Source organism: Vespa crabro, chromosome 9 (genome assembly GCF_910589235.1).
Source record: "Vespa crabro chromosome 9, iyVesCrab1.2, whole genome shotgun sequence".
Taxonomy (NCBI): Eukaryota; Metazoa; Arthropoda; class Insecta; order Hymenoptera; family Vespidae; genus Vespa; species Vespa crabro.
This window is the reverse complement of record NC_060963.1, coordinates 211,594-333,489: the sequence shown is the minus strand read 5'-3', so window position 1 is coordinate 333,489 and position 121,896 is coordinate 211,594. Positions and strand designations below refer to the sequence as shown.

The 121,896-nt window shown below is 38.9% G+C and overlaps 17 protein-coding genes and 1 long non-coding RNA gene across 56 annotated transcripts in view; 9 read left to right on the top strand and 9 right to left on the bottom strand.

Annotated features, from left to right (window-relative positions):
* Positions 1-2,044: 2,044 nt before the first annotated feature.
* Positions 2,045-19,746, bottom strand: LOC124427045. 6 transcript variants are annotated; one of them, XM_046969481.1, is made up of 12 exons: positions 19,297-19,746; positions 9,504-9,609; positions 9,205-9,250; positions 8,602-9,117; positions 7,609-8,527; positions 7,409-7,522; positions 6,892-7,287; positions 6,423-6,769; positions 5,802-6,317; positions 5,593-5,705; positions 5,291-5,501; positions 2,045-5,212 (listed from the first exon to the last, which is right to left on the bottom strand). In XM_046969481.1, exons 2-12 carry the CDS (start codon positions 9,592-9,594, stop codon positions 4,633-4,635), a joined length of 3,849 nt encoding a protein of 1,282 aa, XP_046825437.1. In that variant the 5' UTR covers positions 9,595-9,609; positions 19,297-19,746; the 3' UTR covers positions 2,045-4,632. The 6 variants fall into 6 exon arrangements, with proteins under 6 accessions (XP_046825437.1, XP_046825435.1, XP_046825436.1 ...); XM_046969479.1 differs by lacking the exon at positions 19,297-19,746 and adding an exon at positions 15,045-15,695 and having other exon boundaries at positions 9,205-9,427; XM_046969480.1 differs by lacking the exon at positions 19,297-19,746 and adding an exon at positions 15,045-15,695.
* Positions 19,297-22,870, bottom strand: LOC124427050. The gene is made up of 3 exons (XM_046969493.1): positions 21,453-22,870; positions 21,298-21,384; positions 19,297-21,205 (listed from the first exon to the last, which is right to left on the bottom strand). The coding sequence occupies exons 1-3, from the start codon at positions 22,482-22,484 to the stop codon at positions 21,107-21,109; spliced, it is 1,218 nt and encodes a 405-aa protein (XP_046825449.1). The 5' UTR covers positions 22,485-22,870; the 3' UTR covers positions 19,297-21,106.
* Positions 22,871-23,020: 150 nt separating this feature from the next.
* Positions 23,021-28,047, top strand: LOC124427046 (structural maintenance of chromosomes protein 5). The gene is made up of 14 exons (XM_046969486.1): positions 23,021-23,496; positions 23,608-23,935; positions 24,016-24,354; positions 24,441-24,569; positions 24,657-24,867; positions 25,006-25,137; positions 25,266-25,790; positions 25,943-26,072; positions 26,151-26,397; positions 26,478-26,885; positions 27,038-27,265; positions 27,334-27,513; positions 27,573-27,668; positions 27,740-28,047. The coding sequence occupies exons 1-14, from the start codon at positions 23,438-23,440 to the stop codon at positions 27,869-27,871; spliced, it is 3,144 nt and encodes a 1,047-aa protein (XP_046825442.1). The 5' UTR covers positions 23,021-23,437; the 3' UTR covers positions 27,872-28,047.
* LOC124427049 lies at positions 28,041-29,370 on the bottom strand. Its single transcript, XM_046969491.1, has 2 exons — positions 29,183-29,370; positions 28,041-28,324 (listed from the first exon to the last, which is right to left on the bottom strand). Exons 1-2 carry the CDS (start codon positions 29,368-29,370, stop codon positions 28,051-28,053), a joined length of 462 nt encoding a protein of 153 aa, XP_046825447.1. The 3' UTR covers positions 28,041-28,050.
* Positions 28,331-31,011, top strand: LOC124427048 (peptidyl-prolyl cis-trans isomerase, rhodopsin-specific isozyme-like). 3 transcript variants are annotated; one of them, XM_046969488.1, is made up of 5 exons: positions 28,331-29,041; positions 29,837-30,041; positions 30,102-30,304; positions 30,388-30,530; positions 30,759-31,011. In XM_046969488.1, exons 1-5 carry the CDS (start codon positions 28,955-28,957, stop codon positions 30,853-30,855), a joined length of 735 nt encoding a protein of 244 aa, XP_046825444.1. In that variant the 5' UTR covers positions 28,331-28,954; the 3' UTR covers positions 30,856-31,011. The 3 variants fall into 3 exon arrangements, with proteins under 3 accessions (XP_046825444.1, XP_046825445.1, XP_046825446.1); XM_046969489.1 differs by having other exon boundaries at positions 28,331-29,051; XM_046969490.1 differs by lacking the exon at positions 28,331-29,041 and adding an exon at positions 29,626-29,754.
* Positions 31,012-31,159: 148 nt separating this feature from the next.
* LOC124426855 (piezo-type mechanosensitive ion channel component) lies at positions 31,160-53,537 on the top strand. Of its 10 annotated transcripts, XM_046969015.1 has the most exons (40): positions 31,162-31,658; positions 34,748-34,840; positions 36,249-36,464; positions 36,534-36,766; positions 36,848-37,279; positions 38,033-38,155; positions 38,590-38,637; positions 39,003-39,114; positions 39,189-39,298; positions 39,375-39,641; positions 39,749-40,078; positions 40,166-40,311; positions 40,390-40,536; positions 40,624-40,754; positions 40,850-40,992; positions 41,054-41,230; positions 41,326-41,842; positions 41,953-42,048; positions 42,118-42,560; positions 42,675-43,080; positions 44,573-44,635; positions 45,187-45,329; positions 45,771-45,947; positions 47,340-47,642; positions 47,751-47,827; positions 48,272-48,349; positions 48,783-48,863; positions 49,317-49,593; positions 49,691-49,854; positions 49,958-50,122; positions 50,210-50,377; positions 50,459-50,606; positions 50,675-50,889; positions 51,020-51,178; positions 51,256-51,382; positions 51,457-51,863; positions 52,006-52,310; positions 52,406-52,652; positions 52,742-52,969; positions 53,082-53,537. In XM_046969015.1, exons 2-40 carry the CDS (start codon positions 34,777-34,779, stop codon positions 53,194-53,196), a joined length of 7,788 nt encoding a protein of 2,595 aa, XP_046824971.1. In that variant the 5' UTR covers positions 31,162-31,658; positions 34,748-34,776; the 3' UTR covers positions 53,197-53,537. The 10 variants fall into 10 exon arrangements, with proteins under 10 accessions (XP_046824979.1, XP_046824971.1, XP_046824975.1 ...); XM_046969019.1 differs by lacking the exon at positions 38,033-38,155; XM_046969016.1 differs by lacking the exon at positions 38,590-38,637.
* Positions 53,538-53,984: 447 nt separating this feature from the next.
* On the bottom strand, positions 53,985-55,830 carry LOC124426867. The gene is made up of 2 exons (XM_046969042.1): positions 55,676-55,830; positions 53,985-55,530 (listed from the first exon to the last, which is right to left on the bottom strand). Exon 2 carries the CDS (start codon positions 55,492-55,494, stop codon positions 54,532-54,534), a length of 963 nt encoding a protein of 320 aa, XP_046824998.1. The 5' UTR covers positions 55,495-55,530; positions 55,676-55,830; the 3' UTR covers positions 53,985-54,531.
* An 85-nt stretch (positions 55,831-55,915) lies between these two features.
* On the bottom strand, positions 55,916-56,809 carry LOC124426874 (28S ribosomal protein S14, mitochondrial). The gene is made up of 3 exons (XM_046969057.1): positions 56,651-56,809; positions 56,311-56,448; positions 55,916-56,233 (listed from the first exon to the last, which is right to left on the bottom strand). Exons 1-3 carry the CDS (start codon positions 56,723-56,725, stop codon positions 56,048-56,050), a joined length of 399 nt encoding a protein of 132 aa, XP_046825013.1. The 5' UTR covers positions 56,726-56,809; the 3' UTR covers positions 55,916-56,047.
* A 124-nt stretch (positions 56,810-56,933) lies between these two features.
* On the bottom strand, positions 56,934-61,003 carry LOC124426864 (elongation factor 1-alpha). 3 transcript variants are annotated; one of them, XM_046969040.1, is made up of 6 exons: positions 60,965-61,003; positions 59,583-59,664; positions 59,066-59,238; positions 58,222-58,830; positions 57,867-58,142; positions 56,934-57,786 (listed from the first exon to the last, which is right to left on the bottom strand). In XM_046969040.1, exons 3-6 carry the CDS (start codon positions 59,207-59,209, stop codon positions 57,427-57,429), a joined length of 1,389 nt encoding a protein of 462 aa, XP_046824996.1. In that variant the 5' UTR covers positions 59,210-59,238; positions 59,583-59,664; positions 60,965-61,003; the 3' UTR covers positions 56,934-57,426. The 3 variants fall into 3 exon arrangements, with proteins under 3 accessions (XP_046824996.1, XP_046824995.1, XP_046824994.1); XM_046969039.1 differs by lacking the exon at positions 60,965-61,003 and adding an exon at positions 60,827-60,886; XM_046969038.1 differs by lacking the exon at positions 60,965-61,003 and having other exon boundaries at positions 59,583-59,709.
* LOC124426868 (ER membrane protein complex subunit 10) lies at positions 59,844-62,456 on the top strand. 4 transcript variants are annotated; one of them, XM_046969043.1, is made up of 6 exons: positions 59,844-59,976; positions 60,327-60,449; positions 61,328-61,411; positions 61,500-61,763; positions 61,860-62,126; positions 62,205-62,456. In XM_046969043.1, exons 3-6 carry the CDS (start codon positions 61,352-61,354, stop codon positions 62,304-62,306), a joined length of 693 nt encoding a protein of 230 aa, XP_046824999.1. In that variant the 5' UTR covers positions 59,844-59,976; positions 60,327-60,449; positions 61,328-61,351; the 3' UTR covers positions 62,307-62,456. The 4 variants fall into 4 exon arrangements, with proteins under 4 accessions (XP_046824999.1, XP_046825001.1, XP_046825002.1 ...); XM_046969045.1 differs by lacking the exon at positions 60,327-60,449; XM_046969046.1 differs by lacking the exons at positions 59,844-59,976; positions 60,327-60,449 and adding an exon at positions 60,896-60,914.
* Positions 62,457-62,601: 145 nt separating this feature from the next.
* On the top strand, positions 62,602-73,792 carry LOC124426859 (Bardet-Biedl syndrome 2 protein homolog). 8 transcript variants are annotated; one of them, XR_006942812.1, is made up of 15 exons: positions 62,602-63,096; positions 63,219-63,338; positions 63,408-63,596; positions 63,706-63,888; positions 63,958-64,180; positions 64,256-64,467; positions 64,541-64,711; positions 64,834-64,938; positions 65,012-65,324; positions 65,450-65,704; positions 65,823-66,022; positions 66,936-67,035; positions 68,175-69,025; positions 69,107-70,411; positions 70,494-73,792. XR_006942812.1 is itself a non-coding variant. In XM_046969031.1 (11 exons), exons 1-11 carry the CDS (start codon positions 62,872-62,874, stop codon positions 65,915-65,917), a joined length of 2,091 nt encoding a protein of 696 aa, XP_046824987.1. In that variant the 5' UTR covers positions 62,602-62,871; the 3' UTR covers positions 65,918-66,142. The 8 variants fall into 8 exon arrangements, 1 of the variants encoding a protein (XP_046824987.1); XR_006942810.1 differs by having other exon boundaries at positions 68,182-70,411; XR_006942814.1 differs by having other exon boundaries at positions 68,175-70,411; positions 72,543-73,792.
* On the bottom strand, positions 64,038-66,940 carry LOC124426875. Its single transcript, XR_006942823.1, has 5 exons — positions 66,170-66,940; positions 65,817-65,982; positions 64,859-65,171; positions 64,523-64,655; positions 64,038-64,171 (listed from the first exon to the last, which is right to left on the bottom strand). It is a non-coding gene; the product is annotated as an uncharacterized LOC124426875 (long non-coding RNA).
* Positions 73,793-74,455: 663 nt separating the features above from the next.
* LOC124426727 (insulin-like) lies at positions 74,456-75,332 on the top strand. Its single transcript, XM_046968789.1, has 2 exons — positions 74,456-74,801; positions 75,274-75,332. The coding sequence occupies exons 1-2, from the start codon at positions 74,456-74,458 to the stop codon at positions 75,330-75,332; spliced, it is 405 nt and encodes a 134-aa protein (XP_046824745.1).
* Positions 75,333-76,367: 1,035 nt separating this feature from the next.
* LOC124426873 lies at positions 76,368-79,796 on the bottom strand. 6 transcript variants are annotated; one of them, XR_006942822.1, is made up of 3 exons: positions 79,706-79,796; positions 79,493-79,626; positions 76,368-79,420 (listed from the first exon to the last, which is right to left on the bottom strand). XR_006942822.1 is itself a non-coding variant. In XM_046969055.1 (3 exons), the coding sequence occupies exons 1-3, from the start codon at positions 79,716-79,718 to the stop codon at positions 78,603-78,605; spliced, it is 465 nt and encodes a 154-aa protein (XP_046825011.1). In that variant the 3' UTR covers positions 76,368-78,602. The 6 variants fall into 6 exon arrangements, 3 of the variants coding, with proteins under 3 accessions (XP_046825011.1, XP_046825010.1, XP_046825012.1); XR_006942820.1 differs by lacking the exon at positions 79,706-79,796 and having other exon boundaries at positions 76,368-77,866; positions 77,944-79,420; XR_006942821.1 differs by lacking the exon at positions 79,706-79,796 and having other exon boundaries at positions 76,368-77,905; positions 77,996-79,420.
* Positions 79,797-80,522: 726 nt separating this feature from the next.
* On the top strand, positions 80,523-84,227 carry LOC124426866 (cysteine desulfurase, mitochondrial). 3 transcript variants are annotated; one of them, XR_006942817.1, is made up of 11 exons: positions 80,523-80,659; positions 80,755-80,834; positions 80,942-81,058; positions 81,133-81,270; positions 81,336-81,541; positions 81,670-81,791; positions 81,906-82,063; positions 82,133-82,404; positions 82,517-82,606; positions 82,802-82,939; positions 83,913-84,227. XR_006942817.1 is itself a non-coding variant. In XM_046969041.1 (10 exons), exons 1-10 carry the CDS (start codon positions 80,554-80,556, stop codon positions 82,863-82,865), a joined length of 1,353 nt encoding a protein of 450 aa, XP_046824997.1. In that variant the 5' UTR covers positions 80,523-80,553; the 3' UTR covers positions 82,866-83,017. The 3 variants fall into 3 exon arrangements, 1 of the variants encoding a protein (XP_046824997.1); XR_006942818.1 differs by lacking the exon at positions 83,913-84,227 and adding an exon at positions 83,236-83,485; XM_046969041.1 differs by lacking the exon at positions 83,913-84,227 and having other exon boundaries at positions 82,802-83,017.
* Positions 82,622-85,092, bottom strand: LOC124426869 (ypt/Rab-type GTPase ypt7). The gene is made up of 3 exons (XM_046969047.1): positions 84,258-85,092; positions 83,520-83,764; positions 82,622-83,421 (listed from the first exon to the last, which is right to left on the bottom strand). The coding sequence occupies exons 1-3, from the start codon at positions 84,435-84,437 to the stop codon at positions 83,223-83,225; spliced, it is 624 nt and encodes a 207-aa protein (XP_046825003.1). The 5' UTR covers positions 84,438-85,092; the 3' UTR covers positions 82,622-83,222.
* Positions 85,093-85,362: 270 nt separating this feature from the next.
* LOC124426871 (COP9 signalosome complex subunit 8) lies at positions 85,363-88,175 on the top strand. Of its 3 annotated transcripts, none has more exons than XM_046969048.1 (4): positions 85,363-85,583; positions 85,847-85,917; positions 86,850-87,028; positions 87,430-88,175. In XM_046969048.1, exons 1-4 carry the CDS (start codon positions 85,527-85,529, stop codon positions 87,684-87,686), a joined length of 564 nt encoding a protein of 187 aa, XP_046825004.1. In that variant the 5' UTR covers positions 85,363-85,526; the 3' UTR covers positions 87,687-88,175. The 3 variants fall into 3 exon arrangements, with proteins under 3 accessions (XP_046825004.1, XP_046825005.1, XP_046825006.1); XM_046969049.1 differs by having other exon boundaries at positions 85,364-85,616; XM_046969050.1 differs by lacking the exon at positions 85,363-85,583 and adding an exon at positions 85,653-85,768.
* A 19,622-nt stretch (positions 88,176-107,797) lies between these two features.
* Positions 107,798-121,896, top strand: part of LOC124426858 (nuclear receptor subfamily 4 group A member 2) — a 37,902-nt gene continuing 23,803 nt past the window's right edge. Inside the window, exon 1 of one of the 2 annotated variants that reach the window (XM_046969030.1) lies at positions 107,798-109,033. In XM_046969030.1, the coding sequence (XP_046824986.1) occupies positions 108,931-109,033 (103 nt within the window). In that variant the 5' untranslated portion in view covers positions 107,798-108,930. The other variant, XM_046969029.1, reaches the window with a different exon arrangement.

The window sequence follows — 121,896 nt, the reverse complement described above, 5'->3', positions numbered from 1 at the left end:
ACCGTATTCGCTATGCCGAGACGTTAAACAGATTTAAAGTGGCTCTTCTCGGTTGGACTGACCTTTAGCATGACTCTCTTCGAGATTCAAACGCGAGCTGCTCGTGATTGATCTTCGTACTAAATAAAACGCCGTTGTTATTGTTTCGGATAGAGAGAGAGAGAGAGAGAGAGAGAGAGAGAGAGAGAGAGAGAGAGAAGGTCATTTCCCAATGTCTCGCATATTTGTAAATCAAAGCGAGCGAGGGGATACGGTGCGTGCGACGTAAATACGTCTCTTTCTTCAGTCATTTACGCCCACCGACACGAGCGTAGCCACGCGAGCATAACTGATTCGCTACTAAGATTTATCCGGTCCACCGCGATCTTTTAACGGAGATTTCCTTTGTTGTGTTTATTGGCTTCACATACGGACGAACGTTTACGATGACCGTGATGTGTAATTAAAGTAACACGACACCTCGCTCCGTAATGAAGACGCTTTATAGAGCTTCGGAATGAGATAGAACAAAGGAGGGAGAGAGAGAGAGAGTGATTGTCTATCCTACCAGCGACATTTTATACCTTCGTCACCGTCTCCGAGAGATAATATAAGAAGCGCACGCTCTGCATATTTGCATAAAATGCAAGTGCCGGCGGTTAAATCGTCATGGATAAATAATTATCTCGGCTGATTTGTAATTAATCTTGTTAGATTTCCGTTAGAAACTTGACGCTATAGTTAACGTTTATAGGTTCCATTACTTTTGTCCGTTTAACGATGAGTAATATTCTCGTTTATAGATCCTAAACTCATTCGGTCGTGAATACATCGATCGAAGGATTCGGTCCTCGGTAAATAACGACGATCGAAAGAGGCACGATAAAAAAAAAAAAAGAGTTCTCGGAGGAGCCTCTTGTGCAATTTCAACGAGTCTTTTTCTTCTTCTTCTTCTCTTCCTCCTCCCTTCACGTGCATGCGACATAACTTTCGAGAAACGACTTCTGGCCGGGTCTACGGTGGACAATCAGATAAGCTCGAACGCCCGCACGATCTTACGTAACTGTACGCGCGTTACGTCGTATAAACGAAACTCGCGACACACCGGGAGTTAAGCGCGCTCGCTACGAGCACAAAGCAAGAGCTTCGTTTCTCGATGAGAAAGAAAGGAAAGAGAGAAATAAGAAAGAGATCGTTTCTCGATGCCATTAGTAGGTACTACTCTTGGAGAGATCGCTCCGAGAGATCCTCCACGAGAAGTGTCTCCTTCCCTTTATTTCTACCTTCTTATATATGTATATATATATATATATATATTTTTTTTTTCTCTCTTCCCTTTTCGTCGCTACTTTTCTTTCCTTTCACGAGAAACCGTGTCTTCTCAATCGTAGATAAGAGAATGGTCTCGTTAGAATATTTTATTTAAATCTATATCAACGCTCGATACCTCCTCTTCCGCAAAAGCGAGTACCTATTTTTATAGATAATAACGCAACGTGCATACAATGTCCGGTATCAATTTTTTGAGTATCGTTCGATTTAAAGCTACCAAGAAAAATAAAGAAATTGTGAAAGAGGGAACGAAACGTCGTGGCCAAGTTAAGACGGTGATATCGTAAGATCTTGAAAGCTTCGGAATTCGGATGGACCCGCATCGTTCCTACGTGGCGCCGTGCATATATTTTACGAGTTTTTGTAATCCTCCTTTTTTCTCATCCTCGGTGATGTCCTCAATCTCGTGCCTAAGAATTAGTCTTCGAATAGAACAGGAACAGATTTTTTCAAATGGCTTTTCTCATTAAATTCATCTCCATTCGTTAGGTGAAGGATTAAACATTTCAATGATATCATTATAGGACTACCATCACGAGCTTAATTGACAAAAATTGATGAATGAAATTGATAATGAAAAAATCCTCACGGCCGATAAAGTACCAACGGATAGTAGAGCAGGCAGATTAATTACCGTCGATCGACATTACAGAGAGTTCTTCTTGAGCGCGCCAAATTGAAATTTTATAAAGACGAAGGGAAAAAGGCCACAGAAATAATATGCGATATCAAATGTTTTATAAATTGAACATTCTTTTAACATATAATTCGAGAACGAATAATAAACGTTATCAGGCACACTTCGTATGTACAAAATAATAATATACAGAATGCGCGTGAATAATTGCGTCCTAAACTCTGGTTGTTCACGCACATGATGTAAGAATAAATAATGATTTGCGAGAGTAAAATCAAAAATCTCGAAAAATAGATCTTCAATCGTTTTCTCGTAAAGCTAACAGATAGGAAGAAAATTTGTTGGTCGATACGATATCAACGCATTAACGCTATTCGTTATAATCAAATAAACGGTTCAAGTCTACGTTTGCGATACGCAAAGATCCAGAAGGATCGAGCATATCACCGAAGACGGGTGCAATATCATTCACGGTGTTGGAATTCTTTGTCATTTATTTTAATATACTGCTTTTCCTCCAATAATAAGAAGACTAGGAATGCTCTGCAGTAAAAATACGAATATTACGCGTTTAAATATTTAAAAGCTAAAGACTGGAATTGAATTAGAAATATGAAATGACATCTCTTACGTCTTTCGCGAAATCAATTTTTCAATTTTTTGCGCGAGATAAAAATATCTTTGATCCGTTTTACTAATATAATTATTTCGTTAAAGACGAAGAGAAATCAGAATGCCAAAATATTTCTCTAAATTCCAGCTGTGCGAATTCTGTCGAGAAAATCATTACGCGTGTCAATATAATGACCATTTGTAATTATTAACTTTTCAAGCTCTTCGCCGTTTGCCTCTTAACGTTATCCTAAGTTGACATAATAGAATCGTTCATCGAGCTTTCTTTATGCATTAAAACGAAGAGACAACTAAGTTTCTATATCTTTTCAAAAAGCTTCTCTTTGTAGATTAATAAATAGTTTTAGATATCGTACAAATTTAACGATTAAGCGAATGTTAAATTAATGATATTCAGCGAGGATAAAATGGCAACGTAATCGATCGATCGAGGTCGAGCACAGTCGGCTTGATAAGACGAGTGATCATAGTGAAAGATAACATTTACAATTACGTATTACAAACTAAGTTACATGTGGGTAAAAATTTATAATAATTGCAACGAAAGATATTGTTACGAGCTTAGATAAAACATGTTTTTAAGAAATGTCATGACTCTTGCCATTTGCTCTTTCAATATATAAGATTTTATCAAATGCTATGTACCATAATGCTACGAAGTTTCGTTTCTCTCTTTTTTTCCTTTTTTGTTTCTTTTTTTTGTTTCTTTTTTCATCTTTTTATCAATTTTTAATATCTTTCTTAGTATTATGCTGTCAAGTCACAGTGATAAAAATGTCCTAGAAAGTGTTTCAAGTTTTGAAAGTAATATCCCTCTTGATATTCGAAAGATATTTTATCTATATATAAGTGTTATAAAAATAAATAAAATAAGAACGGTTTACTAATCTACGCGTGTGCATGTAAAATAACAGCTTTCTTTTTTTCTCTTCTTTTTTTCTTCTTTCTTTTTTTTTTTTTCTTCTCTTTTCTTTTTTCTTTTTTTCTTCTTTTAATCCAAAAGTCTTACGGAATATTATACTATTCGGGCTCTATTTAAAACGAGCCATCTCTCTTTTCGTGCTATTATAAAAATGAATAAATATAGACATCTATATGAAGTGAGAACAAGTGAGGAAACACGATGACTCTGTAAAATTAATCTCTTTGCGATAAGATATAATTCTATAATTTTTGAGAAAGGAAGAAAATGCAAATTTGTTTCTTTTTCTCTTAGAGTAAGTCGCTATAAAAAATTACTTACGCAGATATTAATATTGTCGTTGGTGAAATAGTGTCTCTTTATATCGATAACATCAGATCGTAATAAACATGGCTTAATTTTACTATGTATGTATCAGTCTCAAAAGTAGATCGAGCGGAAGTCAATCGATGTACAATTTAGGATCAGATTGGCCAGTACTTTCTTACTACAAAATGTCTCGACCGTCGACGTTTTTAACGCGTGCGTCTTATTGCTAACGAAAGCTATACGCAATCCATTTAAGTATCCTATTATATCTTTCGACCGACTAATGCGACGGAATATCGTCTAGAGATCTATTTTAAATCTCTCAGTTCGTTTTATTTATACTCAAAAAAATCTTCAACGAGCTTTAAGACATCGTCGAACGTTTAACCTTCTGGTCGCACCCTCATATTTTTAGGAAAGCGGCGCAATTATTGATCGCACATCTAGTACATAGATCGTACATTAAAAAAGGAAGAATATTTTGGTATACATTGTTTTGGAATAGCCGTAGCTAGTAAAACTGGCCAAGAATTTTGGCAACGATTCAAAGCTTGATCATCAATTGGCTCTACCATAAACTCTCTCGGTAGAACAAATGTAACGAAATTGTTATTCTTTGGCTCTTAAAAAGTTCTAACAAAAGATATATACCTCGAACTAGTAACCGTCGATTTATAAATTCTAAGCTCTATTCTGCCTCTTTATAAATCGTCCACGCACGTTATACACACTTGCAGCCCTTTTTACTTTTTGTGTGGCCACAAACTCTGATCGATTAAACTCTTACATTATCTAACAAAACTTTTGACTAGTGGCCATATCAGAGAACGGAGACTTCCTCGGTGTCCTTGTTATTCCTTGACATCATGGACACCATTTCTTCCGTTTGTACGTTTCCCGCATTGCCATTCCTACTAAGTTGCCTCGTCGAGGTCACCATTCCTGGCAAAAGATTGACGTACTTGTGTACAATGTCTTTCTGTTGCTTGTTGGAATTCTGGCGAGAAGCAACGGGCCCCTTTATCGTTCTTTCGAGACCTAACAAAGGAATTGTACCATCTTGACTGGAAACTCTTCTGTCCGAAGAGAACTCCAGATTTTGATTGTCATCGTGGGAATTTATTTCGAGTAGAGGCGGACTGGTCGACGTAATCGACGACGTTGGATCGGACGATTGCGTAGACGACTGTTGTTGCTGCGACCAGGGCAAAGAGAATTTTCTCACGCTATCCGTCAGATGCATCTCCATTTGCCCGGTGTGTTCAAGCTGTACACTAGCAAGAGGTACGTCGAGGCAAGGAGATAAAATTCGAGGATTCGTCGCCAAAAACTCGACGATCTCCGGTGCCGATGGTCTCTCATGTTGATTTACGGACCAGCAAGAGTACATCAAGTTTTCTCTATAGATAAGAAAGAATGTTAATATCAATAAAATTTCGCTGTCATCCCTTCTATGATTCGTTATTTTCGATACTTACAGCGGTGACTTGACACCTTTAGGAACTACGAGACTATTGCCGGCCTTAACGTGAGCTAAAACCTCGTTATTGCTCATCCCTTGGAAAGGGAAGCTCCCAAATGTAATAATCTCGTAGAGCAAAACGCCATACGACCATACGTCGGAGGCAGCGCTAAATATTCCCAAACCAAGGGACTCTGGTGCCATCCATCGTACGGGCAACATACCTGCTTGGCATAAGAAACGATTTATGATTGAACAAAATTCGAAATATATTTCAGACATAAGACGGCTTAAACGATTCGTTTGATGATAAAATACCTTTTCTATTAAATCTATAATAATCGTTCTCGTACATCGGCCTGGTCATACCAAAGTCGCCGAGCTTAACGACTCGTTGTGCATTTATCAGGCAATTACGAGAAGCAACATCTCTGAGGAAAAGAAATTCATCGATTAATCGCGATCGATAGGTATTATCCGACGAACGAATAATACCTTTACGCTTCGATAAGTAAAAGATTTACTACCTATGAACATATTTTAATTGCGCTAAATAACTCAGAGCTCTTGCGACGTCCAAAGCCATAGCTGTTAATTTTTTATTCGATATCTCGTCCGAATCCTCGTAGCTTTGATCGTTTACCAAATGTCTTCTCGCGAGTAGATACGTTTTCAAATCACCGTACAGCATGAATTCCATAACCGTGAGAACGGGTTCGGACTTTAAGCAAACGCCAAGAAGCTTGATAATATTTTTATGCTCGAATCTTTTCATAACTTCAAATTCGCTCAAAAAGTCTGATTTTTCGTCGGTCGAACTTCCAACTTTCAATGTTTTCACCGCGACAGCCAGCCAACCCTTTTCAGGGAAGAAAGCTTCGCCACCGTATACTGTGCCGAAAGCACCCTCGCCGATCTTTCTATTGATCACAACTCTATTTCGCGGTATGTCCCATTTGTCTAGGCTCGAGGTATCCAATTTGGAAAAGTCAAGTCCCAAAGACTTCATATATTTCTCATGAAGTCGAACTTTCTCGTCGTACCTGGTCGAACAGAAAAAGACAAAAAAAAAAGAAAGAAACGAAAAAGTAGGAAAGAAGCAAACATTTGTAAATGTGAAAAACAAGATCGTTGCGAGCTTTACGTACTTTCTCTTGACAAAAATAAAACCAATGATGAGCAATATTCCAAGGAGACCGAAGCCGATGATATTGACGATCACGATGGCCGCTTCGCAGGAAACTTCTAAAAGTTCAGCGAGTCCGCTGAAAACGCATTTAGGAGGAGGCTCGGAGCCGTCGTCGGGCATAGTTTTCGACAGCCATACGAACGCGGAGATGTTCAAATCCAATCTACCACCTATCACTTCCCTTCCCGTCTCTGAAATGTTCGGATGAAAATTTCCAATGATGCGCGTTTCGTTATCAATATTTTGGACAACATTGATGATGGAGTATCTCGATGGTCCGCCAATGAACTTGATTCGACCGGAAACCTATAAAAAAAAAAAAAAAAAAAAAAAAAAAAAAAAAAAAAGATGGAATAAAAGTCGTCGAGCGTATAGAGTTCTATAGAGTTCGATGAATTATTCTAACGTATTAGGAAGGCATTACGAACCCCGTTAAAATCGGTAGCACCGATAATGTTGGTCAAACGATTGACGGTCTCCTCGCTATGAAGTCGAAATACGTAGCTTTGATTTTCTTTTATTAGAGCATCCATCGCGTAGGCATAGGTCCACATGGCGTCATAGGCATATCCAGCGTAATTGGACGGCATCTGATTTCGCATTTTACACAAGGACTCGTAACGATCGCGCCATTGCCGTACCGTTATACCTTCCTGCATGATGTCATCGTCCGATGCAAAGTACGCATGCGACAGACCAAGATGCCCATTTATTGCTTTTGTCATCTCAATCGTACTGCACGGAACCTGCTCGCCTTGTGCGTTATATTGATCGGTATCGTACCACTGCGGTCGAAGCCATAAAGGCAAGAACCAAACGTATCCCTAGAAGGAACGAAACGAAGGAACAAAAGGAAAGTGAATGTTTCTTTTTTGTTTTTCTTTTTTCAAAAAAAGAATCCGAAAGATTTAGCCCCACGGATTTGAAGCAATGGAGAAGCCTTACTTGGACAGCCGTCATTTCCAGTTTATACGCTTCGCACATGACTTGCCGTGCGACTTGATCGTACACATCGGCGATAATTATCCTTGCCCGTTTCTGCTTCAAATCTAGAAGGCTCTAAAACAATAGATAAGGCAATTTAACAAAATCGCATTTTAAACGATTAACGAATAACGTTCGCAAACGCAAAGCCCATTACGCACCTTCGTTATCACGTCAGGATCCCATTCTCTCGGAAACTTTGCATTCGCCACGAACGTAATGCCATTATCGCGCAGCATATCCTGCATATACGATATATATTCCGTATACTTTTGTCCATCCTCGGTCAACGACGCGACTCGGCGCCAACCCAATCGCTGAAGAAGATACAGATACACGTGTTTGTATTGTCTGTTTTCGCCGATCGTCCTAAAGAAGTAAGGATATCTAATTCGATCTTTGAAGCTGGATCCTTCGGCGCTGTAACTGATGATCACGGTATTGTAATGCCTCGACACGCCGACAAGGGGTTCGACGGTTTCGGAGCAAGCAGGTCCAAGAACGCCGACGAGCTTCACGTAATAATTATGGACGATGTAATCGATGAAAGATTTCATTACCATGTCGGATTTGCACTGGCCATCGCTCGCCAATAGCGCCATATTGTAGTCCCTCAAAAGACTATTGTTAAAGTTTATCGCCTCTCTCGCCATGTTGGCAGCGATCACGATAGATTTGGCAGTGTAGGACGTGCCGGTCATTGGGAATATTCCACCGACGTAAAGAGTGTTTTTATCGTCATTGTTCGGCATCCACTTGGACATCGCATAATTTAAATTGTCCGTAAGCCAACCACAACCGATTTTCGCCTCATCAAAGTTCTTCGAATGCACGTTGTACCGATCGATCAAATTTTCATACATCGCCGACGTGAACTTGACACGATTTATGCTCTCGAAGGCAAACTTTGCCGCCGACTCCAATCCCGTCCAGACGACTTTGGTCAGTCTGTTAGATTCGTAGGCGCAACCGAGCTGCGAGTTGTTCGCACCGCAACGTGGAAAATTGATGCTGACGAAATCTCTCTCGTTGGGTATCACGGTACTCGGTGTCCAATGAACGATGACCAGCGACCTTTGGCTAATGGCGAGTAAAAGAAAAAATTGCTCGTTACTGATATCCCTATATGGGAATATAAATGGAATTCAAAATACCTGATGTTCGAAGTGGAATTTGTCGACGCGTTAGTGTATTCCTCGATCAGACTTTTCGTAAGCTCTCTCAAATGTGATCCGACCCAAGCTACTTTGACGTAAAGATTTAAACTATCGATATCCTCTTTGACGAAGGACGTTACGTCGGGATGACCGGCCAGGAGTAAAGCGCAAGGTTGGGCCTGTTTGTCGGAAGTTTGGCATTGCCGAGGAACGTACATACCGTGCTGACAAAAGGACGTCTCACAGTAATAACTATTCGTAATCGGATTGATCGTAAAATCCTTGATCCGAAGTAGATTCGATTCGGAAACGTCGAAGCGAGCTGCTCTTTCCTGTTTGGCAAACGACACCCAGCTATCCTCGATGTTGTACAATTTCTCCGGTACGAACCAGGCAAAATGTCCCGGCGGCGCGACCGCTCCACATTCTTTCACGTCGTATTTGTTCAACAGCGGTATCGTATCCTCCTGCGGCGGTATCCACACCTCCATATTTACCATTGTATCGGGAAACCTTTTTTAAGAAGAATAAAACAAATACACCTTGCTTCTTTCTTCTTTCTTCGAATCCAGAACGAAATCCCCCTGCGAATCTACTTACTTTCTGACCCCGAATACCAAAGTGTCGGATAATCTTTCGTAAATATCTGTTAAGTAAAAATCGTCATCATTCTCAACTATCTCTACGTCCATATAGCCTAATACCTCCTCCAAAAAGATCTTGGTAACGTGAGTGACTAATCTCTGAGTGATCTTTCGCGAAACTTCGAATCGTAACCCAATGGTTTTACCATTGAAGACGACCAATCGTTTTGGATTAACTTCTGCGAAAAGGATATCGAAGTGAAAGCTCGAAATTGTTTCTATCATATAGATCATTCATCGTCGGACCATGCGTACCTTCTAGCTTCGTAAGGCAACGATCGGATTCGATGATCTCGAAACAGACCAGTATCAGCAGGAGGCCGAAAATTCTCCATGATCTTGGCATCTTGACGTATGTTTCCTGAAACACATTTTTTTCTTTTCTTTTCTTTTTTTTTCCTTTTTATCAAACATAACCATTTCACAGTCATGACGTTTAAGTACTTGTTAAATTAAATACTTGACGTAGTTAAAACGCGCGCTTTTGCGTTTCTACGTAACAATAAACAACAAACTTATAGTAGTTTGCGAAAAGGAAACATTGGTTACTTATAATCGCGGAGATAATGCAAGTAACTATTTTCGCGATATGACGAAAACGAGACGTACCTACGATACGTATACGCGCACGTTTCTCTATACCGTTATTCCTGGTGCGGCGTGCGTGCGTGCGTGCGTGCGTGCGTGCGTGCGTGCGTGCATGCGTGCGCACGCCTATGTGCCTCGATATACTGCAAAACAGAATTGAGCTCTGGGAACGAGCTTAATTGACCGAACGTCTGGGAGTAACTTTATGCGCGTAGATAGCCGAGTTATTAGACCATTTAACGATGCAATAGCAAATGAAAATGAATATCGACAACATTAAACTAGTTTTTACGCATGAAGCATCTTTGATAACGTTTAATCATGGCAATTCCCAATTCTATATACCTCGAAGAAGATATAAATCGAGTTTAGATAAATTATGCGTAAATTGATTTAAAACCGGATAGACACCCTGATTTTTAACAATTTATTTCTCGTTAAGCAATGCTCTATCAAGGACTCTCAACCATAGCCGCGAACTGTTAACGCAATGCAACTCGAATGGCATAAAATTTACGATTCCATCGCGATGAATTTCAATGTGACGCACATATATATATATATATATATATATATATATATATATATATATATATATATATATATATATACATATATATATATGTATGTAGTATATATATATATATACATATATATATATACATATCGACATATAAGTCGGGGTCAAAAAGGGAGGGTTGGTCGTGGAAGCAGACACCGAGACTTTCTGGCGCCTGCCTTGCGGCGTCTCGCCGAAACGTATTCGAATGAACAAACGTTTTCTCGTAACGAGCAAATGTGTTTTCATGAAAACAAAATACCATTTCGAAATAAGTATTTACAATAGCGTGAGAAAAAAATATTGTTATTTGTACAAGAGCTATCGATCGTCGATAAAAATTCTTCGAATTTGACACTTAACGTAATTCCCTCAATTCGCAGAATGAATGTATCTATTACATATATCTATTACATATGAAACAAACAACGTAGCAACGACGTCGATATATCTTGAGGAATAAAATGAATTAAGGAATATCATGTCGATCGAGATAAAAGATTAAATTGGATCGAACGCGGAGGCACTTACAGCAACAAAGTAAAAACCTTCTAGACGATATTACGCACGACGCGATAACGCTCTCCTTTCGATAAACAGAGTTTTTTTCAACAGGACCTCTGCCGTTTAGACAGGTGTGATACCAGATCGACGTGCTATAGGATTGGTCGAACGACCGTTAGTAACCATCGTTGCTGAGAACAACGACAACGAGGACGAGGAAAAGACGATGAAAGAGCTACACAACGACTAGAAGCAACATGAGAAACGCAACGATCGTCCCTATGCTATTCTGGGACGGTCGACGGCATTGCGACGGTGCCTTGACTTCTGACCGTTTCTCGTCGTCGTGGTCTCAAATAGTACGATTTGCTGCCACCATCATCTTTTCCACCTTTAACACTTTTTCTCCTTAACAGAGAAAAAGTAGCCTAGAAAAAGAAGCTTTACGATCGTCAAAAATATTGTCAAAACCCGCTGTTATAATAGGTACTATACGTGCGAAAGTTTCTTACATTTACGTATTATCAAGAATTAAATGGTTCATGCGGAACGATATCAAAATCGATGTTACTCTTAAAAAATCTGAGAACATTGTTTCCAATAAAGAATATACAATTTCCAAGAAAGAATATACAAAATAACATTGATACGAGCGCAAGGTCGAGGGTTAACGCGACCGTTGAAGCGTATACTATTTGTGCGTCAATGAGAACGTACAAGGTTACACTACGAGAAAACACAGTTTGCCTAGTTCTCGTCTCGCTCGATCGTGATAAAGGCCTCCGTCCTCTCTCTCTCTCTCTCTCTCTCTCTCTCTCTCTCTCTCCTACTCGTTACGTCGTTCGTCTTTATTTTCTATTTTATGTTCTTTCAATCTCCAATCCTTCTTCACGAAAACAACTCCCAATGTAGTCAGCAAAGTAGTCAGACTTTTGAAAATAGAGGCGATCTTGGAATATCATAGAAACTTTATGATCTCTTTTATATACGTATATTAAGTGATATATCATAGCTGGTAAGCGATTACGAGTGATATTTTCATTCTCGTTGCGTCATGTAGAGACTATTACGAAGTAAATAACAACGAATAGCAGGGTATCGTCCGAGGGTCTATCCGACACGTTCGTTTAAAGTGGGCGACACGAATGACGTTGGAAAGTAAATAGAGATAAAGAGAAACTGGGGATCGAGCAATATAATATGATCGAAAATATTAAACGATTGCAATTTAGTCGTTTTGTCAAGGCGTTTAAGTGGCCCAACCTACGACCTCCCTTATCACGAATGAATAAAACATTATGGAGTACGAAGCACGTCGACGAATAAATGAATTGAACTCTTACCGATGCACTTTGAACTCTTGGCCCTCCTTCTTCCTTCTCCTCTATCCGCCGCGAGCACATAGGTATAAAATGGCGCTTACATTGAACGCTTTAAATAATAATTCGCACGCTTCATAACGCGTACAACGCGTATATTATCGATAAATGACGAAAGAACGAATTAAAAATAAGAGAGCCATCGTGTTTCCTATTTATATTTATTCATTCATTCATTTATTTATTTTCCAAAGGAGAAAGAAGAAATAAATGGATATTCTTTTATAATAAATATTTGACATTATCGTCAAAGTATCGCTTTTCTTATTCGCGAAATATTATTACGCTTTTAGAGTCTTCCACGTCGCGTGGCCCGTCGAAGAAAAATGCATGATAGCATGTTTTTACGACGAGAACGAACGAGACGAATGGTAAGAGGAGACCGTAAAAATAAAATAAGCAATAATATACGTATTATGTATGTGTGTATCTATGCGCATGTATATTGTATTAGCATCACAATTCGTGGAAACGATTAAGCATTGCGCATACTCATTATTTTTCATAAAAAGACGATGTCTTTTATAAGCTTCCGAGCTTTCATTTTTCGCAAACGAACGATCATTCTAAAATTTTCTTCTCACCGATAAAACCAGCGATAAGTTTCTCAAGTACAATGACGCCCAGCAGCGAGAATAGTTTACGCACGGTGGCTTCCCGGTCGTCTTATTATTTTCGAGACGCGTATCGAGCTATCATCGTCAAGGCCGACTTGAAAGTGTTTGCTCTTGACACAAGCTATAATACTGGCTATCGTGAATATACCGTTTTCGAGCAGTAAGCTCTTTGAAAACATTCAATTTAATAAGCGAACTTTAGCCGATCCTTACCCTTCTTAATCGAATATCGTTTGATCTATGTCATAATGGATATGTGGAAATATATATCGTGTAATTAAACAAATTTATCGATACGAGAATGCAAACAATTATAAAATATGCTATTATAAAATGTCGACTTCGATATTGATTGACGTCACGATGACACTAGCAGTTTATCACATCGAGATCGCGTCTATTCCGATCAACCGTGATAAACAATAATTATCGTGGTACAGATAAACGCTGACGAGAATCATGGTTGGACGAGCATTTATATTTGGATTCCTTTCGTATTTCGAGTTCTTCGACGATGGGATGCGATTAGCGTCCAACTGCAATATCATCGATAGATTAGTCACACAGCGTGTAACGCTTTCAAACTCTTCGTTATTGTCTTCATCGACAGTTTATCGTTGCCTTTTATATAATCGACGAAGATTAAAACTCCATATACTGTAGAATTCAATCGGAAAAGGGAAAACAACGAACGAACGAACGATCGAACGAGATGCTTTTTAGTTCTAAGAGCCGTGATCGGTCCTACAGATTTATGAACGTACTCGATCTACTTTTACGGTCATTGTAATTCTATATCCTACTTTCGTTCTTCCACGTTGAATGAAAAAATGTGTAATTTATAACGTACGCTGACGTAAATTGGTAACGTTATTTACGCGCGTCTAAGAAATGCGATGCTCGAAACGAACATTATTTAAAAAAAGACTAACACACGTAATACATTGTATCGGGCATGACGGTCAAGTATTTTTCTCGTCATTCACGTAAAATATTACTGTGCAAACTTGGCGCATTGTAAGATGTCGCAAAAAGTGTTTGTTTTTGCGACTCGCTGAAACATATTGACCACACAACCTTCCGAGTCGTTAAAAAGACGACGACGACGACGACGACGACGACGACGTAACGCGCACACTGTCAATATAACACAAGATTCATTGGGCCGTCTTTGAACGTCGAGACTAGATAAAACCTTCGACTGAAGGTCAAGGTATATCGATTCAATCCGATCGTAGGAAAGAATACGTCGATATGAATTTGTTTTTAGCGAGCTATGAAACAAGAAAATCTCATCGTGAAAAGGCCACAGATAACGACGATGGAACGTAATGTATATCTTGAATGGACACGCGCGTTCTCCCGTCGGACTCCTCCGGTCCTATCAAGAAACTGCTATATTTACATCGATTTCATTAGTAACGCGTTCCCTCTCTCTCTCTCTCTCAATCGAGATAAAGAAAGGGCAGCAGGAATATTATCCTACGACGAGAGAGTATCCGGATCTCCTCTGAAAAGGAAACTTGCATCAAACGCAAACGTCCGAAACAAGTATAAAATAAAACGAGTATGGAGCCGTGTCAAGGACAAGCTCGGTCAATCGGCAAGAAGGAAGTATAGTAGTGGCAATAGTAGTGGTGGGTGGAAGGCATCGACCTCGCAACAATTCATCTCGTTCGCTCGTATAATTCAGTCATCGCCGTGGAATGCATCGCATTCAAAACACGAAGAACGAGAAGATCTCTCGAAACGCAAGCACGCACACACATCGTTGGCGTATTTGTTTTCTCTCTTTATTTTCCGCGTGCTCCTCTTAAGAAATATAGAAATTTCGTCGAATAAATATTTTACAAGATTCGCACGATGTTTCTTTGTCGCAAAGCAAAAAATAATCGCACGAGGAAATTTGTTTTTAACAAAACACTATCTGACGCATCGAATACGCGCAATAATAAGTATAGCGAAAACGCAGAGGGGAGAGAGAGAGAGAGGGAGAGAAAAAGAAATAAGGATCGAGCGTGCTTCGAACCCGTTTCTCTTTTCATCGATTCTTTTTTCTTTCGATATTATCGCAAAGTATTATATCAGCTAGCTCAAAGCCAAAGGAAATACATAAATCAGATCGATCTCCGTAGAGCCGAACGCCTACCTTCCTTCTCGAGACGAGTAACTTTACTTTGTCGTTACAACGAGCGAACAAATCGCGGACGTCGACGTGTAGTACCGGCTCTCGACTCTTTATCTTTTTTAACAACGTCATCCTCCGGCTGCGATCCGCCTTCTTCATCATAGTGATTCATCGTAAAAGCAGCGCCGTTGTTTTTCTCTCATTCTTGGTCGAAGTTACAGGTGCGGTAGTAAAAGATAAAAAAAACAGCTTGGTAATAAAAAGAAAGCAATCGAAAAAACACGTAGTACGTAAGTAAGTACGTTGGTTCGACTTTAAACAAAGGAGAAAAAATATGGGTAAATAATACGTGTATTCCCCGTTATCGCGTGACCGTTCGTTCGTTCTGTCGTTCGTTCGTTCGTTCGTTCGTTCGTTCGTTCGTTCGTTCGTTCGTTCGTTCTCCCTCTCTGTCTCTTTCGACTCGACATCTGACATTTTTCACTACGAACGAAAGAAGGGAAGATACGTTTTTGCGCGATAAAAACTATATTCGAGGCCAATCGACAAAGCGGCCGAACGCGCGCAAATCAATGACATAATGCTCACGTCTACCTAATCTATCCTATCTAACGCTATATTTTCCTAAAGATTTCAACAACGATTTCAACGTTAGCGACGCGCCTTGCATCACATCTCGCATCCCTCCTCGCGTTCTTAGGGATTAATTCGAGTAAACAAGCGACGCAATATCTTTTCTAAATTACGACGAAGACGCGCAATAATGTGAAATTACGTTCAAAGATTGAACGAGAAGAAAATACCAGTGAATCGTACTATATTCGACTAGCGTACCATAACTATATGTTATACGCATATATATATATATATATATATATATATATATATGTATATCTATATATATGTTTATATCGCACGTATGATAAATCGGTGCAGCATACCGTTGGCGGGCCAACGCGTCATTTATTTAGAGTACAAAAATAAGAATAAAAGAAATAAGAGAGAGAAAGAATAAGAGAGAGAGAGAGTTTACACTTTCGTCGACGGTACTGGCTACATAAACAACCGATTGCCATAATCAGCGTTTCTTATTCCTCTTTCAATTTTTCTACGTCAACGGTTATGTCGTTGGCTCGACGCTGTCGATGAAACGCCGTCGTCATCGAGTCCTCCTTCTCCTACAGCATGACGATGTGAAGACAAATTTTGCGAAAAAGACGTAATAAGGTATCTCTTTCTACGAGAGAATCTTCACGTCACACGTCTCTCTCCACTATCTACGTGCTTTCGTCATCGTCACGCGTACGTTAATACTATACGTATACGACATATGTAAGCACATACGTATACGCTTCTTTTACGTTAGTCCGTTACGTTAATGATAATCGATCATAACGAACGTAATGAACTATGTCAAAATAGTCCTTTTCTACTCGCGACCGTCGAACGTTCATTTCAATTTCAAATTTAACAGCAATAGTATAAAGACGATTCGGTAAAAATATGGTTTATCGAAGAAACGCGAGCAACGACTTTATTTCTTCGCAAAAGCAAAAATATTTCATTCGTTATCGCGAATCACGGATGATTAAAGAGATATAGAAGAAAAACGAAGGACGACGTTGTCGAAAAGAAACGCGTGTTATTTACTATGCGCGTTGACAAATATAGAATACCGTAAGATAATGCATAAAAATTTTATTCACCTTCGGTCGCGTGATTTCACGCGGATAACGCATACACGCGAGCGAATAAATTAACTAACTAATATTATGAAAAACGAACGTTTAGAGAGTCATCCTCTCTCTCTCTCTCTCTCCCTCTCCCTCTCTCTCTCTCTTTTCGTAAGCTAACAGGAAGCGATGGTACTAATTCAAGTTCGAGAGCGTCACGCATATACATAAAATCATATATATACATGTATATAAGAGAAAGAGGGATAGAGTGAGAGAAAGAAAGAAAGAGAAATGGCGAAGCGACGACTTTGAAAAGAACGCGTTCCTATCCACCCACGTTAGCTATCAGAAGCAAGTTTATACGACGCTCTATTCCAAAGGTCCGTTATACGCGCGTGCCATGGTCACTTGGCTTCCATCTCAACTTCCTCTTCTCTTTCTTCTCTGCTCGAAAGTAAAGCTTTGCGCGTGCTCTGTTGTACGATGAAACTCGGGTAGTTTGATTCGTTTCGATTAGCTTATCCGAGCGTAGCGTAGCCATGACAGAAAACTAATAGCGCACCAACCTTTTGGCCAAAAGACTCGTCCGTCGAAATATCTTTGGCTACTTCTCTCTTTCTCTGTATAAAGTCTAGGTCATCGAACGAGCTTACTCACGATACGATTCTTGTACTTTACCCAGATAGATAGAGGGCCAAATTAACGAGGACGTAGCTCGTGCAATGCGACGAGTAATCGTCTAGAACGAAAAGAGTATTTTTACTTTCAATTTTGATGCGCGCGCGTTAACACGGACACGTACGTTAATCGCGATAATCTTATCTTGAAGTCATTAAATATAACACATCAGTAATAAAATAAGAAAGAGAGTGAGAAAGAGAAAAAAAGAAAGAAAATTTTGTCGGTACGCGGGCGAAGCAAGCAAAACAAGTTTGTTTGTTCCAATGAAAGAGATACGCGCACGAAAAATACGTGTACATAGGTGCCCTCCTCCTATATATGAGAGCGATGTGAGTCATTTTACAGCCATCCCAGATCCGATTTAATCCTCACGCGATATCTCAACAACAACGGTGACGATCGACGTAAAACATCTATGTATGTATGCTTATGTACGTGGCATCGTACGACGAGACCTCGAGAAAAACAAGTGGTACTTCTCTCTCTCTCTCTCTCCTTCTCTCTCGATACTTGTGAATGGACCATTGGCCTTCCGAGGTCAAGAGAGTCTATGAGACCCGACGCTATCGGAAAACGTACGATGCGATGCTCCAAGATGTTTCGTAAGGAAATGTACAATTTTGAAATGTTGTGTCTTCCGTCGTCGTCGATGTCGATGAAGCTCTAACGTAAGCACTAATGTATGAAAATAATACTTACGACTAAAGAGATTTGCGTACAAATTACACGCAGGCAGTACTAATGCCAAGCCAAGCCAGCGATTTACGAGCGAACGACCCTTCTACTTCCTACCGACTCTCGTATCGTTATCGTCCACGCAACATCTTCTTCATCGCATCGTTCGACTTTTTTTATATGACCTTTCAACGCATATAATCATACTTTATCAAGCTGAATAACTTGTTCAAATCTATCCAACTACTATTCTCGAAGGAACGGCTGAATATTTTTCTGTTCCTTTGCAATATCATCGCTTTCTTTCACTTTCTAATTCAACGGATGAAGAAACGAATAATGGTCGAGCTATTCCAACAAATTCTTATTTTGTCTTAGAGATAGAGACATTCAAGCGCGACGTTTACAGTAACAATACAAGAATGATTACTTTCTGGTTATTTCATTCTTTTTGCGGAAAACAATACGACGCGGAAATACCGATGGACGTCACTTTTGAGAGGAATTCCGAGTATCGAAATTCTATTTTCGAAATAGCCCGTGATTTTGCGTACCCGTCCAATATACGAGACGACGTTTATCGAGAGAGAGAGAGAGAGAGAGAGAGAGAGAGAAATAGCGCGCGCGTGTGTTCCGTAATTGTGTTCGTATATAAGTAGCTATCGCTTTATCTGGAAACGTAAGTTTACGCTCGATTTGATCCTATTACGTTCTCTTCGTCATGCATCGGAATGATTCTTGCGATGACGATCGCAACGATTTCTCAATTTTTTTCTTCAATTTTTTTCTTCGAACATATTCACCGCTAAGTTAATCATCGAGCAATCAAAACAAACAACGTGCGATAAAAATATTATTACTACCGTGTTTTGTCTTGGCATTAATTGTAAGATGTATTTATTGGGATGGAACAGAAGAGAAAAAAAGAAATACTTGAACGAAGAAACGGAATTGAGAAGTGTGGTTTGCATGCAAGACATTCGGTGAATCGCATTAGTCCTTGAAGATAATCGAAACTTTCGTCTAGACGTACACGAAAGGAACTCGTAACGTATCTAAGCCACGAGCGTCCTTACGTTACTCAGTCACGAGAAATCGTACCAATGCTTTAAAAGAGGCGAAGAAAGCGCCGTGGGAATGAAAGACGGAGGTGATCGACGTATGGTTCAAACTCGATTTCAACTAGACTTTATTCGAAGCGTCGAATTGACGGAAAAGCTAAAAGTACTCGTAATACATACTCGACGATATCCAGCTGTTTGTGGTTATTCATTCAACGATGCTCGGTCTCTGCCCGATGTCATCAAAAATCCGACGGAATCTTTTCGCATATTTCGTTTGTCCATTAGAGCACACCAATTATATATTTAGTTCGAAAAGTTATTTGTCGCGATAACAATGTTCCTCGCTTTGACGCACTCCACACTCGATAAAAGTAACTGGCATCTCATTGCCGCGTCCTCGCTTTGCCCTCCTTCGAGCAACAATATTTTCCCTTGGGTCAACGCGTTCTTGATCGAACGATCGATAATCCTTAATGTTATGGTCGATCGATCTTCTTCTTTCTCCAATTCTCTTTCATAATTCGTCGTAAAGAACGCACCCGAGAGAAGAAAAAAAAAATGGTGCAAAGGCGCGAAAAAAAAAGTGTATCCCGCTCCACGACGAAACGAATCGCGCGACTGCCTGCGCTATACTGACACTGGGTACGCTTCATAATAAAAGCTGGCGCCTCCTCGATCTTAGGAAGACTCGCGCGCAGTCGCGTGATCGCCTACGCCGCGGCGGATCTCGCGGTCTTCTCCTTATCGCCCAAATTAGAAAGAACCGCATGATTTTTCGGCGAGAGCACCAACGACCCGCGATGCTCTTTCATAGAGATCGAGCAAAAGAATTCTTTATTTCGATACGTAAATCTAGTCGAATAGTATTTCGAGTACGACGTTCTTCAATCGAGATATCAAAATCTCATCGAGCCTCGACCATTGCTCGTTGGGTCTTCCAATGCGATTAAAATATAATACAACAAGGAAATCGTTCTATTTTATTCTAATAACTAACGAATATTCTTATTAGAGATAAGGAAAAGTGGGAATCACCCCGACGATCGCGACGGTCATGTGATCCTTTATTGTGATAATGAACCAACGATAAGTCTCTCCGCGGCGATTATAATGAGAGGGACGGATCGAAGAATTGCGTCGTTAGTTATGAATGAACAAAATGCGTTTTTCTGCTTCTCTATCTCCTTTCCCGAGTTCTTCCGACTTGCGATATCAACGGCATTATTATTTTGTTAACAGGATATGCGCGTGTACGTATGTGCGTATGTATGTTTGTCGTTTCGATCCTACATTTAAAGTGCGGTTAAATCTGTACTGCAACATTGTCACGGTTATCCAATTGAGTTATTGCCGATAGATAGAGAAAGAAAAAATTATCGTTATCGCTTTTCCCGTTGAAAGAAAACAAATAAGAGAGGTGTGAGTCTTTTTGGATTCCGTGGCTGACGGAAGCACGCGTTAAAAAAGTGGAACGACGAGCTTCGACTGTTGACGAGACCCGTTTATCCGGGTCAAAGAAAAATGTATAGATTGTTAAAAACACGTTTACCTTACCGTAACGGATGTATCATTTGACAAGAATATCGTGGCCCAAGTTCAAAAAGAACTTTGCCGCTTGTAATCTATCTTAATCATTATATCACATATAAATATTATTACTTTTTCTATTTAAGCCATATAAGTAAGTACACGTACAGAAACAGACAAACTATTATATTATCGAATACTCCGAACCCAGGGACGAAGTTCGAATCGCTTATATTTACGTAATACGTATTTCTTAATCTGACCCATCAATTAGCAGCATCTATTATTACACATTCTCAGTATTCAAAATGAAATTCCTTTTGTGTTATCCAGAAAGTTGTCAGGGCGCCTTCAATCACCCGTGAAAGGAATCAATAAGGTCACACATGCGTAAAAAGAACAAAATCTTATTGTTAAAATTTCTTATTGTTAACGATTTTCTTCCTTCGATTTTTCCTCGTTAAAACATTACGTTGGTCGCGTTGTTGGATTTGCATGAGCGTAAGGAAATCAGAAATTGTATTAGAATCAACAGATATGTCGTAATGCTTCCTACGATCTACGAAAAGAACGAAAAAGTAGTATTATTGATGTCAAATAGAAATGTTGAAGGTAAACGATTATGAAACTAATAAATATAATTGTTTAAACCGTTGTTAAGAGAGATGCGTCCATGGTGAGTCCCTTGGAGGTGAACGTGTTATCACGATGCAATACTTGCAAGGAAAATAATTGCAGCTGCAACATCAAAAAAAGCGTCGAGTAGCCTCTCGAATGAACTCTTCGTGGAGGACGTTACGCCTTACCTCGTTTTTAATATCCTTGTCTTTAGTATTGATAACTACCTCGTGGATCCTAATTCCAACCTCGGCAGCCTGATTTTTAGCGATTTCGCATGTCCACGCTATTAGACCTAACTTGATGGAATAATATGTTATCGACGTTATAAAGTACTCATACCAGATTTGATTTTCCAAATTTATTTCTTTCTTATTGACCGTTTGCAATATGTAAAAGTATAGACTGAAAGTTACTTCCGCGAAGGTCATCAAAGACGTGATAATAATTTGAGAGCCAAAAGTCGAGTTCAATTGTTGAAGAACGTCACTGACTTCTTGATGTCTCCTTTTAATGGCCTTCAATTCCATTAAAAGTAAAGGATTCTTTTTTTCATGATAGACCCTTCTCAAGAGATGAGGCTCGCTAGTCACGACAACGTGCTGAAGATTTTCCAAATTTTTGTTAATTCTCTTAAAGCATTCATTAATTATGCAAGTACAATTCATATAAAGCATATCCATTATGAAAACTGTCAATGTCACGTATAATAAGGAACACTTGGTAAATGTTACGGCCAAAGATCGGTTCAACACGTTCGGCATTTGTCCAACCAAAAAGAAGAAACCGATTATATCTTTCGCGTGAATATATTTCGAGAGCTTATTGAAGGTTTCGGAGGGTAATTTCGAGGCTACTAGATATAATTGTTGAAGGAATAACAACCTATGACGTAAGTTATAGTAAGCGGTTACAACTACCGCGGTACCAAGGATGAAATAAAAGTTGACTTGTAAAATTCCCGGTACGCTGTCGTACTTCACTACGCTGGACACATCGGTTTGATATAGAACAATGAAAACGTGAACGACGTATAGACCTGTTACGAGCGTAGAATATAGGTAGCCAAATTTTGACATGCTCATGCTCGTTGGAGTGACTTTATAGGGAAATACACCTAATATACAAGAAATGACGAAGCATGGTCGCATCAAGGAACAATAATCTTTAGCGCGGAAAATGAAATACTTTTTACGATGAACGGGTACATCGAATTTCATGTTTCACGATTTAAAAAGGCGCCAATGTTATTGACGTCAGGAAATAACGACTCAACCAACAACCGCTTCTTTTCTTTTCAACTGCATGAAATGTCTTTGTACCAGACCTTTATGTGTCGGTAGATCATTTGTTAGCAATGAAGTAACCATAGCGATGATGTTTTTGGATCGATCGCTTATCACCCTTGGGATAAAATACATTAACTAATGATGTTTTGGTGGTGGTAGTTAAACGAATAGTTCCACATGCTTGTGTCTCTAACGTATTACACAATAGTCTATGTCTGTATTAACTGATATGTTTGTTTTCTTTTTTTTTCTGTCTTTTAATTAACTACTCCTATATCGAAAGCTATTAGATAACGAGAATCTCACAAGTCGTTATATTTAACGAATTACTTATGTTACTTTATAATAGAAAATCACAGAATGTGTGGGAATTGTAGAGATTGTCGCGAACGCGGAAATTCAAATGTGCGCGGGCACGCAGGCGTTCAGTACCGAGCGGACGACCTAACCTTAATCGAGGTAACGCGCAAGGCAAAAGAAATTTTGAAGTGACTTGAAACGTTGTTGAAATATTTTCTATTTCTCATATTTCAAATATTACATCGAGAATAAGTTATTAAACGTCGTTGTTTGTCGATCGAACATTTGCCTATTTTCCACAACGAATGTTTTGTAATGAATCTTATTCGATGAAAATTTTAATTCATGGTTATGTTCGTTCCTAACTGTTAAATCGATTAATTATTATTTGATAAATTTATTATTAACGCATTGGTTGATACAATGTACGATTTAAGTTTAATTTTCAATGCGATATCAATGCGAAGAAAGGAAAATGATGTAGATATCTCGGACATTTCATAGATCAACTTTGATAGTCGATCGCAATAAGAATAAACTTTTCCCGTTCAAATTTATAAACGTGACGACTTTTAAAAAATACGATGGAAGATAACGGGATTGAAAAGGGAATAATAACGCAAATTTATCTTGAAAATTTTGTGTAAGTATTTGCAAAGGAATATTGAAATTTTTATTTCCATATTGTATCAAAATGATTTCTTACTTTTAATTTATTATTTTCTCCTTTTTCTTTTCTACTTTTTATTTGAAGTACTTACAACAAGGTTATTGTCAAGCCCGGAAGAAATCTGAATTTGATCATTGGTCCTAATGGCACTGGCAAATCAACAATCGTATGTGCAATAGTACTTGGTTTAGGAGGTAAACCTAACATTATTGGTAGAGCATTACACGTGAAAGATTATGTAAAGAATGGTTGCAACGATGCAAAAATTGAAATTACATTGAAGGAGAACCATACCAAATTTGTTACCATTACAAGATTATTTGATAAGAAGGGCAAATCATGTTGGTTGATAAATGGACAATCTGCTACTTCCGCAGCTGTACAAGAATTAACAAATAGTTTTAATATTCAGGTATCCATACGGGATTCAACGTAACGAAATATTTTTATGATATATTATTAAACTTTCGTTTTTTTTGCTCGTCCCTCCAGGTAGACAATCTGTGTCAGTTTCTTCCGCAAGACAAAGTTCATGATTTTTCAAAAATGAATGCCCAAGAATTGTTGGAAAGCACGGAAAGATCAGTTGGTGATCCAATATTATTAAAATATCATATAAAGTTGAAGGAGTATCGTATTCAACATAAGGATTTAGAAACACAATTAGCAACTAAACAACGTTTGTTAGAAACTAGAACGCAAAAATATGAACATTTGAAGGGAATTGTCAGTACTATCAAGGAGAAAAAAGCAATAAAGAACAAAATTTTGACATTGAAACAAAAAAAGGCTTGGATGGAATATGATCAAAAGAGAAAGCAATTGGTCGAAGTAATTCTTCCAAATTCAATATTAAATCCAATTATTGTGTATCTTTGCAGATCTTTCATTAAATTATTTTTATTTCTCATAAATAGGTAAAGAAGAAGAGAGACGTAGCGGAAAATAAAGTAAAATCTGTACAAGCAAAACTCATGCCGATAAATGAGATGATACGGAAAATACAATCGGACATTAACATGCAGCAAAACATAGTAAATGACCATGTAAGTATATTACTTCTGATATATCATAATTTATAGAAATGTTTACAGGATAGGAAGCTCAATGTCATTAATATCCTGTACTTTTAGAATTCAAACAGAGTCATTGGGACGACATCTAAAGCCAAAGAAGTAATGAGGAAAATTCTTGAGATTGAAAATGAGATTAAAGAAATTGAAAACGAATGTTCACGTAGAATACAAGCTGAACAAAATCGCGATCAGGATATAAATCTTGCGCAGCAGCAAAAAAATAAACTGGATAATGATTTAAGTCTAATGATCAAGGATATTGGTTCGGGTATGTAATTTATGCAATTTGTCTGTCACATATATATATATATATATATATATATATATATATATATATATATATATATATATATATATGCATTTCAATTCTATGTGATTTAACGTGTATACCTTTAAACTTATATAGAGGAGACGTTAGAAATAAAACAGAAAGAAATTTTGTCTCTCTTGGAAAAGCAAAAACATATTAATAGTAAATTGTCAGATCAGATAATCATTTGCAAGCAGGAACACGAACGAGTTGAACGAGAGATCAGAGGTACTTTTCAGTATTACTTAAATCAAAGACTAATCTAGAAGTTGTATTTGCCTCTGTGATTTGCTATTATGTCAAAAATTGATCAAACTGTTTCGTGATATTATATTAAAAATTTAATTCTATTTTAGCTGTAAAAGAAGAACAGAAATCCATTAATATTGAAGCTAAGCGATTGGAGCTTTTAAGGCAAAGAAGTCTTGATACGTACAAAGGTGTACTGTGGTTGCGTGAAAATAAAGATAAATTTCGGGAAAAAATATATGAGCCCATGTTAACGTTGATTAATGTTAAAGATATTACATATTCTAAATATTTGGAAAGGATAATTCCTCATAGAGATTTAATAGCCTTTGTCTGCGAAAATAAAGAGGATATGAACTTATTGACAAAGTGTTTGAGGGATCAGCAGAAATTACAGGTGAACGTGGTACATTCTGATCCTAACAAAAAAGTGTACATGGAACCGAATATACCATTAAAAAATATTAGAAGATTCGGCTTTGAGTATTATCTAGGCTCGCTCTTTGACGCGCCATCTGCTATAATGAAGTATTTAATACCATCATATAATTTGAATAATATACCGGTTGGATCGCGTGCTGTCGAAGAAAATGTGGATAATATACCGCACAGTTTATCTTGTTATTTTAGCGGTGGGTAATACGTATTAACGATCCGAATGTTCAGATCTATCGTTATTTTTTTTTTTTTTTTTTTTTTTTCTTTTTCATCTTCAATATACAGAGAATAATTACACGTCATTCGTCGCACTTCTCATACTATTATGTATTATTTACATTTGTAGAAAATCATATATATTCTGTGAATATGTCCAAGTATACTGGTCAAAGATCTATTAAAAAGATACAAGTAGTTGGAAATGGGATATTATCAATAGTATTGGATACCAATAAATTGGAACAAATGGAAAAGAGGTATACTTATGATACTCTGATATATAAATTTTTTATAAACTCATTTATGCTGATCATGAAAGTAATACATTTCTTTAGATTGAATCTTCTTGAGGGAAAAAGGGAAGAAGTTCTGCGTAATATAAAAGAATTCGAAGAAAAGATGTGTAAAGAGAATAAGCAATTAGATATGTATCGTGAAACTAGAACAAAGTACCAACATAACCTGCAGCAAATGCAAGCGCTGAGAAACAGAATATCTATAGCTGATAAAAAGATTAAAATTTTAGAAAATGAACGAACGAGTAGAGAAGAAATTATTGCGATGCATAATAAAAAAATTCAGGTTTTTACAGTTTATTTAAAAATGCGTGCTGTTAATGCGATATTTGGACTCATTAGTTTTATTCACCTTTATTTTTGCAGACCATTGTACATAAACAGTTGGATAAATACAGAGAATATAATTCATTATTGAAGGATTGTTTGAAATATGTAACGATTAACGAACAAGCCAAGTTAAAATTATATTTGTACAAACAGCTTTTAATAACTAGAGAGAATGAAAATCAAGAACTGAAAGAGAAATTATCCGAGGCAGAGAAAACGTTTAAAGAGGTTGAACTCGATTACAAACCGTTAAAGCAAGAAGCTATCAAAGCATACAACGAAGCTAAAGATCTTACCAACGGTCTTAGCCCGCAAGATGAGGAATTCAAACCTATAAATCAAACATTTGCTAAACTACCACTTACGATTGAAGAAATAGATAAAGAAATAGCCGTAGCGCAAACCAAGGTGTTTTGTATGAAACAAAATGTTGATGCCGAAAATGTAAAGTATCAGAAACAAAGTCGTTTGATTATTGTTATTTTATATGTGTATATATATATATATATATATATATATATATGTATATATATATATATGTATATTTTATAACACGTGTTTCTCATATCGCTTCTTATCGTACGACATATTACTAGATATACCGGGAATATGAGGAGATAAAAACAGACATGCATAGTTTAAAAGAATCCATAGAAAGGGAAAAATTACAATTGGAATCCATTACGCAAGACACCATTAAATTACGAGAAAAATGGTTATCGCCTTTGGAGAGATTAATCGAACAAATAAATGTGAATTTTAGTTCACATTTTTCAAATATGAAATGTGCTGGCGAAGTTACACTTTGTCATGGAGATAATATCGTTAGTATCATATAATTCCCATAGGACAATTATCCTAGAATTTTGGATTTTGAAGATTATATTTTCAGATGGACTTTGATAAGTACGGTTTAAAAATTCGAGTCAAATTCCGAGATACAGACGAGCTACAGGAATTGACGAGGCACCATCAAAGTGGTGGAGAAAGGTCATTAACAACTGCAATCTATATGATTTCTCTTCAAGAATTATCTAGAGTGCCCTTTCGCTGTGTCGATGAAATTAATCAGGTATTTTTCAAATCAAATCTATGAATTTATTTGATATATTACGTTGATTATATTTTCAGGGAATGGATGCAATTAACGAAAGGAGAGTTTTCGAACTGCTGGTTAAAATAACAGGAAAGCCAGGTAGTTCCCAATATTTTTTATTGACGCCAAAAGTGAGTATCCAGTAATTCGTAACATTATAGATTGAAAATTAGATTTATATTAATATTATTCCTTTTTATAGTTATTGCCTAATCTCTCGTATTGTCAAACTGTAACTGTACATTGTGTGTTTAATGGTCCATTTATGATACCACATTCGGAATTGGATGTAGAGGAGTACTACAGGAATATCGCAAATCGTAGACGTGATTAAGCTTATTTTTCATAAACTCTAACGTACTACAAATAATATGTAGTATATAATGTGATTGCAAAAAGGTATACGTGTATAATTTTCACTAATTTTCAATCAAAGAAGAAAACGAATGAGAAAAGAACAGAGGATAGTCATAGACATACGTTGTTCCAATATACAAATTTGTAAAGCCATTCTCACTTTCTTCCCTTCTTCCTCTTTTTCTTTTGTGCTTCTGGCCAAGGGAATCCTCGACATTTTAAAACATCCATGATATTGTGACACGTATAATAAGCATTCTCCATGGCTTCTTCATTGAATATATCCATAGTAAATTTCATTCTTCCACCACTTTTTTTTGTTCTTCTTGCACCTTTACCTTTCTTTCCATTATTTCCCTTGCCAGATTTACCATTGTTCTTATTGTCGCTGGAAGATCCTTTTCTTTTGCCTTTACCTTTTGTTGCCATGCTAAGGGGAAAAAAAAAAAACGAATATATATTATGAATCGCATTTTATTCGCATCGAATATCGTTGATGTATTTACAGATTATATCAAAAAACCTTTTGAAATATTAAAAAATCCGATCACTTGTCACGAGTAGTTTTGTTCTTTCGATTTACGAAACAATCGTTGCCATGCCGACAGTTCTATCAATAAAGCTACTCGTTGCTAATTAGATATAATGACGCGCGAGTAAAATCGCATTTTATTATATTTAAGCACTTTATTAAGAATGAATAATCAGTTACAAAATGTACTTTCCTATGCAACAATAAATGCCATGTAATTTGTTTTGTATAAGAAATGAAATCGATACTTATCCATGGAAAAGTGAATACGAAGGGTAAAACGAAATTGGAAGGGAAGTTCATCTAATTGGATCTTTCGAAAGCATACGTGAGAATGAGCGCAGACGCGATTCATTCGGTGGAGTTTGACTTGGACAGAAGCGCGTTGACCGTTCAACGAAAACTGTCGTACATATCTAAGGTGGATGTGTGACATCTCGATATACGTCACAAAAACTTTTGCGAAGAGCTGTGATTTCTCTTTTTTTTTTTTTATTTTTCGGTCTGAATGAAAGTAAATAGGATCCCATGTGTTTGAGCTTTTACTCATTGAGTAAAATCATGAGGTGTTTTTTAACAGTTGCTTATCTAGTTACTCTTGTTTTACGCAACGAGGTACCATTCCGTAAGATAATACGATATATTCTTAATAAATTTTTCCTAAATCGCTTGCTACCCATTAGCCTGATACACATTAATTTGTTCTCATTAAATGTTCACGTTCATTTTTTCTTTTGACATTTATTCTTGACATACATTTCACTCGAAGGTTTCCACAGAGATAGGTCGCAGCAATTATATGGTTTCACTATTCCGTCGTGTGAATGTACTTTCGTTGATACGCACAACATTTCATATCGTTTCGTGCAAAATAAATGATCTTGAAGTAAAGTCAAGATAAAATTACATTTTGGTAAAAAATCGCCTTTACGCGATCGATACATTTTTATCAAAATATCTCTACCTTGATGAGAATCGTCATCGTTTATATCGTTCGTGTGGTCGATTAAGCAATCGCAAGTATATATCCCTATGGAATTAAACGGTTAGAAAAAATGAGATTAGAAAAGTCGAATGAAAGACCAAATATCGTGATCCCGCGTTCGTACATATCAGATATAAGGTTTCCCTCGTTCTCTTATGCGTACGCGCATGCGTACTACCTTGCAGAAGCATTGTGTTTGAAATTTTATATCTCTCGTTGTACGTCGTCGAATTATTCAAAATGAAGAAAGGTGGTATTTGCTTTGCACATAGAAATCTATCCGCGATAGAAGAGCCTGCGAAAGATCAAAGCGACACTTTGTAAAACTTGTTTTTTTCTATGAGTATATATGGCCTTAGAAACCGATAAAAGTTTATAAACGCGTCAATTGAAAATTTAACTTTTAAGAATTATCTTTCTTGCAGGCTGCTACTTTTACGGTCACCGATAAGGTATATTTCGACGTGATGATAGACGATCAACCCGCCGGAAGAATCGTTTTAGGCTTGTTCGGGGATATCGCTCCAAAAACAGTGAAGAACTTTCTTACGATAGCTACGACCGGTATAGATGGGAGAACTTACGCGGGCACGCCCTTTCATCGTATTATTAAGAAATTTATGATTCAAGGTATCATTAATTATTCCTACGTTGCGCATTAATCGATCATATAAACAAATCGAATCTCAGGCGGTGATATCGAGAATGGCGATGGTACTGGATCTATCAGTATTTATGGGAAATATTTCGACGACGAGAACTTTGATTTACAACATACCGGACCATTTTTCCTTAGTATGGCAAACGCTGGTGAAAATGCTAATGGTTGTCAATTTTTCATTACGACCGTTGCTACGCCTTGGTTAGACGGAAAGCATACCGTTTTTGGGAAGGTAAAGAACGAAGATATATTAGAGAAAAATTTATATCCTTCAGTTTTATACGTAACTTTTCAACAAAATGTTGAATTCGACAGGTGATCGAAGGACAGAGCGTAATTTTCAAAATCGAACTGACACAGACGGACGTCTATGATAAACCGGTCAAGCCGGTAATTATATCCGAATGTGGAGTAATTCCGGTGACGTCGCCGTTCTCCGTTTCCGACGATCCCTACAAGTAAATACCTTCTTCCGAATTAACCATCTTCGATAATCCCTCGTAGGGTTTTTTTTCTTTTCCTTCTTCAAATAAAAAAAATATCTTCAGGTGATCGGAAAGAAATCCGTAAATACATTAGCCCGTAATTACATTTCATTATAAATCCGTTTAGTTTTAATCAATGGTTAATTGATATGGTTTCCTCGAAATGATTCGGACGGCTATCGTTCATCCATTAATTTGCAGTATCTGGGAATGGATCAAAGCGACCTGCGTACCATTGACTTTCAGTTTCACGGTTCTTGCTTTCTTTCATTGGATGATGAAGCAACTTGACGTTTAAAAATAATCTAGAAAGTGACTTTACGTACTGAAAGAGAAAGGGAATATCACGATGGAAGCCGTTCAGATCGGATAGGATATAATATACGTATATGTTGTAAGGGAGAGCAATTGATATTACTTATATGGAATCTCAATAAATATTTGTTAAAATGAATTACTCGAAAGAAATGATATATTTTTCGTCCCTTCAACAAAGGTGTAAGACCAATATGTACGATCCTGACGGTGAGACATCATCGAACGCTCTAAGGCGCATGCTCGAATCGCCGCTCTGTCCGCCGTTGGATTACGCGGTGAGCGGCAGTAGTAGTAGGGATTGACATGTCGCGCAGAAAGGAGATGTTTCGAAACAAGTGGTGTTTATCGCTTCGGTAGTAACGTGCCGGCTGCGGCAACGGGATGCGTCTTCTCTGCGAGTCGCTTAACGTAAAATAATAAAACGTATAGAGGAGGATCGAGCGCGAGCCAACTCTCGTGTGCGTAGTGCGTATTCTAAAGCGGGCCTACGTTTCGACGGTCCTAACCAAACCTGATTGCGATTCGTTCGAAGATAATTGTGCGACTTAATCGTAGAAACTTTTAAGGAAAATAAGTAAATAAATGATAAAACGGTAAATATAACATAGCGTTTGTTGATAAGAAAATTGGTGATACATTTGTTACTTGATGCCGGGGTGCTCGCGAGTGGACTAGGAGGAGAGCGCATGTTGATTGCTCTCTTCGAGATTCGATCGGTCGAAAAACGACTGGTTTTTTGTGGAAAGTTTCTAAAAGGAAATGTTTTAAGTCCCATCGTACAAGGTATTTATATTTCTTATATATTTCTTAATCCTTTATCTTTCTTTGTTTCCATATTTTCTTCGTAGAGGTTAAGTGTTTTCCTTTATTTCCTTATTTTCCTGCTCGATCCCACTAAAGTTCCACTCTAATGGGTGTCGTGCTTGTGCAAAAAGTTTTTATTATTCGCTTCATAATTCGACCGTTCGTAGAAAGCGGAACCACGTATAAAATTAGGACTGGCAATGTGTACGATAAAAGATCGAGGCGGTACCCTTTTGGTAAATCTCTTTGGTACGTATCACGTTCGTGCCTTCTATCTGATTTATTACAGTTTCTCGGAACTCGGGACCAAAGTATCAATTTATTTTATTTTATTTCATTTGAATGATCTCATTCAGGATACGGCAATTATTGTTGTTATATATTACGTGACAACGTATATACCGCTCGCGAGCAAATTCGAATGTTATTTCTTATAATTAAAGAACAAATAAATCGTATCACATTGATCTATGAATTGATTCAAAGATACTTTTTACGAAGCTCAATCGGCTTGATTTTCTTATCGATTTCTCGATGACTATCTATCATCCGCCGTGCTTTTTTATTGTCATTTATCGTCATAAAGCGAACCGAGAAAAGTCTCTCCCCTTTCTTACCGAAATGCGAATAGTCGTAAATGAGTTGACATTTACAAGGTTTTACGATTTAACAGAACACGTCGAGGTCGCCGAGATTGAACCGCCGTTGGCACAGTTTCCGAAAGCCGTTCATCGATCTGTTTATAAAGACAGCACCTATGTTCTCGTCAACGTATGCCCCTACGTATACGTGCACAATGCGAATAATAAATAAATTCCCACCGTTCTTTGAATCTTCGCGCGATAAAACGGCGTATGGTGCCCCTTGTTTGTCTTTTCGGCTTTTCTCATGATATACGTTTCACACATATATATATATATATATATATATATATATATATATATGTATGTATGTATGTATGTATCTCATTAGTTAAGAGAATAAGTTATAGAGAAAAAATCAATTACCCTTATCGTATTACGCGTATTCCCATTCCACTTTTAATGCAGAAAAAAAGAGATAAGGACAGAGAGATGGGGAGATTAGATTAGGTAATTGCAATTAAATATAAAAGTACAATTTAACTCTATGCTTATATCTACTTTGAAGCCGTTTCAAATTTGACACACTCCCTTGATTAATCGTGTCGCATGTCATGAGTATTAGCACGCAAAACATAACATACATCACGTCATTCTCGTGTGCACACCCTTCCGTAAATGGCTATTCTAGGATCGTAGTACGTCTCGTAGGGTCGTAAAAGATTTGAAAATCATCGAGACGGTATTGGTTTACGAGCCGCCATAACTTTTTCCTTTTCGGATTGCGTAGTACAAGATAATTCAATTTTTTCCTTCTCTCATTTAAAATGAGATCTCCAATATTAATTAGAGAAAAACACGAAATATGATTGATTAAAGAAGATGAAATGAATGTCTAAAGTCGATCGAAGATAAAATAAAAACCGGTCGATTATTAGTCATTACGCCGAATCAAGAAATACGTATCTAACGAACAAAGAGTTCACGAACGGTCATAGGAAAGCGATAGTTCTGGCCACGCTGTTATTCTAGATACGATCGATCGTGTCACGAATAGCTAGATACGTGTATTCTATCCATTGAGCAATATAAAATGTACATATATATATATATATATATATATATATATATATATATATCATTTCTCTGTTACAGCAAACACCTTTGTTATATCATATGGATAGTTATTGCGTTTTAAGTCGGAAATAAAAAATTGTGATAAAGTTATCACGAAAGAAACGAACGATAATGAACGAATTTGTCTGAGCAGAAAGGACTTTGCGAGTAGAAAAATATTAAGATCAACGACTTTTCGACCGATGATACACATTCGTCGCTCTCTTTAAAAGACATTCTATGAAAAAACAAGCTCGAGATCGTGTCGATATCATTAAACATTTTCATGGTTAATTTGTGGTAATCAAGTTTAAATTATTAGATCGTTTTCGATAGTGGAGATTACTATACTGATATACCAGATAATAGGCCGTACAAAGAAATTGTGCGTCGATGCAACGAAAAATTTGGGCACATATGTATGCATACGTAATCTCTTCGTTGTCGATATTAGCCATTATCACGCGTTCTTTTTTCGCTGCGTACTTTCTCTTTTCTATAACTTTGAGCGAGCTCATTTTTTTCTTTTTTCGTCCAAGTATGTAATCGCGAATCCCGTAGGTAATTCGAATCTATCATTTCGTGTCGTATGGTGAAAGAGAAGTCGGCGCACCTCCCGATGGAATGAGACGAACCTTCTCCTTTTTTCCCTGTAATTGCTCCGTAATTAAATTGGGTGTGCCATTACTTTTTCGCCATTTCGTAGAAGACCTCTACGCATGATTTTTATCGTTACTCATCGTTAATAAAGATCATTTACCAGCGAGAAACATCACTATTGATTCGTCTTCGCAAATAGAAAGCACAGACTCTAGGAGTAAAGACTTGGCATTTGAATAAAACCGAATGAATTCGTACTGATTTTCATTCATGGAAAGAATATCTATGACGAAACCAGGAAATGGAGTCGGAAAAGTGCGATTGTTGTTCCTGTCAGGTATCATCAATGTTACTTCGTGCTCCATTATCGCAAACGCGTTTGAAAAAAAAATACCGACCCATCGTTTTCTAAAGCATGCCATGTGGTTCGATACAAATCGATTCTCAAAACGGAACCGTTATCTTTTTGGCAGTGAAGCACGAACGAACATACGTTGCTTTCGAAAGCCTTTAAGCTTTTACGTTCGACCGTTCTGATGTTTATGTTCGTTCCTATCTGAGCACTTATTGCTACCTTTTTGTTGTAAAGGCGATCTTTAAAATGTCAGCACTGCGTCTCCTAGTATAAAACAAGGTTAAAGGCATTCGACTGCAGCAGTGCCGTATCGATTGTAGCGAGAGAGGGAGAGAATTGACGAGAGTAATACCACATCTCAATATGTATTTGAGTCCTTAATCAGGTTGAATCGTCTCCTTTTCTTCTTGTTTCAGGGTGAAATACCAACCGTGTGGATCGAGTCATGACGAGATATTGGTTCAACGTCATTCTTTTCAGGGTCTTATTTCCGGCCATATTAGCAGGATGTAAGTTAACTATGCGAAACGAATCGTTGGTTAATTAAAATGGTGAGAGAAAAAGAGAAGAAAATAATTTACTGCAATTTGCTGGAATGGTCTCCGATCGAACGAAAAAAAGCAACGATTTTTATTACTGTTCGAACAAAGATAGATAAAAGCTATGTTCGATGACATCACGCCATCAGAATGGTTTTTACAACGGATTAATGACCTTAGATCGTGCGAACCTTTAGTTCGTTGTAAATGTCTGTCAGTGTTTCTGTATCACAGGAAAAACGGTTTGTTCTTTCTGTCAGCGTCACGAACAGAAATAGAAACTCATTATCAATTCTGTAATATCGAAAGCGTATTGCTGCACTGTAAAATATTTGTTTTAATCCATTATCGTCTTATATTAGAATTGGTAATTCAGTTTTTATGTAATCTCTAGTAGATATTCGTCGCGACATTTTTGACCAGTGTGCCTAAATGTTGCCTAAAATTAGATGACCTAAGTTTTCGTTTCCCTATCGTTCGTCGACGTTGTCACAACGCTCGACGTTGTCCATTTCTCTTAAATATTCTCTTCTGTAATTTAATAGTATACAAGAATTTCTTTTATGTTACGTAAAGTAACACGGATGATTAAACAAGTCAGCCAGTTTAAAGTAATTAATGATAAAATAACGAATTATAAATTGTCGTTTCATCCCATTTAAAAGAAATGAAAAAAAGAAAGAAAAAAACGTGGAATGACAGAAATCTCTCCGCTATGCGTGTGACCTCATTACGCACGAGTTTCGTGATCCTCCTTTCATCTAGGTCCGCTTTGACCTTTAACTTTGTCGGCAAGATAAATTATTAGACTCGTGAAGAAATTAAAGTGGTTATCAACTTCCTTTATCTTTCCGTATAACTCATATTACCTATGTATGCATACATTTTATGTATATATATATATATATATATATTTTTTTTTTTTTCTTCTATGTAAAATATTCAGAAATTTTTGTATTAAAAAATAATTCGCACACATGGAGTACGATATAAGATAAAATGTCAAATATCGAAATTTAGCAATAAGTATTTAGCATAGTACAGAGCGTCCGGATTATTAATTACACATAGGTAGAAAAGTTACAAATGCCATGCGTTACTTTATAATCCACAATCAATCTATGATAATACTTTAATAATTGTTCGCTCTTAGGGCATTTTAAATGGACAACGAGCGACGATCTTTCTTTCGCGCTTCGTCATAGCAATTAGTATTCTGTATCTAAACTCAACGCTGAATGCTTCCTCTTGTAAAATCGTTGAATCGCAAGTTTCGTTCGTTAACGGTGTATACGAAAAAGAAAGAATTTTTTTTAGATTCGTGACATCATCGCATACCTTACTAAAGTTAATAAAAGTTTTAATGATTATCTCTAAGGTACGATATGGCGACCGGTAGGACTATCACTCGTATATTTGGGACTTGGGTTATATTCGCCGATAGTCCCAACGCCCACAAGCAAAACGATGTCCGGTCATACAGGACTTTATTTGAAAGCAAGCATCTGCTTGTCCTTCCTCGTCGCCATAACTCAGCTCACGTTTCACATAGTTTTATTAGCGATGCCGCCATATGGTTATTTTCTTCAAGATTGTACGTATGACAGAAAATGATATAATCCAGGGTACTTAAACGAAGTAAACAACGATGATGCGTTTGCAGGTCAATTTATGGAAAAGTTGTTCAGACACATAGGTTTAGTAAAACTAGATAGTACAACGGTATGGGAAGTATTTTACTGGCTGACACCGGAATTGATTGTTTTACCGACAACGATAATTATATACGTCACATGTCGTTTCTTAACCCAACGTAAACCGGGCGATGACGAAGAGGAAGTACCCGTTCAACGTGTTAATGATTCCACCAAAAAAACCGAGGATAGGACTACGAAGGTGACATAAAATCGATTTGATAAAGTTTCGCGATTACTCGTTGAGAATCAATGTAAATTCGTCTATTCACTCGCTATGCAGATAATCAACTTCTTCGGTCATATCGGCACGTACGTGGTTCTTGCCTCCTTGTGCTGTACGGCATCCTTGAAGCCATCGGTGGAAGGAGCTTTCTACTTTCTGGTCTTTCTCAGTGCCGCCACATGGTGGGCCTGCAACAAGGAATTACGAAAAGGTTTTGCAATTTTATGCAAAATCGTTATGGTCGTGGTAGTCGTACACATTCTAGCGCTACTCAGTTATCAAAATCAATGGCCTCAAGAACTCATACCAGTCAATAGCACTTGGTCTCGTTATTTCGCGCTCACTGCGATTTATCATACTAATTGTAATCAACCGAGGTACGTCGAATATGCGGACAAAAACGATTGGTTACCTTATGGATACGCATTGAGACTCTTCTGGCTCTACTATGTCCTGGCTCTGCAATCACAATTTCTCAGTAAAAAACCAGTAAGTCATTTTATTCAATTTAACATATGTTGTATAATTGCCAATAGGTTTCGATCCAAAGTTAAGATTCGATTGAATTAAGCTCGCCGTACGAGCTTATTTACTTTTAACTTACGGGATTTTTATTCGATTCTTTATGGCCGTCCTAGTGGTTCGATGTTATACTTAATTTTGAAGCGAGACCTAGAGGCTTTATCGTAAATACCCTTTCGATGACAAGTATGCCCATTTTTATTTATAAGAATTAACATAATAAAAAGAGAGTGCTAAAATTGTTAAATAACTACATGCTTGAGCAACTTTCAATTTCAACTAACAAAGTAACAAATCTATCGGAGCCGCATTAACAGACTCGGTTAACATCTATGTCTGGTGTTCTTTATCAGCTTTCATTTAAGCGTGGACAATGGACGCGTCGTCCAAATTTTTAGAGCTCTAAATAATACATTTGACTGCCTATTGCGTCATAGAATAGACATTTAATCTATCAATAAATGAAAAAAGTAATTAGTACCGTCGCTATACCGACAAATTGTTTACAAGTTAATATACATTCTCGCGATATTACGATAACTTGTTAAAAGCAAAATATTACGATATAAATAGTCAACATGGAACGAGTCCACGCGAGTAATCGTTTGAGTTTGAGACTGATATTGTCAAGAGTAAATAGCAACGCAAATATAACGTTTATATCGGTTTTATTTTCTCTCTTTTAGCCGATAAGTAGCTTTTACTAATGAAGCTTTGCAGGCAAAGAAAGTGGCACGATTAAGCGGTAAGCTCGAGAACTTGGATACGCCATTGTCCAGACACGTTTCGATCAGACGAAGGACACCGTCCCAAAGATGGCAATCCGCACGACGGAAGGCTCGCGTAAGGATTTTTCCTGCATGAGCCAAGTCTTAACGTACTTAAACACCTTAATACACCCACGTGTTAAACATCTGGATGTGTAGCATGGACATGGAATTTCTTTATTTTTTCTCGTGAAAGACATTTTATTTCAGATTGTGTTTCCTGGAAGGATACCTTTCTCTCGATTTTTCTTTTTTCTTTTTGTAATTATGCTTTGTAACGCAAAACAAAAAAAAAAAAAAACGAAATTTTGTTTATTTAGCGAAAGAGACGGTGGCACTTTGCAGGATAAATGGAATAAAATGAATCGATCTGTAAAATGCTTCGGTCTCTTTCAAAAACTTTCTGAATTTTGATTTGCTGTGGCCTTACAGATTTATGGTTGTTCCTTAACGCTGAGCAAAACACTTTTCCGTTTGGATGCCGCTATGTTTAGTTTGCCATTGTTTTAGAGGCCGATCATTGATACGTCGACGACAATTCCCGACGAGAGGACACCCGTACGTATTTCGTTCAAATATGCACGAGTAATTAAATAATTCTTTATCTTCGAGTTTCTATATCGTTAATTAGTGTACGTGTATGTATGAAGAAGATTTTGTTGTTCGATATTTTTTCAACGCTATCATTACTCGTACTAACACTTTGGTGAAAGCACTTCATTTCACAATTTAATTTTTTCCTTCACAATTTAATTCCTGCACGCAAATGCTTAACGATATAATAATTTTGCTTCTTGACATTAATTCAATGTAATTAAAAAGATGTCTAAAGATAACTTTTATTAGTAGATTGATTTATATTTTCTGAGCATCGTTAATTTAACCTCGTAAATATATGAAATGTCGAACGTTGCGTTTGTTAGTTGATGCGTTTTGGATCTGGAAGAACGGGACTTTTGCAAGACTCTACCGGCAGCGTTATCATACAGGATGGTCATCAAGATGACGGTATTCAATTGCAAAGTCTCGATGAGGGTTCGTAATTTCTCATTGAAATTTACTTTCACGTTACTATCTAACGTTACCGACGTTAACAATGAATTTTTCAGGCGCACCTGGAGATAATCCTGGAATTTTGGAACATATCATTATGGCAGTTTACTCGATATTCCAGTTACTAATTAATTCCTCATATCTCGCTATGAATATTATCATGATGGTAAGGAAATAGATCTCGATTATTTCGATTTTGATTATTTCGAATTCGTTAATTCGTTTTTCTATTACCTATTTAGACGTGGAGTATAATGTATCACAGTTGGATGACCTTTGCTCTTTTACTTTGGGCTTTAATCCTATGGATGATGTCCAATAAACGTGCTTCAATGATGAAATGTTCACCTTTTATCGTCTTTTATTCGACTCTTTTGTTACTCGGGCAATACGTTTACAGTATGGATTTGACCGAGGAAGAATTGCCGACGACGATTAACGGTATAAAAATATCCGAGATAGGATTCAGCAAAGCTCAAGAGCTCAGTCGTTGGCATCTGATTGTTAAGGTATATTCGAAATAAAATAAAAATCAAATATCTTTCTTTTTCGGATAGGAAAAGAAAAAAAGAAATGGAAAAACAAAAAAGCAATGATAGATCCGTTCCACTTTTAGTGTTCATTCATGTTGATATTTTGGATCACGATGAGACAGTATACAGCAGAGTGGAAACAACAAAGACGACTGTCTACTTTGAGAGACATGGTTGCGCCTTTGCACGTTTCAGTTTCCACAGCCACCACAGCCATGAATCAAGAAGTACAACAAGAAGTGAAAAGCAAATTTATGAAAGACGTCGGTATAATTTTGAAACAACTCCTGACAAAATTCTGGATAGCCGTTGTGGCAATTATGCTCTTCATTTGTGGTATCACCGGTGAACGAATGACAGTTTTTAGGATTGTTTACATGTCGTTGTTCCTTTTCTTCGTGATTACATTTCAGGTGAAACAAATATTGATTATTGACTAATCGCGATTAAATATCGGCTAAAGTAAGATCGTAGAGTAAAATCGATTGGAAAACTTTCAGATGTCCTGGTTAGTATGGAGAAAAGTAATGTATACATTCTGGATAACCGTCATTGGCTATTCGGTAATCATGTTGATACTAGTATATACCTATCAGTTCCAAAATTTTCCGAAATATTGGAATTATTTGGGCATAAACGAACAATTGCAAGTACTCGCATTTAGCACACAACGTTATACCACAATTTATTTTGTCCTTTATTATAATCATTATTTTCTCCATAGACAAATGGATATTGGCTTGGAAATATATGAAACGAAAGATTTCTTTGTAAGACTGCTGATACCAACATTTTTCGTTATTATCACAGTGCTTCAGATGCATTATTTTCATAATGACTTCTTAAAAGTAACGACTATCGATAAGCTCGGGTATGTCGATTGAATAAATAAAACATTTTCAACCATTCGTGGGCTTTTATTATAGTATAATTTTAACAATTGATCACTTTTTTTTAGACCAGAAAGTGCTCTTAGACGATCGAGTCTCGGTCATACCCCTAGTTTGAATGATTCCACAACGTCGCCTGCACAAATTATTCTTGGAGAGGAAGAAACATCCAATATGTATACTTTGAACCAACTTAAGCGTACGTTAATGCATATTAATTTATTACGTTTAAACGTAAACAAATATCGGATCGTTTATAATACGTGTTTAAACATTATTATGTATTTTTTATAGGTATGTCAAGATTGGAAAGAATCGAATTTGTAAGAAATTTAATGGATCATGTGTACAATTTTTACAATTATACCTGGTTATTCCTGGAAATTCACATGCAGAAAATTATCTTTATTTCTCTGATTCTTTTGTGTGTCAATGATGTGAGTTGTTGTATATGTTCTTATTAATGGCCCTATAATATGTAAGCGTTTTCATTTTTAGGTATGCGCGATAAATCTCCTCTTTGTCCTTGCTATAGTTGTCATAATTAATTTCAATAGGAACATACAGATTATGTCGATCAACGTTATAGCTGCGATCATTGCCCTCTTAATGGTAATTAAGATGTTGTATCAGATAAAATATATCGATCATAATAATTGGAATGTAAATTGCACGGTGAGTAAATATAGTCAGCAGTACCAACAAATGACTATTTGCTGTATTCATTTTCGCAGTAACATTGCTAAATCGATTGAATTATTTGCTTATAGAAAGAAGTTAACGATAGTGCAGAAAAGTATGGTACCAATGAAACCGTATATAACATCGTAGAATGGTTTGGTATAAAAAAGGGTGAACCTGGACATCTCGCAGAATTGTTGAAGGGATACATTGGTATCGTCACAGTAACGACCTTAAGAAAAATCATTCGAATTCGACAATGGTTTTATCGAAATGCGAAGGGAGAGTCTTTGGACACTCCACAAGTTATGTTTCCAAATATTAGCAGAGTAGATGCAGACAAGGGTATACCGGAATGCTTGAAGTTCCTCTTTAATTATGGATTTTATAAATTCGGCCTTGAGATGTGCCTTATCGGAATTGTGGCACTTATTGGCATGAGACTCGACTTTTATTCCGTTCTTTATGGTTGTTGGCTTCTATTGTTCTTCTCATTGAAGAGGAAAACCATTTCTAGAATATGGCCGTTCTTTAAAACGTTCGCTATAATATCGTTGCCTATACAATATGCTTTGGTAGTAGCACCACCTACATGGTTTTGCATAGGTATATATGTACATATATATATATACACTTTTAATAAGAATTGCAAAGTGACGTAATTCCGCTCATCGATGTAACATAATATATTATTTTCATCCAACTTTAATATGTAGAATATCCATGGAGTCATTCGGAGACGTTACGAAAGCTGCAAGAATGGATGTATTTTCCAGATCCAGATTATCCACCAAATCCTAAGAAATTAATCTGTAGGTATTCGTTCTTATTGCAATGGTGAAATGCTACGATTACCCTTAACTATTACCTTTGGCTTTTAGGCGACTTTTTATTACTAATGATGATCAGTCGGCAGAGCCTTGTATTTAGTATTGAACAAAATAACATACTGTCCGTTCGAGAATTCGTCGCTGGTCATAACTTTTCTGTTTATCAAGACATGGACAATCCGAATTTTATAAATCCGGTTAAAGATTACGTCTCTCACATACACTGCTGGTTGGATGTATTTAAACGTGGCAGTATGATGAGTCTAATGTGGATCACTCTTTCCATTATGTTCTTGGCTGGAACAAAAAGGACAAATTTGTTCTCCCTTGGATATCTTATAGGTGCCTTCGTATTACTGTGGCAAGGTAGCGATTTCTACTTGAGACCGGTCAAGACAATACTCAAGTGGTGGAATATGTTAATTGGTTATAACGTCATTGTCATCTTTTCAAAATCTTTACTCCAAGGTGTCGGCTGTATCCTGATGCAGGAGGTAATAATATCTCATTTATTATTTCGTTTATTCTTATACTTCAACAAAGTTTGCTTTTAAGAAACAAGTAATAATGACGGAAAAAAAAAAAAAAACAATAATTCCATTGTTTAGCTACAAGATTCTGCCTACTGGCTAGTCCAATTACTAGGTATTGCCTGTCTAAAAAAATTCCACAGTGCAACGAACGATGGAGAAATCGGAGGAGATACTTGCCAAGTGCCACGAGAGGATATCGGCATGGTTTGGGATGGATTATGTTTTGGCTTTCTCTTGATGCAAATGCGCCTCTTTAAAAGTTATTATTTCTTCCATATCGTGGACGAAACAAAGGCAATGAGTATATTAGCATCTCGAGGTGCTGAACTTCTTGAGGAGCTCCATCAGAAACGCATAAAGATCCAAGATAATGTGGAAAAGGCTATCCTACAAAAACTCAAATACAAAATGGACAAGATTAAAGCTAATCAAAGAAAAATTCAAGGACCGTCGTATAGAGAACCTGAAACCCACAAAATAGGTAAGATATTGTTTCTTTATTATTGATCGCAATTGTCGAAGTTCAAATGCGTTCTAATAATAGGATCGATCGATTTATTGGATTAGTTCGTTTGTTTGACGAATATATTTAATGAACGGTACGAAGTTTGTTGATACGATATTATTATAAATTGTAATGAGAAAATGACACGTCTCAGAAGAAGAGGCCAAAAGTCAAATTCTTTATTCGGCCGTAATTCAGTCCTAATTCAGTTTGACAAGAAAAATGATATTAATTTTAAATCCCTTGTTGACCCTCCTTAAACACTTTCGAACGTTTTTGATGAGTTCGTTCCCTCTCGAACCTATTGTCCTTTATCATCGAAGCCGACGAAGTTTATTCTAGTGAGCCGAGCATGTGAAACGCACATTAATTCGCACCTTAATTCGGAGTCTCTTTATTTAATGCAAACGAAAAGGGGAAGCACCTTTGGCGAGGTCTTCCAGCGTGAGTTCGTGCGTATCGTCGGGTCACACGCCACCTCAGGGCTATCAGACGCCGATCGACGAGAACAATGACGAGCCACCTCCGTTAACGCCAAGAACGGCGTCGCTCTTGCAAGCGCCAACACCGAATTCGGCCATCATGACGGTGAGCCTCGAGGCTTATCTCGAGCCCACTCGTATATCGTTCGGTTCTCCGCCGAGTAGCGAGCTGAATCCACGTGGGCCCTCACCCGACGAAACTTTCCCAGTCTTCTCTCCTCCGCCCTACGATCAGCCTCTTCAAGATCGCTCGTTGACCTCCTCGACGAGACATCGACGTCAATCCAGTTTCATCGGTCCACCGTGGATGAACGGACTGCAAACGCAGAGGCAGTCCATCGTCTCAACCGCCTCTCGTTCCCCGCACTCTCATCACACATGTAACGACACTCCAGGAAACAACGTCCTCGTCGTCAGTCTGCTACGATGTCCTGTACATAAGCTTCCACGCTCTAGCACTTCTTAGTTCGTCTTATCCATCACCACTAACCCAGGCCATTTTTCTACCTTCTTTTCTACTTTCGTTGTGCCGTATAAAAAGCGACGATTGGGATACGGCAACAGCAATCCAAATAAAATTCTCCTTTTACAATATTTCACTCAGCCAACGGAAGATATTCGATTTACGTAGAAACTCATTGGCTGTTTTACCTGTAAAATAATTCCTCCACGAATTGCGATTTCCTCCGAACGATTCATAGCGTATAACTTTTTCTCATTTTCGTAGGATTTCGTAGTTTTAGTAGTCGCCTCATTCAGGTCATTGATTTATTACTTTTTCCTTTCTTTTCTTTTCCTTTTAATTCATCGTTATCCTCTCATCGTTATAAAATCAAATCATTATTTTGTTCGCCGTTATTTCAACCGGCGAGATTTAAGATTATTACAAGGCAGCTCCTATGTCAAGTATTTTTCATCACCTTTTCCACTTATATATTTTTTTCTTCATTCTACATTTTATTTATCTTCATGTTATGTTTTGTTAGATACTCTTTATCCAGGGACTCGGCCGTTGTACAAAGTTCGCGTGCCAAAGACCAACAGAGAGGGTAAATTAATAAATTTTACGGCTTAACTCTGAGCTTTATTCCCGTCTTGACCGGTGTCTCTCCAATTTAACCACATGAAATTATTACAGGCAGTACTAATTATTTGTATTAATTATTGTACATATAACAGCTTGTCTAACTGATGTCGCTAATGACTGTGATTACCCTAATAATTAATCTTACGATTAATTCTGTACATTATGTATGTTATCGTCTATGTAGGAATATTAACGAAGAGACATAAATTACTAAAATTAATTTTATCAATGATATGTGTCAGAGAAGCGAATCAGATACAATTTTGAAATATTGTCTAAATAACGGAACTGATATTTCTTAGATAATTGTTACGAAAAATTATTTATGCGAGCAATAAATAAATAATTTCTACAAAATTAATCTGATTTGGCTTCAACTATGAATAGCTTCGGGTATTCTTTGCTTTGTCTATAAATTTAAGAGATTCTTGTATTCGGTGCATGGCTTTAATTTCTTTTAAATCACTATCAGGCAATAGTATAATAATAATAATAACGACTTTTTCTCATCAGCCATCAGGTCAGGCGATTACTACATGTTCGACGATTTGGATGACGACGATATAACCGATATTGTGGCTGATACCGAGATAGAACGAAAGGAAGACGAACAAATCCACGAAGATACACACGACAGAAGAATGACAATAACGGAGGTATGTCCTTTGAATAGGATGAAATTCGTTTGTATTGAAAAAAAGATTTTACTAACTCTTCCCTCTTCGTTTATCCACCCAAAGACTATAATCTGATGAAACGCTCATAGAAACGAATCGATTATCGTTGTTGGACTTGAGACAATATAAAAATGAACCCCTCTTGATATTCAAGTTTCACGATATCAAGGAACCTTTGGCTAAGCTTGATTTGCGTTATTACCTACCTATCAACATACTTGCGCGTACACATACGTTTCATGTTTTCTCGATTTGATCTCATTTCACGCACGCCTGATATTTAAAATGTCCCGAATATAGTAAAAGTATGCTCTTATTTTTTCACTTTGTGCCTATTCTCGAGGAGAGAAAGAGAGAGAAAGGAAAAGAAAATATGATGAAAAAGGGAAAGAAAATGAAGCGTAAGTGTGGTCCTTGCAGCTGATGGATACGCTGATTAAGACAGACATTGCGATAGCGACCCACGTTGCCATGTATGGAGGAACGAAAAAGGATGCGTTGAGACTTCGTCGTCGGAGCGTACCGCTGACGCGGAAGAAATCGTCCATGTCCTATCTGAGCGCGCGATCTGAGACCGAGACTGCCGTGCCGACCGACGTGAGATCCCTTTACAAAAAAAAAAAAAAAAAAAAAAAAAACTAAAGAAAAGAAAAGAAAAGAAAACAATCAAAAAAAAGAAAAAGAAAGGCTGCATGATTCTGCTAATTCTTCTTCCTTCCATCCTGAGCCGCCGCCGCCGCCGCCGCCGCCGCCACCGCCACCGCCGCTGCAATTGCTCTTGCCATTATTGTTGCCACCACCGCTGATTATATTTTATATTTTTTTTCGTCTTATTTTTTATCTCATTGTTTTCTTTTTTTTTTTCTTTCGTGTACGCTGGGCGAATCTCGTCACGAAAACGCGGTCTGTTCTCTTATTCTTCCTTAACAAAACTAATTATTACCTTATAATATTTCGATCGTGAAATAAAAACGCTATAGCTTTCTTTGTAAATTTCTTATCTTTTGATTTCGCAATCGTATTGAAAGATTTGAGCAAACACAGACAATCTTTTTAAAGTTGCGATAGCACGAAACTCGAATTAGCTTGTAACATCTATATGCTTCAGTCTGCAATGCTCTATTTATCTTTTTATACACATACATCTTCTTTCAGTAATCTGTGTACTTAATCTTCCATATCTAATATAGTCAATATTGAATCGTAATTTGACATATTTCAGCTAGCTAAATATATGTTAGATTATGTAATTGCATTAGAGGGAATTCAACATAATTGAAAAACTTTCGTGAGTTTTAACAGTAGATGTAATAATTCTTTGTAAATCCGATCGCTTTCTTTCCACCAGGAACATATATTCTTCTCACGCGCTTTCTCAGCTTCTTCAAAATGATGGCGAAGGTATATCTACGTGTGCTCTTCTCTTTTTGACATCGACAATCTCTTATTGCGTATTTATTCTCAATGTTCGTAGATGCAGTTGACAGCGAGACTTCGTCGCTGATATATATATATATGTGTGTGTGTATATGTGTATATATATATATATATGTGTGTATATATATATATGTATGTGTATATGTGTATATATATATATACATACACACGTTACATGTAAATCGCTCGATATATTGCGCTTACTATCTTTATTTATTGTTTTTTACAGTCTAGGGCCTGCAATCACAAGCTTCTTGTTATTTAACAATAATCGTTAATAATGAATAATCAGCGATTGTATTTTTGCTAGACTTGTAAACGATCGGCTCTATCAATTTGAGGATTTGATAAGAGAGACGTTTAATTTATTTATTTACCGTGAACGGTGATATATATATATATATATATATATATATATATATATATATATATATATATATATGTTAAATCCTAAAAATTGATCGTATGATCGTTTTCAATATCAAAATATACGTGGACGATACATATATTTACGAAATTGATATTTTGTTTTATATATTTTGGAAATATTAGGCCGCCGATCGAACGAGCATTACATCGGACGAGATTGAATCGGAAGAAAAAGAATTAGGAGCGGTGGACTTGACGAAACCGCAACCTTCCGAGGATGAAAGAGAGCAAGGAGATAAAACGGTGGAAAGGAGTATCGAAGAGGATGACGGAAAAGAAAAAAAAGTTTCCATTTCTACATATTTTCAATTCTTTTTGGTAATGGTCAATAGTACTTTGATCTCGATGATTAAATATCTGAATCAATTTTCACGAGATTATAGATATATTCGCAAGATTTTAGCGTTGGAGAAGAAACTATTGAAGGTATGGCACATTATGTATATATCCTAATATATTATTTCCTTTCGAGAGTGTACACTTTGGTTTGTTTTAAATGAAATAAAAATTTTTTTTCTTCGTTTATTTTTACAGGAAAAATCGGATTTCAGAACGGGTTTTAGATTAGGGATTAATCAAATGTGGCAACCGATACCACTGGTACAAGAAAGGTAAGGAAACTTTTCTATCGTTACATTTTTTGCTACTTAAACGTAAATCGTGTAGGTATATATAATTATTTCCAATGTATACGTCAGAAATATTGTGCTATCTCACGCTACTGTATGTACTTGAAATGTGATTTAATTTTAATATCCTTAAGAAATATCCCCATCTTCTAGTTGTCTTCTTAACAAGTATGTTCGTAGACTCAGCGACGTAGTTCGACTATATGACAATCATCTTTGTAAATGAAATGATGATCACTCAAAGTTAATATAGCTTAAAAGATCGCTAAATAGTTTTAAAGAGTAGTAACACACAATATTTGTATCTGTACGAATAGTTATAGCTCCTTTTTGTTCTTTTCTTCTTTGCTCTTAAACATATGTTTATATATGTATACGGTAGTTTATATATGTATAGGATAGTAGTAAATGTGCTCGCTCTGACAGATCGACAACTAATGAAGATACAGAAGGAGGTGCTAATCCCGGTGAAGGTCCTAGTCAGCAACAATTGCAAATCGAGAGGTAAGTGCTTTGATATCTTAACAAAGATCCCATAGAAATGTAATAAATAGAATCTCCCTTAATATCATATCCTTCGATCCTACCTAGGGTGTTTCTTTAAAATCAATATAATGAATATAGTTAAATTTATTATTTTCTCCAAGCTTAACTAGAAATGCAAGAAATATGAGGAACAAAAAGTCACGTTACTCATGATGTATCTTTCGACTATAACAGGATATTACTTTCAGTACTTTCAAAATTGCAAAACGCAAAATGACGTATCCAAACAGAACCTTCCACCGTAAGTTTAATCCTTAAATTCCATTCTATCCTATCTTGTAACACCCCTAACATATCGTCCTATCATATTCTTATCGAGAAATATTGCATTAACTGTATTCGACAATGTGATCTAAAATAAACGTAGAAAGAGCGGTGTTATTTCTGCTAGGAAGGAAAGCTCGCTGACGGTACCTCATATACGAATCCTGGCGCCAAGTTTGGAGCGAGGATTGGACAAGTCCTCCTCTAGGTATCGAGGTTGCGTTGTATATTTTAATTGAATGGATTATTTGCATAGTAGCGATAACTCAATACACTTTTGCACGCATTTATTACATTTAGCATTGATCACAATTATCGTCTACGTCGTATATGGGCATATATTTTAGATACAATTTCATGTTTTCGTTGATATCCCTGCTTGAAGAATCAAAGAATTATGGTATAAAGTGAAAATTTCGTTCGTTTTATTTTTATTTAGCACGTGCATCTTCAAAGATTCGAATTTATGAAATTTATAATTAGTTCTATTTTACAGGTACGTTTACATTGTTCCCGAGTTAAGCTTTAAATGTGCTTTTTTCTAATATTGATGATTTGCAGAAATTGATGATTAGCAAAAGAACATACAATTGCTTTCTGCAAATTCATATAAAAAAATAATGTCTAACTAAAAGCTGATCCAAATACTTTCTGCACGCAGCATGATTTTCTCGCAAATATCGCAAAGCCAAGTCGAAGAGGAAGTTGCAGAATTGTCCGAAGTTGATCAACCACCGATAATTCAATTGGCAGCATCGATATGGTTTGGAATTCTGGCACATTCGAGCCTCCTGTGTTATTTTATGGTATTTCTTCATCAAATTAAAAATGCCTCCGTCATCTCCACGCCATTACCTCTGATGGTGTTTTGTTGGGGTTCTCTCACGATACCGCGACCTTCGAAAACCTTTTGGGTGACTTTAATCGCTTACACGGAGGTAAGAATTTGTACAAAGCGTCAAATCTGAAAAACGATGTTATATGCGTATATTAAGAATTTATTTAATAAACGCTATTATACGTATATGTCCGCAGGCAATCGTCATTATAAAATGTATTTTTCAATTGGAACTCATTCCTTGGAGTCGAAAAGCAACATCTAATGATCCGCTTTTCGCGCCAAGAATCATTGGCGTTGAACAACAACAAAATTATGCCTTATGGGATTTGTTATTACTGCTTATGGTTTTCTTCCATAGGTACTACTTTCTATTCCATAAAGTATATAAAACATAAGAGACATTGTTGTTCAATGAATAAATTTGAAATGATAACGTTTAAATTGTAAATATCCGAATGTAGGTTCATGCTCAAATCATTGGGACAATGGACCACACCGTCGACGAGGCCGAGGAAAATTATCCCTTCTAATTTGACAGTGGTTCAGTCAAAACCTCCTAATCCTCCTTCTGGTGATGGCCAAACGGAAGAATCGACGACGAATTCTTGGCAGCAAGAAACTGCAGAGTATGTTCGTTAATAATAGTTTTATTTACGATAGGCAAGATTCTCTCTCTCTTTTTCGTCGCATTGATGATTTTTTCTGTTATATAGATCACACGCCAATATTAAAACACCAAAGGGTAAGATTTTAAATATTAAGGAGAAAACGAATTCGCAAAATAACGCAGTAACGGTAAATGAAAATGAGAAGCTTGTAGCTATTCAAGGTAAAGAGATACATCCTCACAATGAGAACATCTCGACAACCATGAATATGACGTAAGTTTACTTTGTCAAAAAAATCAGAGATAGAAAGAAATGATCCGAACGATTTAAACTGTATCATCGAAATTATTTCAGATTTAACAAGTATCTAGAACCTATGAAAGAATTCTTTACTAAAATTCTTAGTCCCGTCGGCAAAGAGAAGACAAATGTCTATGCGTACATGTTTCTTTGCGATTTCTTTAATTTTCTTCTGCTGATTTTTGGATTTTCTGCCTTTGGTGTAAGCGATACGATTCTTTTTCTATCATTTCGTAATCTCGACATTAATATTACTTTTTTTTTCTGCAGACACAACAGGGCGATGGTGGAGTGACGGCTTATTTGCAAGAAAACCGAGTGCCCATGCCTTTCCTACTAATGTTATTACTTCAATTTGCTTTGATAGTTATCGATAGAGCTTTGTTCTTGAGAAAATCCATTGTCGGAAAGTTGATCTTTCAATATTGCCTGATATTTGGAGTTCACATGTGGATGTTCTTCATATTGCCGAGCGTTACGGAAAGGTGATACATTTACCAATGGAAATGATATATGTCGTATAATTTATTCCAAATCTTTCCAATATATATCATATATATGTATATGTGTATATATATATATATATATATATATCATATCTTTTTAATATTGCAGACAATTTAATTACAAATTACCACCACAGATCTGGTATATGATGAAATGTTTCTATCTGTTGCTCGCAGCATACCAATTGCGCCAAGGATATCCAACCCGCATACTTGGCAATTTCTTATGCAAGAAATATAGCATAGTAAATTACGTCTTATTTAAAGGGTGGATATGTGTTTTATATATTTTTTAAATTTCCATCTTACAAAGTGATCGAATGAAATCTTATTACTTTCGCATAGATTCATGTTAGTTCCATTCCTGTTTGAATTGCGAGCTGTCATGGATTGGATTTGGACCGATACTTCTATGACAATAATGGATTGGTTTAAAATGGAAGATATCTTTGCCAGTATTTATCAAATTAAGGTATTTTCCAAATAAAAGTATCATAGATCGAAGATGATATATTCATTTATAAAATACTTTGCATCGAATTACAGTGCATGCGCGGAATGGAAACAGATTTTCCACAACCACGAGGAGAAAAAAAGACCCAAATGAGCAAGTATCTCGCTGGCGGAGGTGCACTCTGTGTCATAATAGGTCTTATATGGTTCCCTCTTTTATTGTTCGCACTTGGCGGAACAGTTGGCGTTTCGAATTTGCCTTCTGAGGTGTCGATGAAGATAGCGATAGGACCGTACGAACCGATTTATTCGATGTCTGCTCAGACCAGTTCGATCATGGGATACAAAGAAGAGGAATATAAAAATTTTACGGACTTGTATACTCAGGATAAAGCAGCGGTTACCTTCTTAGAAAATTATATCAATACAGATGTAGCGATTATTAAACTTAGTGGTTTCTCCAGAAAATTATGGGATATTTCACCGCCTGACAAATTAAGGTTTACTTCGTCGATTTGGCTTGTTAATTTCTAATTTTTTTTTATTAAATTTTCTAATTGTAATCGTCCTAATCCATCATGAGCAATTTCCAGCGATTTCTCTTATTTATAAATTATTATATTAGGACATTTTTTATCACAGATTAATTGAAGAATTGAAATCTTCGGCAGACGTTATCGTTCACATTGAATGGACGGTTTCTAGAAAAACGGATGTGAAAGATTCGTCTGGTAAAACAACGAGTCGACATGACGTCATATTACCAGCAGTTATAAATGGAGAATTTAATCCTACGAGGAAGACATTAGTAGATATGTTATCTATAAACGGATTAAGTCCGTCTAATGCTACGATAAACGTACCATATTCATTTCCAAAATTCCTCAAAGTTACCAGTAGATCCGCCGAAGTTGTTTCACAATTAATGAAACTATCGAACTCACAATGTAAGAATATAATATCTAGATGCCGTATTTATTATAAAAAAAAAAAAAGAAAAAAAAAACTTAAAACAGAATAAAAATGAAGAAATCAATTCCAGCGTTAAATGAAGAGGACGATGATACGCCCACTGACAAATATCTATATAGAAATATTAGCCTTCAATTATCCATTGACCGACAATGTTGTGCAAATCAGCAATGGTGGAACGTACAAGAAGTTTGCGATGATCGTTTTTATTTAGATTTATTACAAAAGATACCATTGAATGATTGCAAATATATTACGATGTTCCTTTTCAACGATAAAGTATTTCCAGAAGAATTGAGCTTTATCAGTGGGTTTGGGTAAGGCAAAATTATAAGAGACAAAAAAACCACTAAACTTATATTATCGTCGCATAATCCTGTAAGCTTTTTTATTTATTTTCGATTAGAATTTTGGGTTTGTATACTACTGCTGTAATCGTGATAAGTCAAATGATGCGTAAGGTGGTAAGCGATATGGCGCCAAAGATAATGTTCGACGATCTACCGTACGTCGACAGAATTCTTCGATTATGTTTAGATATTTATTTAGTACGCGAAAGCGGTGACCTGTGTTTGGAAGAAGATTTGTTTGCAAAACTCATATTCCTATATAGATCTCCAGAAACCCTTATCAGGTTAAAATCTATTATTATACTTTTTTTAATTTAACTGTGTGCGCGTTTACGTATTATAATCCAATGTTATCACTAAACGATCTTATATCTTCTATAATTTAATTCTTTATAGGTGGACGAGACCACCGGAAGAAGGAGAGCGCACTGACAATGAGGATCAAGATGAAGAAGACGATGGCAATGAAGCAGAAGGAAGAGAATCGCGTGAAAGACCTCATCGTGATTAAATTATTAATAATGACGGTGACCATCTGATGACGTAAGAATGATGTGTATTATATGGCATATATAGTGTGTTCATTTTATACAATAAGAATCAATCCTGATGACCGAAACAGAAAGTCAACTTCGAGAGTAGGTGAAGTAAAAAACAGTTGTATATCAAAAAAGATTTATTTCTTATTATTAAGGAAATGTTAAAAACGGGAATACTCTTCATTTATCTAAAACTGCTGCAGAGGCATGCTTCTAATAATGATGCAATTTATAAGTGGCTTATAAATGAAAAAATGTAAAGCCTTTGGTATGCAAGTTTTTAATAAAAACGACGAATGCTTTTAGATTTAAATTATATACGAAATGTGAAATATATACGCTTTATTAATAAGATCGTGCCGAAAGCGGAAAAAAATAAGACGCATAAAGAATGTGTTTAAAAATGAAGAAGAAAAAAAGAAAAAGAAAAAAGAAATGACACACGAATCAAGTACTGGGAATGTTTGTTGGTTGCTTCAGAAATGGCCTATACAAATTCACAAAGAATTCCTCTTCGTAATTGTACAAATGGATCAACAAATTCTATCAATCATTTGTTAATGAATATATCATTCATTAAAAGACATGTTGAATTTTTAATATGAATTCTATCATGAGTTATGCATTTAAGTATACATTTTCATAAATAATTTTATAATCTTCATTATGCTTAATACTTTCTAGTTAATAATATAAAACTATGTATATAAAAGATATATGCTTGAAAGCATTTTACAAGTATTAAAATATAACAATCTAATAAGAATAAAATTCTTTATTAAATGATTGCATACACATTGTAATTAATAAATATTTATGCAGAATGTATTAAATGTATTTTTAATGCATTATCATCGGTCTATCACGCGAATCAACATTATACACGATATACCGATTTAATGATATACTGCTTATATATATATATATATTCATTTAGCGGAGTAACAATGCGCAAATGTGACCGCTAACAATGGATTACATTATAAGTAAGTAGTAATGGAATGATATAAAAATAAATTATTTTTGTTATAACATACTTGTTCGTACGATTAACAATTGAGCGAATATCCTACAAGCAGGCACAGTTTATTACATTTATTATGGGGAACTTTTAATATATATATATATTCCTACTTAAGAATTAATAATTAAATTAACAATAGGAAGTTTAGAATATCACCATTTGGCAGAGATTTGTTAATAATTCATTGGCAATCTATAGAGTAGTTATGACACGTTATATAAATGTTAAATGTCATTACTTTTGAAGTATGTTACGTCTAAAGTCTTAAAGTCTGTTTTAATATTCATTGTTGGTGCATAGATAATTCTTTACATTTCAATTTCAATGTTGTGTTTTCCTCTTTAAGAGATTCTAACTCGTCTAATTTCTTTTGTAAATCGCTATATCGCTTTTGTAAAATAATTAAATCCTCTTGTAATCTTTCATTTTCTTCTATTAATGCTCTCATACGAATTGAATCCCTTGTAGGATGTATTTCTTTGATTATCTCATCGGTTTGTAACAATGTACTCTTAATAAAAGTTTTTTGTGAATTTATATGAAAGTCTTGCATAGCTTTTAACAATTTTGTGCTTTCTTGTTTGGTATATGTACTTATGAGATCTTTAATTGCATTAAGTAATGCAACTGGATCATATTCTTTTGTTTCAGACTTCTTAATAGAACCTTCAATCACACGCCCTCCCCTTTCCTTCGTCATATCAATGTGAGGAGTGCTTCCTTTCGAAGAATCCGCCGGACGACTGTTCTCTTTACTGGAACTGTCCAAGGAACGGGTATTATCCTTATAACTACCAGATCGACGATTATGATCTTTAATTATAATTTTACTTTCTGATATTTTAACTTTTGCCTCTTGTTTATTATCCTTATCTCTAAAGTCCGATTTAACTTTATTTTCCATTGATTTTAATTTATTTTCAGCACCTTTGTCCTTCCTCTCGGAGGATTTTGCTTTTACCATCTGCTTTTTGGTATCATGTTCGGTTAAACCTTTTACATCCTTGATAGGCGACTCTTTTTTATTAGATTCTCTGATCTGTGGCAATTTTGATACCTTGGTCGAGACACTTTCAGTTTTTTGTTGTTGTTGTACGAGTTTTTCAAAATCATCTTGTTCCGACAAACGTTGTAAGGGCGAAGAGGTTGTGTGTCTGATCGTTACATGTCGATCTACTTGATTTTCTACAAAACTTCTTTTCTCATTTGGCAATAAATCTAAATCTTCTAAAAATGAGTCATTCATTATGTATTACACACCAGTTTTTGATTTGGTTTAAAACTGCAAATAAATACAAAAGAAATTTTCATATTTTCTACATCGTAAAAAAATATTTATGAAAACTTATTTAAGATTGATAATTTGATAATTACATTAATTTTATTTACGATTAAAAATTAAATCTTATATAATTAAAAATACGTACGGTATTAATTATAGATTGAAAAATATACAACGACGATGCGGCACTCTCCCGCTATTTAACTGTAAATAGAGGCGACCATGGAGATCGTTGGAAGAACAGCTGATCCTATTGCTTAAATTTGCGCGCTATCTATCGGAACTTGAAGACAATGGCCAACGAAGTCATTATAGTTCAGTAATATGTTGTCGAATGAACAATTTCATCATTTTAAAATTCTAAGATGAGAATAAGCGAAATAAAACGAATTTTAAGATTTTTTTTTTTTTCTTTTTGTATTTTTCACTTCTTACAATTTAAACTAGGCATATATAACATGAACCATACACGAGGGAAGAAATAAAGATCAAATTTGTTCTTTATCATTTTCGTGTCCTACCACATGGCTCGTTGTATACCAGCTAATTTATTATAATCTGCTAGGTCACGGAACACTATCCTTGATAATCTCCATCTGTATACGATTCCTCTAGGTCGCGAAGTTAGTACACACCGAAAAGTCAATTGTCTTAAAGCAGTCTGTCTAGGAATTCTTTCTTGTATTTCTTTCTCAACGAGATCCTAAAATAAATATTAAGAAAGATATATTGTGAAATAAAAAAAGGCGTATGGATAATCTCTAAAAGAGATTTAATTACTCTAATTTCAATAGGTAAAATGTCATTTCGCTTCATTGCAACCAATCTCAATCTTTCTTCTGCATATTCTCCAGCCAATCTTCTACGCTTAGCATCGCGTCTCATTCTGCAGCCGACATAATTGCGTATTTGTTGAAACTACAATAATATTATAGTTCGCATAAGCAAAAGAAAAAATATGAAAATATGGATTTGTAAAAGGTTAAGTTATTTCCTACATAAATAATCATTTAATAGTAAAAAATATCACTGAAATTTTCTGTGCGTGTGTATATATATATATATATATATATATATATATACAGACATGAAGAATTTGAAGGATTTTAATCGTACTCACATCACGCCCTAACGATCTTGAACTTTGTGAAAATATATTAAGAAAAGTGGAAACACCGGTTACAAGCGCAGCCATATTTTTCGAAAGTGCTGCTTCCTACTGCCGGTGGATCGAATAATTCATAATTCGTTTCATTATCAACGCTATCGCCATCTATCCAAATTCATCGCATGCAAAGATATATCGAACTGACCTACCTAATAGTGAGGTCGCTTTTACAAATCATAATGTTATAATAAAACTATTTGTGTGATGGAAGGGATTTATCTGATAGAAGGATAAATATCGCAGATGGAGAATTTATTCTTTCCGTATAATAATTAAAAAAATATAATTAAGCCGAGTTAAATTATTATTTCATTCGTGTTGAGTTATGAAATAATATAGATGTTATTCAGTAGCTTTTACTCTTGCTTCATATATTTCATGTAATAGCGTTGTTCTTGCCATCATCGACAAGGGGTCATCGTCGATTCGTTGCCTCCCCTGCGGAATTCTTTACGATGAAACAAGTTACGAAATAATAATCTTAATAAGATCGACGTACGTTGAAAAGCTTGGATAAATACGCAGTTATCATGTCTAAAATAATAAAAGTCAATTTTTTTCCTTTTCGTTGAATATAAATTTATAAAAGAAATTTTAAAAAACAGAAACGATAATGATAAAAACATTAATATAAATGCCAGCTTATATGAAAGATATGAAGAAAGAACGCTAACTATTTCAGCTGTAATAAACCGGTTAATCCGGCGATAAACATATACGGAAAATAGTTATTTCTTTTTCTGAGCTTTTTCGGCAGCCTTGGTGACTTTTCCACCGCTTGCATCCTTAAAAGTAACAGCCTTGATTACACCGACTGCTACCGTCTGACGCATGTCACGGACAGCGAAACGTCCCAATGGCGGAAATTCTTGGAAAGATTCGACGCACATGGGCTTGCTTGGTACAAGAGTAACGATAGCTGCGTCTCCTGATTTGATTGATTTTGGATTCTCCTCGGTAGTCTTGCCAGTACGGCGGTCGCATTTCTCCTTAATTTCGGCAAATTTGCAGGCAATATGAGCAGTATGACAATCCAATACCGGTGTATAACCATTGCTGATTTGCCCCGGATGATTTAGTACAATGACCTATATTACGTATATTTTTATTGAAATAAATTCAACTTCATTATTTCTTGGAAAGCTATAAACAAATAAGTTTATTTTACCTGAGCAGTAAAGTCTGCAGCTCCTTTAGGCGGATTGCTCTTAGAGTCGCCAGCAACAAATCCACGACGCAATTCTTTGACAGAAACGTTCTTCACGTTGAAACCGACATTATCACCAGGTACAGCCTCTAGTAATGCCTCGTGATGCATTTCCACCGACTTTACTTCAGTGGTCAGGCCTGCAGGGGCAAACGTAACGACCATACCTGGCTTCAATACACCAGTTTCAACCCGACCAACAGGTACAGTTCCGATACCACCAATCTTATAAACATCCTGTAAAAATGATATCATATAGGAAAGCCATTAAGAGGGAGATTTTTTAATTAGATAGATTTATTAAATAAATAATTACTTGAAGTGGGAGGCGGAGTGGTTTGTCGGTTGGCCTGGAAGGTGGAAGAATAGCATCGAGAGCTTCGATAAGACATTTCCCTTCCGCTTTACCTTCCTTACGCTCAATTTGCCATCCCTTGAACCAAGGCATTTTGCTCGATGCCTCCAACATGTTATCCCCGTGCCAACCAGAAATTGGTACAAATGCAACAGCAGCTGGATTATAACCAATTTTCTTTATATAGGATGATACTTCTTTCTTTATTTCTTCAAAACGAGTCTCAGAGTATGCAGGCTCGGTAGAGTCCATTTTGTTGACACCAACAATGAGTTGTTTTACACCAAGCGTAAAAGCCAGTAATGCGTGTTCACGAGTTTGTCCATTCTTTGAAATACCAGCTTCAAATTCTCCGGTACCAGCAGCAACGATCAATACGGCACAATCCGCTTGGGAAGTACCAGTAATCATGTTTTTTATGAAATCTCTGTGTCCAGGTGCATCTATGATTGTGACATAATATTTGGAGGTTTCGAATTTCCAAAGAGCAATGTCGATAGTAATACCACGTTCACGTTCTGCTTTCAGCTTATCCAAAACCCATGCATATTTGAAGGAACCCTTACCCATCTATAATTTCCAAAAACACAATTGATGAACATAAAATATGTTCGATTAAAAGAATAATAGAATCATTCCTTATGCTATATAAAATTTCACAATATTGTGCAAAAATAAGAAAATTTTAATGCTCGGACAAATATGAATTATCATCGCTGGTTTCGTAGTCTTACGATCCAATATTTTATCGTTTAATTTATGACATAATTTAGCTAAAACATGATAGTTAATACACAGAACTTACTTCTTGGGCTTCCTTCTCGAACTTTTCAATGGTACGTTTATCGATACCACCGCATTTATAAATCAAATGTCCAGTGGTAGTTGATTTCCCAGAATCTACGTGTCCGATGACGACAATGTTAATATGCACTTTTTCTTTACCCATTTTTTAGCTTTTGAAGTAGCTTAAAATATCTACATAAAAAGATAAGATAAATTTCATATGAAATCAATATTGGAATTATTAAACTTTTTTTTTTTTTTTTTTTTTTTTTTTTCGTTTCAATATTAAAGGTGAAAATATACTCAATAGAAGAATAATTTATTTACGATTTTTAAAAGTTTTCCTTATTACGTATGTTGTGTAATACGAATAGAGAAATAAAACTCTTATTATAATATTTGAAAAGTTATGACCAAATGTGTAACGGGTTTAAGGTTATACGAATATTAAAATATATTTTTTGATATTATTAATTTGTCTTAACCATTTATTAAACTTTATCGATTAATAGATTAAAAAAAACTTTCGTTTTTACCAAAATTGTAACTTAATTGAGAATCTCTTCTGAAATTTTCAAAGTAGTAAGACCTCCTTCCTTCTTCGTCCACGTGGCGGATCTGAGCATTCGGGAAGAGAACCGGCGACCATTTTGTAAAAGAGAAAGCAGATTTGCGCTGTTGTCACATCTTAGATTTGCAACTTATCGTAAATCTGATATATTCTTATAATTATAACCTTTATAGAAATAATGGTTCGTAAAGTCTTATAATCTTTTTGGATGGATCAAAATTCATGGAAAAAAAAAAAAAAAAAAAAAAAAAAGGAACTCGGTGGTTTATTAACTCGTTTTTAATCCTAATACCATTCAGATCGCGCATCGCAAGTGATGAAACTCAAGAAAGTCCTTTGAAAAGATTCTTTATTCTACGGTAAGACTATTCATCATCCTTGGTTTTATAATGATTTATCCCAACGGCGAACAAGAACTCAAGAATAATTCTTGAGCGACATTGAAAAACAAGGTCTCATTTTAAAGACGAAGTCTCGGAAAAATGATCTTTTTTCGAAAATAGTTTACACATAAGAACAAAGCTTTTACAAAAATTCGAAAAGGTCATGTCCTCGGTTAAATCTTTGTCTTTAAAATGACATCTTGTGAGTTAAAATCGATAAAGAATTACACTGGGATTCATTGTTTGCCGAAACATTTTTCGAAAAAAAAAAGCAAAAAAAAAAAAAAATAAGAAAAAAAAAGAAAGAAAAAAGTTTCACATAGTAGCGCCCCTGGAAATATGCGGCCAAAGGGAAGAAGTTCGAAGAGCCCCGCTACTGACGATCTCCAATCACGCTCAAATGGGGGATTATGTTTGTTCCGTGAAGTAGCGATTACCTGCTTATTTGTGTACGTAAATAACTGATGCTCAAATTTTCCGAGCCATTCCAAATGCAAAGAAATAATACGTTTCACGATACTCGCACGGAGAATATACGATAAATTCGCTCTTTGAACAGATAATTCTATGGGGAAAGAATAAGAAAATTCGTATGTCATAAAGATCGTTATGCGCGAGAAACTTAAAATAATTTTAATTAAAAATGTTCATCTCGGGACAATTGTCCTTGTTTAAAATGCGCTTTTTCTTAATTCGAACGATTAACGAGTTAGTTTTTTTTTTTTATGTACTCCTATTACTGCAAGACGCACGCGTTACCATCAAAGAGAGATATACCATATGAGAGATTGAAAAGTGTGAACTCACAGTCTATTAAACTACTTACTCTAATCCACACGAAACGAATAGTTATGCACGAATAGTTAAAGGAGAATAATCAACACAAGCTCATACATCGATACGATAGACGCATGGTAGGGACAGCGTTCCCCGCTTATATTCGTATTTCATATTTTGCCCATACCTGTCGCTGAAGTCGCACACGCTTCGAATAAAAGTTAATGAACAGCCTTAATGTTTTTCGAAGTAATCTTGCTTAATTATTAAATAGTATTAGTAATAGTAGCATGATCTTATGAAAATAGTATACGTAGTTGCGTATAAGTACTGAATAGTGTTGCTTGATTTTTTGCTTCTATGAATCAAGTTTCAAGGTTGGTCAGCCTGACTAGCGTTTAACAATTTTATTGTAATATCCCTAATAATATAGTTACATAGATAAATTTCTATAAAGCAGAAACTCTTGATATACAATGAAATTTATGTATTTTTGATTCTGTGATTGTTTTATCATTTTCATGATTTTTATTTTTTAATTTTAAACTAGGAAATCGATAAATAAGTCAACGACATGCATCTGTCATGTGTTATCTTTAGTCTGTTCTTAGGAATATCATCATTTACACATGGGGTTAGTGAAGTCTATTATGTTTCGTCAAATTGATAGAAACATCAACAACATTATTATTATAATGAAATAATAATCATTTAAATTGTAGATCGAACTTGATATTGATGGTTGGCTTCAGTTGAGATTATGGCATGCGCTCAATGATGAACCAGGACCGAATTTTGTAGAAAGGGGAAATGTAACGATTACTAGTGTACGTAGTGGAGCTTCAGTTGTTGGACAAAATGGACTTTTACAAGCACAAATTAATCAATTAAAAGATCTAGCTAAGAACGATGGAAAGTATAGATTAAAAGCAATAGCTCGTACTTCTTCTGGAAGTGAAACAACTTTCTTAACTTCTATACCGGCGGTAAAATTATAAATTTTTCTTTTATGCACATAGACATATTTTTCTGACATTTAATCAATTCAAATAGGTGTCTTAAGTTGGATTTATAAATTGCAGTGTTATTTACTTGGATCAAATCTCGAAGATATTTTAACAGTATGGATAGATAGTTCCGCGGAGCCAATAGCAGTAAGTCTATCATCTTCTGGTCCATGTGTTATGGATAGTCCTTTTACAAATATGTGGACTACAAATATAATAGTCAAGTATCCTGATAGCGGCCCTGCACCAGATACAGCGACTTATATTCAAAAACTTGAACGAGAACGTGAAGCTCGAGAAAGAGGAGAGACCAAAGATAACAGATCATTCCTCGCGAAATATGTAAGATTTACATTACACTCATATCATAATAATCTTTAGAGTTGGAATTCTCATTTATTTCCTTTTCCAATATTTCAGTGGATGTATATCGTTCCTGCATTGATCTTCGTTCTTTTAACATCAGCAACCAATCCCGAAGCTGCTGCTGCCGGTGGTAGTGGCAGCGGTCAAAGACAGTGATTCCCTTTTTTAAGACTACTTTACTGTACCTGCGAGTATATTGTGACCTAAATTGTGATCTTGCTGATGTGTGAGACTTTTCTGTATGTTTTCATGTAATTATTATTGTATTATATTCTTGCTTTAATAAATGTGTACAGTATAAATATATTATACGTTACGATAGGATATGCATCTTACACAAATTTATGTATAATTATATTTATCTAAGCGTAAACAAATCATATATTTCATTATTACATTTTAATTGTATCATATATGGGCGTTTTTTATTTAGTATATACGAGTATATTATTATAATATGTATTTATAACTGTTACATACTATTAAAAAATTCTCATAATGTAAAATATCATAAAGTAGGTAATGACTTTTTATTAAGGGAGCAAAGTTTGTCCCTGTTATGAATCATTTACAAACTAAATTTGATGTATAGCTTATACCAAGGTGTGTTATATAATATGGCAGAAAAAATCAATACACTACAGTCTACTCTTTAGTATTAGGAGCAGAAGAAGGTGTTATTTATTTGGACCTTAATACATCTAATTTACAATATTTCTAGATGGCTGCATTTTCATTAAATATTCAAAAACGTATAGAATCAGGTCTCGTAGCTAGTGGAAAATTTGATGGTTCTCATGCTTGTTTAACAGCTGTAACCTCTGGAGGAAATATTTTAGTACACAGTCCTCATAGGCAACCTCAAATTAAGAACAATGATTCTGAACAACCAGATGGAAGATTATCTTGGAGTGGGGAACTTGCTGAATTGCAAATTGATAGTCAGGTCGGGCGATATCTAAGAAGCATGTGAATTAAAACATATTTTTTATATTAAAGAATAATATAAAACAAATATATATTATATTGGATAAGGAAAATATAAGATTGATATTATTCATTTCTTAGGTAACAGCAATATGCACTGGGCATCTTGGGGAAGATGAAAGAGATATTCTTTTAATAGGAACTTCTACACACATTTTCGCTTATCACGTAGAAGATAATGCTGATATTTTTTATAAAGAGGTAGTTAAGGTTTTAACAATTGTGATAATTTGATGAACAACGTTCTGCTAATATATCTTTATTTAACAGATGACAGATGGTGCACTGTATATAACGATAGGAAAACTTGGATGGTTATCGGATCAAGTAGCAGTCATTGGTGGTAATAGCTCGATAACCGTCTTAGATTCCAAGGGAACGGAAATTTTTTGGACAGTGATGGGTGACATAGTTACTTCCATTGCAATATTTGATTTTGAAGGTGATCACGAGAATGAGGTATAATGTGCTAACATTTATATATATATATATATATATATATGATAAATCCTTTCATATAGATGATATATTTTATATATTTAATTGTTTAATTCGGTAACACTTGTAGTTGCTTATTGGGACAAAAGATTTTGAAATAAAATTATTGAAAGAAGATGCAATAGTGTGGGATACAAAAGAAACGGCATCGGTAACTGCATTGGCAGGACTTTCTAATAAACAATTTGCATATGCAGTGGGAAATGGAACAATAGGTGTTTATGAAGCTGGCCAAAGGCTTTGGCGAGTTAAAGTGAGAAGTACAGATGAAAAGACATCTACAATAAACGATCTATATCCACTTTATCTAGTTTATTTTCAGTCTAAACACAGAGCAGTGTCTATACGAAATTTTGATATAAATGGAGATGGTGTGTTAGAGCTCATCACTGGATGGAGTAGCGGGAAAGTTGATGCAAGATCTTGTAATACCGGAGATGTCATATTTAAAATACAATTGTCTACTGGCGTGGCTGGCATTGTAGAGGCTGATTATAGAAGACAAGGTAGACCAGATTTAGTTGCCGTATCTATTTCTGGAGAAGGTATTCAAATTTCATTTAATTTCATTCACTTTTGGCAAATAGATAATCATTATTATAATAGAGTAATATTGTTAGTGCGTGGATATGCTCCTGGAACTGCAATGGATGCTCCAGAGCCTGGTGAAATAATGCGTGAATTATTGTCTAAGAAACAAGCGTTACAAATGGAACTTCGACAAAGAGCTGCATCGGTTCCAAATATGTATCATCATACAAAGCTAGCAGTTAGTTTAATATCAGCTAGGGGTGCAGCCCGTCTTGGTATTGCAGCCGGACCAGGTCTTTTGGTAATACATTAATTTGTTAAATCATAAAATTATTACGAATAATTCTTTTAATTACCATCATTTTTTTACATAGGTTTATTGTGCCATAGTATTTGCAGAAGGTGTATTCGAGGGTGAAACACTTGTAGCTCATCCAAATAGGCCGCAAGGTGAATTAGAAATTGAATTACGTCCTCCAAAAAATGGGCCTATCGATATTCATGTAAAAATTAGTGTTGGTCCACCTGGTGCAGATTTATTACAGGCATTTGACATTTGACATTTATAAAAAGCTAGAATAGTTTCAACAAATATAATAATAAATATCATTTGTTATTTTTTTTTTTTTTTTCTTTTTCTTTATGCTAATACTCCTTTATCTTATAGGTTTTCGAAATGACAAGACAATTACCCAGATTTTGTATGTATGAAATTATTTCACATCCAGAGGAAGCTTCCCAAACGGTAATAGATGGCGGTATTACTATAGAGGTAAATTATTAAAAGAGATTTCTATATAGTGATCCATATCTTAGGATTAATCAGAATCATGGTATTCATGTAGGTTGCTGAGAGAGCACAGCGTATTGCATTATGGTTGAATCAAAGTCTTCTGCTTGCAGAGGAGTTTGAAGTCGCGGAAGAAGGGCCAAACGCTGCCTCGATCGAACTTTGGCTTCGTGGATTAAGAGATAACAAAATCCATTGCTTTACAGCAAGCCCTTCTGGAAAAATAACAGTACAAACGGAAGACTCGACGTTTGCTGGTGATATAGTTCAATCTTTGGCAATGTATTTGGGTCTTAGAGAGCTTAATTCTGAATCAAAATTTCCAAACGAAGAAAGTAAAATGCTAGAAGCTTTAGAACGCGTCAAAGGTTATATCTCATTATTTAATATATTTTTTAATAATTCATATTACACGTATCGAGGTCATCGGAAGTTAATCAAAGGTGACGAGATATAGACATATTAATTTAAGATTTATTTTTGTTCATTGCAGGCTTAAAAGATGTCGATGCGAAACTTCAAGCGGAAGCTGCTAGTACTGCTCTTCTTCTTAAAAATGTTGTTATTCGCTTAGAAGATGCACGAATATTGCAAAATGTAGAAGAAATGAGGAAGCGATTATTACAATTGAAAGCTATAAACAGTGACCTAATTAGAAATCACGAAATCAGAATGAATAGTAATCGAGATCTTTCAATAAATTTGAAAGAATTGAATATCGGTGTCCAACGAGTCGCAAAATTAAGAGGTATTTAACATTTTCACTACGTCAGTTGATTAGATTATATAGCTTGTTTTATTATTAAATGCTAGAAATATGCGATAAGAACGTTACGAAGAAGTTTCCTTCCATTTCATACTTTTAGTCGGTAAAGCTGCTACAAATGCAGTCACACGGTGCAGGACTGCGATACAGGATGAAAATCCAAGGGCGCTCCTTGCAGCAATGCGAAACGGTTGATTCTGACGCCTTACGTAAGGACGAATATACGGTATTTTTATTTTTCTGCGTCACTATTGCTACACCTGATAATGAAATACAGTCTTACATGTACATTGTAAATCGGTAAGTAAGATGCAATCACGTTTCTGACCATTCTTAAGTATTCGAAATGAATGAATTTAATTTGAAAGTATTTTTCTGTGCATTTATTTTACTCATTCAATAAAAAATCAGTTAATACAAGGAATGCTTTATGAAGTATATAATTACGTCTATTGTGATTATTACGATGGTAGGCTTCTAATGATTAGGATTATGATTATTTAACATTAAACTCGTTCGTTCGATTGTCTTCGGATATGAACATAAAAACAGCCATGACCTGTCAAATAGAAGTGTCGAGAGCACACAGTCATCATCATTACATAACGCGCGAGATATCTATTTTGCTGCTAAAAGAAACGACTTTTTTTCTAGTTTAATGAATATCGTAGCACGTGGCACATTTTTCGAGTTAAGCTTAGATTCTTGCATACGATAATATATCATATTTTTCATAATTGTTGTTGCATCAAAACTTTCCAAGTTTCGTAACACAATTTGTTGTTAATAAAGCATGATTCCTCTTAAGAAATTCCTTGCAACTTAATATTAATGGACGATATTAATGGTTTCAATAGGATGTGCGCGAGATGAAGATAGATTCGAAGAAAAAAGAAAAAAGAAAAAAAAAAGAAAAGAAGAAAAAAGAAAAAAAGGAGAAAAGATAAAAAAAAAAAAAAAAATGAAAAGTCTAGTATGCTTAAGTGTTCATAATGAGCCGTTTGTTTCAATATGCTTAGATAATCGTACGAAAATGTATGTACGCGGTATCACGCCTTGAAAATGACAGATATAGATTTTGTTTACGGCTCACGATCACGCGTAAATGCCATGATCAGCTTCTAAACAGTAAACAATCGTTTATAAAGATAAAGTTCATTGCGATTAGACCAAGACATTTGACTAGAGGGTGAACTATTATAACTATTTTCAGAGTTTTATATACTTCCGTGATATACTGCATTGTGTTGTGTCTCTGCTTTGCTTCTCAAGAGAACAAAAACGAAGAAAAACACTAAGGAACGATAGCATTTGTATGTACGATTGCTTTTTATCTTTTTTTATTTTTTTATTTTTTTATTTTTTTTTTTTATTTATTTTTTATTTAAATTTTAACAAATATTACTTTGATATTTTATCAACTTCGTTGTCGGTATTAAATTCATAATATTTTTAAATATATATTTAGCACGCAAAATCGTTACCCAAGGGTGACAAGTAATGCATATAAGTGGCATTTGGCCATTTCTATTTTCTGTTTATCCATTTATACTAGGATGAAAAAAAGTTTACGATTATGCACTTCCGCTGGAATCCAATAGAACGGATTTTAGATTGTTATCATTCGTCGTCTGTTTTTTATCGATAAGAAAAATTTCATCTTTCGTCGTTTGATATCGAAATCGTACTTTATTCCTTCGTACTTCTTCTCGATGGAAAAACTTATTCACTAATCAATACCCGATATAAGTATAGAAAGTTTTAAGTCGTTCGATCATTTCAACGTCAACGGTAAAGTATTTTTCTAGTGGAAAAAAATGAAGGAATCCCTTGACAAATTCTTTCTATTTTGGCGCCATTTCTCGGAATCTAATCCCATTGATAGGCTAAATATAGACGCCTGGATTTAAGAACGAATAAGATCTCCGCGTGACCCACCCCCCGTCTGTTCTCTCGGGTTATCGTTGTTTAATGGCACTCTCTTATCACTTATCACAACGGCAGCACGGAGTTATTACTCAAAATTTTTTACGTTCAACACAACACGGCTAAGCAAAAAAGTAAAGAAATATAATGAGGAATCTATCAAAATGATCTTAACGCCTTTTACGGATAAGATAATGCCACGTATTCTCGTCTACCAATCTTTTAAGCCAGAGAGAGAGAGAGAGAGAGAGAGAGAGAGAGAGAGAGAGAGAGAGAGAGAGGAGCCATAAGAGGAAAGACCGTTAATTTTGTTTTCGTAATGAGATCGCCGACACATTGTTTGTACGTCGCTGATATCTCGATACGGAACTCCGTGAGATATCCAAGAGGATAAATAATATTAATTTAACGAAAAATGATCGCTGAATAGAATCTGAATCTGTATTTCTCCGAAATATTCAAGAATATTGTTATGGTTTGGTGATCGCTTCCCTATTTTTATTTTTATTTTTCTGTTTCATGGGAGGTCGTAGAAGGATCAAATGGCTGAAGAATTGGAAGGACAGAGTTATTTTAGACGAACTCGAGTAAAATAAGAATACACGTAAATCTTGTTGAAAGAGCTCAAAGTTTTAAAGTGGTAAAGAGGGCGCACATATGCGTGGGCGTATTTTGCGGAACGACTCGACAATCGCTTTTTCATGTTTCCTTTGGGTTGTGTCTTCGAAAACGTCGTTGTGTAAATTCAAACAATCTGCGTACGCAGAACCGTCGAGAATACTTCATTATAGGTGGATTGGTAATGAAAAAGAAGGTCAATGGCTAAACTTGGCAGGAAGCTCGCATGGTCGTCGCAGGAAGCGACTTCGACATCGACGTCGACGTTGACGATGGGACGGCTGCAGCTCACACGTCAGACACGCGTTTCGTTTTATCGCTTACGATGACAAACGTGAACATGTCAAAGTATCTTCTAATTTTTATTTCATTTGCGAAATGAAATATGAACGACAAGGATAATAATTGGAATGGTCTGGTAGAAGGTTGATGTACTACTTGCTTTTGAATTGAGCGCGAGGCTTTTCTTTTAGTTGATTAATGCATCCAAATTAGTCAAACGTATTTCCGTCAAAAATATCTTAGAATCTCGTATCTCGAAGAAATTTATCTGTTATCAATGGTCAACAATTGTGTTCTATCATTGATGCGATAGGAGTATGATGTAAATGTTTTTCCCGCGCGATGTCGTCGATAAGAGAGTCGTCGACTTGTGCGCTTTCTCGATTATGTCGACGCCAGGTCGATATGGTGATTTGAACTTGGACCTCACCGTGACAAGGAACGAAACTATTTCTTCTCGCTTTTGCTGATTGCCATGTATTTTTTTCATCGATCTTCGACTTCTCCTGATTTATCATTTTTTTCTAAATTTAACTCGTACTCTTTTTTTTTTTTTAGCAATATTCTACATGCAACATTTTCTTTTTGTATTTTGAAATTTCTATCGGAGTCGATTTTCTTTGGGATCAAAGTACAATTTCTGTAATTACATATGAGTTACAACGAATTACTATAGTACCATTAGAAAGGTCTTTGCAACAGATCGGTAGAATTAGATCGACCTATTTCTGCCGGTACGTCTGCACTCTATTATTCAATATCATAGGTAAGCCACCTCAAACGGAAGGACTGCTTAACTTGGTTGTACTAGTAGCATTTATGCGATGATAAAAATAAGATAGTTAAACGATCCTAACATTATCTTCTTTTTTTCTTTCCTTCCATCGTGTACGATATCAGGAAAACATTTTATTGTACCTCGTCGATAGACTATTTCAATTAAAAAATATTTCTATGCGATCTTTCGCCGCCGGAAATAATTAAGCATCGATAATGTTTCGACATGAAAATGATGTTTCTCCAATAACGAAGATATAGATTTAGAACTTCAGTTCTAAGCGCTGCACTCCGCTATTCGTATGCATTAGATAAATGCTCAGATAGTGAAATGAATTATCTTGTTAATATATCAATAGTAACTGCAGTAACAATTGGCGCAATTGCAAAGACAAAATTATCTTGTTACTATCGGTAGGACCTAAACTATGATAAAAGTCATTGCACGTGTAGTTAACTGTTGCCGGTTAACAACTGCTTAGTCCAATTTGTATATTCTATGCGCTTAGAAATCAACTATAAAGAATTCGTTCGGTTTTCCTTCAGAAAATCAGAATATACAGATATGTAATTTTAAGATTATTGTTCTATCATATTTAGATAAAAATGATACATTCGAAAATGAAGTAGAAAAAAAAGAAATGAAAAAAAAAAAACACAATCGAAAGAAGGATAAACGGATAAGACAATCTGACGATGTTGTGAAGGCCAGTGATTCGTTGAATTTATCCTCGCTTGTAAGATTAAAATTTTGCGAGCGTAGACGGTAACTAATAGTCGGATCACGAGGACAAATTGTGACTGGTGCAATGATAAAAGAGACTGGGAGCTTACTCGATTACACCGACGTCAGGTCGGTTGCGAGTTGAACTTGGACCTCTCGTAGCAACAGGAACGCTCGAGAATCGTTCGACGAATCCCTTCGAAGAGTTGGAACGATTTTAAAATCGAGATATACGAGATGGTCGAACGAGAATCAGATCGCGTCGATTCGACGTTATCTTCTTCTCGAATACGCGCCAATAACTTTGAAAAAGAGAATATTATCAATCTTTCGTGTTCAGGTTAACGATAATGATCCTCGCAGTAAGTAATTTCATAATCGTAATTGTAATCGATAAGTTCAATTAATTGTAACTTTCACAGCTTATTTTATATTTACTAACAGCGATAATTAGCAGCGATATTCTAGTCTACTGGAATTTAAGAAATTAAAGGTAAAAAGAAGCAAGACAATCGGCCCTCTCGAATGGCCCTCTCGATCGGTCGTCTCACCGACATACGAATTTCGACGTCGCGCTTAATAGAGAGACAACGACTCGACGGGGAATTATGCGGCGTTGGGCGCATAATCATGAGCGTAGTCTGATCGAGACAGTTGCTCTGATATGACCCCCTGCGAGAGTGGTCTCAATTTTAAACTGCGACCGATAGACGGTAGAGAGCGGAAAGAGAGCAAAAAGAGAAAGAGAGAGAGAGAGAGAGAGAGAGAGAGAGAGAGAGAGAGAGACGAAAAGAGAGCCTATAATGGACCGTCGCAAGCGTGATTGGCGTAACAAGTCGGGCCTAGAATCGACTTCGACTTGTATACATATAACGCCTACATTCACATATATCGTAGCCTGGATCTCGAGCGTGCACTCGAAGAAGAAGAAGAATAAGAATAAGACGATACGCGAAGAATATAGTATATCGCTCGTAAATATACGATAAGTATGCCGCGAGCTTATGCCCCCTGCGAGAGTGTAGTGCCTATTTCAAAGTGCAAATGACAATCATTCACGTGATGTTTGCAGAAATCCGTTTTACATGCATACGTATCGGATGATATATTCGCTAACTCGTAACTTATAATTTACTCTATCGGTTTCTACCACCAGCTGCACGACCGAGTTTCTCTCTTCTAGTCGTTCTATTCGTTAATGCCTCTCTAAAAAAAAAAATATCTCGATCAATGAGGAAAACAGCAGATAGGGAGAATGATTGACGGATACCGAATAAAAATACAAAGAGCTTATTTTCGTTGATCTCGAGAATACGCGAAATCTAAGCTTATCGTCGAAACATAAATTTGACTATTTGCCGTTCGATTTCTCTTTTGCCTCGATGACCGATAATCCTTGCTAAAAATAAAATCGTTTCTTCTTCGGGTGCGAAGTACGATCCGTATTTCTCGGGTTGGCAATTATGCGGTCACTGCCACGGGATAATTTAAAAGGAAAGGAAAATATCTTCCGTGTCAATAAATCGGTGCCAGAGGTCCTTATAAAATGGCCCCGATAAAGCAAAGAATATTTTTCTAATTAATTAACTAACTTGTTAGGATGGTGTTTGCTTTTACGAAAAGAAAGAGAAAGAAAGAAAGAAAAGAGAAAAGTAAAGGACCTCTCCTCCCACATACGAGTCAATCTAATTCTTTCCTCTTAAAAGAGAAAAAGAAGAATGTCTTTCTCGTTAATATAGTAGAAGAAGTCAAGTACGGTGGGGTCAAAGAGAAAAAGAAGATGTATATTCGACAATCATGGACGATTAGTCAGCCACGAGAGTGCATCGCGTGAAACACGTGGGACATTGTACGTCCTTGGTGTCGTTCCCCTTTCTTCTTTTTCTTCTTCATCTTTCGATGTCTCTCTCTCTGTCTCTCTCTCTCTTAATCGAACGGACAAACGAAAGAAGAAACAAACGCAGTGTGAGTGGACAGCTTTTCGCAACTACGCTATATAGTGCTCCTCGTACACGTGACATAATAAAAGTAAACCTAACCGAGTACAGTTTCACTGCACGGTAGTCGCAATTACATCTATTAATAGATCACGAGAAGACGTGTACACGAAGCTTTCATCTCAATAGCACGTTACTTTACGGTGACAACAATAAAACTCGGTGTTCGAGTTGGCCTACGCTCTAGCATGACTCTATACCGGTCGTCGTAAAAGAACCTCGCGGTAGAGATCGTGGATTTCTAGTTAGGCGAGTTAGGCGAGAAACGCGAACAAAAAGAAAGAGTCAGCTCTCGTAGTTTCCCCGTTCGATCGAACGTATAATTCCATAACGATCGAGGGAGTGCCTTTTGTTCGAGGATCGAGAGATAAGTAGAATTTTATATTCGAATGAAGCAGTTAATACGCTTCTCTAGGCGAGATTAATAATTATCTTTCTTCCTTTCGATCGATGCTTGAAACGCATAATCCTAGCGCACAATCGTCCTATTTAACAGGTATGCTTCGCGGAAATCGTTTAAGCGGACCAGATACGAAACGCAAGGCTTTATTTGAATTGTAAATGTTCATAACTGGATAATTGGTGTGATCGTTACATCTCGTTGATCCTACGGATTTATTCACATTATAGTTCGTTTTCATTGGATCGTTGGCAGCAGAGAATTCTCGTATTTATCAAGGGAAAGCGTGTACGATGACGAGATCGAAGGATAAATCTAAACTAGAAAAAGGACGAGAATTTTAGAATGTTAATCTTAATGAAACTTAATTATGTGATGAGCGAAAAATCCACGAACTCGAGCTTGTTTACGGTTTGCAACCGTTGATGGTCTCTATGAATAGACGAGGGACTCAAACGCAATTCTTTTTTCAATTCAAGATATCGGAATTGGTACAATCGCCGGAAAGAAACGAGGGTAGGAGGTCGAACGAGCGTTTCTCTTTCTATCTCTCTTTCCCTCCGCTATCTGGCGAAAAGTACGGAAAATTTATCGTACCGAGACAAAACAGGCATTATGATTAATTAATGGATCCCGATAACACAAAGCATCCTTTGTTTCCGGTGATCGATAGAAATCGAAGATCACTCGGGATGATTCTATCAGTGTGTTTCTTGTAAACTCGTGCGTTCGGTGCTTCACGTTTTCTTTCACGCATCGCCGATCGATCCTTCAATTATATTACAATGAGAAAGATCTTCTTATCTCGCGTGCTGCGCTCTCAAGTACGATAATTTATTATGTACGTAATGGAATATCGATTACTTTGTACTTTGTTTCGAGTAATTATTACGATATATGTACGTACAACTCGCACGCTTGGGTTTAAATTAAATTGAAAAAAAACAAAAAAAAAAGAAAAAGAAAAAGAAAAAGAAAAAAAGAAACAAAACAAAAGAACAATAAAACAATTTTAAGCGATTCCGCGTCTGCGCTCTCAAGGAAGACGAATACGCTACGTTTTATTTATAAACGCTTTGGAAATTAAGACAATCGGTCAACGACTACGAATTATCTTAATTCTTTTTTTTTCCTTTTTTGTTTCTTTTTTCTCTCCTGTATTTACAACATTTCCATGTTGTGTTCCCATTAATGAGGGAGAACGATAGATTTACAAATCCTTCGAGAATGAATTTAATAAGTTGCAATAAATGTCTCATCTCGAAGAATATGGTTATAAAGCATATAGTCATAAAGCTACGGATCAAAATATAAAATAGAAATGGCTATTGAAAAGCTGAAATATATGTTGTTGTCGGTAATTTATTTGAAAGAAAAATAATCGTTCGTACACGAGCGATTCGGTTCGTAAAACATAAAAGATTGTTACGACGTCGCGACGATGCAAAAGCATCCCCAGGGCTATTTCTTTTCGACATAGGCGGTCAAAGAAAACAATAAGAAAATGCAGACGAGTCCTCTCTGTCAGCGTTAATCCCTTCCCTACATTTCTGCGATCGGTTTGCACGCGTCTGTCCACCAACAGGCATGCTCTCCTTGTTTTACCCCCTCTCTCGCGGCTCTCTCGGGGCCCGTAAAATCTGGAACAAGAACCGCGTGGTGAGACGAACCGGTACCAGTGACACCGAGAGACTCGGTAGCAACGGAGCTCTTCTAAAGTGACGACTTTCTCGGTCTCACATTGGTCCACGTCTTTAATCTTTTACACGAACAAGAAGGTAGACGAAGACAAAGAGGAAAAGAATTTAAGAATACCGAAGTCAAATTCGTCTTTCCTTCAATCCTCTTACGAGTACGGGAAGAGTATCTGGAAAAGCAAAAGGAAAAACTCTATAAGTAACAGTGATAGCATCCTTTTATCTATTTATAAAAAATTACTTCGACCTATCGTCGTTTTTCTTTATTTTCGTTGAATTTATCGAAATAAAAAGTAAAAGAGAAAAGACAGGATGACGTCGAAAAGATATTGTTCGACAACGGGAATCAAAGGATTTGGCACGGCAACTTGGATCGTCGTGACGATCTTTCTCCTTTTGAATATTCTCGGGACGATGGATTGCGCGCCTTACAGAAGATCTCATTTGAGAACACTGAGGTTGTGCTCGAAAAGGCTCAGCGACGCGTTGTACTTGGTGTGCAGCGAGCGAGGATACAACGAACCCTTCTCCTATAGCGGCGAAGATGAGCCACGCGGTCCTACTGGCCCTGGACTCGTCGAAGAATGTTGTTATCATTCCTGCAGCTACGTACAGCTCGAGCAGTACTGCAAGCCAACGTCCGAGGAGAAGCGGGGAGGTACCCGCGACGTCATGTGAGTGGATGTTAGTTTCTCTTCTGGTTTTTATTTCATCTCTCTCTCTCTCTCTCTCTCTCTCTCTCTCTCTCCCTCCCCCTCTCTGCCTCTTTCCTTTTCTCATCCTTGCTCTGATCCTTGCTCGCTGCACCAGGCTTCGTCATTTCCATTCCTTCTAGCGCAAAGGGACTTCTTTTTTCTTTCAAAAAGATTGTCATTAATTCGTTTAAAGCTATCTCTTCGGTTTAAAGATATCATTTCTTCTTTGATAAAGAACCACGCCGATTTGTTTTATTTTTAACGAGAGAAAGATATATATTATGATTTTACGCGTATATTTTCAGTCGGTTTCGAGTTCCTTGACATCGTTCGCTCGAGATTTCGCAGAATAATCGTAATCGTCACGCTTATCCTCGTATTATGTGACTTATTTTCTAGCATATTAACTACCACGATATCTTTCCATGATAATAGGTGCTTCGCCTTACACCATCGGTGCAAAGACTCTTACCATTTCTATTGACAACGATTGACTGTAAGGAGGAAACAAAAGGTCAACCTAGTAATTGCAATAACCTTTGACTCTCTCGATCAACCTTCACACGCGAACGTCGTGATCGTTCTCCTTATTTCTCGACGATTAATCTTATAATCTGATCCCTTCCAGTCGTGCCCGATCGATCGTAAAATACCGTTAGTTAGTTATTCTATTCGTACGTTTCTTCGTCAAAAATCAAAACACATCGATAACTTGATTGTTATCATCGTTCTTGGTAGTATCGAAAATACCAACTTTCTTTCTCTATTCTTCTTTATTCTTTTGGACTTTACATTCGAGCAAGATAATAGATGGTTTACATCGAGCATTGTTAATTGTACACAAATCGCCGGGAGTAAGAAACCGGAACAGCGTGTGAGCGAGCGAGCAAGCGAGCGAACGAGAGAGCATAGTTACCAACTTTCTTATCATCGCCACAAAGATAATCCATGTTACTTTTATTAAAGTTCATGGTTATACGAACTGGCTTTTTATAACAAGATTAGTCCGAAGTGCTAGGACAATTCGCTATCTCCGCTTTTTCGTTTCATTTTTTTCGCTTTCTTCCCCCTTCCCTTCCCTTCCCATCGCTTCTTTCCTCTTCTTTTCTTTTCTCGGTTGATTTAACGTGATGTGATTTATACGCTCTCGTGAGACTTGTTTTTCCGAAAATCTTAATCGATCTTTCTTCTTACATAAGCAGTGTTTAGGTTACGATCGTGACACGTGCGAGTCCTTCGTTTGTTTCGACTATTTTAACGAAAAAAACGCGTTGATAATGATCGATCGAACGAACTGTTACTTATCCTTTTGTTTTTTCGTTTTACAGAGAGGAGTCCATCAGAATAGTGAACTTACCCGACTCTTTTGCGAAAATACAATCGCCGTCGAAAGAAGAGAAACCGTTATCGTCAAGTAATCACCGTACAAGAAAAGGCAAGGATTGTCGGACGAAGAACGGTCGAAAGCACGGACATGGCGAATGCTATTAAGAGGAAAGAGATTTTTCTTCATAACCATAACAAAGGAGAGAAATAGCGAATCGTAATACCCGCGAGCGTATTCGAATGAAAGCGCCGCCGAAAACGTCGCCAATCTCGACTGCCTCGTTAGGAAAGTTCGAAAGAAACTCATCTTCTGCGTCTTCGGCTTCGTGATCTTTCACAAGATAGGGATTGGAGATAGAATGGACTCGAATCTCTTTTTCTACAAGACAAAAATAAACTACACCAACCATCAAAAGGATCAAGGACGATCGTAGATGCTCCGAACTTTTTCGTACATATTTTAAGTAGATATATTTTTAAATAATCGAAGGACGATAATAGCTTGACTTGCACGCTGAGTGTTTGTGCGTGAGAGAGAGAGAGAGAGAGAGAGAGAGAGAGAGAGAGAGAGAGAGAGAGAGAGAGAGAGAGGGTGAGAGCGAGAGAGGGGGAGAGAGAGAGAGAGAAATAAGCCACGTTATTTCGATACGTTAAGGAATCTAGTCCCACAAAAGGGTGCTGGTTGGTCGTTGTTTTATAATCAACGTTATCAACTTTGTCGTCCATTTGTGATTTTCTTCGTAATTTACGGGAAGAGGATGATTCGACCTTTTCTTTTTTTTTTTTTTTTCTTTCATGATAAGACTTACAAAGTCGAAAGAAAAATGGCGAGGTTAGGGAATGAGTTTGAAATACACAAAATTGGAAGACATGAAATTTGTGGATCGCCAGCAATGAGGGAAGAAGAATCAAGAGCTTTGACTCTCGAGTACGACTTCCTCACTAAAGACAGTAATGATTAATGTAACGTGAGAAAATTTGTGATTCATTCAATCCATTAATATATTTCTATTATTTTTTCTTTTTTTTTTTTCTTTCGTTCTAAAGATTGAATTTGAGATTAATCACGTGATCTCACAAAGGAAGACTTAATAAAGATTTTATTAACGTAAAATATTTTTATAGGCATGTCAAGTGCAACAAAGCAAAAGCTTCGCTTTCGAGTTGCCGGATGACATTAATTCTCTTACCGACTGATGATCTCACTAGTATTAAATATCAATTATTGTTTAGCACTAAATAATCATATTATTAACCTTAACGATTAAGTAAAATACGCACCTCGGACTATTGGACGTGGTTAGAAGCAAATCGTTTGTACGATTCATCTGCGCGCGAGAATGATCAAAATGAAATAACTTTCGATCGGGAATCAATTGAAAAATGCTTCTGACTATCTGTTAGGGATCAATATTAATTCATTGACTTAGTCCTTTATTTATTGGAATTTCGCTGGCAATTGGGTCGTATGATTAACGATTAATAAATATTTATATATAGATCCGTTCACTGTTTTCTATTTAGCGTTACCTTTGTCTTCCCCTTTCCACTGTCATTCCTTCACAAAGCATCTTAACGCATCGCTGACCATACAGAGAGATTTCCCTTTTCGCAATCGCTGCATTCTTTGGCATTTATCATCCTTAGAGATAGAAACTCGAAACCCAAGATAACGTTGACATCGATATATCGTCGACTTTTTCTATATCGTATATCGGATTATTTCAGCATTATCACATTTCTATCATAATTAAAGAAAGAATAATCTATAATACTCACGTTTGCGCGACCATCTTGTATGTGTATAATTAGAAAATATAATATACGATACCGCTTCAGACGTCTCGTTTTAAATTGAAATGGCACTTAAAGCGCCGTAAGATCCAAATATATTTCTCCAAAAATTGAACTTCTCGGTAAAATATTTCTTAGAAACTACTTAACAAGCGATATGTCACTTTTACATACTTGCACTTCGTACTTTTATTGGTGGATACGCGTTTTATGGTTCTGCAAGATGATTAACTATTGGCATTCGTTCTTCCGCTGTCGGAAATATATTTTTGTCGCAGTGACTGTCTTGAAATATCCGAAAGTATTCGCAAATCTACCATGTCTTACTATAACATTACATATAGATGTTATATTAAGGTCACAGGGATATACAAAGGTATCGATAGTTTGAAAATGAAATAACATTTTATTTTTCTGACAAGAGAAAAGCCTTGGAAAATATTTGTTCGTTCTTTTCAAAAACACAGGACGTCAATATTCTCGGTATCGCAAATATTATCCTCGTAACAGCAAGTCTTAGCAAAGTCTCGTAGTTTTTTTTTTTTTTTTTTTTCGTTCGGCTTGCGTAAAAGATCTTGGGAATCGATCGTTAAAATCGTTATAAAGCTCGTACAGTTCTTCGACTGGCCATATGAAATGACACATCATCGTTTTCCCTCTACCAAGTAAGAAATAGGACAATCTCGACTTTGTTATCTTTCTTTTCTTAACGTACGTAAGCACATGCATTGGAAATCACGTCGGATGCAAAATTCTTTTTTTTCCTTCGTATAATATTTTTAGATCTTAATTTAATAGACCTTAAAATATCATAATTTTTCACAAAAGCTAATTACATGGATGGATTAATGAGATGTAAAATTATTCATTTCAGAAAGTTGTATACGTCTTTGATGCAGGATTGTCCGGATAAAGCATTATCCGAAGAACATCCTCATACTTCGAACGAACTGACATGAGCAAACGATAACGTGCAATGCAATGTGAGAGTTTAGCCGGTGTTCGTTCATTCAGAATGACCTTTTAATCTTTACAATTATTTACTAGGAAGGATTTCGACGTTACGAATTCGACATTAAGCTCGAGACTTTTCGTTGTTTGTATAAATTATTATTATTTAGCGCTAAACAATCGCGTTATTAGCCTTAACGATTAAGTAAAATACGCACCTCGGTCTATGTTATTAGATATCGTTAGTCTAACGTATGAATTGAATAATAGACTCCTTGAAAATTACCTTTCATCTTACGATTATTTACCGCAACATTCTGAGACAGTACGGAAGCAGATGGAAGAGATTTCGATCGATAATACCGTGTTTGTTTGTGAAAATCTTCCCGGATAGAATCAAAATTAACATCCACGATATGCTCTCCCTTTGGATTTGCTATTTTCTCAGAGATATCTCTCTTCTCGTGTTTATCGAAGGATGTAGATTTGTTCTCCCGCTCTAGGGAAACATCTGAAAGAATAAAAGGAAAGTAGAAAGTTTGACCGATCGATTGGTCAGAAAGTAAGATCTTATTTTACTTACCAATAGATTCGGTTAGCTCGAATTTCTTATAGTCCGTCTTTTTAAAATCAAATTTTTCGATACCTCTTTTGAGGCGATCGTTGTCACAACAGATCTTCGTGAAGAGATCCATCAGCCGATCTTTGCAATCTTCTCTAAAAGCCGCGTTTAACGTTATCGGCAGCATAATCGAGAGGGTAGTTACGATTAATAAGGTGTCCTGTCTTTCGTTACCTTTCCTCCTCATCTTTGCGTTTGTCGCAGAACGATGTTACTTGCACGACTTGACCATTTGTTCAGCGTTCCTTTCACTTTAAATCGAACCCTTATCCGAGCGTACGTGTTTAAAATACGCTCGCACAATCTTGCACGATGAAGGTTTATTTATCTGTCGCGCATACTTTACCTGCTCGATTAATTCGATCATCGTCATGTCTTGAGAATGTACCAGAGCGACAAACTCGCGAATACCAGGAGAAAGTGATCGAAACGTTTATCGATCTTCCTTATGTCGACTTGATATTTACAACGTCATTTGCATTATTGTTCCGTTAAATAAGTGTTACGGTCAAATTCCTCAAGGGGGGATCCGATAAAAGAAAAATAAAATATTCGCATACTTTAACGGATTAGCCGATTTTTGTCATTGAATTGGTGTCTATTGGGGAGGACAACCGCAATGACGTAAAACTAATCCAAGTTATTAATAGATATATAATAATGTATAAACGCAAATTGACGAAGAACGTAATAGATATGTCTATCTCTTTAACGGCAAGTGCATTTTTCAAAGGCAAAGTCGAAAATATCGATTCATACAATAAAATAACTTTGTCGAAATTTCCTTCGAAACATATTTCATTTGTAATAATTATAAAAAAATTATTTTTACTTTCATAGGAATCGTTAAGTAGCGCCGTCGCTGATGAAAATTTGAATAGCACGTTTCACCGAATCAACGGTAGATGACACTGTTAAGCGATACTGCACCGAATGACAGAGATTGCTCAGGTTAAGGGCATGTGGAATAGTCGAATTCGCGGGCACGATTAGTAATTACTTATAATATTAATATTTTCATTATGTTTCGACCGACTAGAAGTTTAATGATAACGTTACGGCAAGTTAAAGATTGTCGTTCTTTAAGTAGGTTTAGTCAACAATTTTCAGAAATCACCGAATACGAATGTATGTTTTATTATATGTTATTATATATCCTATCTGTCGTTACTTGTCAAAGTACGATTAACATTTTATTATAGCGGTTTTATAATTATCCATAGCTCCTATCACCGATGAATATAAGAGAGGACCTTTGGAAGGTAGATCGCTTTATTTAGATGCTCAAGCTACAACACCTATGGTATGGATTAATATTGCACAATCTTATGCTTTAACAGTGCAATGTCTTTAATCAATAAGTATAACTATAATAATAGGTTATAAAATAATAGTACGATTAATGTTTAGGACCCACGAGTATTGGATAAGATGATGTTATATTTTACTTCTTATTATGGAAATCCACATTCTAGAACCCACATGTATGGATGGGAAACAGAAGCTGCAATAGAACATGCTCGTAAAGTTAGTACAATAGCTTATGCATTAATATGGGAATAAAGTTTTCCTTTGAATATTTTAAATGATTCTTTCCATAGCAAGTGGCAGATCTGATAGGTGCCGATAAAAAAGAGATTATTTTTACGTCTGGTGCAACAGAATGCAATAATATTGCTGTAAAGGGCGTAGCAAGGTTTTATAAATCAAGAAAAAATCATGTTATAACAACACAAACTGTAAGTATTTACAATATTAGTTAAAGATAAAGTCATTCTATTGAAATCGGTATATATACATTTAGGAGCACAAATGTGTATTAGATTCATGCAGAGCCTTGGAGGCAGAAGGATTTGACGTGACATATCTACCAGTTAAATCAAATGGACTTATCGATATCGATCAATTAGAAGCCGCTATTACGCCTGCCACATCGCTCGTTTCTGTAATGACGGTTAATAATGAAATTGGTGTTAGACAACCCATCGAACAGATTGGTGCTATTTGCAGGTACACGTATAATTGTATGCTGAGAAATAAAATATTCTTATTTTATATACGTGTATATATATATATATATATATATATATATATATATATATATATATATATTAGATTAATCATCGTTTTTTCGACAGAAAGAGAAAGGTTTTTTTTCATACCGATGCAGCTCAAGCCGTTGGCAAGATACCGCTTGATGTTAATGCGATGAACATTGATCTCATGTCTATTAGTGGTCATAAAATATATGGACCCAAAGGTATTATACATATATATATATATATATATATATATATATATATATATACCTCGCGCTATGAACTCTTGCAAATTTTTAAATTATGTCCTATTTATGGTATAATCGTTTGCATAGGTATTGGAGCACTCTATGTAAGACGAAGGCCACGTGTTCGCATTGAAGCGTTACAAAGCGGAGGTGGACAGGAACGAGGTATGAGAAGCGGAACTGTTCCAGCACCTTTGGCTGTTGGGCTTGGTGCTGCTTGTGACTTGGCACGATCAGAAATGGAGGTATGCTTCATCATTTTATAGTTCTTCATATAGAACTTTCCATTACTTATATAAATTACTCCTTTTCAGTATGATCATAAATATATTACGAATCTTTCAAATATCTTGATCGAAAAACTTATGTCTAATTTACCACAAGTTGTACGCAATGGGGACTCAATTGCTTGGTATCCTGGATGCGTTAATTTGTCATTTGCATGTGTAGAAGGAGAATCATTACTAATGGCACTGAAAGAAATAGCCTTAAGTAGTGGTTCTGCATGCACAAGTGCAAGTTTAGAACCTAGTTACGTGTTAAGAGCAATTGGAGCATCGGAAGATCTGGCGCACTCTAGTATCAGGCAAGTATAAAACGATAATAATATATAAAACAATATACGAGCACATATATGTATGCATGATACGTATCTATGTATACACGTATAATGTCCTTTTGTAATTCAATTTGGGCAGATTCGGTATTGGCCGGTTTACTACGCTGGAGGAAATCGAATATACTGCAAAACATACGATTGAAGAAGTTAAGAAACTTCGCGATATGAGGTAAAACTTCGTTGATCATAGTATAAATCTTTATTTAATGTAGAAGCATGATTAATATACAATTCATTTTCAATTTGCCATGCGTGAACATAATTATCGTTACTTGCTGGATGGATTTATTGTCGAACGTGTTTTTGACGATAGAATTATGTTGAATTCGATAAAAAAACAATCACAAAATTTGTTTCTTTACAGTCCCTTGTGGGAGATGATTGAAGATGGAATCGATTTAAAAACTATCAAATGGACTCAGCATTAGTTTTTTCTTCTTCGTCAGCGTGTGAGTTAGAAGGCTCATATATCGAGATAAGCAGAGAGAATTAAGCGTAGAGAGTAAGTTCGTAAGAGTTAAAGCTCGGTTAATTAAAATTATTCTCGAAGTATAATAAAATTAAAATTTAAAAATCGTTACTGCTAAGGACCTTAATTTTATTCCTAGATATTTATGTATATAAAAGTTTTACGTCAGTGTTTCCTAATACTTGCTCTGTATTTGGAAAAGTGCATCTGTCGTATACACGCGTGACGTGAAATATAATTCAATTCCTTTGTTTCTAAAAAAAATTGTAAAAGTTCGTTCGTTGTTTTTTTTTTTTTTTTTTTTTTTTTTTTTCTTTTAACATAAACAGGATGGATCGGTAGCTTCGTCGATATAGGAAATTTTAAAACGATCCTTGTCCATTTCGTGAAGTTCCATACGAGATCGATTAGCTTCAACTAGATGCTGCGCAATGTCCTCGAACATTTCATGTATTCCTTCTCCGGTTTTACAAGACGTTTTGTAAGTTCCAGAGATTAAGTTATGACATTGCTCGCTAAAGTGATCATATATGTTATATTATAGAAATTAAGAGAAATATATATATATATATATATATATATATTTTTTTTTTTTTTTTCTCCAGAAACCTACCAAAATTGTTCCATTTCCGCATCCGTGACTTGCGGAGTGACCCCTTCCAAGTCACTTTTATTACCGCAAAGAAAAATCTTTGCGTTTTCCGCATACGTAACTATATCCAATAGATGCTGAGATAAAAGATGAAAAGACGTTGAGTTATCTAGAGCAAATACCAGAATAGCTGCTTCGGCAAACTTGTAGTAACTCGATGTTACGGATGCTACTCTCTCCATACCTCCGGTATCCCATAATTGTAACTGTAAAGGAAAGAAAAAAGCAAGGAAACTTGTGCGTCAACTATATTTTAATAAATTCTAATTCATACGTTTCCATGTGCTATCCTAACTATGGAAGAAATAAAAAACAAGGTTAATTTTGTAAGAAAATTTCTGATCTATATTTCAGTGAGCGCAGAAAACAGAGACAGAGCGTAAAAAATGTACGGAAACGTTCCTACGATTAATCTCCACCTACGGGCTACCTACGCATCAGGTGCATATATATGCAAACTGTCTAAATCATCTATTCCATTCAATTGTAGACCGAGGATGGTGAAATATAGATTGAGCTTTAATGCGTCGTTAATGTCACTTAAAAATTGAAATACTTGAATTACCCGTTGCATTATACATAAAAATTCGATTGGAAAATATTCGGATATTGTATGAATTAACAATTAAAATCGCATGGTAAAGGATAAGGATAAGAGAGAGAGAGAGAGAGAGAGAGAACAAATTTGGTCATACTTACACGTATTCGTCTGTCGTCGACTATATATTCTTTGTCGATATTATCGAGACCAAGCGTCGATTTTCGATCGTTACTTGCGACGAAAGAATTGTTCGCGAATCGCCTGAATATAGACGTTTTCCCAACACCATATTCACCACAAAGAATGACTTTTTGCTCCGTTACTTTGACGGTAGCCATGTCCCATGTAAAATCGCCTTAACACCAACCGAAAACATCAGCAGTCAGGGATCATATTATAATGTAAAATGTACCTTTGTAAAATGGATACGGCAACGCGAATTATTTCTTTCTTTTTTATTTTTTTATATTGAAACGTTCCTCCGACCGTACGCACTTGAGGATCTCTCCTAATGCACCGAAGAAGAAGTAATCCTACGTTAACGCGATAGAATAAAAATAGTAGACGATGGACCATGAACTATCGCTATCGCAGACAAACGATTCGATTGCGATATAACAATAATTAGGATAAAATTTTCTTTCGTATAATCTATGGAAATGATATTCCATTTGAGATTTACATATGTGATCGTTATGCAGATACAGCGTCATTGTTTACAAGCAGTCGATCGTTGCTTGTGAGATGATTAATTTAAATTTTTACCGGCGGGACAAGTCACGGTATACAAAGTCATGATATACAAGGTATACACCCCAGCGCACAGCTCAGTTAGTCTAAATTATTTATTTCTTAAGAATAAAAAATATTACAATATACTCTCTAGTATAAAAAGTGAAAAAGAAAATATTATTTTAAAGAGCAGTGAGAGATTTATCGTGTTCTTGGTCTATCTCAAAATGGGAGATGACGCAACCATTAGCAAATCGAATAACCAGTTTTAAATAGTAGTTTATTTCTTATTGATTTCGGAATGACAAAATGTTTCGCAAGATGGATTTAATTATATTATAAGAATAATTATTGTCTCCTCGTTCTTAAATAAATATATATATATATATATATATATTGTCAATTGTAATCGTCGATACGTAGGCCGATATCTCGATATCGAGCCTTTTATCCTGGACGTTGGATATCGATTGGGAATCGATACGCGATTTAATCGAATTCGCGAGTTGAACCGTCGTACGGTGTCGCCCTCTAGAATGCTTATGTATTTCTTTGTGATCCGTGTCAGTCTTTGGCAGCTTCAGCTGTTCAAAGATTTTTCTTTGACGTTACTTGATTTCGATGTTTCATAGATTCCTTCATATTTTATTCGATGAGTCATTTTTTTCTCTAAGGAAATAACGAAGCTCTTCATCATGGTGCTAAACGAAGTTGGCAAATTCCTTCTCGAATTGGAGAAAGCCGAATTAGAGGTTAGCGCAATTGTGTGTCCAATTTATTAATAGGTATATTGTTTCTAATTTATCAAACGCCATTGTTCTTAGACGTAGAAAGTTGTACATAATGATACGTTTAAATCTTTTATAATTCTATCAATTATTGAAATTTCTGCTATGGTCAGATATTTGTGTCACATCTTTCTCTTCGATTACCGAATGTAAAATATTTTTAAATATATTTACAAAATTGTATCGCTCAAGCCTTTTAACCTTTATTCATGCGATATTATTTTCAGGCACCTGCTGGAGTTGCGTCGGCACAAACTTATGCTCAACTATTGGCTATGTATCTGTACCAGAATGATTTGTAAGTCTATCTCAAATTACTTATCAAACTATTGTCGAACCTTATGCGTGCCAGTGTCTCACAAAGAATGAGAAGGATCCACACGATCGAGATTGATCTATCTTTTACTTTTATTCGACTTGGCTAATTTTTTTCAATAATTGTATCATTAGAAAAGTGACCGTATTAACGTATTATTCTTGAATTACTCGTCGTATCTAGTATTTCTTCTTTTTTCTTTCTTTCCCCTTCTCCCGCCTCTAAATCGATAGGCGTAAGAATTGTAACTATTATTTATTAATCTTGATAGCGTCGAGATAACACGTAATACCAAACGTGGAATATCGTCTAGCAATTAAACTTTAATTCTATCGCAATCTACGATACTATTCTGGACTAATTTAGCATCTATAGGGAGATATAGTTTGATCGGAAAATATATTTCGAAAATGCAGAAAACGCCTTTGATCGGCATACGTTTAACTAAGAGCGGTATCTCTTGTTTTCACTTTAATTGCATTCTCCGTGCTTATATCGGCAATTATCGCATTCACGTAGTCGCGCTCGGTAGCCGGAGAATGCTATTAGTCTTGGCTAATTTGATCGGACGATTTTATGGTCAAAGCACTGTTCTCCGATTTTATCTTACATTAACTTTCAATTCAATTTGGCATGATCGTTAAGAAAACCGGAGCGGGGTCTAGCTTTTACCTTTTAATAAGATAAATGCATACGCTTATCATGATTTCTTTAGTGCGATCGATAACATTTCGATATTCCACGTTGACTTTACCTATTGTATATCAATGCTTTTGCAAGAAATATATGCTTTTGAACAAATATATATATATATATATATATATAATTATGCAAGATCAATGCACGTGACAAGCTTTCCAATAATAAAACAGTTGAATACAATAAGGGAAGAAAACAAAATTAACTCATCGTAGATGCAACGCAAAGTGCTTGTGGAAACGAATACCGTCGAATCTGAAGGATGCTAATTCGGAATTGGGCCGAATATGGGCGGTAGGGAAACACATGTGGCAACGGGACTGGCCCGCGGTGCACGTAGCTCTCAACGCGGATTGGAGCGAGGACGTTTCCGGGATCATGACTGCTCTGAAAGGTATCGTTAGCTATCGGAGGTATCGACGCGCACCCTACCTTCCACGATCTCGATAACTTTCATTATTGTCTTGGAAACCTTTTAGCGAGAATCGCGCTCATTACGAAAGCAAATATTCACCGGGCAATGTATCCATATGTCTATATGTATATATGTATATATACATACATATATATATATATATATACACACACATACGCACACATATATATACACACATATACGCACACAATATATATATATATATACACACACACACACACATGTACATATATATGTATATGTCCACATTTATTTGTTTCGATTCTGGCGCGAAAACTTAAAACCATAAATCCGAACCGATTAATTTTTCCAAAGATAAGGATAAAGGATTTGAATGCCATCGTGGACGATCCTTTCAGATAGCGTTCGCGAGCAAGCGATGACGCTGATATCCAAGGCTTACTCGTCGTTAGGTTTGACGGTGCTCGCAGCGATGACGGGTCTTGCATTGGAAGAGGCTCAACAGGCGGCGATGGAAAGGGGCTGGAGCATAGACGGGTCGATGGTCCAACCGGTTAAAATCGACAAGGAACAATGCATCTTTACCAACGAGATCTGCCTGACGGAGGATCAACTGAAAAAGCTCACGCAATTTGTCTCCTTCTTGGAGAATTAACCAAGTGCCGAACTAACGTGAAAGAGAGAGAATCGATCCTTTCGGTACTTTAAAGCCTTTAGCTTTTACAGCGTAATCGTATTACATAAACGAGGAAGTGCGCGTCAAAGGAACACAACGCGTCAAAATATCTCCGTACCTTCATCCTTTAGAAATATTATGTCACCGTATCTACCCACGCTGTCGATGTTCGTTCGATCGGAAGAACGTGCACGGTGTCGGACGTGCGAAGAAGCTCTTTGAGTTCGATCACGATCGATCGACCATCGTCCACGATAGTGACACTTTTTTTGTGCGAAATCGACTCTCGAGTGTTTTTTCTTTCCTTTTATTTTCTTTTTCTTTCTTGTTTCTCCTTTTATTCTTTTTTCCTTTTTCTTTTTCTCTTTTCCCTCTATTCTTCCCTTTATTCTTTTCTCCTCCTTTTCCGTCGAAAGAAAGAGCAATAAAAGTATCGCGAAACGTAAATATACCCGATTCTCCTCTCTATGCTTTTTTCTTTTCTTTCTTTATTTCTTCTCTTCTCTCTTTGTGGTTAATCACGTAGGACTCTACTTTCTGGAAGAGAAACCGTTGTGCAAGAGCACGCTTCCAAATTTCTCGCTACCTAGATCGTAGACAGATTGGGTGAACTTGCGTAACGTATATCTACGGAGTACCAAAGTAATGGGTGGTGGAGCGCGCGGTGATTTCTTCGATCTCGCGCGTGAAAGCAAACAACGATCGAGCGAGCGATCGCGGGTGCAGCAAATTTCGCACTTAAGGAGATTCAGCCGGAGGCATTGCGTCACACTCAAATCGAATCTTCGATTGTTCTTAAAAAATCGCGGACGGTCAGGTATGTTCTCTTTCTCCCTAGAGAAGCTATATACCCACCGACGCCAAGTAATTCTCTATGAAATCAATTCCAGGCCGCTCCACATTGTAACGTGCGCGGCTTTGCGTTGGGATCGAGATATATCTGGTAGCGTTACACGATTGTAGGCTTTTTCTCTAGACGAAATCGTTCTTTTATCAATATCCCTAGGAAGTTTCTTACGATATTCATTCAGCGGTACAACGATGTCGGTCTTGCGTACATAATCTTTCAGCCATCGCGTATTTGGATCTTCTTTTTTCTTTTTTTCTTTTTTTCTTTTTTTCTTTTTTTTGTTTTTGTTTCTCAAGACGTTCGAAGGAATTAGCAAAGTTTGCGGATATTTTCCTTTTCGTACGACTATGTCCATCCGTTCGCGTCCATGGTCCACGATACGTGGGAATGAACGAAGAAAAGCGCAGAGTCGTATCTAGAAGGCGTTCCCACGCGCTCCGTAGGACGTGTTCTATAGAAAAGAGTGCCTATCCTAGGTGCCCCGTACATATCGAGAACGTGCGATCGGCGCAATAATTGGTATCGAAAAAGACGTTCGATCTCAGCGGGGGAGGATTTCAAAGTGGATAGTAGTAGATAGAAACGATGCCACGTTAAGAAAAGACGCCAAGTTCCTCTGCGTATCTACTGGTATCGCGGCGTCCCTTGCGCCTCGACGTACCACGTGCCGTTCTTCGAATAATGCAGATTCATCGTCGTTTCAACGAGCGAGATGATTGCATCGAGATATCGCGCAGCTGTTTCTTTCTCTTTCTTTTCCTTTTTCTTTTTTTCATGGAGCTATCGCGCCTCGGCAGGCAGGCGGCGCGATCGAGCCTCGTGGAGAGGGTTAACCACGCGCGAGGCGAGAGAGAGAAAGAGGAATCACGAGTCGTTCAGGATGTTGCGAATGGCCGAGTCGATTGTTACCTCTCTTTTATTTTGCCCAAGTAGTTTGGCTCCGTGGTGTACAGGTGTAATCTGATCTTCTCTTTTCGAGAGTACCGTCGTCTCTTTTCATTCAAAGACGATCAAACTCAAGAGTCGTTTTTCTGCATTTATCACAAAGTTCGGAAAAAATTGTAAAAAGTTAAGATTAACTCGTAGAGAATATTATACGAAGAACGAGTAAAATTCTTCGTTATTATTAAGGAAAAACCGGTTTCTTTCTCTAGCGAAGTGAAAGCGAAGAGTGTCATTTTCCTCTTTGGTTTTCGCACGCTCGACGAGCATCTTCGCGCGACGTTGACGTTGCAAGACGTTCCTTAAAATGATAGACTTTTGTTTCTTCGTAAATCATTTCCAAGGGTAGAAATTTGTGGGATAAATAAAGGTGAATTGTAGAATCCAATAGAAGTTTAGCTAGAATAGGAAGATAGCTCGGGACGGTAATAAACTCGCAAGTCCTAGAGAGACTCGCAAGAGAGGAGATTAATCGAAGCGCAAAGAGGGGCGCGAGGAGGTGCATATCTCGGCGAACGGGGCTCGGCGGTCGTTGCCGGTTACCTCTCGGTTGACCTCCCCTAGCGAGCGTGCGCGAATACACGTCCTATCCTAGGCTCATCGTATAGTAACTTTGCCGTCTCTTCTTTTCCCGACTTAGCAGAGAACGAACGTACATAAGTACTCGCATCTCTCTTTTCTGAACGTGTACATGTGACGCGCGGCGGCCCGTTCCCGGTATGACCTTTGCACGGTGCCGCGGAAAACGCCGATGCTCCGAGCGAGCGAACGGCACGAATCGAACGAGCGACCGCTCGATTTCGAAAGTCCGCCTTCTTCGCGAGCTGCGGAAGGCTTGGGACGTTGGACCGAGAGAGAAAAGGAGGAGGAGGGGGAGGAGGAGGAGGGTGATGATAATGACGACGAGTACGACGGCTCGGGGTGAATGCGTTTTTCTCCCATAAATGGTACCGCCATTGCTCGATCGGTAGTACCGACACCGATACTTACCACCACCTCTTCTTCTTTTTATTTTTCATCCTCCTTTTTCTTCTTCTCTATCTAATAGCCGGCTAATGAGCTCTAAACAGCTCGCATACGAGCGAATATTCTTTCGTTCGTTCGTTCGTTCGTTCGTTCGTTCGTTCGTTCGTTCGTTCGTTCGTTCGTTCGTTCGTTCGTTCGTTCGTCGCCGTTGCGGTCGAACGACTTGCGAAAGATCATCGTCTCGACAGAATCCTGACGTTAAGGATATTTTCTGCCGCGTCAACGGATTTCGTCCGATGACTATGATAATTCGTTCTACATCGGTTCTGCATGGTGTAATAATGAAATCAGAATCTTTCCTAGGCCACTCCCCTTTATTATTACGTTTCATTGTAAAGCAAGGTGGAACGGTACTCGCGGTATGACAACAATGTCTCTACCGATATTCAATTACTCCGCTTGCGTAATCCGGCCGATTCACCTCTCTCTCTCGAGAGTTCGTAGAGTTCGAAGGATGATCCGGGTGATCGTCCTTTCTCGTTCGAATCCTCCTCCTCCTCCTCCTCTACCTCCTTTTCGACCAAGTCACGTTGTATCTCTCTCTCTCTCTCTCTCTCTCTCTCTCTCTCTCTCTCTCTCTCTCTCTCTCTCTCTCTCTCTCTATCAGACATACATACTCTCAGTCATATCTTTGCGTGACCTTGAAGCGCGAATTGTCCATCGCTTCCCTTCTTTTTCTTCTTCTCCTCTTTCGAAGGAGTAGAAGGAGAATATCTCCATGATTCGATTCGCAAGGGTTTATACCGTTAGCGTCTTATTCGACGCGCTTCGAAGCACCGAGCGCGAAAGGAAAGAACGATTAGATGGATGGATAGATCGAGAAAGAGAGAAGGAGAAAGACAAAGAGAAATGGGAGTAAGAAAGAGAAGGAGAAGACACAATTGAATGTTGGCGGTCTCGTGGGCGGGACCGAGTTCGATTGTTTCTTTATCGCGATCACGCTCGTTCCTTCTTCTGCGAGCGCAATGGCAATCTCACCACCACCGACTATGCTTCTTCGTCTCTACAGCTTTCTATATCTGTATATATATTAAGTCTCCATCTCGATCGTATGGAGATTTCTCTCTCTTTCTCTCTCTCTCTCGGTCTTTCTTTCTTTCTTTCATTCTTTCTTTCTTTCTTTCTTTCTTTCCTTCTTTCTCGTGCACTCGGTTAAGGCGGTGGGTGCGCTTAGAATGCACCTTCTCCGCAGCATTCCACGCGGAAAGAAAACTGATCGTTACCTTTAGCACAATTACAGTTCGCGGCTATTCGAACGTATCCGCAATCGAATCATCGATCGGTCTCACCCTCCACTTTTCCAACTTTCCTCAGATTCGAAGAGATTGCGAGTGTAGGTCGTCCTGAAAGTTCGCCAGCTACGTTACGAACTCGAAAGCTTGGTATAATTAAAGGATAGGAAAGTCGATCGTCGAAACGGAATCGATGCGCGATCGATCTTTGTTTAGGTAGAAGAAGGCGTTGTCACGGACTTTCCTTGGGTGGCACGGCTTTCCTGAGAACGGCACGAAGAAGGATTCTCAAACGGAGTCTCTCTCCCGCTCTCTCCTCGTTCGTCGGCAGGCAGGCAAGCGAGTAGGCGGATAAGCTTTTCCGAGGGCCAGGTGATCGGTGGCCCCGATACGACGGCCCTCTCGACGGAGCCACTCGACTCGGAGGCACTTTGAGTTCTCGCCGGCCGCAGAACTTGTGGGATTTCGCAAGCGAACGCTTGCTTCTCGACTCAAGCGGTACTACTACTTCTCGGAGAGTAGCAAAGATAAAGAAGAGAAAAGAAATAGCTAAGAAGAGGTGCAGGTGAAGCGAATGCGAGGCTCCGACCTGACACGCGAGAGACTCGCGAAGAGAAACGAAGAGTGCACGAGGGCTCAACGGAGAGGGGGAGGAGGATGGAATAGAACGTTCAACGGGAGAACGGAATATGGGATCACCTAAGGTTAGGGTTCGCGATGCTGCGCCCACGTACCTATTGTCTCTCTACTTTCGTGCGCGCTGCGGGAAAAAGGACGCGACTTGCCTTCGGTGCGGCGCACCGCGTGCACACGCTCGACCTCGTCTCTCTCTCTCTCTCTCTCTCTCTCTCTCTCCCTCTCCCTCTCCCTTCCTCTCTCTCCCTCTTTCTTTCCGTGTAGCGCGCTTCACGGGATGCTCCGATACTCTATTTCCTTGAGCGAGAGAGAAAGGTGCGTTCCTAGCTTAGAGTCGGCGGCCCGTTGCGTCTATCCAAGAGAGAGATGGAGAGAGAGAGAGAGAGAGAGAGAGAGAGAGAGAGAGAGAGAGAGAGAGGTATCTGGCGGATCCTTGGGTTTTCTCACCTCGCTTTTGCCGCTTCTTCGTTACGGTGCGAAGAAACGCGGCGGAATCGCGCGGCCGATGCCGCTTAAATGCCACAGCTTGCAGGCATTTTTCGCGACACGCCGGGATAAATAATGGTGTCTTGCGCCAAACGATCGAGAAATTACGCGAACAGCGTAATTTTAGCGTTGTGTAAGATGTCCGATGAACATGCTCGCGCGTCAAGTTCTCTTTTCTTTTTTTATTGACTTTTACATATACAAGGAAAAAACACGGATACAACTTTATTATCTTATATACCCCAAAATACATCCTTGTTAATTATAGACACAACTTGGATACAAGGTGAATTAAGATCGGTCATTGTTATCGCAAGAGTGTTGATCGAATTAAAACATTTTTACGTACGAAAATCCTGAAAGCGTCATCGATGAGAGATTTTTATTCGATCCTACGTCGACCGAACGCTATCGGACGAGTTCTAATCTGGTTACCTTGAATGACGTCACCCGACCAATACCCTTTCTCGTTCATTCGCTTTCTCTCTCTCTTTCAACGTATTTCCAATTTGCGGATAGCGCAGATGTTCGGAGCGTTCGATAAAGCTTCGTGTCTGTCATACACACGAACACACACACACAGAGAGAGAGAGAGAGAGGAAGAGAGAAAACACGTTCTCTTTTGTTCGACCATGTTACTACTTTATTCATTTCTGTTCCCGTCCGTTCCACGTGTAAATTAGATATTGAAATTTAATTGCCACTTTACTCGTGTTTTTTAAGTACGATAAAATTAGCGAGGATGTCGATGAAATCGCTTTTAAATCGGTTGAAAATAGCTTTGAAATCGCTTGTAAATCTATCTGCGTCCATCGTTGAAACGGCAAGTAGTATAAGTCAATCATATATCGTCAATGTTGACTTATAGCTTCTTTCGCGCGCGTTGTTTCACGGAAATCGTTGTTGCAACTTCATTAGATCCATTACAGATCTTGATTTACGTGACGTCCATCTCGGACGTGCGCTTGTAGACGACGGCTAGAAAGGAGTTTGAATTTTTGGGAGAAGGCGCGAGTCTCGGCTGCGGCGACGGCGGCGGCATAGAACGAACGATCGATTTACCATCGTCAAACCGACTTCGATCGTTTATCTGAAATGAAACGAATCTAGCGCAAGGAAATCCAACGTCTCTGCCGTCCTTTATTCCGGGTGGCGGCCACCAACGTCGTGCACGAGCATGCTCGAAGCTTCCCACCTGGGATTCCGAACGTATCACTGTTCTTTAACAATCCCACCGAACTGCCGTTCTTGTAATTAGGCACGATGTTCGTGTCAAGCGAAACGGCAAGGCTTCTTCGAAAGGCGATCGTGTAACGCTATTTTCTACTCGATTCGCGTAATCAGCGTTAAAATTAAATCTATTTCGTAAACTCGTAGGCTACGTAATAACGAGATAATTTGCATCAAGCAAAGTTACACGATTCGGAGAAAAGACGGGAGACGAAAGACGATCGTAGTACTTTTGACTTGGACATATTAAATTTTTGTTGAAATTTTGAACATCGATGGGCAAGTTGTTACCGAGTGCCAGAACGCGTGACCTTGTTCAATGAAATAACGTAATAGTAATAGAATCGTACGAAATACGTTGCGGCAGTACGGAAACTTTAAAGTCAATACGCGTAAGTGTATCTAATCGATTTCTTCTGTGTGCGTCTTTGAACGAGGTATCGCTCAAGTGTATCATTGACGCGCTTGTGCGTCCACGCATTTAATTACTTTTATCGGAAACTATTTTTCAACCATACGAGATTTAAAGATCTAACGAGCGAATTTAACGTATGGCATTGATATAGAACTGTTATTTTTCCACCGAATGTGGACCGTTCGGCGTTTCGCTTCGCTTATAGAAATCATCGGGTTTATTACCTGTCGGCGATAAATTTCAATGTGGATTTATCGTTTATAATTTGTTACGATTATACATATATTTATTCGTCATTTGTTTGGGCGATCGAACGCGTTGAGAAAAGTCGAGTCGTTAGACTTTCGACAAATAGAAGCGCGATCGATTGTATAACGATAGAAGGATTAGATGTTGTTTGACGAGGATGAGCGAGCTGGTTGGTCTTTCAAATAATAATAACATAACGATCGGGGACGGAAAACGAAGCACACACTTACGATCGAACCTCGTCGATTGGTTCGAAGGTGAGTTCGTAAGGCGAACGAGCAGGCTCTATAAGCGATCGGAGCTTTACCGTTCAGACAGGAATCGTTTAATCATTCAAGCGATGGTCGTCGGATTCATTGAGAGACGCTCGCTGACAGCGAGAAAAGCGACCCTCCGCGAGATTGATTTCTCATTAAGATCTCAATTATGTACACTTGATTTAGGACAATCGATTCTTTTCACGGCGTCACAAATGTTGAAAAAATCGAACGTTGAAAAAATTTAATGGCCTTTTTTTCCTTCCCTCTCGTTTCTTTTCTTCTTTACGTTTGCTTTTCTTTTTTTTTTTTTTGTTTCTTGAGGAGAATCACCCCGGTCGGCAGCAGCCCCTACTTTTCTCTCTGATCGCTCACGCAGCAATCGGTGGTGTCCCACTTAACTCGGATAGCGTGGGATAGGCCCTTGGGAGATGATAATTACACGTCGCGTTACGGGTCGACCTACGGGCATGCCGGCACGACCGTAACGTACCGTACGTTACGGCCGTGCACTCTCACCGGTTAGATTCGCCGTCTTCTCCCTTTCTCTCTATCTATTCCTCTCTATCTCTCTTTCTCTCGTTTTCCGCTTGCGTTTAGATCGAACGCTCGAGAGGCGTTCGACATCGCGCGATACTCTTGCTACTTCGTGATCGGTACTATCGTCGCAACTGTCCGCGTCCTCGCCAAGAAGAGTACCAAGTAGGAGGCTAAATGCCGACCTCGACAGTCGGTGCATCGAGCCGCGATATCGCATCTACTCGATCCCGAGAGAATAGAAAAGGAAACTTGTAGGGATCTAAGGAGCAGAGACTTTGAACTTGATTTTTCGAAAATCTCTTAAAGAAAAACGTTGATAATTGGTTTGAATTTTCCTGACAGTTTCGTGTCTTCCATTTTTCGTGCGAGTCGACGAGGACGACGAATCGCTTATAATATGATAATAGCGCGAGGCACTCCCCACGGCTAGAGTGCCGTCTATGCGCTCGCCTTCGTCTCTCTCTCTCTCTCTCTCTCTCTCTCTCTCTCTCTTTCTCTCTTTCTCTATCTCGAAGTGAAAGGCGGGCGAGTCTTGGCTTTGCTCGCAGCACGCTAGTTTATGCCGGCGGTCCTCGCGCGCGCTGTGTCGGCACGGCACGGTTGCCGCGAGGTTAGAGGTCGGCTCACCCACTCCCCTCCTGGCCCTTCACCTCCTATCCTCGAGACTCTCGCGAGTTGTATCTCGCTAGAGAGAGTGAGAGAGAGAGAAAGAGAGAGACTCTTTCCATCCGTTCTTCGTTCGCTTGATCGCTTCTCCTCTTATACTCTCTCTCTCTCTCGCTCTCTCTCTCTCTCTCTCTCTCTCTCTACTACCTCGATCTCGCTTCTCTCCTCTCCTTGCGTGTCGCCATTCTCTCTTTCTCGCTTAGCCGGGAGACCGAAGCTGCTTAGGCGATATTATAAAGACGAGCAAACAGGATCTAAAGTCTCGACGCACCGTTGCAAGAATCGCAACTTTTTTCCAAGATATATTCCATCATTTTCCAAATTTTTTCGTCAACAAAAGAATATAATTTGACGAACATCGAGGACGATAAGTCGAAAAATAAGGTTCGTATTAATTGCGAACGTTTATCGAAAGGAAATCGTGTTATGCACGCTAGTGGATTTGAAAAAAAAAAAAGGAATAAGAAGAACGTGGTGGAGTATAAGAAGCGCGTGAAACGCGACGGAGAAGATGGATGGTGTCGGATGGAGTAAAAGCGCGTTATAACGACGGGGAATAAATATTGGAGTAGGTACACGGACGATATTACCATACAATACGCATACCGCGTAGACTCGGGCCACGCGAGGGGTGCGACGACTCTCGCGAAGAGGTCCTTTCTTCCACGTATACTCGGGCTCGTGCCGCCTCGTGCTCTCTCTCTCTCTCTCTCTCTCGTGTCTCTTCCTCTAAGCGCCATTAATCAGCCTCGATCTTCCACCCAGGTCCCACGCAAGGCACGTTGCGTACACGCTACCTCGAAATACCGGAGGGATAGGCCTTTCTCGTATTATCGAATAACTGTAAATCGTGGTTTTGTATGAGAGAATATAAATGAGTGAGAGGGAGAGAGAGAGAGAGAGGAAGGCACGCAAGTATACACACCTCCCGAAATGATGCTTTTTAATGAATTCGTTTTTTCGCACTCTCGGCTCTTTATCCTTCTATCGGCACGAGTTTACACCCTTGCGAAGAAGCATTTAGGGAAATTACGTTTGCTGGACAAAAGAATATAATCGAAAGTGGAAGGAAAAAGTTCATATAGTAGTATCAGGATGTCGTTTTCGATCGGATTAATCGTCTCGTTTACTTTTTTTTCGAATGCCTCTTGAAGCGAACGAGCGAGACTCATGCGAAAGGAAAAAGTCCTTCTCTCCCGTATAATTAACATACGTCGCACTCTTATTTATTACCGACTATTTTAATTATCGTCATTTGAATCTTTGCCGTATGTTTTATGTATAAGAGATGGAACGGACCCGTGTATTTTGGAAAGAAATAAAAAGCTACGATACGCGCAGATTCCAAGTCATTATTTGCCTTTTGCGCGTGCAAATCTTGACGAGGAGGAGGAGAAGAAGAGAGCAAGCACAGCGGACTAAGTCAGAAGTACAGCGAAACGTCTTTCTTGTCCGAGAATGATTCCGGTGGCGCGTCCGTGTGGAGGTGTCCGTCGGAGGCTCGTCGTCGTCCTTTCCTTTTTCGCCCGGAGCCATCTCGTCCTCTCTCTTTCGTTTCTGCGCTTGGGTGACAGGTGAAACGACCTATACGCGATGCTCAGCGAGTGCCGCGAGGTCGGCATAGACCGCTCGCCGAGAGGATACCTAATTCCGGAGAAAAGAAGAAGACGTCTATATATTGGGGGCTCTCCCGATATGCACGATACATTTCTTAGGATGATCGATAAGAGTGACACGAATAAATTCTCAACTTTCTTACCAAAACGTACGCAGAATAGAAGATAGAAAATTCTGCAAAGTATTTTCATTCTAAGAAGGTAAGATTCTTCGAAGATCCTTCGTAAGCTATAACAGCTGGTACAGTTGTACCTCGATAGAGAAAACGAAACGTATGCATCGTCTCGTTCGATTCTGAATACGAACATTAATTAGACAATTTTTGCGCGGTCTAACGGAGTTACGAGCGAACAACGAGTTAACGATCGATGAATCGAACGTCTATGAATTTCCTGTTTGTCCTGTTAAATTCAAATCTAACGACCAAAGATTATCCTCCGTCGTAATTAGAGAGGCGAAAGTAGTAGGCAGGTAGATATAGGTATACACATGTATACCTCGTGCGTCCTCGTAAACGCGTAATTACCGCTTGTCTCCGCGGCGGCACGATCAGAAGTCGCGGAACGTAAGAATCCTTTACGATTACTTCATGTAAGGTAATGGGGATGAACGCTAAGTAATATTACTTAATGTATCCTATGTACGTAAAGCAATAACGGTTCGCGTCAACTATTTGCGATAGCAACGTTTCAAACTTCGCTTTATATCCGGGGCAAACGCGTCTACGTTGCGAAATTTCTCTTTCTTTTGGTCCGTTGCACGGCTCAAATCTACAAAGTTTTAAATATTAACGCTTAATCTACGTTGCGAAACGCATTCGAGCATATCCGTCTTAGGTACTCAATACGATCGACGTAACCCAGACTACAATGTCATTCGTGCCAATGGAGAAAAGCCGATTGTAGAACGCGTTACGATCGAGAGACCACGAATCGATGATAAACGAAACTTTCTTGCGTGGTTTCTGCAGGAGAAAAGAATACTCTTCCTATTTCTTTCTTTTTATGTAACTAATCTGTTTGTCCTTCCGTCTGTAGAAAAAAAAAAGGAAAAGAAGAAAAAAAAAGAGAAAGAAAAAAATAGGAAAAAAAAAAAAAGAAATGCGTAAGAAACGCAAGTTGCACAAGTAGAAAGAGTAATTATGTAAATGAGCGATGTGTGCTCGGTTAGTTTCACAAGTTGACATTGAGAGGCTATTCGTGTGCGAACGAACGATAACGAGACGAATTTATAATAAACGCTTTGCCTTGAATTTGTTTCTTCCGGTCATCGTTGTCGTCGCCGTCGCCGTCGCCGTCGCCGTCGCCGTCGCCGTCACCGTCGTCCTCGCCGTCGTCGTCGTCGCCGTCGTCGTCGCCGTCGATCGAATGCGAAGGCACGGGAGGTAAATGTATAATCGAAGAATCGTCGAGAAAGTATGCAGAAACGGAAAGCGAGATGAGAAAGAGAGAGGATGGTACAGGTATACACGTAGATGAGGAAACTCAAAGACAAACGCATACATAGACAAGGGAGACGTGTACAGATCGTACGGCAAATCGATGCGAGTCGTTTACATCGATCACGAATCCCGGTTCCACGATCCGTAATAGGAAAATCCGCGATCGACGAGGGACCGCTCGAAAGCTTTGCCGTTTCGATCGATCTCTCGAAATCAAGAAACTACGATGGATAGTAAAAGACGACGTCCACGAGCCGTGGAACGAAAGTAAGTAGGATTAATGGAAACGCGTTAGGATGAGAGACAAAGTCCAGGTAGTCAATGAAATGCTCCATACATCAAGCGCGCGAGGTGAGTAGTAGGTACTAGGAAAAGAGATAGGGTATCTAGAAAAGTTTTCAACCCGTTAACCATTCTCGACCAAGGCCAAGCACGGTTGTTAACTACCTTCGAGTAGGCTATTCGCCGGGCTTTCTCGGCTAACTCCTGTCGTCGGCGATCGCCGTTACTATGTTGCTGCCACCGCGGCAACATTTAGCATTAGTCATCCGTCAAAGAGACGATGAAATCCACCGCGTATTACGTGCGCACGACATCCGCGATCTACCGCGTCGATTTTCTTCTTCCTTTTTTCTTCTTTGCCTTTTTCCCTTTCCTTTTCTTTTCTATATTTCTCTCGCGAAAAGCATTCTCGTCGCGGAGAAACCGGACGAAGTGGCAAACCGCCTCTTCTCATGCGCTCTCCGTTCTTCCCTCTTCTTCTTCTTCTTCTTCTTCTTCTTCTTCTTCTTCTTCTTCTTCTGCGGCCGTCTTCTAGTAATGGCCCCGTCTCGGATCCTTTTGTTCTCCGGACGGATGATAAAAAGCACGAGCGGTAATTTCAAAGAGGAACGATAAATCAACAAAAGTAGACACAATGGCGTAACGCACATTCGAAACGGCATCTTCCAAAATAACGTGTAGCGTATGCGAATACCTTGTGCAATGAAAATGCGCAACGTATAGTGATTATTTAGCCTTCTCATATCGATTTGGTAGTGTTCGATCGATACTAGCGACGTAACCGATACCTATTATACATGTACGAACGATCAAATCGAATGGACATTTAGCGAGCTATCTCGACTATCTCCAATGTACGTGAGATCAAAGACGATCCCTGTTATCCGATAAACATCGTTGACTACTAGCCATCTTTATGCTAAGCGCGAGCGGAAAAGCCAGCCTCACCGAAAAACTACGAGAGAGAAAGTGCCTGTATCTCTTGGATGGCTCAGGCACAGTCCCGCGAAAAGAGATTCTCCTCTTTCTTCTCGGAATACCTCTCCTTTCGTAGTTGTCTACTCGCCGGTTTATAACCGGCCGTCTAGCTAGGCAACACACACGTATATATACCGCGCTAAAGATAACGAGTCGTCTCGTTAACGACTTTGTGCAGATCGAGAGGACGACGTTGGCCCGTTGCAGCTCGTATATCGACTCTCTCGCGAGGGTGGGAGGTCTCCTCCTCCTCCTGCTTCCTTTCCTTTTTTTTTTTCTCTTCGAGAGAAATAAGAGTCGGCTCAAGAGACCTAGCGCCGGAGAGGGGAGGTTCACCGAGATAGAACTCAACGACGACCCCGCGTGTGACCCCACGACTCGAACGTCGATTCTCCTCCGCGTCGCGGAATAATCGTGACCATGCTGTCGGCCGAGAAGCTAAAAGCATTTCGCGGACAGACAATCACGTTGGATCTCTGTTTAGACGGAGGTCGATTAGAAAATTCGACGACACGAAATTCATCGCGCGATTCTCCGATCCGATCGACCAACACGTCCTTTGTCTTTCTCCTCGATAAGCTTACGGATCGAAATTTATGAATACTCCTCGTCACGTCACAACTACGTATCTCGATATAACCAGCCATAAGGAATATCGAATAATTATAATTAAAAACGTGGTACGCTATTATGGTGGTACACTTATGTTCGAGCAATCTTGTATCAAAGATCGTCAAGATCGATACTTTGGGATCAATGTTTTAATACTATCGTGTTGGAACGTCGGAATTGAATTTTGAGAATGCGAACGAATCGCATTTAAAAGCGAGTTTATTCTTGGCAATTATCGTTGTAAAACATACTACTATTAGATTACCTATCTAGTATATTGGACTAGATTTTACATTTTTATAGAAAAAAGTATAACTCTTTTTTTCTTTTTCTTTCTTTTTTTTTCTTCTTTTTTTCTTTTCTTTTTTCTTTTTTTTTTTTTTCTTTTTTTTTATTATTACACGTTTCTACAGAAAAGTTGACGTATCGACACATTTGAATGCATTGTCAGCTACCTCGTTTTTTATCGAGTAGGTATTACTTTTACGTTTGAAAATACTTTTTTCCCCAAAGGGGTACCGATATCGCTACAATGGACAGGCACTTGATACCAAACAGTTTTCTTCGGAGCAAACGCGTTTCCCTCGATACTTCATCAGATAGGAGGATCGTTATTTCTTGCGATAATTGACTGGTATCCAGAATCTCCGATCATACGTCTTGCCTACTTAACGATTTAAACCAGTGATTTTTGTTTGTCACGAGGAACACATTATACCATTGGATATCCCAATGGATGCTAGAATGGAAAAAAAGATAAGTAGAAATAATAAAATTACAAAGTGATCGGAGTTGCCTCGATCGCGAGCCTTCTATTTGGCATATTTACTAGTCAAAGAGATACTCTGCGATTTTCTCTTTCGTTTCGTTCGTGAAATTCAAAGTGTCAAAATCGTCTTTGTGCGGCCGAAGACGAAGAGGAAAGATGGTCCAAGGATAAGCGGAACGATCTTTGTCGATTCTCGACGCTCTCTCATTAGCATAGCAACGCGGAAACACGCGTCGACGTGCATGTACACGCGAAACTCGTGCTCTCTCTCTCTTTCTCTCTCTCTCTTTCTCATCTTTGCGACTTGTCTCGCGCGTTTCGAGAAAGAGAGAGCGAGAGATGCTCGCTTTGCACTCGCACGAATTTTTTTCTTCGTTTCTACGCATAATGTAACTGCGCGTCTTCGTATCCTATACGAAATTCTCTGACTTAACTAATCCGACCAGTGCTAAGATTCTAGCGGATCTTGTATCTAATTTTCTCTTAATTAGAGCAATCTTGTAAATGCTTGTAGATTTCGATCTACAACAGCGACGACGTTTTTAAAAAGCGCTAGAATCGACGAATACTTTCGAATTGAGCTAACGTTACATTAAAAATTGCTTTGAAGAAAGAAACGTAAAAAGAGGATATAGAGGTCGTTTATCGAATGAAAAAGAAATGAAAAAAGATAGAAAAGAACGGAAGAGAGAATAAAACGTAAAGAAAAGGAAGAAGGAGAAGTATCGGGATGTGGAGGGGAGAGGAGAGGACGAATAGACGTTACGTACGAAGGAGAGAGTCGTTTCGAGCGCCGGGGTCGATCGTCCTCCTCCGTGAAGCCGACCGCTCGCTTTCCCTTTCACACGCGGCGCTAATCGCCTATCGTTCTCCGATCTACGCCGAGAGAGAAGGACGGAGGCACGGCGAAGCGGGAGAAGATGCGAGTCGACGCTCCTCTCCGCGCAACGCCGGATGCTGCCTGGACCAGAGACGAGGCCGCGACGAATCGAGCGAGCCCGAAAAATTACCGACCGCCTTTGCTTTCTTCGTTCTTTTTATCTACGCCAATTATTAACCAACGTTACTTCAAATTTATATATACATATATATATATATATATATATATATATATTATGTCGTAAATGTGTATAAATATTTTTAGAGAGAGAGAGAGAGCGCTTCGATGCGCATCTTCAAACTCGATTTTCAAGATCGTGCCTCGCTCGTAATTTTCACCGGAAGCGATCGAGAGAGACTCCGACGTGTTTACGATCGTTTTCGTAGCCAAAAGAAGAGAGACGACATCCTCTTCCGCGATGTTCGAAAGTATCGAGTGGGTACATATTCTCGAACATTTTGAGGGATCGTTTCGAGAACGACCGAGGAAGCTGATCTTTCCGTAGTAACGGAGGAAGTTTCCCACAGAGCGAGCGGCTAATCTTTGGAATCGAAACCTCACGACGTCGGCAGTTACCTGGTTTCCATTTCGCGAAACGCTTCTCTCCGTAAGCAGCCGTTTACATTTCCTTCCAAGCGACTCCCGCGCATGCACTCTACAAACTCTTGCGTGTGTGCACGTTTCTCTCTCTCTCTCTCTCTCTCTCTCTCTCTCTCTCTCTCTTTCCCTTCTGTATTCGTTGTACCGACACCTCCCACGCACTTGACGCGTTTTAATCGATATCGCCGCGCTATAACGAATTCTCTCTCTCTCTCTCTCTCTCTTGAACGAGCAAAAGAAAAGGAAATTACGTACACTCTCTTCGATATCGTGAAATTACTCGTTCGGGAAAGCGAGCGAGGATTTTTCGCGCCGTGTCACGCGACTTGTACTTAATTTAGGAACGCGTAGCACCTCGATAATCTCGAATACGAGTCAGCCGCAGTACCAACCGTGCTATAACTTTTGTTATTTTTACCTGCATCGGAAACGCGCGCGCTGTTATCTGCGAGTAAACCGTTATTCGTTCCTCTCTCTCTTTCTCTCTTTCTCAACTCTCTTACTTTCCTTAAAAATAGTCACACACGCAGGAGCCACTGCTCGTACGTACGTATGTATGTACATACATCGTTATCTCCGTCTCTTCCCTCGACTCTTTCGTACCGTTCGTGCGATAAATTAATTAACCGTGCCTTGTCGCACATTCTGCGCGAAGAGACTCTTTCCCAGATCGGATGTTTACGCGTTGTCCCAACGAAATATCGCTTGAAACATTTCGTTGAGATTTAGAAGATTCTTAGTAGTCGAATCGGTGGCTCGTACCACATTCGCTAATTCGGGCCCGGCTAGTAGTTCGACTCGGTATCTCGCGTGCGCCGTCCGTAACGACACGAAAGGTGTACGTGCCCATCTATAAATAGTCTATAAACCTATAGATATATATACATATATGTGTATATATATGTATGTATGTATGTACGTACGTATGTATGTATGCATGTATGTATGTATATAAGTAGGTAGGTATATAGATAGGACGGTGCGACGTACGCGCGTTACACCGCGACAGTCGCCTTTCGTCTTATAACTCAACGTACTTGCGCCGTGCACGATTGCGTAATAACAGCTGCGCAGCCTCTCACCCTCGCCGATTCTTCCTGGCTACGAGAGAACTCGTGCCGATAACCGGTTCCTCCTCCTTCTCTTTCTCCTCCTCCTCCTCCTCCTTCATCTCCTCCTTCTTCCATTTAGACGCTTTCCTTTCGTGCCTCTCTTTATCCTTCCACGTTTATTCGCATCTTTCCTTTTTTCTTCGAGAATTTGAGTTCCTTCCTTTCGTAACGTAAATCGTCTTCCAGGGTGTGCCTTTTGATATAGCGAATCTCGTTGCGTCGTCGTCGTCTCCAACCAAATGTCACTTAATTCTTCTTCCGTTGTTCGATTCTCTCGGCGTCTATTAGTCGCGCTTAACACGTTCGTACTTTTTATTACGCGAAGAATGTTAATCCAAAGTTGTTAGACATTGTGGGATCGGCGAGATTTAATTATTTTAATGCACTCCTCGGTGATTGCGTCACGCCTCGAGTCGAGCCAAAGACGAGCTACATCGACGATGTATAACTGAAATCGATGACCCATCCGTGATCGAGGATCGCGACGTTTGAAAACCTTTCGCCTAGTAAGATTCCTACGTAGTATCCTTTTTTAATCGACGATAATACCTTTGGGCCGACTCGAAAGCTCGATACAATCGGATACCGAATGTCTTGAATTTCATTATATCACGGCAATCGCGGAAACCGTGTTACACGTCACAACTTGATATACATTATCACGGATATACTCGAGCGGGTACATCAGTCGGCAAACAAGCTACATCGATTTCTAATCGATTTTCATAGGTCCGCGAGGTACTATCGCGTGTAATATAGTGCACGCGATTGATATATTATTTCTATTTGCATATACAACGTGACGCGATTTATGCCGGAGATTTGAAATTTACTTTGAATCTCGTTCAATTTCGTTTGCCATCGTGCGCGACGTCTAAAGGATTAGGAAGAGAAGAAAAGTAAAGAAAATATAAGCGATCGCTTCAATTTTCATTCCTTCCCGTTCTAGTCTATCTTCTCTTCTCTATCTTCTCTTCCGTCTCTCTTTTCCCTTTTACCACTTTTCTCTTGGAAATATTCTCTTTCATTTGCGAAGAAAGATATTCAGGCGGGGGAAAGGAGATGACGATAAAAATTTACGATCGCAGGCGCATGTTCACCTTCAAAAACTCGTCGCGAAACGTCATCAATGGCGTCCTCCAACGAATCGATCCAAGTTCTTGTTTTTCTTCGTTTTTTTCGTTCGAACGTCGATCCATCGAGATCGGCTTCCTTTCCTCTTGGTCCTCCACTTGCTTCGATTTTACGTCGCACTTTCTAAAATGATCTTCTTTGAATCATCGAAATTGCCTTGGACGACCGATCGCGTTAACTCGACTTCCCGTCTTCGATTCTCCCTGTTCTAACGGTGAACCCCTCGGGTCACGTGCCGCGCGACTTTGAATGATATTTTCGCGATAAAAAGGTGCGTGTGTGCGTGTGTGTATGTGTATATGTATATATATATATATATATATATATATATACACACACACACACACACACACACATATGTATATCAGGAAGGAACTTTGAGATCGCACGGAGTACGCGCTCTCTTTAAAAATCGTCGCACACATCGATCATGCTCCCGTGATTTCATGGCCGGCATATCAACGAAAGGCCAATGATTGATCATTCCAGATTCACGGTAGATAGCTACGTTCGTCTTTAAAGTCCATTTTTCCTTCTATCGATTAATTAATTCACCGACGTTAATAAGTATGTTCACGACCTTTCGTCGTTATAAGTTCATCCTCACTATATTCATAACGGTATCGTCTATCGATTAGCTAGAGTATTATAAAACTGGTCGTATAATCGACTCTTCTCGTTGACCCTTGAGAATTTTCTAATCGGGATGCGCTCGGTTGGTGTAAAAACGAAAATCGGAAAGAGAGAAGAAAAGGTGTCGAGCGAGTCGGAAAAGAATCCAATGAAAATCCTAATATCTTCCTATCTCTCACGCACGGTCGCGACCATCGCGTTCCATAAAGCACGAGTTCTCCTAGGGCCTCGGTCTTTAGCTTCTTCCCCCTCTCTTTCGTTTTCACTACTGTGTCAGTGGAACGACCCGAGGCAAACCACTTTTTAATCGGCGCGAACTCTTCTGCCTCGGCAACCGGACCGCATTTGCACAACGTCTGGCCGCGGACCTGTTCGCGGTGGTAGGGGAAAGAGCTCGACCTCCGTTCCTTCTCTCACAACGATCTTCGTCGTTATACCGGAAGAAGAAGAAGAAGAAACAGAAGCTTACGGGGGCAAAGAGAGAGAGAGAGAGAGAGAGAGGAAAGATTCGCGTCGGCCTTCTCCTACACGGTCACTCGCTCTCGATTTTACAGATCTCGACCATTCGTCTTATTATACTTCTTTTTACTCTCTAATTTTTATCATTTGTTTCGTTTTATGATCGACTCTTCATTCGTAATTTTCTAATTTCCGAAAATGTCTCACATTTATCGTTATTAGTTTTTCATTAAATACATAACTCGCTAGATATCGTTGTAGACATAATAATGTCTTTCTCTCACGATCTCTTCATCTTCGTCAAGCTCTCTGAACGAGTCACTTAAACTAGGGCAACGTGTCGAGCGGTCGCTTACGCCTCCGCTCCGCTACGCGTGCATCGTGCTTCCAAAGAGGGGGTGGCCCTCGGCATTGCCTTTAGGTCGGCCGATGCATGAATGAAGGTTGCATCGGCGGTGAAATAGACACCCCCGCGATTCGCTCGGAAACACCTTCTCTCTCTCCCATTTTCTCGGTCTCTATCTCTTTTTTATTCTCTTTTATCACGACGAAGCCTTCCCACGCACAAACGACAGTTTCCGGTTTTTCGAGGCATCGTTGGCGTAGCCAATGCGGCCGGCATAAATCCGCTTCACGCTCGCAAGCAGGAAGATCGATCGGCGTTACGTTGCTCGAGGAAGCGTTAGAACGTCGTCATTGCTTCGAGTAAATAGGGATAAAAGAGACATTTTATTCTAGAGACGTCTATTTTCGAATTTTCGTACAAAATTCATTTTTTCTTTCCATCCAACATGTATATACATGTATATCTATGTATGCATGTGTATATATATATATAGATATATATATATATATATATATATATATATATATATATATATATATATATATTACGCATGGAAGCGCTCCATTTATTTCACGCTTAAAGTATTATCAATAAAATTCTGGTACGCGTAATTGAGAGAGAAAAAAGGTTCACGCCTTATTATGAATCGTCGTAAGGGTCGATAGACGTGTATCACGTGCGAAAGTTCGGTGGGCGAGAAGTGGCAAGAGGCGACGAGACGAGGAGAGGAAGTGGCTTTCGATAGCCTCTTTATAATCGCTTCATCGATAATTCAAAAGCCGTGGTCGGTAAGAAAATGCCCGCGCCAGTGGACGTCGAAGAGGACCAGAATATTCTCAAAGCGAGCGGAGGAGGAGAGAGAGAGAGAGGAGAGGAGAGGAGAGGGGGGAGAGATAGAACCGTCTCTCTCTTTCTCTGGCTCGGTCGGTCGGTCGGTGGGCCGCGTGCCGGCACTAGGTCGCGACGCGAGGGGTTGCGGGCGGTGGGTGGCGTGCTGACGTCACCGTAACGGCATCATCGTCCGCGTGGGCCAATGAGGACTCCCGCTCGCCAGGCCAGGTCCATCGATCCGTTGGCCGCGTGTGCCCCGGGTTATGACGTCCGCGAGAGATGAGTGACGTCACCGTTAGCGCCGTTCTCCGACACCCCCACTACCCTCGTCACTACCACCTTTGCATTCTCCTCGTCGTCTTTGTCGTCGTTGTTACACGGCTATAGTGTGCCGTTCTTGTTTCCACCACCATCGCGGCAATAACGGCAGAAGCAGCACCACCACCACCACCACCACCACCAGCAGCAGCAGCAGCAGCAGCAGCAGCAGCACCACCACCACCACCACCACCACCACCACCAGCACCACCTCCGCTACCGTCACCGCCGTCGCTCTACACGCGCTACGCTTTTAATATAGCGGCGGAACGCGCGCGATCCGGACTCAGTTACGCGCCTGCCGGCCAGCCGTGCGAGTGTACCATTCTTTCTTCTCTCGTTCGAAAACGCGCACCGGTGCCGCCGCCGTTCTCCTTGCTCCGCATACGACATACGCGCGTTCTCTTCCTTACTGAATAAGGATTTCTTCGAAGAAATAAGAAACGTGATTTCGTTTTTCCCTATAGGAACGTGACTTTACTTCATCGATGGTGATATCGATCGTGAACCACGAGATCGCGGGAAACCGTTTATCCTTGTTCTTGCCAAAGCGATCGATAGACAAAGATTAAGAAGAGGAATCAAAAATCAAAAAGGATAGAGAAATAGTATAAAACGAGCGTGACAATGTCGTCCGTTGTGAGAGAGGAACGATAAAAAGCGAGGACTTAAGGGTGGCTGCATGCGAGTGCCCAGGTCCGAGATCTTCGGGCTCCTCGGTGGAGCGCTGACCTCCACCGACATCGTCTGGAAGGATTCATCTTGCGCTACGACGACGCACGCAGGTCGGTGGTAGTTAAAAGAGCAAAGAATCGTTCTCCTTGACACACCCCGTTTCGATTCAGTAAGAAAAACCAACGACGCTATCCCTCTCTATATTCCAACTGAATTTTAACGAAACCAAAGACAGGATTTTTTTTGTGTTTTCTCTTGGCGCGTTTCAATGGTTTTATCGTGTGCGTGCGTGCGCGCGCGCATTATCGAGTGTTCCCTTTCGTCGTAAAGCGAAATAACAGCGAGCGATCGAGCGAGTGAACGAGCGAGGGAGAGAGAGAGAGAGAGAGAGAGAGAGAGAGAGAGAGAGAGAGAGAGAGAGAGAATTCGATTTGTGCACGAGTACGACACTAATTCCTGTTGTCCGTTCATCGTCCAGCCACTATCCGTCCTTCATCCCCGAATGTGAACGACGACGCGCATGCTCGTTCAATTTTTAAGGAAGACGCGTCAAATCGCGCGATCTTTGCCACGAGAAAAGTTTCGCAACGTTAGACTTTTTATTCTTCTCTTTTTTCCTTCAACTTACTTTCTCGAGTCGTCGAGTTTTCGAGGAAGCACGCCAAACTTCCTCCACCTCCTCCCTCTTCGGTCGTGTTCGTGCGGGTGTTTCGTAATAATCGAACAGGATCTCGCAAGTCTCGCGGTAGCACGTGCTTCTCGGCACGCGCACCTAAGCACGCGCGTGCAAACGTGCGCGATCGGGATGAGGCAGAGCAGCTAATTCAAATAGACGAATAGATATCGATGTTTTCTCCCGGTGGGTCCGGTGAATTCGATCGGTGAATGAAAGAGGAGCGATCGTACGCGCGATGCGTACCGTAACCGAGGATGCAGGAACCGAAGGAACGGCCGGTGGGGGACCGGCAGCGACGATTCAGCAACGTCCCGCGCCTATAGGCCGCCACCACGTCGTCGTCGATCACGATCGCATCGAAAGCGAACAGCGTGAACGATCGACGACGACGACCACCACGACCACGACGACGATCCATTTGCCGACGAGCGTACCTTACCATCAACAGGTCACCATCGCGGCGGACACCAACAACAATCACGACCATCATCGCAACCTCGAGCAGCATCACGCGCACCAACGCCACGATCATTGGAACAAGTGTAAGTCTTCAGCAACCAGCGCGAACAAAGAGAGACGTCTTGCTGCGCTCTTCTCGACTAAATAAAATAAAAAAAAAAAAAAAAAAAAAAAAAAAAAAGAAAAAAAAAAGAAAAAAAGAGATAAAAAATAAAAAGATTGAATTTTCTATGGTCGCTGATGGTTGCCGCAGGTGATTACTGCTTATGGTGGTGGTGATGGCTGGTGATGGTGATGGTAATCGCGTTTAACTCGTCGATCGTCCTCCAACGAAGAAACGAAGGATCGGACGATCGAACGAAGGATGTGATGGCCGAACACGAACCGTGCGTTCTTCGAGCTTTCTTCTATTCCTCTCCTTAGACTTTTCCCTTTTGCTCCTTACAGAAGGGTCCTTTCGTCGCAACGTCCGGTCGGAAAGGTAACGCGATCACTAGTCTAATATTCTACGATTAAGTTTATGGCAAAGAGACACCGTAAAATGTTAGCAATTTATTTATTTCCGGCTTTATTCGACGAATCTAACATTATTAGCAAGGACGAGATGTCTCGGAGCTTAACTTTATAAAATGTTATTACTATTAGACGTAATACGTAGAAACGTTACGAAACGAGTCCTCGAATAAATTATAAAGCGCGCGGTACCTTTCAAAAATGATCAGAATTTCGACGACTTTTAATAAATATACACGTGCGTTCTCGCATAATTCCGCTCAACTTCACTCGTGACATCTTCGATAACTTCGATTTATCACGAGTCTGTTACGCTACCGCTCGTTTATTACATTCTGAAACGATATTTCTCGAGTTACGAGTTGTTCGCGTGCCGCGCGAAAGAATGGAATCATCGTTTCCGTAGCATCCTATCGTGTACGAAAGGAAATCCGATTATAGGTGGAAAAATAGCATAAAAATCGATCGGTCTCGCAGCTTCCGCGTCTCTAATGTCTCGGAGAAGCATTTTTCGTACGAGCTGTCTTCTATCCGTCGCAGCGGCGGCGACGACGACGACGTTGAAAGTTTAGTCTTTACAGGTGTAACCGGCACGTTAAGGTAAATATAGTCTGGCAGTGGGCCGAGCGCGCGACGTTTCTTTTCCGCGTACATACTTGGCCTGCACGAGACCGCAGGAAAGAAGAGAGTACAAACTACAAATATAACCACTTACAGCGATTGCAGGTGCGGTCACCGGTTCTGCCGCATTATTGTCGCGAGCCACCAGCGATGTCGAATCGCGAACCAAACGATTGTCCTTTTCCCTGACGAGAGAGTAACGGCCGTGACAATGGTAAATCAACGCTTATGACTTCCGTGCATTAAACGCACTCGTACTTTTACCGTAGCACCGTTAAGTAGGCGCTGCCACATCGATACTCGATAGATCGAGGCTCTCTCTCTCTCTCTCTCTCTTTTTCTCCTCCCTCTCCTCCTTTTGTTTCTCGTTTTGTCTTTCAACCGCGTGGGCTGGACGATCGCTAAGATATTACGATATCTTGATCCGAGAGAGAGAGAGAGAGAGAGAGAGAGAGAGAGAGAGAGAGAGAGAGAGAGAGAGAAAGGCTTAGACCGATCACTTCGACCTCGTATACGCGCGGATTAATTACTTCAACATGCTTTCGAGAGATCATTCTTGTCGATCATTGTTTCTTCCATTGTCCCGCCAAGTCTTATTTCATGTTTTATGCGTCGAATAAATACGAATCTCGTTTCTCGCTTACTTATCGTTCAAACTTATCGTTCAAGTAGTTCGAGTCCGGCCGGAACTTGTAACGACGCGATGCATCTTTACGCACTCCCTGGTCTGATTTTATATCGCACTTGACTACTTCATTCCAGACTCGTCTAGAAATTCGTCCGATTAGATTTCATCGCGAAACGATCGGAAATATTTTTCGACAAAGGCATTTCCATTTGTCATATCGAAGGTTAACAGGATGGATTTACCGTACGCAACGGTCTCGATCAGACGACCATTCTGCATCCGGGAATGAGTCGTTCTCTAAACGATGCAGTTACTCGACGAATCCTTCGCCCCTTGACTTGTCAAGGCTAACTCCATAAGCGGACACGGTCTATGTACATAAATTAAATATCTTTATTAGATGTGTGTGTGTGTGTGTGCGCGCATTATGTATGCCACAAGGAAGAGGTCCGTCCTTTCTCTTCTCTCTCTCTCTCTCTCTCTCTCTCTCTCTCTCTCTCTCTCTCTCCATCTCTCTTAAATGCCAATAGCCTTAATGAGAATATCTGGCCTATTTCGATCTGCCAATTTTCGTAATTATTGCACAACTTTTTAACGATCAAGTCATTTTAATTCTACACTTTGGCCATACGAGTAAGAGCGATGTGCGTAGAAGCATGTTTACGCGGTACAGAGTGCCACCGAAAAGAGTAGAGAAGAAACGATTCGCGCTTCCTAGAGGCCAATTGCATTGTTTTGCTGGCCAAACTAAATATATACGTGCGAGGCGGGCGATCCGCGGCTGCCTGGCTAGGCCACAAAAGAGAAGAGGAGAGAAAGTTTGACGAGGTAGAAAGAGCGAGAGATCGATCGAGAAGAAAAGAGATCGCGTGCTCTTACACTTTTCACCTATTCTCCTTGGCGTCGTTGTGCTATAATGGCCATGCTCCCGTGCATGGAACCGTTCAAAGTTAACGATGAAACATCATCGGTTCACGCGCTATTCCGAAAGGAAAAACAAAAAAGAGAACAGATCGGTCGAAAACGTCAGAATGTCAATCGGGAGCATGAATCATCCTTCCGATACTTGGACGTCGACTACAACGTCCGATAAGCAATTTCGTCATTCCGATAATAGCCATCCGGTTATCCGCGTCTATATTGATTTTTTTCACAACAATGATCGTAGTTCCATATACCACGTGATTGCACTTTTTCGTCTAGTTACTTTTTCAGTATCGATCGTTCTTGAGCAAAGATGAGAAGGAATGCGCGACGGTAATTATGCGCGAGTGTGACGCGGAATGGTTCCCAATGGCTACGGCATCATTCATTCGTTGCCATCAATGAAATTCTTTCGACCGCAAAAGGCTGGCTCTGCTCGTGAAACGCGCCGATAGCACGACGACTTGTCGATGAACTTGCGGTTTTTGCGGCAACGAATGCCGGGAGTCCTCTTTTCGGGAGAACACGCGATCTGCGCGCCTTATAAACGAGGAAAAGAGAGGAAACTGCGAGACCACAGGTGACGCAACGTAGCTAAAAAGGAGAGAGAGAGAGAGAGAGAGAGAGAGAGAGAGAGGCGAAAGGGATTGGTCTTACGTGAATACCGTTCCAACGGAGGGACTCGTTCATAAAATATAAAACGCAGACGTAGCGGGACTCTCACCTGGCACGGGACATAGTCTTTGGGAGCGATTTAACAGAAGTCGCTATCGTGACTACGGCGGTGAAATTTTTCTCGATCGATTTATCGATTGGCTCGTGCAAGGAACAAGCTGAATACTTTGATACCATTTAGAAATTTCAAAGAGGGTTCTACCTATCTATGCTGTAACGAGTTTATAATTAAAAGTCGATGTATCGGTAGTTGGTACGATTATCGAGAGGGTCAGTAGCCGATCGATGATAAAGATCGAGTATGCGAGTCGACAGCGGTTAGCTTCGAATAATCGTCTCGATGGTCGTAAGTATCGCGAAATAATGGAAAAATCGGAAAAAGAGAGGCACGTGCCGTTATATGGAAATTACTTAATGAAAGGTCGCACCTTGTGAAACTTAAAAATGAAAACTTTACGTGTGTGTACCGGTATTCGTCAGTTGCGCGCTCGACTCGCGCGTGCTGATCGAAGTGAAAGGGTCGGTGTAGACGAACGAGGAGGTGTCACGAGCACAATGCCATTAAAAACTCCTTTTTCCGTCGTTTTGCTCGCTTTATCCCTCCCACTCCCCGGATACGATCAATAGGAACGTCAGATTATTATTTATAACCTTCTTATTAACTCGCGATTAACAAATCTCTATTTCCTTGTTATCCTTGTTCATTCACGAGGAAAACATAGAAAAGCGGGATTTTCAGTGGCATAGATTTCGATGACAGGAAAAGTTAACGTATCTCTGACTCTTCCTTGCGGGGAGAAAAGACTAAATCTATACTCAAGCATAAGGCGTAAGGAGCGCAAACGATAGACGCTGCTCTCCTAGGTTCGCTTTCGCGCGTGATTTATTCGTGCGAAGCGCGGATAAAAATGTGTAACGCGACTCGCCTTGTGACGCACGGCCTTGTTTTACCTGAAATAGATTTCACCGCGAAAACGTATTCCGTGCGAAATACTTGACGAAAATGTCGATTCCGAGTCGACGCGAAGACGTCGTTCTGCACGAAGACGTTTGTCTTCTTTAGACGCTTTAAAAGCAGCACCTTCATATACGAACGGACGTTCGTTTATTTTTAGTTCAAAGAGTACCTACATCGTTCGTACAAATTGAAAAGAAGTTCTTTTTAAAAGAGCTCCATGCCCTTCGGCTAGTCAAGAGAAAAGAAGGAGAAGAAAGGAAATATCGGACAACGGAAGGATCGGTTTCGCTCTGCCGTTTCATTCAAAGTCCGAACAGCTCCGAGGAAAAGAGCGAGCGAGAGAGCGAGAGAGAGAGAGAGAGAGAGAGAGGCCATTGGATCGAGCGCAAGCTTGGGAAATACAGAGCGCAAGCTCGGTGCGTCGGTGGCGTCGCGGCGGCGGCGGCGGCGGCGGCGGCGACGACGGTGGTGGCGTCGCTCGCTACACCGACGAAGGCATTAACGTTGACGTCACAACGCCGCCCCCGTCCGTCATCGACCGACCGACGGCATTACGACGTCACGCGTGCCACCAAGGACGACGCTATTTTCGGCGTCATGTACCGTCGTCGCCATCGGTGATGGCGTTTGCGCTCCCGATCTCGTCCTCCTCGATTCTCGCTTCCTCTTTCTCTTCCACCTTTTGCTTTCGTTATTGGCTTATACCTCTTAATCGTCACTTACGTTGCGCGCAATTTCTCTCCTCTTACTTTTTATCTATGGAAACGTTTTATTCTCGTGAATCATCTCTCATAACGGTTACAAACTCATTTGCAAGAAACATCGTCTTTCTATTTTTTTCTTCTTCTTCTTTTTTTTGACACAAAGTCGATAAAATTCTCTTGCGAGTTTCTCGCGAGACGCGTGTAGCGGCTTCTCTAAGAATGTTTAACGATACTACGTTTCACCGTTCCGCAGCTTCCGCGAGTGTGGTAACGCGCCTTGCGAAACTTTTTCCTCTTATGTCTACAACTTATGTCTGTTTGAGCGGGGACTCGTCGTTGCTACTGGACTCGCAAACTCGAGAAAAAATTACCTTTAGCATTCTTCGACGAGCGGACTCTATCGTATCGTCGGATAAGTCGATAAGTTGGATGAAGTTTGGTATAACTTCGATGATGTCCGCAGGACAGGAATTTCGCGATTTCAGTGTCGACCTTGAGACAAGTTCCCGGCGCTTGCAATTTCGTTTCGACTCTATTTCGCGGAAGTACCGTTACGCCGTTGGCTTTCGTAAGGCGAGAATAGGAACGAGCCGTAGAACGGAAGAGAGAGAGAGAGAGAGAGAGAGAGGGCGATAAAGTTACGCCGCTAACAACTCGCTCGCGTAATAGTCGGCGTGGCAGTGGGCTAAATTTAACGGGCACGCAGGAAGACGGTAAAAAGCAAAGAGACCGAGACGGATGGATAAAGGAGAAAGAGGGAAAGAAAGAGAGAAAAAAAGACATTTTCGTTACTCGTGCCAAAGCAAAGCTATGACGATGCATCCAGCGCGTCTCTTCTCTTCTCAAACGTAAATACTTTAGTGTCGTCGTGGTATTTGGTGAATGACCGCCAACTATAAAATAATTTTATGATTCGCGACCACTCTGAAAGAAATCGGCAAGAGTTTCTTTTTATTAAATCGCCAATGTTCATTAATGGCGAGCTCGTCTCCATGAATTCGACGATTTAGCAATCGGTAATTACTCTTGCTCGTAATCAAGAAAATCAAGTTATTTCGAGCGATGTCATTGTAAAGAAACGCAAGAGGCTGAGCTAAAAGCGATATAAGACAGAAAGAGAAAGAGAGAGAGAGAGAGAGAGAGAGAGAGAGAGAGAGAGAGATTCGCGCGGCTCGCAGGATGCATTGTGCGCGTGCTTGCTTCTTCTCAAGTTTTTTACACCGCCTTGTAACCAAAGTGACGAAACAGAAGCAGCAAAACGTATTGGTGAATGACCGGCACGGAAATGCTCGTTATGCAACGCGGCTAGAATGACGAAAGAAGCAACAAAATTAAGCAGTTGCTCCTCGCAAGAGGTAGAAGCATTTAAATCCTTTTCTCGTGCACGCGCGCGCGCGCGTACATAAGCAGAAATTATTTTTATACTGGCAGCGGCGAGGGAGGCTATCGGACATAAGTACACGTACGTAAGTCGTTCCGTATCGATTAAACGCAATAATCCGCTAGGCTTAACGAACTCGTTGAAAGATATTCCAATTTCTTTCAATTTTCGCAATATTCCCTCGTGATTTATCGATCGCCATAATCCGTCGTGCGTACGTGGGCCATGACGCGCGTATAGATCCACCCTATCCAGGAAAGATCCTTCATATCCGCCGCTATCGGATCAATTCTTTCTCAACATTCGTCTTTATCGAGATTTCGCGAGATCCGTCTTATCACGAACGGGGGCGTCTTATCGAAACGTTTAGCGGTACAGCGATATAAGGGATTTTTTATAACCGAGACAACGCTCGAAATTCCAAAGGATCGCACGCTCAGTCGATACATTCCTAATAAAAGCTCACAAGAGGTTGTCGTAGAGATATTGAAAAGTATCGAAAAAAAGGTGAAAAATAAAAGAGCGTCTCCTTTTTGTTCTCTCATTAAGATCATTTTCACTCGTTCGTTCGCTCGAGCAAAGTCTCGTCGCGCACGCTCCAAGGATTAAAGAACGTAATATAGCGTTCCTTCGGTCTCTCATCTAGTCCCACGCTCCTCCAAAGGCATCGCTTTGGAACGATTCTTCCGCTTGGTATGCGACCCTTGATACCTGCGGAGGCGTGCTATCTTTTCGCGCGTTTCTTGATTGAAGGAACTCGGTCTTGTCCGGTACGCGGACAAAAAAAAAAGCTCGGAAGGTGCGTAGGCAGCAGGTGTTTTCCGCACGTGCGAACGTCATTGAATCGAGCAGAGATCGAGAGGGTGCCTCTTTCGCCGGCCCTGAGGCATCCGATCTCGCTAGGTAGAGGAGGAGGGTGGTTAGGTGCGCGCGCGTGATCGATGAACGGAACTGCGGCACGGAACGGTGACGTCATCGACGACGTCGCAGTATGACGTCATTGTTGGGGAAGGCGGCGGGAAGGGGGCTGAAGTCGCGCGCGTAGGCGCCCAGGTAGATATCGGCCCGGGGAGAGCGGGGTTAAGTCGACCGACTGGATGTATGTTGACGACCCAGAGCGCGGGAAGGGTGTGCTCGTCGTAGTCGCTCTTGGTGTGGGATCGTGTGTGCGTTAGACGGGGGCGGACAAGGCCGCCGGTTAAAGGGGATAGCTCTAACGGATATCGAGCGTTCCTTTTAACAGGTGGAATCCGAAACCGCCGTCTTCTCCACTTTCTCGACTTTTCTTCCGCTCCTCCGTTGTTCGGCTCTTCATTTATTATTTTCCTCTTCCTAACCACCATTCCTATCCACCTAATTTTCATTAATTTCCTAACATCGCCATTGACGAATTTTACTCGTAAACGACTATCGTGACTCGTCCAATCCTTGAGTTTGTTTCATCGGATCGGACGAGTTTCGATAAACGCGTCGAGAGGGGGATGGGGGCCGGGGAGAAACGTCGGAATGCTTTTGATATTTCGCGCGATGATAGGAACGATCGATCGAAGCCCGTTTCTCGAAGGCCGAAGCCGTTGGACCTTCGAAGACACCGGTAATAATTGGAATTGCGAGTAATCCGCTAACGAATCCTTACGCGGTACGAATGAATGGGCGTGATTTTCACACTCGCACGCTTCTCTATATGGAAAGAAAGTGCATCGCGGTATTATCTCGATCGACTCGTGGACACCGAACGGCGCTTTAAAGAACGATTAGCGCGGACCATCGGGTTAATTACTTTCGCACGAGTCTCTCCGCGACGTCCGCGACTCTCTTTATCAGATTTTCTATCAACTATTACTTTCTTTTTTTCTTGTTTTCCTTTTTTTCTCTCTCTTTCTTTTTTGTTTCTTTTTCTTTTTTTTTTTCCTTCCATTTCGCGCACACCCACGCGCTTTCGCGTCTACCACCGTTGCTAGTCGTTGTTACTCGTAGAACTCGTTGACGGCCGAGCGTTCACGATCAGATAGCTTTCGTAGAATCGTACTTGGTTTTACAGCGACCGATTTATCGGTCGCGCACGCGCGATTTTCTTTCTATCTATTAGTTTAAATAACGATACCTAGGTACGTATCTAGGTAGACTACGCGATAGTCGTCTAGTCGATGGACGTACACGAGATTTTTTTTTTCGTGAAACGTTTGCGGTGTCTCGCGAATAAGAATTACCGTGAAAGTTTGCGGTATATCAATTAAACGCACGTTTTTCTATCGTTCTTTATACCTTTGATCTTTGCCCTCGTCGGTAAAAATCTTCGCGATAGATCCGCTTGCGTCTCGCTTATAGATACGTTCGTATCTAAAAGTCGACGGGGACTAGCTCGTAGCCGGTCGAGAGGTAAACATCGAGATCGAAAGAATTCGATGCGTCTACCGTCTCCTGGCCTCTCGCCAAAACGCAAACTCTCCTACTTATTTAGCTATTCCACGGACCCGGTTCAAAAGTATTTTATATCCCAAGGCGTATTCATAAGAGCGAAATCGAATTAGAGCAGGGTTGCATTAAGGACGCGACATTCGTTTGCTCGACCGAACGCCCATTTCTATGGTTTGCATTTGGTTGGCACGAAAATAAAACGTCAATACCGATCTAACGCGAAATTGTTTTTGGATTTACGCGTCGTAGCTGATTTGCGTCGAATCAGCATTAATTCGCGAGTAATGGACTTTTAGCGCGATGGCTCGCCTCGACTTGCCATCTTGGCGAAATGCAACGGAAGAGTGTGCAGAGTAGGCGCGCTCTCTCTCTCTCTCTCTCTCTCTCTAGATTCTCTCGAAAATAAGGCTTGTTTGGTCGGTCGAGCACGAGGGAGAGGCACGAATTGGCTTTACGAGCCCGACGGCCTTGAGGCCCAACGGTGTCTCGATCCACTCGTAGTCGGTCACAGTCGTTTGGTATGCGGAGCTCGATCTACGCGACTAAATCAGCCGCTTGCTCGTTGCACGCTACGTCGTGCGTGTACGAACGAATCCTCTGTCATTCTCTTACCTTATCCTCGCGTATTATTCTCTTGGAGATGTGCACGCGAATTTCTCGAACCAAAAGACCACGCTTCCTTCTCTTTTTTCTTTCCTTTTTTTTGTTTTCTTTTTTTAAGATCTTTCAAGATCGATAAGGACGGTCCGCGAAAGGAAAGATGAGAGATGAAATTTATCGTGATCATTATCTTCGCAAAATGCGGTAGCACTTATGGATAAATACGACGTCGAAACACGTGTGAGCAGCGTATCATACATAATTTGCTATTCGAATGTCGGAAATTATTTTACTTTTTTTTCTTCCTCTCTCTTTTTCTCGCACTCGATCTCGACTCTCGAGAGGAAAAACGAGTCGCGCGCGTTCCACGTCGTCTACGTCGCCGTGTTAATAGACAGAACGAGAAAGTTTTCTAATCTAGCGTTACTTCGACTCGATATTAACATTGAAAACCTGTCTACTCGAGGTATTTTTTGTCCTCCCTCGACGTACTACCGACGACGTCACGCATCAACGAGCATAAGCCGATTTCCGAGCGTGGACGCGAGGAGGTTTGTCAAATTCTTTCTTTTTTTTATCGCATTCGTCTTCTCGTTTCCTTAGTTTTACGATTAATTATTACAGGGACGAACGGCTTCCACGAGAAAATCTCTCAAAGATGATCTTAGTCTTACGAAATATGGGCGCCTTTGAAACTCTCGACGGCGACTTTCCTTGGCGGACCACTTTCGATCATAAACTTTGTCTCTCTATATAAGTATAGATCGAAGTATGCGATAAAATTAAATGCTCGAGGAACGAGCGTAAAATGACACAGTCTGCAGCGTAAGATTATGCGAATGGAAACGTTAAAGTGCAGTTGGTTTTTTATTGTACGGTCCTGTCTGATACGTTGCGGTAATAATACGACTCTAGTTCACCGTAACATCGTCGAAGATCGTCGAGAAACGACGAACGAACACGGTGGACGTAGCAAGAAACTCTTTGGTTTCGGGGCGATATCCGGTCTATTCGTCGATCGATCCTTTCCTTCTGCGAATTAACAAAAGAATAACGATCTTACTTGCAACTCTTAAGAGGTTTTCCTCGTGGCATATCTCAAGAGCGTATCCGTGGTTTCGGGGTCACGGAACCTGCAGCTCCGTATGCTCGCGCGGTATGGGTGTCGCGTATCGGTCGCTCTGGCGCATACCAACCAGAAAGATCCTATCTGTTGTGCGCGCTGTCGCGTCGGAACACGCTCACGCACGGACTACTATACCGAACGTATTTCTCTCTCTCTCTCTCTCTCTCTCTCTCTCTCTGTTCTTGTCTTCTTTTCTCCCGTTCTAAGAAGGCGCGCGCAGCAGCACGCCCGTAGAGAAATTTCAAGGAGAAATCGAAATCGATACGAGATCGCTCCCGAAAGCGGTTCTCCGACTTTCCTTTAAGCGTCCCGCACGTTATCGCGTTAAACGTTATCGATAACGGGACATCCCTGACGACACGGAAATACTAACGTTGCTAGTGGGCCAAACGAAAAGTCGATTAATGGAAGATAGAAGCGCGTCCCGTTTCTTCGACACGCACGTCCTCGTGGTCGAGGACGATAAGAGATATTCGAAGGTCTTGCTCGTGCGCTAGAAGGACAAGAACCGACAAGATCGTCGAACTTGGATAATGCCTCTGTAAAATGTCGAATCTCTCTCTTTCGGATTTCACTGAAGGATATTAAGATTCGTCGAATTATCGGCAAATTTGAACGAGTTCGAAGCGAGATATCGTCTTTGCGAGCTTCTCCGGTATATCGATTTTTCTCGACGACGACGATGACGATGACGACGACGTTCAAGGACGATTCGCGTAGCCGATTACCGAACATTCGTATCACTCCCTAGCACCTTCGCCCTTCACCTTCACCCGTTTTATCATGCTCCTCTCTCTCTCTCTCTTTCTCGCTCTCTCTCGCTCTCTCTACCCTCGCTCGACGTAGTACGGCCTACTAACTTCAACATTGATTTTCGTAGCGTAAAGAGTTTCACGCGCGCAACCTCGTCCAAGGACGGTTAGGAGCTACCTAGATCCTGCAACCTCTCGCACGAGAGCTTCGAGAGACGTAATAATTCGTGCTCCGATTAAGATCGGATCCTCCGTACGAGCTTGGACGATGATTAACGAGCCTATCGATTCGCTTCGTTACCAAGTCGTTGCATAAATCGATCTTAAATTTATTCACGCGACAAGTTGAGAAAACGGAGCCTGGGTCACGCAGTTTCCACTTCGAAAGGGGGTCACTCTCGACTTTGCATGTACCAGCCTCCTTTGCAAGGATGGATATCTATATTTGCGAGGATCGTAGATGGAATTTATTTTAAGCCGGCTAATGGAACGACGATCTTAGACAAATTGGTTAGAAGGAAGGAACGTTCGATTTAAA

What these genes read in the sequence shown, in the direction of transcription:
- LOC124427045 (XM_046969479.1), bottom strand. Translation starts at nt 15,185, where the DNA reads ATGATGAAGAAGGCGGATCGCAGCCGGAGGATGACGTTGTTAAAAAAG. An exon ending in TTGGTATTCGGGGTCAGAAA is followed by an intron (nt 9,118 to 9,204) that starts GTAAGTAGATTC and finishes TTCTTAAAAAAG; the next exon opens with GTTTCCCGATACAATGGTAA. An exon ending in AATTCCACTTCGAACATCAG is followed by an intron (nt 8,528 to 8,601) that starts GTATTTTGAATT and finishes ACTCGCCATTAG; the next exon opens with CCAAAGGTCGCTGGTCATCG.
- LOC124427050 (XM_046969493.1), bottom strand. Translation starts at nt 22,484, where the DNA reads ATGAAATTCGATGTACCCGTTCATCGTAAAAAGTATTTCATTTTCCGC. An exon ending in ACAAGGATATTAAAAACGAG is followed by an intron (nt 21,385 to 21,452) that starts GTAAGGCGTAAC and finishes TTGATGTTGCAG; the next exon opens with CTGCAATTATTTTCCTTGCA. An exon ending in ACGCATCTCTCTTAACAACG is followed by an intron (nt 21,206 to 21,297) that starts GTTTAAACAATT and finishes TTCTTTTCGTAG; the next exon opens with ATCGTAGGAAGCATTACGAC.
- LOC124427046 (XM_046969486.1), top strand. Translation starts at nt 23,438, where the DNA reads ATGGAAGATAACGGGATTGAAAAGGGAATAATAACGCAAATTTATCTT. An exon ending in GATCAAGGATATTGGTTCGG is followed by an intron (nt 24,868 to 25,005) that starts GTATGTAATTTA and finishes AAACTTATATAG; the next exon opens with AGGAGACGTTAGAAATAAAA. An exon ending in TTGGAACAAATGGAAAAGAG is followed by an intron (nt 26,073 to 26,150) that starts GTATACTTATGA and finishes ACATTTCTTTAG; the next exon opens with ATTGAATCTTCTTGAGGGAA.
- LOC124427048 (XM_046969488.1), top strand. Translation starts at nt 28,955, where the DNA reads ATGTGTTTGAGCTTTTACTCATTGAGTAAAATCATGAGGTGTTTTTTA. An exon ending in CTCTTGTTTTACGCAACGAG is followed by an intron (nt 29,042 to 29,836) that starts GTACCATTCCGT and finishes TCTTTCTTGCAG; the next exon opens with GCTGCTACTTTTACGGTCAC. An exon ending in GTTTCCGACGATCCCTACAA is followed by an intron (nt 30,531 to 30,758) that starts GTAAATACCTTC and finishes ATTAATTTGCAG; the next exon opens with TATCTGGGAATGGATCAAAG.
- LOC124427049 (XM_046969491.1), bottom strand. Translation starts at nt 29,370, where the DNA reads ATGTATCGATCGCGTAAAGGCGATTTTTTACCAAAATGTAATTTTATC. An exon ending in TGGAAACCTTCGAGTGAAAT is followed by an intron (nt 28,325 to 29,182) that starts GTATGTCAAGAA and finishes TTTTCCCCTTAG; the next exon opens with CATGGCAACAAAAGGTAAAG.
- LOC124426855 (XM_046969015.1), top strand. Translation starts at nt 34,777, where the DNA reads ATGACGAGATATTGGTTCAACGTCATTCTTTTCAGGGTCTTATTTCCG. An exon ending in TTCTTTTGTGTGTCAATGAT is followed by an intron (nt 40,993 to 41,053) that starts GTGAGTTGTTGT and finishes TTTCATTTTTAG; the next exon opens with GTATGCGCGATAAATCTCCT. An exon ending in CTTATGGTTTTCTTCCATAG is followed by an intron (nt 49,855 to 49,957) that starts GTACTACTTTCT and finishes ATCCGAATGTAG; the next exon opens with GTTCATGCTCAAATCATTGG.
- LOC124426867 (XM_046969042.1), bottom strand. Translation starts at nt 55,494, where the DNA reads ATGAATGACTCATTTTTAGAAGATTTAGATTTATTGCCAAATGAGAAA.
- LOC124426874 (XM_046969057.1), bottom strand. Translation starts at nt 56,725, where the DNA reads ATGGCTGCGCTTGTAACCGGTGTTTCCACTTTTCTTAATATATTTTCA. An exon ending in CAAGATCGTTAGGGCGTGAT is followed by an intron (nt 56,449 to 56,650) that starts GTGAGTACGATT and finishes ATATTATTGTAG; the next exon opens with TTTCAACAAATACGCAATTA. An exon ending in TTTTACCTATTGAAATTAGA is followed by an intron (nt 56,234 to 56,310) that starts GTAATTAAATCT and finishes TATTTATTTTAG; the next exon opens with GATCTCGTTGAGAAAGAAAT.
- LOC124426864 (XM_046969040.1), bottom strand. Translation starts at nt 59,209, where the DNA reads ATGGGTAAAGAAAAAGTGCATATTAACATTGTCGTCATCGGACACGTA. An exon ending in TCGAGAAGGAAGCCCAAGAA is followed by an intron (nt 58,831 to 59,065) that starts GTAAGTTCTGTG and finishes TGGAAATTATAG; the next exon opens with ATGGGTAAGGGTTCCTTCAA. An exon ending in CTGCAGACTTTACTGCTCAG is followed by an intron (nt 57,787 to 57,866) that starts GTAAAATAAACT and finishes TACGTAATATAG; the next exon opens with GTCATTGTACTAAATCATCC.
- LOC124426868 (XM_046969045.1), top strand. Translation starts at nt 61,352, where the DNA reads ATGCATCTGTCATGTGTTATCTTTAGTCTGTTCTTAGGAATATCATCA. An exon ending in TATCATCATTTACACATGGG is followed by an intron (nt 61,412 to 61,499) that starts GTTAGTGAAGTC and finishes TTTAAATTGTAG; the next exon opens with ATCGAACTTGATATTGATGG. An exon ending in GATCATTCCTCGCGAAATAT is followed by an intron (nt 62,127 to 62,204) that starts GTAAGATTTACA and finishes CCAATATTTCAG; the next exon opens with TGGATGTATATCGTTCCTGC.
- LOC124426859 (XM_046969031.1), top strand. Translation starts at nt 62,872, where the DNA reads ATGGCTGCATTTTCATTAAATATTCAAAAACGTATAGAATCAGGTCTC. An exon ending in CGTATCTATTTCTGGAGAAG is followed by an intron (nt 64,181 to 64,255) that starts GTATTCAAATTT and finishes TAATATTGTTAG; the next exon opens with TGCGTGGATATGCTCCTGGA. An exon ending in AGCTTTAGAACGCGTCAAAG is followed by an intron (nt 65,325 to 65,449) that starts GTTATATCTCAT and finishes TGTTCATTGCAG; the next exon opens with GCTTAAAAGATGTCGATGCG.
- LOC124426727 (XM_046968789.1), top strand. Translation starts at nt 74,456, where the DNA reads ATGACGTCGAAAAGATATTGTTCGACAACGGGAATCAAAGGATTTGGC. An exon ending in GTCCGAGGAGAAGCGGGGAG is followed by an intron (nt 74,802 to 75,273) that starts GTACCCGCGACG and finishes CCATGATAATAG; the next exon opens with GTGCTTCGCCTTACACCATC.
- LOC124426873 (XM_046969054.1), bottom strand. Translation starts at nt 79,718, where the DNA reads ATGAGGAGGAAAGGTAACGAAAGACAGGACACCTTATTAATCGTAACT. An exon ending in CGAGCTAACCGAATCTATTG is followed by an intron (nt 79,421 to 79,492) that starts GTAAGTAAAATA and finishes TTATTCTTTCAG; the next exon opens with ATGTTTCCCTAGAGCGGGAG. An exon ending in AAATAATCGTAAGATGAAAG is followed by an intron (nt 78,211 to 79,195) that starts GTAATTTTCAAG and finishes TATTTCCGACAG; the next exon opens with CGGAAGAACGAATGCCAATA.
- LOC124426866 (XM_046969041.1), top strand. Translation starts at nt 80,554, where the DNA reads ATGTTTCGACCGACTAGAAGTTTAATGATAACGTTACGGCAAGTTAAA. An exon ending in CTCAAGCTACAACACCTATG is followed by an intron (nt 80,835 to 80,941) that starts GTATGGATTAAT and finishes ATTAATGTTTAG; the next exon opens with GACCCACGAGTATTGGATAA. An exon ending in CAGATTGGTGCTATTTGCAG is followed by an intron (nt 81,542 to 81,669) that starts GTACACGTATAA and finishes TTTTTTCGACAG; the next exon opens with AAAGAGAAAGGTTTTTTTTC.
- LOC124426869 (XM_046969047.1), bottom strand. Translation starts at nt 84,437, where the DNA reads ATGGCTACCGTCAAAGTAACGGAGCAAAAAGTCATTCTTTGTGGTGAA. An exon ending in TCGACGACAGACGAATACGT is followed by an intron (nt 83,765 to 84,257) that starts GTAAGTATGACC and finishes TTTCCTTTACAG; the next exon opens with TTACAATTATGGGATACCGG. An exon ending in GCGGAAATGGAACAATTTTG is followed by an intron (nt 83,422 to 83,519) that starts GTAGGTTTCTGG and finishes TGATCACTTTAG; the next exon opens with CGAGCAATGTCATAACTTAA.
- LOC124426871 (XM_046969048.1), top strand. Translation starts at nt 85,527, where the DNA reads ATGGTGCTAAACGAAGTTGGCAAATTCCTTCTCGAATTGGAGAAAGCC. An exon ending in TATCTGTACCAGAATGATTT is followed by an intron (nt 85,918 to 86,849) that starts GTAAGTCTATCT and finishes AACTCATCGTAG; the next exon opens with ATGCAACGCAAAGTGCTTGT. An exon ending in GATCATGACTGCTCTGAAAG is followed by an intron (nt 87,029 to 87,429) that starts GTATCGTTAGCT and finishes CGATCCTTTCAG; the next exon opens with ATAGCGTTCGCGAGCAAGCG.